Below are 144,179 nucleotides of genomic sequence, written 5' to 3'. Positions count from 1 at the left end.
GTTCCAAGGGTGTATCATAAATGGATATGCTGAAGTCAGGAACGGAGGAGCCAGGAGTTGGTTGCGCCATCACCTTTGTCTTTGGAATATTGATGGAGAGACCAAATCGTTCGTACGCCCTACTGAAGGAATCAACTGACAGCTGCAAATCTGCAGGTGAATGGGCTGGAGAAGCATTGTCATCAGCATACTGCAGCTCTATCACACGAGTGGTACTGGTGAACCTTTTTGAATGGAGTCTGGACTGGTTGAATAATCCTCCATCAAACCTGTACTTTAGTTCTATTCCTGCATTGTTTACGGTTGTCTCGTAAAGCATAGCTGCCAGATACAATGCAAATAATGTTGGTGCAAGAACGCATCCTTGTTTAAGCCCACTTGTTATTGAGAATTCACCAGTCGTTTCATTCTGGCAGAGGACCTGTCCAGTCATATCATCGTGGAGAGCTTCAGTCAGGTCAACAAAATGTTCAGGGCAGCCGAAGCCACATGGCTTCTCTGAGAACTGTATCAATGGCCTTTTCTAGATCGTAGAAAACAAGTAGTAAAGGCTTTTGCTGTTCTCTGCACTTCTCCTGTAGTTGTCGTGCACAGAAAATCATGTCAATTGTCCCTCTTGAAGGTCGAAACCCGTATTGAGACTCAGGTAGTATAGTCTCTAAAAGTGTCTGGAGGCGATTTAAAAGGATTCTTGCAAAAATTTTGCCAGTGACAGAGAGTAGAGATATTCCCCGGTAGTTACCACAGACGCTTCTGTCGCCCTTCTTGAAGATGGTGACAATTGTGGAGTTCTTCAAGTCAGCTGGTACCTTACGGGTTTCCCACATTAATAGAATGAGTGGGAAGAGTCTAGTTTTTAGAGGCAAGCCGCCACCCTCAATAAGCTCCATCGGGTGCTGTCAGGTCCAGGAGCCTTCCCAGGTTTCACACTCTTGAGTGCCTTGCAAAATTCTTGAAAAGTTGGAGGATCAGCCATCCAGGGTTTTGGAGGGTACTGTGGGACATTTTTGAGAAAATCTCCAGCGGCAGTAGAAGGGCGGTTTAACAGTGAGCTAAAGTGCTCTTTCCAACGATTTAAGATGTCCTGACTTTCAGTAAGAATGGTAGAGTGGTCAGCAGCTTTCATTGTTCCTGATGAGGAGCGGATAGGTCCATACAGCTCTTTAATACCAGCGTAGAAGCCACGCAGGTTCCTTGCATCGGAAAGATTTTGGAGTAAGTAAGGGGTGTAAGTAGTTCACAACCAGTGTACGATACTCCTTGGCCGTCATGCACGAGCTCCACTGGACACATAGATGCCCACGTGCATGATCCTCACAGCATAATGGAGCCGCCGCCAGCTTGTCCCCGTCCCGCAGTACAAGCGTCAAGGAGCTGTTCCCCTGGAAGACGACAGACTCGCGACCACCCGTCGGCATGCTGAATAAGGTATCAGGATTCATCAGACCATGCTGCGCTCAGACACTGCGCCAATGAGCAGTGCTGACGGTCATGTTTCCATATCAGCAGCAGTTGCCGATGTCGTGGTGTTAACATTGGCACATGCGAGGGTCGTCAGCTGCGGAAGCCAATCATTATCAGCGTCAGTGCACTGTGTTTTCGGACACGATTGTACTCTGCCTAGCGTTAATGTCTGATGTTAGTTACACAACAGTTTACTCCCTGTCCTGTTTTGCCCGGCAGGCCAGCCTACGACGTCCGACATCTGAAAAGAGGGGTGGTCGCCCAACCCCACTACGTCTGAACGTGGTTTCACCTTGGTTTCGTCAAGCGTTCCACTCACCGCAGCACCTCTGAAACACCCTAAAAGTCGTGCAGTTTACGAAATGCTCATGCCGAGCTTCCGTGCCATCACAGTCTGCCCTCCGTTACATTCAGATGGATCGCGCGTCTTCTCGCTTCTACACATGAACAGCACGCTCACTGGTACTACACGCACAGTGCGTGCGTCTGATCAGCAGTCAGTCCTCGCCAGATAACGCTGCTATCGCCTGAACGGGTTTATGTTTATAGTAGGTAGGTGGTTACAATATTATGGCTAATCACTGTATGTTGGTCGCTGAAAATGTTCAGAAAAACTTATTATTCGCAAAACAGGTTTGATGGGAATCGCGTTGTTTGTCTCTAAAGCTTTAAGCTTATCTATATAAATAAAAATTTAAGTGTTCTTTTGTAGAAAATCGTAAAACTCCGAAAGTTCTTCACCGACTGATGTTGAATTTTGACACATGTTCCATTCAAATGCCCAAGGGTATCGCATAATAGTGCAAAGTGCTTAGCAAGCGAATTCATGCGGGATACAAACTTATGTCGGTGTACATCTGCCACAGCACGTGGAATGAACTGGAAAGATCGTAATTATGCTCACGAGTGGGCAATCAGGACATTTGCTTAGTACCTACTGGAGCGATATACAGGATGAGTCAGGAGGAAAGGTACATGCTTTGACCTATTGCGAATGGTTTCCGAGATGGAACACGTTTACTATCACCTTTGTACGTTTTTCTTTAACAACTGGAAAACCGCACACTCCAACGAAAACGTGTCTCAGTACACAATTAAACTAAATTAAATTTACTACAAAAAATGTACTATTTATTTTTTTGTCTAGGACTAACAGTTTTCGCGGAGAGACCGCAGCAATATTGAAAATCTCGCGTGACGCCCGTGCGCTGTAGTTTAGGTACTTCTTGTAGGCCAGTTCTAGGTAGGTACTTTTCCGACTTGATAGACCACAAGCGTCCAGTATCAAAATGTTCTTCTCAACTTCCTCTATATTACTGTGGCACGTTGTATACAATGACAATGAATAATACAGAAAATAAATAGAAATGAACATTAAAAGTGTACTACCTCGGAAACCAGTTCTAACAGGGCATATGACCACATCAAGTTTTCTGTTCAGAATCAGTAATGCTATCGCCCGTCAAAACTCGTACCATTCCTCCTGACTCACCCTGTGTATGAGGTACTTTGTTGGCAGATATCATGATCGTTTGTTCAAGATCTTAAGCCCCAGAAGTTCTCCACCGATTGCTTTTGAAAATTTGACACAAAACTACATGCGGTAAATGCCTGTTTTTGAATATATATAACAAATAAATCTTTAATATGTAAAAGATAGATGTTGTTACCAAAAACCGCGGAAAGTGCATGATCGATATACTTGAAGCTCACGCGACTCTCTATTGCATATTCGGAGGGACATTGATCATATTACCTAAACCCAAAAAGTACTTGTCCAATCTGCTTGAAATTTGGAACGATACTCCTATTAAACGTACACAATAATAATGTGTATGTATAGCGCCAGTACTCAAAACAGCACTTGTCCGATATGCTTCGAATTTGAAGAGGTACTAAAAGAAACGTACAAATGGCCGTCAACTCTATATTTTCTTAAACTTAAATGAAAAGGAATTTTTTTAAACTGACTGCGAGAAAGAAAATGCTCTCCTACAAAAAATATGGGGTTTCGTTCGCATTGTCTCAGCCAGTTGCAATTACGATAGCAGAGCATTTAAACCATTAGACAAATGTTTCTCCCACATACATCCTTTGTCATTACATATGCTTTTAAAAGTAGACTGTTCACGCAAAAATTTACTGTTTTGCTTTCTTCCTCACAGGCAGTTTTCACAGAGGACGGAAAAGTTGTATTCCTGGCTTATCGGCTTACGATTAGAATACCACTACATAATGTGAATTTGCGACAGCGGCAAATAAGGATCAAGGTCAGAGAGGGGGGGGGGGGGGGGAGAAGTAGTGGACAGGCGGAGGGGAGGACGTAGACAGCGGAAAGGAGATGGACAAAGAGAGGAGGGAGAGGGGGCTGTTCGAAGAGATGGGAAGGAGCACATGTATAATGTCTCTAAAAATGTTGTTGTTGATAACAAAATGTTTTAATGATTACTGATTTATTAATTACCTTTTTAGCTTTGCCGGTTTCGAAGTTCATTAATAAAAATTTCGGCTGAAGTATCTTCGTTCGGTTTGTGGCTATAGGATTATTTCACCGAGTCTCGTAATGAATCATTCCTATTAATAATAGTTTTCGCCTCAGTTAGCATGACAGCATGACTGTAGAATCATGGGATGACACACATCTGTGGTTAGTCATAATGTAGATAGACACAATAACACAAAGTTCGGTGTGAAATCTGTCACCAAAAATTAAACAGCAAAGAGTTTTTTGGATCAACTTCAGTTCTCATTTAGTTGCTCTCATACCACTTAACTGAGAAAGTAATTTTAATGGCTCTTCGCTACACGTAGCCTGGCCAGCAACACAAAAAAATTATTTAAACTCCACCTAATTGAAAAACCATAAAATATTGGCTGTGCCACGTCCTCCTAGTCCTGTGAAAGAAAGTTTTAGTCACTTAATGGCGGCGATCTGGTGATCAGGCGCTGTTAGTTTTGCCGTAGGGCTGCTATGAATGCTGAAATAATGCAGATATTTGACACAGGGCACAAAGAGCTACGGAATAATGGTTTGAAATAACCAGTTTTAAGCAATTATCTATTTTAACAGTTAATTCATCACATATACGGCTACAGACCTGATACAGCTACGTTAGGTGTTATCACAACTACGAGAACAACGGAAGAAGAGAAGATGAGAGACGACGAACAAGAGAAGGGAAGCGTATATTCTCTCGTACCTATATAGTAATATCATGGATAATAATTCTCATTAATATAATTACCATAACATGTGTATGCGACGCATATCGTCTGTGAATCGCTATATCAGTAAGTTTTACAAAATTCATCAGTTTTGGTTACAGGTTTGTTCATACCTCCACGTGGCATGTTCTGCTAATTTCATACAGTCTCATATATATTTCGTCGAATTGCATTTTATGACACCATGTCGGGAAACCACAGATGGACAGAGATAGGGGCTATAAAGAGATTAGGACATGTTAGAAACTGTACTTCCCCTTTTCTTTCTTTTCCATTTAACCAAACAGAGCTACAGCAAAACGTGGTAGGATACAGGCAGTTACTTATATGGGCATCCGTAATTGAGATAGGGGGGGGGAGGTGGTTGTCAAGAGGACGAAAATTTGCCCTCTCCTGGAATCTGGGTAAAGCCTTTCCAACCGTTGTCGAAGGCTCTTGATTGCTGACAATCATCCTCTTGGACTACACTAACCAGCAGCGACTAGAAGCTCCGCAGCTTTAGCAATCACTATATCATGGGTTTCCATAGTTTTCTCACGCAAAATTATGGGGATTCCTAGCAGCGGCACCAGTTGATCTAAAAAGGAAATCTATGGTGACTTGCAGAATCTGCATTCAGTTTTATACACCAGAGTTGTTGCACGCTCGGATAAACACTGCCGTGCTATGTTGTAGGCGTGTACAAATCTATACTGAATCACAACCACATCAGTCGAAAAAAGGACACCATTTTCCGTGATAGAAGAGAAGATAAAAGAGTGTGAAGTTTCAAGGAGGAGGAAAAATATGGTCTCCAGAACTGCTACTTTCTGAAGGACCATGAGTGCAACACAGTGCTGCACAGTAATCTGACACACTGGAGAAACGAGTATTACATTGGTTCAGTGCTAGGGTGTGTGGCGTCTCTCTTCTAGATTTAAGTTATTTTATGTATTTTATTCACGTTTTATTTCTTAGGAGTAACTAAGGGGTGAAATCTCGGAGATAGTAAAGTAACGGAGCAAAGAATTATACTTTAACCAGAAACATGAGGCAGAATACGTGAACACATCAAACAGGCATAAGCTTTTTCTTTTGTAAAAATATAAATGTGATAAAACAAGGTGAAATCATTCATTCTTCTTTACTGATACATGTAAGTGTATTCAAATTCAGTCGCGTGCATTATTTAAATATTTGGAATCATATTTCATTTCAAATAATTACTGAAAGTGACCTTCGTCATTGTAATAATTGAAGCTTTCGTCGCAGAAACTTTTAGTCGGCTTCACAGACAGTGAGCGAATCAATTTCATCTGCAAAACGGGATCTGCATCTCTTCCAAATTACATTAAAGGAGTCCGATAATTTTTCTACAGGGTAGTAGGCGATTATCCACTTCCTAATTTCAAAGAAATTCCGCAAGCCGAGGTTACTCCAACTTTGGCTTGGAGTAGAATTGTTAGAAATAAAACACAATAAGTTTCATAATAAAATATACAAAATTACAGTGTGAAAGCATTTATGAGTATTTAGACTTTTTATACCATCGAGTTTTCTGTGCTTCACACAAATAATAGATATAATTAAATAAAATACCTTCAGTCTCCAATATGAAAAATAAATTTTATTTAGTAGTGGGTGCTAAAATTTGATTCCGCCGGCTGGTTTGGGAATGGTGTTCGGATCTTTCCCACATTATTCGTGTATTGGCCCTGGACTACGCTTTACCTAACCACGCCAAATAAATCCAACTTTCCAAAAACGTTGCGTTTAATTTCAGTTATGCCAGAGGACAGTGAAAAATACAATTCATGAAAGAAATCTAACAGATGTGGAGTTCAATAAGCAAATAAAATGTCGTAGATGGCATCAGAATTGAATAAGCCTTTTTTTAAAGTTCATTCCCCGTTTCTACACTTCCTAGAGTATGTGGCATTTTTGTCTTTTTTTATATCCAGCAAACGTTTCTCAGTCAGTCTGACTTTTTCAACCCATTTCAGATTATTAAGTTTCTGTGTCAACCCAATATTGTGGAAAAATAAGTAAATTATTTTCGTGAATGTTTTCTGCCTTTATTTCATCACTCGTTTGATACCCTGAATTTTTTCATATCAGGATGTAATTTCAGATCCTTGAATCGAAAAGGAGACATCCCTATTCATGTTAATAACATTAACTGATGTGCTTTATATATACCATTGAAACATGCTTACCATTTACGTACCAAAGTACGATACCTTAAAATGCTAAGTAGATAACTGTTAGGCATTTGAGATACATTAAGTTTTGTGTACTTCTCGTCAAATTTAGTTCTTTGGTCACGACAGCTCTTCAGACCCACAGAATCAATTGTATAAAACTTGAACCTTTAGAATCTTGTCCCACCTTGGACAAACATCTGCGGACGTCCAAGATCACCTAATGTCTTGGAACTCACACTCGCTTTCCTGACTGTTATTTCAATGTCTGACTGTTTTACGGCTCTCTTCGTGTTATTTTCATTCCATGTATGTCCTGACTCCTCCATCTTTGCCTGTTACGTGTACGTGGCGAGAAGCGCAGAAACTATCATAACCTGTGTTTGCTCTACCGTGTTCGCTATTATTGCACTTCCTGTTATCTGCAACTCTTACACTACTATCTGAACAGCACAACAGAAATACTTGTTCTGAACAAAACAAGATCCTTGTGCCGTACAGTTGTCAAGGATAAGGACCATATCGATGATGTTTCGTTGAATGGTTCGCACGCTGACACTTGTTGATTGCCCAGCATTGAAATCTGCAGCAATTTGCGGAAGGGTTGCACTTCTGACACGCTGAACGATTCTCGTCAATCATCGTTGGTCCCGTTCTTGCAGGATCTTTTTCCGGCTGCAGGGATATTGGAGATTTGATGTTTTACCGGAGTCCTGATATTCACGGTACGTTCGTGAAAAGATCGTACGGAAAATTCCCACTTCATCGCTACCTCGGAGATGCTGTATCCCATTGCTCGTGAGCCGACTATAACACCACATTCAAACGCACTTAACTTCTGATAACCTGCAATTGTAGCAGCAGTAACCGATCGAACAACTGCGCCAGACACTTGTTGTCTTATATAGGCGATGCCTACCGCAGCGCCATATTCTGCTTGTTTACACATCTCTGTATTTGAATACGCATGCCTATACCAGTTTCTTTGGCGCTTCATTGTACATTCCAGATGTTTTAGACTAAGATTAAAGAAGAAGCAGTGTCAAAGCAGCGTACTAAGTGACAGAAATTTATCGCTATTACGATTTACTTATGTTACTTCTTTTACCAAACCACTACTCTGTATTACACACGTAGTCCCTTCACTGACCAGAACGCATTGCGTAATAGGTACTTTTAAATTGATTTATAAATGAATTCGTTGTAGCAACCTCTTCAGCCTCTTCAGGCAATTTTATTTGCTGTTTATTCGTTGGTAGAAAATGCTGGTTTTTAGTTTTACGTTTATTCGTACTTGATAACTGGAAATTCAATCTATATGTTGTTCCATGGTTATGAAATTCTTACGGTATTTTTCTGTAGTTTGAGACGTTCGTCCATGTTTCTTGCAATTCGTTCCCCCAAAACGAAGTCCATAGCTAAAATCGGAGTATACAAATGAACAGCATGTACCTAAAAGATACTGACTATTACGCACTGATGATATGATTCTGAGGGCAGTGTATGTCTCTTAAAACTTCTACAGTGTATGTGATCAATATTGGATCTCTGTTCTATCGCCAGGTCATACTTTGTGCATCGCGCAATATTACATCGAGGTAACGACTCGAGATTGTCATTTCGTGGTTGCTCGTTACTGATTCCATGTAGCAACATCAAACAAAATTGGTTCATTGTGTGAGTGGTATAAATGTTTGCGATGCGCTTGGTCAGCAAAACCATTTAAAATCTCACTGATAATAGCTATTTCTTTTACTGACAGTGTGTTCTATTGAGTGAAAGCATCACTGATTGGTGTTTTCTTTGTAAATTATTCTGTAATATTTTCCTGCGACAGTTGTAGGCCTATCTGATAACATTATTTCATATGAATTTCTATCTTAACATTCTGTCAGAGTGGTGAAAGCAATCATTTCTGATATCATGTTGTATATTATTCCTGACTGAAAAATTTTCGTATTTCGATAACGATAGCATTGTTTTTCAGCCCATCAGTATAACAGATCGGAATGCTTGGCTTGCAGAACATTCATATGTTGTTAGCTACAACGTTCAAAGATCGTCATGTGGGTAACTTGTAGTCCTATTAAAACCAGTTACCACCTCGCCAGCAGTAACCAAAAGCCACCACCTGACAATGTGGAGTATCTGTTTCGCAGAAGTATTGTGTGATACACAAAACGTGATCACGTAGCACCCCTGGGAACCATATATTGATCCCGAAATGTAATGTGTATTGGTTACCATTTCTTCCTGGATTATTTCAATGGCTGGTTAATGATACAACACAAAATTCCAAGAGAGTAAAAACAGGCCATATAGAAATCAACCAGGATTTTCGTATCGTGGTATTATCTTCCACCCACTCTTGTTAACATTTGTATCCAAGAGAGTAAAAAAAGGCTATATAAAAATCAATCATGGTTTTCGTACCGTGGTATTCTCTTCCACCATTCTTGTTAACATTTGTGTTGTCTATGCACAAATGCAGAAGTGGAGATGTTCCAGTTCTGAAGCAAAACGGCAAAAACAAAAAGAACAGCGAAAACACAGAGATGAACAGCGCAACGAACAACAATGAGCACCGTGAGAAGCAGAGAAACCGAAAGACAACGAAATGAAAGGACTGAAGAGTCAAGAATTGCTACACAATCTTATAATAAAAGACTGCGAACTCAAGGCAGCCATGAAAATATCACCCTACGAGAAGGGGGAACGAGAACAACCTAACAAATGTAGCGTTCCACTGCGACCCGATGAAAGAATATAACAAACACAAACATGTCATAATCGGGAAAATGGATAACATGTGCCAATTTTGCAACGCGAAAATCTGCAACAAAGGAACACCAGGGTTCTGTTGCATTAATGAAAATATTCGATTACCATCACTGGAAGCACCTCCACAGGAATTTTTAGATCACATTACCAAACTCCAGAACCAAAACACTTTCTTAAAAATATAAAAGGTTACATCGCCTGCTTCCAAATTATTGTTTTCGGTGTCACTTCGATCAACAGTAACAGATATGGAATGGATTATGTTTCTTCCATCGAAGGATAAATCAGTCATTAAACGGGACCGTTACTAGCACTAACCAACGAAGACCGTAAATTTCCGAAAGTATATTTCATCGGAAATTAAGAAACAGAAATTGATAAACGATGCAGAAATGTCAGTGGAGACGAAAAGTAGTTCAAGATATACAGAGGATCGTACAAATATTCAGAACAGCACTCGACCAAATGATTTCTGATGACTATAAAGTTATAATAATTCGAGCCGACCACCTGGAGAATACGGACGTCGATTTCATGCATCTCAGGTAGACGAAGTCGCCATTATAATTGTGGACAATGGAAAAACATGATTGTAGCCAGATTCAGTCACAGACCGCCTTCACGGATTAGGGTAAAGTAGTTTAAGCCACAACATCACACCTGTCATTACAGACATAATGACCACGTATCATATGCAGAGCATGCCACGAATTACAGTACACCACACAGGACTGGTTGGCTTCCAAAGTCCTGTATGTTATAATGAAACCCATGGAATGCTCTACACATGAGACGTGGTCATTTTGTACGAGGTGCATTCAAGTTCTAAGGCCTCCGATTTTTTTTCTAATTAACTACTCACCCAAAATCGATGAAACTGGCGTTACTTCTCGACGTAATCGTCCTGCTGACGTACAAATTTTTCACAACGCTGACGCCATGTTTCCATGGCAGCGGCGAAGGCTTCTTTAGGAGTCTGTTTTGACAACTGGAAAATCGCTGAGGCAATAGCAGCACAGCTGGTGAATGTGTGACAACGGAGAGTGTCTTTCATTGTTGGAAAAAGCCAAAAGTCAATAGGAGCCAGGTCAGGTGAGTAGGGAGCATGAGGAATCACTTCAAAGTTGTTATCACGAAGAAACTGTTGCGTAAAGTTAGCTCGATGTGCGGGTGCGTTGTCTTGGTGAAACAGCACACGTGCAGCCCTTCCTGGACGTTTCTGTTGCAGTGCAGGAAGGAATTTGTTCTTCAAAACATTTTCGTAGGATGCACCTGTTACCGTAGTGCCCTTTGGAACGCAATGGGTAAGGATTACGCCCTCGCTGTCCCAGAACATGGACACAATCATTTTTTCAGCACTGGCGGTTATCTGAAATTTTTTTGGTGCCGGCGAATCTGTGTGCTTCCATTGAGCTGACTGGCGCTTTGTTTCTGGATTGAAAAATGGCATCCACGTCTCATCCATTGTCACAACCGACGAAAAGAAAGTCCCATTCATGCTGTTGTTGCGCGTGAACATTGCTTGGCAACATGCCACACGGGCAGCCATGTGGTCGTCCGTCAGCATTCGTGGCAACCACCTCGATGACACTTTTCGCATTTTCAGGTCGTCATGCAGGATTGTGTGCACAGAACCCACAGAAATGCCAACTCTGGAGGCGATCTGTTCAACAGTCATTCAGCGATCCCCCAAGACTATTCTCTCCACTTTCTCGATCATGTCATCAGACCGGCTTGTGCGAGCCCGAGGTTGTTTCGGTTTGTTGTCACACAATGTTCTGCCTTCATTAAACTGTCACACCCACGAACGCACTTTCGACACATCCATAACTCCATCACCACATGTCTCCTTCAACTGTCGATTAATTTCAATTGGTTTCACACCACGCAAATTTAGAAAACGAATGACTGCATGCTGTTCAAGTAAGGAAAACGTCGCCATTTTAAGTATTTAAAACAGTTCTCATTCTCGCCGCTGGCAGTAAACGTCGATCTGCCGTACGGTACTGCCATCTCTGGGACGTATTGACAATGAACGCGGCCTCATTTTAAAACAATGCGCATGTTTCTATCTCTTTCCAGTCCGGAGAAAAAAAAATTGGAGGCCTTAGAACTTGAATGCACCTCGTATGTAATGACAGATGTAATGTTGTGCCTCAAACCCTAATCCGTGAAGAAGGTCGATATTTAGGTTTGAAATCAAAAAGAAAGTGCTAGCAATTTTTTACATTACTTGAAAGCTATCGATAGTCACCTTCCAAAAATGTTCAAATTTCGTTTAATTGACTCTGTAATGACTTCAAACGTCCTTATCCCAGAAGCCGACCACTCGTGGTAGCGGCCATGGTTGGGATCAGCCAGCAGGTGGCACCGGAACACGCGGCGTGACGCTGCGCAGCGCCCACGTCCTGACCATAACTCACCAGTGGGCGGCCGCAATGGGGGCCGACGTGCCGATGAGGCCGCGGGTCATTTATACCGGGCTCCGGGCAGCGGACAATTTAGGTCGTCATTCAACCGTCGCGCCATATTTTTAATTTGCGGACGTTGCTTCCAGTTCCCTCCCCTACCCTCCCCACACTCATGACGCCCTCCTTCTTCTATCCACCCTCCTGTTTCATTTTTTTTTTTAGATCATTGTTTTCCCCTTCCGCGTAATGGACACAGCAGGGGGACGAATCCCGCAAAACGCCGATGACGCCGGCACTATGCATGCGGCGCGTGACTTGTTAAGCTCCACGGCTGCTGTGCGATGCGATGTGTGCCGAGTATGTAATCTCAGTGGAGGAGAGAGAGGTCAACATGCTCGCTCGCGCTCGGAAACTGCTTCCACATTCGTATTGCATTCCTGTGCTGATTAATGACCTCGCTCGCCGGTACCCATGTTTTTCAGTTTCGGGAGGGAGAAAACTACGTTCCACTGCACTTTCTCCAGCAGCAGCAGTCAACACCAACACCTTTCCCATACCGTTGACGTTTAACTCTCTATTAATTAGCTTTTTTGTTTCGGTTGCGAGCTTTCGGATTCCCGCAAGTCCTGGGTTAACGCTACAATTTCCTCTTAAGCCATTCCCCATATGTGATTCCACGGATAACCTCCTTTTCCAGATAATAATTTGCATCTATATTTGTACTCCGGAAAACACTGCGCTCCACATGGCAGAAGGTACAATCTATAAGTATTATCGATTTTCTTTCGTATTCTATTCGCGTTCTGAGCGGGGCAAAAAAATACACTCCTGGAAATGGAAAAAAGAACACATTGACACCGGTGTGTCAGACCCACCATACTTGCTCCGGACACTGCGAGAGGGCTGTACAAGCAATGATCACACGCACGGCACAGCGGACACACCAGGAACCGCGGTGTTGGCCGCCGAATGGCGCTAGCTGCGCAGCATTTGTGCACCGCCGCCGTCAGTGTCAGCCAGTTTGCCGTGGCATACGGAGCTCCATCGCAGTCTTTAACATTGGTAACATGCCGCGACAGCGTGGACGTGAACCGTATGTGCAGTTGACGGACTTTGAGCGAGGGCGTATAGTGAGCATGCGGGAGGCCGGGTGGACGTACCGCCGAATTGCTCAACACGTGGGGCGTGAGGTCTCCACAGTACATCGATGTTTTCGCCAGTGGTCGGCGGAAGGTGCACGCGCCCGTCGACCTGGGACCGGACGGCAGCGACGCACGGATGCACGCCATGACCGTAGGATCCTACGCTGTGCCGTAGGGGACCGCACCGCCACTTCCCAGCAAATTAGGGACACTGTTGCTCCTGGGGTATCGGCGAGGACCATTCGCAACCGTCTCCATGAAGCTGGGCTACGGTCCCGCACACCGTTAGGCCGTCTTCCGCTCACGCCCCAACATCGTGCAGCCCGCCTCCAGTGGTGTCGCGACAGGCGTGAATGGAGGGACGAATGGAGACGTGTCGTCTTCAGCGATGAGAGTCGCTTCTGCCTTGGTGCCAATGATGGTCGTATGCGTGTTTGGCGCCGTGCAGGTGAGCGCCACAATCAGGACTGCATACGACCGAGGCACACAGGGCCAACACCCGGCATCATGGTGTGGGGAGCGATCTCCTACACTGGCCGTACTCCACTGGTGATCGTCGAGGGGACACTGAATAGTGCACGGTACATCCAAACCGTCATCGAACCCATCGTTCTACCATTCCTAGACCGGCAAGGGAACTTGCTGTTCCAACAGGACAATGCACGTCCGCATGTATCCCGTGCCACCCAACGTGCTCTAGAAGGTGTAAGTCAACTACCCTGGCCAGCAAGATCTCCGGATCTGTCCCCCATTGAGCATGTTTGGGACTGGATGAAGCGTCGTCTCACGCGGTCTGCACGTCCAGCAAGAACGCTGGTCCAACTGAGGCGCTAGGTGGAAATGGCATGGCAAGCCGTTTCCCAGGACTACATCCAGCATCTCTACGATCGTCTCCATGGGAGAATAGCAGCCTGCATTACTGCGAAAGGTGGGTATACACTGTACTAGTGCCGACATTGTGCATGCTCTGTTGCCTGTGTCTATGTGCCTGTGGTTCTGTCAGTGTGATCATGTGATGTATCTGACCCCAGGAATGTGTCAATAAAGTTTCCCCTTCCTGGGACAATGAATTCACGGTGTTCTTATTTCTGTTTCCGGGAGTATACTATCTGTATGCCTCTGTTAGCACCGTAATTAGTCTTATGTTTTTGTCGTGTTTCCCTCATGAAATGAACGACCACCACAGAATAAATGTCGCAAAGTCTTCATCGAATCTCTGAAGTTACGCAGAGCGTTTGTGTTACACTTCCACATGAGACGCACGAACTGTTACGGACTCAGTAGGATCTTTTTGAATTCGTTACATTACTTGTCATGCCCGCTTCTCAAAGACTCGAAACACTGGAACGATGTTCTACATCTACATCTACATTTATACTCCGCAAGCCACCCAACGGTGTGTGGCGGAGGGCACTTTACGTGCCACTGTCATTACCTCCCTTTCCTGTTCCAGTCGCGTATGGTTCGCGGGAAGAACGACTGTCTGAAAGCCTCCTTGCGCGCTCTAATCTCTCTAATTTTACATTCGTGATCTCCTCGGGAGGTATAAGTAGGAGGAAGCAATATATTCGATACCTCATCCAGAAACACACCCTCTCGAAACCTGGCGAGCAAGCTACACCGCGATGCAGAGCGCCTCTCTTGCAGAGTCTGCCACTTGAGTTTGTTAAACATCTCCGTAACACTATCACCGTTACCAAATAACCCTGTGACGAAACGCGCCGCTCTTCTTTGGATCTTCTCTATCTCCTCCGTCAACCCGATCTGGTACGGATCCCATACTGATAAGCAATACTCAAGTACAGGTCGAACGAGTGTTTTGTAAGCCACCTCCTTTGTTGATGGACTACATTTACTAAGGACTCTCCCAATGAATCTCAACCTGGTACCCGCCTTACTAACAATTAATTTTATATGATCATTCCCCTTCAAATCGTTCCGCACGCATACTCCCAGATATTTTACAGAAGTAACTGCTACCAGTGTTTGTTCCGTTATCATATAATCATACAATAAAGGATCCTTCTTTCTATGTATTCGCAATACATTACATTTGTCTATGTTAAGGGTCAGTTGCCACTCCCGGCACCAAGTGCCTATCCGCTGCAGATCTTCCTGCATTTCGCTACAATTTTCTAATGCTGCAACTTCTCTGTATACTACAGCATCATCCGCGAAAAGCCGCATGTTCTACAACTGGTAGCACTAACGCCTTGTGTGTGATGGCTTTTCCAGGTGGATTGCATTTTCCCATGACTCTTCCAGCAAATGTAAGTGAGACCTGATAGTCAAGGGAAGGCAGGATTCGGTTACGATTGTGGACGGGGCCGTAATCAGTTATTATTGGTTGCCTTTTACATTTACACACAGTTTATTTCAAATTAGTATTTCAAGACTCATCAATAAATAATATACCACACGTTATTAACGAAGGAATAATCAACTGTGTAAATAATAGTGTTTTCAGTGAGCTAAAATTTACCAAATCACCATTAAATACAGATACAACAGATAATGTTGTAAAAACAAGCCACTGTGATCTGTGCAGAGCGCCTTACACGCCAGGAATGGCAACAAATTAAGAATTGTTTAAAACTCGCTGCAAGTTACAAGTTACAGGTATTGAAATATTAAACGCAAGTCGCGATTAGTAGACGAAAGGACGTGCCTCTCCAATGGGAACCGAAAACATTTGATCGCAAGGTCAGAGGTCAACCGATTCCTCCACAGGAAAACACGTCTGATATATTCTATACGACACTGGTGACGGCATGTGCATCACATGACAGGAATATGTTGTCGACTCACCTAACTTGTACACTTAGCGAATGGGAAAAAAGATTCTTCTACCTTGCCCGATTTAGGTGGAAGTGATAATCACTCCCAAAAAAGTGATGAAAACATAAGAGTTTGTCACACAAACTGAAAATAAAAAATTAAATTTTTCACTCGAGGGAAGACTTGAACCTAGAACCTCTCGTTCCGTTGCAGCTCTCGCTAACCACGGGACCACGGCGCTCCTTAACTCTTATTGTCCTTGATATTGCCTATCTTCGCATTGACTACTCAGTTTTTATATTTTGCTTATTTTTTTCATAGTTCCACACAACTTCTTCCTGTTTTCTCGATTGATCTGTGTTCAGTTTTTCAAGGTCTATCCACTGTGCCAACTTATAACTAAATCTGACGGGGGTGCGATGGGGAGGTTTCCTTGTTAGAACTACTTAAACCTAACTAACCTAAGAACAGCACACAACACCCAGTCATCACGAGGCAGAGAAAATCCCTGACCCCGCCGGGAACGAACCCGGGAACCCAGGCGCGTGAAGCGAGAACGGTACCACACGACCACGAGCTGTGGACACTGTGCGGATCTGGCTCCTCATGAGTCCCCAACCTAACTGGCCCACTCTCATGATCCGAAAAAACAACGACGTCGCCCCAACGACAGGGCAACAGTTACTACATATCGATAACCGCCGCTGCTGCCACTAGCAGACAGGCAACGCTCTTAGCCTTTAACATGGGTGGGTCTCAGAAGCCGAAACGATTTAAGAGAATAGAATCGATTCCCACAACTTATTGATCAGACAAAAAATAATAGTTCACATAATTGTTTAATGTATGGCTGACCTCGGTTAGTGGTGATATGTAAAAGCAGAAATTCAAAATTTTACTGTTTCTGTGCAACTGAGCCGTACGCAACAACGCACTACCACTGAGATCACGTAAAATTTATTTTTTCCCACCAAACATAACTTCGACACTGCAACCATTGGACCAGTGTATATGAAACAAACTTTCCCAAACTTTCTACCGCAGAGGTATTGTTTCACTTGCGCTAGTGTGCACTGAAAAAGATGAGAAGGCGTGCTTGACGGTTTTGACCGCTATAACATGATTGATGAGGTCTGGAAGTGTCAGCCTAAACACGCTTTCTAACGGATTCAGACAGTGTGGATTTGTAACGCAAAGAGGAAACGGGGGATAGCTATCAGCGTGGCGAGAATTAACGAATACAGTCCCGCCAGACTGAGGGTGGGAATTTCTATACAGCAGTGTAAGTTTACTTTTAGAAATTTCGTTTATATTGACGACGATATCGGTGTCCAGGGTGTTCTATCGGATGCTGAACTGTTGGCCTGCCAGGATGAGGACGAGAAAGATAACGAAGAAAAATCGCCAACTTTGGTCACATTGACCGAGCAAAGTCATCTGCCTGTACGTTACAATTTCACGCGCTCTGGACGGAAAGGAAAGATGATCCCTTCTCAGCTCACATCACCATTCGATGAACAATGCTAGATGGAAGTCGCTCCATTAAAAGAAAATCACCGACTGTTTTTCAAAAGGATTTATAATATTTCCGTTGGTATGTTTTTGAGATATGGTGTGTATACACACATGTATTACTTTGCACGTCATGAAAATAAATATGAATGCACATATTAAATTTTTTTCAGTCAAATTCTCGATCATTAGAATTTTTTCTGCGTCCCTCTCGAGTGTCTGAATTATTATTTTGAACTCTCCGCAATTTGAACTTTTCCCTTGGTCCTCTTAATCTCAAATTATCGAGAATCGGCTATACTTCTTGTAAAACAAAACACAATTTCGGAGTCTAATTCGGGATCTACAAACGCTATGTAAAACAAAACACAATTTCGGAGTCTAATTCGGGATCTACAAACGCTAAAAGCACTGAGAAAGAACAACACAATTTTACATTGAACGTAAAGTAAACAATTGCCATGAATTTCTGTATGAATTCGGAAGATGGTACAATGTAATTAAATGTTGATGGTAACTCCGTAGTTTTTGTAAGAAACAAAAATCTCTGGTGAATGATATTGATTCGCAGTTGAAACGATGTGACACAGAAAGATATTTGCAAACAGAATTTCAGCAGCATGTAATGCCATCAGAACATGTCATTAGTTTGTAACAGCCAATATATTCTATTTACATGATTTAAATACTACGAACATGTAAGCCCAGGTTTTAGCTGTGGAATTCGTTTCGGGGAAAAGAATGCACGAAATATGGAAATAGTTCTCAAACTGCAGAAAAGGACCTTAAGAATGGTAACAAGAAATAATAGTATAGCGCTTTTCAAAACGTTGGGGATTTAACTGTACCATGTGAGTGCATATAGTAATCAGTTGCCCACATGAAAAACAACATCGATTATTTGTTCACAAACAGCTATGGAACAACATCTAGACTGAATTTCCAGTTATCAAGATTGAATAAACGGAAAACTAAAAACCAACATTTTCTTCCAAAGAATAAACCTGAAAAATAAATTGCCCGAGCAGACTGAAGAGATTGCTACAACGAACTCATTGATAAAGCGAGTTAAACTATGACGCGATACATTTTGTGCACTGAAGGATTACTTATATAACACAGAGTAGGGATTTGGTAAAACACGTAACACAAATCAATCGTAATAGCGATAAAATATCTCTCTCTTCGTATGTCACCTTGCCACTGTTTTTTCTTTAGCCTTACTCCAAAAGATCCGAAATGTAATAGTAACACTTCATCCACTTTCTGAGTTCAACATCTAGCTCATCACAGGGTTATTGAGGCTCGGAAATAGGAAGTCACGGTAGACACAATGGTCACTACTGTCCTGATGCCATGTGATGGTTTTTGCAGAGTTGTATTATGAAACAATGTCTGTATAATGTGTGCAGTGAGTGGTAGTGAGAAAGGAACGTATACTGTACTACTAGCCTTTTACGCTATTAAATGAGTTCTTTGTAAACATTTTTGTACAGCAGGGATAAACCGTATGCGGTTAGCGCTGTTTTAAAGTGGCTGGCCTTGTACTCAGAAGGATCGAGGCTATAGTCCATCCTGATTTAAGTTGTTTCTGGTTCCCATAAATCATTATAGGCAAGTACAGGGAAGGTGTCCACTATAAAGCCACAGCTGATTCCTTATCTCATTCTTATCAAACAACAACTTTAAGTATGGAAATGCCATGTAAGAGAAGTGCGAGAAAAGTAATGAGACTGACAACAGGACGAGCAATCTGACAACAATGTGTTGTTCCATTGGTTGCTCAGACCGAGATTTAGCTCCGCGTAACCATCACATGATTTTTGAGGGGGCCTTCAGTGAAGCTGTGGTTTTGTTGTGTGTTACGAAAATGGAACAGTGGAATCTAGAGCAACGATAGGCCATCAGGTGTTGTGTTATGCTTGGGGAGATCACGAGTGTGACCTTTGGAAATTTGAAACAGACCTACGGGGAACATTGCTTATCAAAAGCTCACAACCCGTCATCACAGCTTTACTTCTGCCAGTACCTCATCTCCTACCTTCCATACTTAACAGAATCTCTCCTGAGAACCATGCAGAACGAGCACTCCTGGAAGAAAGGAGTCCCTAGTTAGAGTCTCGGTCTGGCACACACTTTCTATGTGTCAGGAAGTTTCGTATTTCTGTTGTTCCACATCTCTCTCTGTTCACTTGATCTGAGTCCTTGCAACATTTTTCTTCCCCTGAAACTGAAAATGTCTTAGAAGGACGTCATTTGGGGACTCTGCTGAACATTCAAAAGAATGGGACTGACATGTCAAAGGCCCTACCAGTTAAGGCCTTTCAGCGCTGAAACCATGACAGGAAACGACCACTCCGGCGATGTATAGATGCCGAAGGGAATTACTTCTAAGGGGATGATATTGTTGTTTGAAAAAAAAAAAAAAACTTTAGAAGATAAAAATCAGTCTCGGTATTTTTCTCACATGTCTCGTTTATATGAATTCGGTTATTTTTGTTGTTCTTAAACTAAAATGGTCAACATCCTTTCAAAAACTATTAATAAAACTGCTACAACTAGTGTTACAACAACTACTAATAAGACAGAATGAACGGCCCAATTTTATCGAGTAATCCTTTCGGGGTGTTCACACTGTGCCTCATTATGTTTGCTGTGAGGGTTATAGCGAACATCGGTTCCACATGTTTTACACAGCGGATTCCTGGGCACACATGAACTACAGCCGGCCGGGGGGGGCGAGCGGTTATAGGTGCTACAGTCTGGAACCGCGTGACCGCTACGGTCGCAGGTTCGAATCCTGCCTCGGGCATGGATGTTTGTGATGTCCTTAGGTTAGTTAGGTTTAAGTAGTTCTAAGTTCTAGGGAACTGATGACCTCAGATGTTGAGTCCCATAGTGCTCAGAGCCATTTGAACCATGAACTAAAGCGGGTCATAGTTCATTCCCTCATACACAGTATCCTACGGAGAGCTGCTGGAATTACGCGCCGCCGACGGAGAGACAGTCGCCAGCGGCCGTTGCGCACTTACTGAGCAGTCCTTGGCTTGCATTCACTGCCAATTCATGTTGAAAATTTTGGCTTAAAGCTTTTATCGATCTGGCTCCTACATTCGCAACTAAAAGCTTGCAATTTCGAGATAGTGATGTCTGAATGCCAACTGACTCTTAAGTTCCTTCTGCTTTAACCTTTAAGGAATCCATTTCCCTCAAGATATCAGACTCCACTTCCCTCCATTTACAACTTGTAGTCTGGGGCACGTGACTCTTACCTTGAGTCCAGCGAGACGTTAACTCCAGAAACATTGTCATGATTTCCAACCATTTCTCTCCTGACGCGAGGTGGTGTGGTCTTCTAGGCACTGCGCTCTGTAATGAATCTCTTCTAAATACGTCATGTTCTATGCACCAACTTTAATTTCCGATACAAGATGTTTTATCACGCATACCTTTTATAACTTTCATAAATTTTGTAAATACACTGAAGCGTCAAAGAAACTGCTATAGAAATGCATATTCAAATACAAAGGTATGTAAATAGGCACAATACGGCGCTGCCGTCGGCAGCGCCTATATAAGATAACAAGTGTCTGGCGCAGTTGCTAGATCGGTTAGTGTTTCTACAATGGTACGTTATCAAGATTTAAGTGTGGTTAAACAGTGTGTTGTAGTTGGCCCACGAACGATGGGTTCAAATGGTTCAAATGGCTCTGAGCACTATGGGACTTAACATCTGAGGTCTTCAGTCCCCTAGAACTTAGAACTACTTAAACCTAACTAACCTAAGGACATCACACACATCCATGCCCGAGGCAGGATTCGAACCTGCGACCGTAGCGGTCGCGCGGTTCCAGACTGAAGTGCCTTTAACCGCGTGGCCACACTGGCCGGTGAACGATGGGACACAGTATCTCCGAGGTAGCGGTAAAGTGGGGATTTTCCCATACGAGCATTTAACGAGTATACCCTGAATATTAGGAATCCAGTGAAACACCAAATCTGCGACATCGCTGCGGCCGGATAGAGATCCTGCAAGAACGGGACCAACGACGACTGAAGAAAATCGTTCAACGTGAGAGAAGTGCAATCCTTCCGCAAGTTGCTGCAGATGTCAATGCTTATATATCGAGTGGATGGACCTGTAAGGGTATGGAGACAACCTCAACAATCCATCGACCCCCTATGTCAGCAGGGGGGGGGGGGGGGGGTTCAAGCTAGTGGAGACTCTGTAATGGTGTGGTCCATGGGCAGTTGCAGTAATATGGGATCCCTGATATGTCAAGATACGACTGTGACAGGTGACACGAACGTATGCATCCTGCCTGATCACCTGCATCCATTAGCGTCCATTGCGCATTCCGACGGACTTCGGCAGTTCCAGCCGGACGGTGCGACACCCCACACGTCCAGAATTGCTACCGAGTGGCTCCAGAAACATTATTCTGAGTTTAAACACTTCTGCTGGCCACCAGGATCCCCAGACATGAACATTATTGAGAATATTTGGGATTCCTTGCGACGTGCTGTTCAGAAGAGATTTATGGACAGCCCTGCATGATTTATGGTGTCAGTTCCCTCCAGCACTACTTCAGACTTTAGTCGAGTCCATGCCACGTTACACGATATTAGGCGGGTCCATCAGTTTCTTTGACTCTTCAGAGTATTTCTTATAAAATTTTTTTCTTGATTATTTCGATGAATGTATATGTCAGATAAGTATGTAAGCATGCAGTGGGTAAATAAAGTTAGTAGCTGGGGAGTAGTTTGCCGAGAGAAGTAGTGTACGGCCGCTTGTGGCGAAATTTGGGCGAGTGTTGCCCATTATGTTTAAACAATAACACTCAAAAGTACCTTTTTGTAATTCTGGACCACAAAGAAAAAGAGTCTTTTAAAATTTCTGAAATGATTTCAAGAATATATCAGCGAAGTGAAAACTGAATCGGGTTCATAGTTTTCTTTAGAACTGTTGAAACAAGATCAAACCCTTGAACCTCTACAAATACAAATATTTTGTCAATATTCTACAGGAAAGCGAGAAAGAAGACCATTAGACGTGAATCACGAGGAACAACGAAGAAGAATCTTACCAGCTAAGTACCAATTACTTTTATCAATCAACATTTCTAAACTTTCCACTCTGTTTGCCTATTTGCTCAGTGTGCTGTTACGAAAGACGAAGTATACGTCTTGGAAATCAGAACAGACAGAATATAATAGTTCATTTGAACCGGAAATTATAGGGGGTGGGGGTTGTAAAAACTAGCATTCGAGAATAATAGTATTACAGTTCTCGCACTCTCGCGTTCGGATTTTTGTTTTTCATAGTTTTTGTGACCTTTTAAAGACGACAGTTAGGATGGTTTCTGTGAAAAGGACACACCAGATATCCTTCCTCTCCTTGGTCAAACCGAGTTTGCGCTCCGTCGAAATGCACCCCATAACGATGAAGCTTTATTTACTAAGTGGGGAGACTTTCTTGGCTGCTCAGAGCTTTACCTTGGGTATGGCATTAAGATTCGTTTATCAAACGAATATACCTTCCGTAATGTAAAGTTTCTTGCAATCTTGAGAGAACTGGAGCTGATGGGACGTATTTCCAACTCCTTAAGCGCCTTTTATCTTGCTAAACGGATGTATCCAGTAGGCCAGTATTTCAATAACATCCTGAAATACCTTCTCTGTCAGCAGAGGCTGGGGAAGGAGTTGTCGTTCTGCTGGGTACAGGGCACCTGGGAATTCAGGGAAATAAATTAGCGGATGCGGCAGCCAAGGAAACGCATCAGTTAAATATGTTGCCTCAATGTGCCGTCTGCCGACATGCTACATTCTCACTTTTGATATACCAGACTCCACTTATCTCCATGCAGAAGAGTGGCAGGAATTAACGGATAATAAGATGCGATAGGTAAAACGAACTACTATGCAGTGGCGTACCTCCTCTCGGCCACTGAGGCGACATAAAGCCATCTCACCCGCCTTGAGGTAGGATACAGTGCGATGATGCATTGCTTCCTAGTCCTGCAGAGTGCTTGTTGAGTTCAGATTACATTACGCCAATTCTAAAGTGAATCTATTGTATTTTATGTTCCGATAACATGGTAGAGGTTAATCTACCAACTGATCAGGCCTGTATTTTAGCAAAGGAGCGAATGTGGTACGACTTTTAAGGTTTTTGGAGATGTCTGACCTACTCCCTAAATTTTAGGCGGAGTACTTTGCAGTATTATAGGGGTGCCTGCCTCATCCTGTATTTTTTTGTAAGTTAGCTGCCAGCTATGCTCTACTGAGATTTTTTTAAAACTTTACCCCTCCTGTTCGATTGGGATTTTAATTTTACAAATTAACACTGACAGAGCCACAGATTTTGCGTTCTTCGTGAGTGTGTATGACTATGTGAATGTGAGTGAAAACAGGAGAGAGCGCTCGTCTATTCAAACGAAAGTGTATTTTACTTATTTGTGTTTTAACTTCTTTTCGCCAAATTCCTCTAGGACTATATAGGGAAGTGCGTTGGTACATACCCGTTGAGAGGCCTTAATTCAAAAAACACACACATGTATGCGGCCACACACACACACACACACACACACACACACACACACATAGAGGTGCGCAAAAGAACGCACGCACACACGCACATACGCTAATGGGTCATCAAAGGGACATTAAAAAAATAGACTAACATTCCTCTTAAAGACACTATTCCAATGCTACATAGAAAAATCCGAATCAGGATGATCAAACGTGGATTTCAGTAAGTATTGTGGAGGATACGAGACCAGTTTCGAAACCACTGGGTATGTGCATGCGCATCTACATCTACATCCATTTTCTACCAAACATCGAGAAATTCGTGGCGACGGTACTTACTATGGTATAACGTTTTAGATATTCATCCCATTGGATTAGCGAATGAAGGGCGGGGAAAAATTACTGCTTAACTGATTCTGAGCGTACTGTAATTGCTCCACTCTGGCCGTAGCCGTTCTTACGGGATCTATACACAGCGGCTATGTATGGATCTATACATAGCGGCAATGCATATTCCTAGAGTTCTGACATCATACCGGTTCTTGAAACTTCGTCACCAGGCTTTCGTGGGATACCTGGTCTATCGTAAAGCACCTGTCTGTTCAGATTTGCCAGCATTTCCTTGACGTTTCTCCACTAGTCAAACAAAACTGCGAAAATTGATTCTACCCTTCTTTGTCTTCATTCAATGTATCACTGTAGTTCTATGTGGTATGGGTCCAACACACTTGAGCAGTATTCTGGGATAGGTCACATGAGCGTTTTGTTACCCATACTGACTAAGAATACTGATTTCATTTTCCCAGCGTCCAACCAGTGAATCGACATCTGTCACCTCCCTAACCAATGACTTAGCCTACCTCAGTTGGGAGATGTACGCATATAGCTGATGCGCCTTGGTCACACTACAAAGTGCCAGGAATGCTGACAAATCTAACCTGGAGATAAATTCCGTCTCCAGCGATAAGCAACTTGTTGGATTCCCCTACCGCCTAACTGAAATTCTGCTCACATCTCAACCATTAGTTCCTTCTACATATACATCTGTATTCCACAAGCCGTCTTACAGTGCATGGAACAGTGTACCTCTGCTAACTCTTCCCTCTCCATTCGCGAGCCATGTGGGAAGAATAATTGTCGATAAACCTTCGTGTTAGTTCTCACTTCTCGTATTTTGTCGTTGTGGTCTTTTCCGGAGACGTATGCGGGAGAAACTAGTATGCTGTCCACCCCTTTCCAGAATGAAATGTCTCGGGATTTGAGTACTAAACCACTCCGTGATGAACAACGCTTCTCTTGTAACGTCTGTCACTCGAGCTGACTAAATGATCTCGCGACAAAACGGACTGTTCTTCTTTGGATATCGTCCATCTCTTCTACACTACCTGACCAAAAAGAATTAAAGCTGCCAGGAAGGGAGGAGGAAACAAAATGAAACTTAGCGGGTTGAGAGTGTAGACGACGTTATTCCAGCGACTGCAAAATCGAGTCAAATTTACATAGAGCCAACTTACTGTGTGACTGTCATACCCCATCTGGCCTGCATACATACGCAGATTCGCTTGGTAAGGCAAGGTGGTGCACAACTAATGTAACTGGACCATAATATCGTGGTTACTGTTACTGAGAAAGAACTGACGTCCGAGATATGCAACACATGTACTATCGGAGGCAGATCTGGAAATCTTGCTGGCAACAGGAATGCCTCAAAAGACTGTTCGAAGAGATACGGGACGTTTGTGGTCGCGTACTGTCCTGCTGGAAAATGACACCTCTTTGTTCTTGCATCAGACGTAAAACATAAGGAGCAGGTTGTCAATGACGTAAGGGTGTGCCGCCAGAATTCCCTCGATCACTACCCAGCAGTTCCTTCAAGCATGGAAACCGGAGTAACTCCTCTATACCTCTCCAAAGCAAAGTTCACCCCCTCAGTGGCAGTTGAGGGTTGAAGACGGTGCACCGAAGCAGCAATACTCGTAGCCATATAATGAGTAACATCCTAAGCACGGCTTATGTGCTCCATTTTATTACATCAGAATTTAGTTTAGTTTAGTACACATATTTACCTTAACTACCAATGTATTACCAGTTTCATTTTTCAGCCCTTTGTTGGAGAGACGCTACATTTCAACGTGGCACCGATCCGACATTGGCATGACTTTGTTCCTAATTTTCAATATATCCTTTTCGCTTATTGTACAACGTGAACCAGAAAGAAGAAGTCCGAAAATTTTTAACTAATTACGGAACGTAGAGCGATTATCAAATCGTGACGTGCAATTTGCATAAAAAAACAGCATGCCCCATTTTTTGTCGCGCTGCTCCCAACATCAGTCTGAGACAATTACATTATGCGCTATTACACAGCTTCAGCACATATCTAATTACCGTAAGAGGAAGCCACCCGATAATTCTAATCATTTACAGACTCTCTGACGTGCAGCTACATTGACATCTGACCATGTCTCCTGGGTGCTTCCTTTTTTTTCTTTTTTTTGTCAGACACTGTTTTAATCTAACCTGGCAGAGGTTCCAGATTAATAATAAATACTTGTTAATCGGAGGAAGAAGCGGTTTCTAAGTCACTTACTTCTTGTTTGAATTATATTTTCTTAAAATACGTTCTACGAATCAGGTATGTACTTATGCTGGAATTTGTTTTAAACTTATATGGATATGGTGTCTGTTATTTCGGACATGGGGCCACTGCAGGGACTATCATCTGTGCTCTCGGTGGCTCAGATGGAGAGAGCGTCTGCCAGGTAAGTAGGAGATCCCGGGTTCGAATCCCGGTGGGGTCACACATTTTCACCTGTTCCCGTTGATACATATCAACGCCTGTCAGCAGCTGAAGGTTTTAATATATAATTCCAATTTAGGAACATATTTTATTAGTTCTCTACACTTAAGGTCGCAGCGAATGATTACTTCTGTGTATTTTACGGTAGTTATTGCTTCCAGCATGTGCTGACAAGTGTAAATATTACTCAACTATCAGTTTAATAAGTCGTGGTTACAAAATACTAACACGAATTCTTTACATAAGAATGGAACATCGGGAGTAGATGAGTTTGGATTCCAGAGAATTATAGGAACACGAGAGGCAATACTAACCCTACGACTTCACTAAGAAAATAGGCTAATTGGTGGCGAACCTACCTTTATGGCATTTTTAACAATGATGAGTGGAATATTGTTTGTTAAATTCTGAAGGTAGGAGGATGAAATACACGGAGCGAAAGGCTAGTTACAACTTGTACAGAAACGAGATGGCAGTTATAAAAGCAGAGGGGTCCTGAAAGTGATGGAGTGGTTGAGAAAAGAGTGAGACAAGATCGTAGTCAGTTGCCGATGTTTGTGCAGTTTGTATATTGAGTAAGCAGTAAAGGAAACAAAAGAAAGATTTGTATACAGATTTGTATACAGAAGTCCAGGGAGAAGAAACAAAGCCGGCCTCTGTGGCCGAGCGGTTCTAGGCGCTTCAGTGTGGAACCGCGCGACTGCTACGGTCACAGGTTCGAATCCTGACTCGGGCATGGATGTGTGTGATGTCCTTAGGTTAGTTAGGTTTAAGTAGTTCTAAGTTCTACGGGACTGATGACCTCAGATGTAAAGTCCCATAGTGCTCAGAGCCATTTGAACCGTTTTTGAAGAAACAAAGATTTTGAGGTTTCCCAATGACGTAATTCTGTCAGAGACAGCAAAGGATTTGGAAGAGTAGTGGGACGGAATGAACAGTGTCTTCAAAGGACGGTATATGAAGAACATCAAATAAAGCAAAATGAGTGTAATGGAATGGAGTTGAATTAGATCAGGTGATTCTGAGGGAACTAGATTATGAAATGTGGCATTTAAAGAAGCAAATGAGTTTTGCTAGTTAGACAGTAAAATAAGTATATTTGGGCGAAGTAGAGAGGATACAAAATGCAGACTGGCAGTGACAAGGTAAGTGTTTCTGAAGAAGAGGAGTTTGAAAACTTCGAATATAGATTTGTCAGGAAGTCTTTTCTGAATGTATTTGTACAGAGTGCAGCCGTAAATGAAGGTTGAATATGAACAATAAACAGTTTGGACAGGAACAGGATAGAATCTTTTGAAATGTGGTGCAGCGGAAGAATACTGAAGATTATATGGGTAGATCACGTAAGTAATGAGGAAGTACTGAACAGAATTGGGGAGATAAGGAATCTTGTGTCACAGTCTGGCTAGAAGAAGGGAGTGGTTGATAGGACACATTCTGAGAGAGATAAATACACTAAGCAGATCCAGAAGAATGTAGGTCGCAGTAATTATTCAGAAATGAAGAGAATTGTAAAGGGTAGAGTAACATGGAGAGCTATATCAGAACAGTTTTAGGACGGAATAGAACAAGAACCAAACCGTTTCCAACGATTTGTCACCAATTTTGTGATAGTGGGTCAGTGGATGTTTTGGATATTAAAGTGCAATGTGTTACGTTTATTTTCATTGATAGTCAACTGCCAGTCTCTGTCTCTCGAAGACAACGCGTCACCTGGCGCTACATCAGTGAGCTGATCTCGCCAAACGGGCGCACTTAATCGCGTATTTCCCGCACACCTACCAGCGGACTTTGACGTACGTCTCGTCTGAGTGACAGGGCCCGTACGCGGGTGATTGGATGCGGCAATTTCGCACCTGGTCGTATCGAAAACCGATCGTCGGCGTCGCAAACAGCTCCCGGAGCTCGCCCGACGACGACCAGCTGTTGCCAGATGGCGGGCTTTTAATACTGACAGCGTCCCGCGCGCGTGTGTGTGTGTGTGTGTGTGTGTGTGTGTGTGTGTGTGTGTGTGTGTGTGTGCGCGCGCGTGGTGTGTGCCAGAAGCCTCGTGCCCCGCGCTTGTTCATTACTGCCGACATGGATGCCGTTCCTGGTGGCTGGGAGGGAGGGGGGGAATGTTTGGGGATGGGCGGCTAGGTGGTTGGGCGGTGCCGGCCCTGGCGGGGTCGTGCGCGCGCAGAGGGGAGCGGCGGCTTCGCCCGGCCATCAGCAGATGAGCGCGCGCCGGAAATGAGGCGCCCCTGGAATGTGGCCGGCGTGCCGTACTGCCGTCTCCTCCCTGAAGACGCCCGCCCGAGCACAGGAGGCGGTGGCTGTTGCTGCTGCTGCTCGCAGCAAGGCGTGGGCTGCGTGCGCTACCGATGACGATCTCGATTTCCTCACCCACAGCTGAAACTACCCCAAAACACTGATGTTTTAATCGATGTTAAATCAAAAACTTAAACAGCAATACACAAATACAGGATATTAATAAATTATCTCTACAACTTAAGGGTCTAAAATCCTAAAGAGTTTTTCTTTCTTTATTGTTATTTTCACACCTGATACAGGTAGGCCAGCAGCGGCATATTACGCCGCTCTTCGGCCACAGATAAAACTAAAGATACAAATGAAGACAATCGTAGAACAGACCAGTGTGCGATTTGTACACGGGGATGGAGGGGATTTCCCCCCTCTGCATCAGACCATCCCCTCCCCTGGTTTTAGTTTATGCATCCCAACCTGGGATGTTCATTTCCCACCCACTGGAGTAAAACTTTACATATAATTTAAATTTGTGGAGCCGAACAGCGAAAGTTTTTAATACAGTCTTACTTTTAATACTATTAATATGTTTGTTTATTAATTTTGAAAAAAATGTTATGTAGTAGTTAAGCATTTCTCATGTTGTCATTGTTGCTTTCGTCTAAGGTGCGTCATCCGTTTACTTGCGAGGGAAGTAGTGTGGCAGTCATACCGCAACAGTTGTACCACAGAGTTGGTTGAGCTGTGGGCTGAAAGTTCCGCCCCGGGCCCTGACACGGGGTGGTGACCGGCCCGGTACCTGTGCGAACATTTAACGTCAGGCCACCTTTTGGCAACGGCATGGCGCGGACTAACGCGCCTGGGACGAAAGCACAAAGTAGTGCGAACTGCGAAGTGAGCAACGGTACTGGTCAGACGGGATCGGACAGTCTGACTTCACTAGCCGCGAACCATGTGGGTGGAGCTTCACACAGGCTCCCCAGCTTCGCTACTCCAAATTAGTTGGTGCCGTTCGTTCGTTGCCTCGCGTCCGCCAAACACACGGCGATCTTCACACGTTCCCGCTTCAGTAGCTTCATTAGTGAGTAGAGTGCGTCTGGGCCTGTAAGAATTACGGGATTTAAGGATGTCATTCAAATAAAGCAAAATTTCTGATTTCCTTAAGAGCAGATTCGAGATGCTGGAACATCCACCATACAGTCCAGACCTGGCCCCAAACGATTTTCACATGTTCGGACCCTTAACGGAAGCACTACAGGGAAGAAGATTTGAAGATGATGAAGACGTCATTGCTGCGGTGCAAAATTGGTTACAGATGCAACCTAAAAACGTATTTTCTGATGAAATAAAAAAAAAACTCGTGAAACGTCGGGAAAACTGAATTGAAGTCCAGGGAGGTTACATAGAAAAATAACGCATGTTTCAGTTTTCTATCATCAGAATAACTACAGCTTTTCACAAATGTGCCTTTACTTTTTGAATTCCCCTCGTATACCTGTATATACATGATTTTGTAAATAAGCTTTACCTATAATGCACATTTAAAGATATAACAAGGGATGGCTTTTCTGATAGTGCATACGCGTGAATAGTGAGTTTCGGCATTAACATCTATTTATACATAACTGTTTAACCATGGGCAACGCCACGGTCTAATATATATATAATTGTATTAACCCCCTAAGACATACCCCCCCCCCACTGGTAAAAGCACAAATCGCACACTGGAATAGACAGGGTGGATATACAGACGTAGACATACAAAATTAAAACACACGGAGCCGGTAACAGGAGCAGAGTCCAAGATAAGAATGTTCAGGCACGTGAACATGCACAGAGATGACAGATGGCACATGCAAACGTTGGAGCGCAAACGAATAAACACTGGAACACTTGAGCACGAACACGACGCCACACACAAACACTAGGCTACGATCACCGGCGCGCGAATGTCCACGTAATGTGTGAGAGTCTGGGGACCTGCCAAGAGGGGAAGAAGGGGGTGGGGGAGGGGAGAGGGGAGAGTGGAGAGGGGAGAGCAAAGATGCCAATGGCAGAGGAGATGGTAGGAGGAATGGAGGTATGGGGGTAGGGGAAGCCCGGTGGATAGTGGGGAGAAAGGGAGGAGGGAGGGAAGGGGGAGAGAAGGGAGAGAGGGTGCCCAAAGGAACAAACATAAGAAGAGGGAGTTGGTAGGAGGGATAGATGGAGGGGAGGAGGGCATCATCAGGGAGGGGGAGCTGCCGGAAGCCACCTTGGGAGAGGGTATGGAGAGTGGAGAGATGGAGAGCAGGTGGGACGTGGAAATACAGGCGCGGCAGTGGAAGGGGGCGGGAGAGGATGGGAGAGACCAAAGGGGGAGGATGATCGAGTTTACGGGAGGTGTAGAGGATCCATATCTGTTCGATTAAAAGGAGGTGGGGGAACGGAATAAGGTCGTATAGGATTCGCGTGGGGGAGGGGAGACGGATATGAAAGGTGAGGCGAAGAGCACGACGTTCTAGGATCTGAAGGGATGTAAAATGTAGGGAGAGCGGAGATCCAGGCAGGGTGGTCGTGGCAAAGGATAGGACGAATGAGGGATTTATAGGTATGGAGGACGGTGGAGGGGTCCACACCCCATGTACAGCCAGAAAGGAGCTTGAGGAGATGGAGTCGGGAGTGTGCCTTGGCTTGGATTGTCCGGTGGTGGGGGGGGGGGGGGGGCTCCAGGAGAGGCGACGGTCAGGGTAACGCCAAGGTACTTAAAGGTGGGGGTGAGGGCGATAGGATGGTCATAGATGGTGTATAGAAGTAGAGGAGGCGGATGGAAGGGGTGGTTTTGCCTACAGTGATCGCCTGCCTAAAGAGGCTCAAAGACTGTGTATATATAGTTGGTTGGTATTGTGTGATGAAGTACTTTTGAGAGCGAAAATTAGACATCTAGCGAATGAAGTTTAGATTTAATTAGTTAGTACAAACGCTCATAGCTGTCTTTACTACGCTACGTACAGTTCAATATACGTAAAATGCATCCAGCATGTACAGTTTGATAAATGAAATTTGCAAGTCGCTAAATTCAGTTGCTACAACAGGACTGCAGAATACACGAGGAGGTAAACTTCTGACGATGTGCGAGCAGTGTAGATACAGGAGTGAGACAGCAAAACAAGTTACGCAAATACTTCCTCGTGCCGCTCGGCAGAGCGCTTGTGTTGAGATGGTCAGGTATCTTTATCAGCGACCGGAGGTCAAGAAGGAAACGTACCAACACTGACCAGATAACCTGAGGCCGCTCCAGGAAAAAGGAGCTGTTATGCAGCTGACGATTCTAAATAGATCGATTTTTTTCTAAAATTCTCAGCAAGTATTCTGTGTTGCGAATCATAAGACAGATTCTTCTTATCATACATAATCACGTATGCGACTGTATGGTTTGGAACATTTTCGTTGAAGAATGTGCATTATTTCATCATTGTTTTTTGAGTCGTTAGGACGTTCATTCTCTTGCATATATTGATCACATAGATCGGGCAATTTTCAATGAAGTTTAAGGGATTCACGTTCACATCGTTGCTTAAATGTGTTATTTTCTTAAAACCTCTGAATGCATCGTAAGCCTTCAAGAACCTATTTGGTGGCTCAAGATTCCACAATTTTTGAGGAACAACTTCGTTTCTCCCATTCCCGACATAGATATTCTACAACTTGACATGATCGAACAACGAAGAATCAAGCAGCTGATTATTCTTTCGCTCGGTTTGGAAAACAAAGAAGATAATGTATGGCATGTCAAATTCAGCAGAATTTTAGTAGTTTGTGATGTCCAGCTCAAAATTTCTTTTTGTCTGTAGTCCAGAAAATTCAGTTGTTTGGGGCTCAAAGAAGGAGATTGGAATTTTTGTGTTTTTAAGCCTTTCTTGTTCTAATTCAAGCGAATATTCTGGCTCATATCCATCAACAGTAACACGAGTTTCCATGTTTGGAACTACAATTTTTCCTTCCAGAGGAAAGTTACCTTTTATTTCAACTCCATCGTAATTGTAAAGAGACCATCTAAGAAACACATCTCCAGCACTTGAAATCCAAGTAAAACTTATTGTTAAGTCTCTTTACCACATTATTTCTTTGTAATCTTTAAAAAAACCTCCAAGCATCGGTAGTGGATACAGTACTTCTTGTTCCTTTCTCCATATTATTTTAGGATGTAGTACGCGTACTTCCACACAGCTCTCATCAGCAAGAGATGAAGTTAAATTTAACGGAACTGATGAGGAAATAAAAGGATGTTCGATTCTAGACAAAATATTACTTCCCTTCTTTATAGTGATGACTTCGAACAGTTCTGCCACATAATTGTCGATCAATTTTTTATTTGATTGCCCATCGCATGTTGGAAAGTCTGACCCATAAACTTCAACAACCTCGAAGTTCATGTGTAATTGTGCATTATTTGGATGGACCCAACCATCACCAATATTGATGTTAATCTCAGTCTCCTTGCTGATGAGATTCAAGTTATTTTTTGTCTTCTCATTTACGGAGAATGAGTAGAATTGATAGTTTTCGATGTCATGCCTGATGTAGTCTACAAACACGTTAACTAACGATGATTCCTACATCTACATCTACATCTACATCTACATCACCACTCTGCAATTCACATTTAAGTGCTTGGCAGAGGGTTCATCGAACCACAATCATACTATCTCTCTACCATTCCACTCCCGAACAGCGCGCGGGAAAAACGAACACCTAAACCTTTCTGTTCGAGCTCTGATTTCTCTTATTTTATTTTGATGATCATTCCTACCTATGTAGGTTGGGCTCAACAAAATATTTTTCGCATTCGGAAGAGAAAGTTGGTAACTGAAATTTCGTAAATAGATCTCGCCGCGACGAAAAACGTCATTGCTTTAATGACTTCCATCATATCTGCCACACTCTCTCCCCTATTAAGTGATAATACAAAACGAGCTGCCCTTTTTTGCACCCTTTCGATGTCCTCCGTCAATCCCACCTGGTAAGGATCCCACACCGCGCAGCAATATTCTAACAGAGGACGAACGAGTGTAGTGTAAGCTGTCTCTTTAGTGGACTTGTTGCATCTTCGAAGTTTCTTGCCAATGAAACGCAACCTTTGGCTCGCCTTCCCCGCAATATTATCTATGTGGTCTTTCTAACTGAAGTTGTTCGTAATTTTAACACCCAGGTACTTAGTTGAATTGACAGACTTGAGAATTGTACTGTTTCTCGAGTAATCGAATTCCAACGGATACTGGTCTTCGGATGACCTTACTAGACGGTAAATTACAGCATCATCTGCGAACAACCTAAGAGAACTGCTCAGATTGTCACCCAGGTCATTTATATAGATCAGGAACAGCAGAGGTCCCAGGACGCATCACTGGGGAACACCTGATATCACTTCAGTTTTACTCGATGATTTGCCGTCTATTACTACGAACTGCGACCTTCCTGACTGGAAATCACGAATCCAGTCGCATAACTGAGACGATACCCCATAGGCCCGCAGCTTGATTAGAAGTCACTTGTGAGGAACGGTGTCAAAAGCTTTCTGGAAATCGAGAAATACGGAATCAACTTGAGATCCCCTGTCGATAGCGGCCATTACTTCGTGCGAATAAAGAGCCAGCTGCGTTGCACAAGAACGATGTTTTCTGAAACCATGCTGATAACGTATCAATAGATCGTTCCCTTCGAGGTAATTCATAATGTTTGGATACAGTATATGCTCCAAAACCCTACTGCAAACCGACGTCAATGATATAGGTCTGTAGTTCGATGGATTACTCCTACTACCCTTCTTAAACACTGGTGCGACCTGCGCAATTTTCCAATCTGTAGGTACAGATCTATCGGTGAGCGAGCGGTTGTATGTGATTGCTAAGTAGGGAGCTATTGTATCAGCGTAATCTGAAAGGAACTTAATCGGTATACAATCTGGACCTGAAGACTTGCCCGTATCAAGCGATTTGAGTTGCTTCGCAACCCCTAAGGTATCTACTTCTAAGAAACTCATGGTGGCAGCTGTTCGTGTTTCAAATTCTGGAATATTCCATTCGTCTCCCCTGGTGAAGGAATTTCGGGAAACTGCGTTCAATAACTCCGCTTTAGCGACACAGTCGTCGGTAACAGTACCATCGGCACTGCGCAGCGAAGGTACTGACTGCGTCTTGCCGCTTGTGTACTTTACATGCGACCAGCATTTCTTCGGATTTTCTACCAAATTTCGAGACAATGTTTCGTTGTGAACCCATTAAAGGCATCTCGCATTGAAGTCCGTGCCAAATTTCGCGCGTCTGTAAATTTTAGCCAATCTTCGGGATTTCGCGTTCTTCTGAACTTCGCATGGTTTCTCCGTTGCCTCTGGAACAGCGTTCGGACCTGTTTTGTGTACCACGGGGGATCAGTTCCATCTCTTACGAATTTATGAGGTATGAATCTCTCAATTGCTGTTGCTACTATATCTTTGAATTTGAGCCACATCTCGTCTACATTTGCATAGTCAGTTCGGAAGGAATGGAGATTGTCTCTTAGGAACGCTTCTAGTGACACTTTATCCGCTTTTTTAAATAAAATTATTTTGCGTTTGTTTCTGGTGGGTTTGGAAGAAACGGTATTGAGCCTAGCTACAACGACCTTGTGATCACTAATCCCTGTATCAGTCATGATGCTCTCTATCAGCTCTGGATTGTTTGTGGCTAAGAGGTCAAGTGCGTTTTCGCAACCATTTACAATTTGCGTAGGTTCGTGGACTAACTGCTCGAAATAATTTTCGGAGAAAGCATTTAGGACAATCTCGGAATATGTTTTCTGCCTACCACCGGTTTTGAACAAGTATTTTTGCCAACATATCGAGGGAAGGTTGAAGTCCCCACCAACTATAACCGTATAAGTGGGGTATTTATTTGTTACGAGACTCAAATTTTCTCTGAAGTGTTCAGCAACTATATCATCAGAGTCTGAGGGTCGGTAGAAGGAGCCAATTATTAACTTAGCTCGGTGGTTAAGTATAACCTCCACCCATACCAATTCGCACGGAGTATCTACTTCGACTTCGCTACAAGATAAACCACTACTGACAGACACAAACACTCCACCACCAATTCTGCATAATCTATCTTTCCTGAACACCGTCTCAGACTTCGTAAAAATCTCTGCAGAACTCATTTCAGGCTTTAGCCAGCTTTCTGTACCTATAACGATTTCAGCATCTGTGCTTTCTATTAGCGCTTGAAGCTCAGGGACGTTCCCATCACAACTGCCACAATTTACAACTACAATTCCGACTGTTCCCTGATCCAAGCACGTCCTGTATTTACCATGCAGCCTTTGAGATTGCAGCCCACCGCGTACTTTCCCGAGGCCTTCTAACCCAAAAAACCGCCCAGTCCACGCCACACAGCCTCCGCTACCCGTGTAGCCGCCAGTTGAGTATAGTGAACTCCTGACCTATTCAGCGGAACCCGAAACCCCACCACCCTATGGCGCAAGTCAAGGAATCTGCAGCCAACACGGTCGCAAAGCCGTCTGAGCCTCTGATTCAGACCCTCCACCCGGCTCTGCACCAAAGGTCCGCAGTCGGTTCTGTCAACGATGCTGCAGATGGTGAGCTCTGCCTTCATCTCGTAAGCAAGACCGGCAGCCTTCACCAAATCAGATAGCAGCTGGAATTCAGAGAGAATTTCCTCAGATCCAAAGCGACACACGTCATTAGTGCCAAAATATGCCACCACCTGCAGCTGGTTGCACCCTGTGCTCTTCATGGCATCCGGAAGGACCCTTTCCACATCAGGAATGACTCCACCCTGAATGCACATGGAGTGCACACTGAATTTATTCCCCTCCTTAGCCGCCACATCCCTAAGGGGCCGCATTCTGGAGGACGACGGTTCCATCCCGTCTCCGGCAATCCTGATTTAGGTTTTCCGTGATTTCCCTAAATCGCTTCAGGCAAATGCCGGGATGGTTCATTTGAAAGGGCACGGCCGATTTCCTTCCGCATCCTTTCCTCGCCCGAGCTTGCGCTCCGTCTCTGATGACCTCGTTGTCGACGGGACGTTAAACACTAATCTCCTCCTCCTCCTCCCTAAGGGGCCCCATTACGCGCCTAACATTGGAGCTCCCAACTACCAATAAGCCCACCCTCTGTGGTTGCCCGGACCTTGAAGGCTGAGAATCATCCTCTTAAACAGGGCAGGCAGCTGCATCTGGCTCAGCCAGAGACAGTGCCTGAAACCTGTTTGTCAGACGCACCGGGGAAGCTTTCTGATCAGCCTCCGGGGAGTCTTTCGCCGCCTGCCACGCCTTGGAACGACCTCCCAGTCAACCACAGGCGAGGGCTCAGTCCCACTGCGGGCAGCAACCGGGGCAACCACAGCGGCAGACCGATCTGGGGACAGACGGGACGAAGTTGACATCCCCGTGATACCCAAGTCCGGCTACCCACAGTGGTGCCCATTGGCAACAGCCTCAAGCTGCGCGACCGAAGTCAGCGCCGCTTGCAGCTGTGAACGAAGGGATGCCAACTCAGCCCTCATCCGAACACAGCAATCACAGTTGTTTACGAAAAAATTTCACTGATTCATTTTTAAAATTACGTAGACGCAGGCACCATGCAAGTCGATCAAGCGATCATTTTCGTCAGTTACAGTGACTTCTGAGTCTTGAACGGTGTCAAAAATTGAAACATTTACGGGATAAGGTGGCTCATGAATAATTGGTCCTCCAAATTCTGCATTTGGCTGAAATGAGGCAATGATGTTGGTCTCTCTATGAAAATGATCTGTATGCTTGGCAAACATCCCATCAGTAAGATTGAAATTTGTATTGATCAGTTCAAATGGAAAAATTTTGGGGACATTGTTACCAACAGTTTTTTTACTGGCTTCAACAGTTTGTTCACTAAATCCAAGCACACTTCCAATATTATCTGCTGTTGTTGTTGTTGTTGTTGTGGTCTTCAGTCCTGAGACTGGTTTGATGCAGCTCTCCATGCTACTCTATCCTGTGCAAGCTTTTTCATCTCCCAGTACTTACTGCAACCTACATCCTTCTGAATCTGCTTAGTGTATTCATCTCTTGGTCTCCCCCTACGATTTTTACCCTCCACGCTGCCCTCCAATACTAAATTGGTGATCCCTTGATGCCTCAGAACATGTCCTACCAACCGATCCCTTCTTCTGGTCAAGTTGTGCCACAAACTTCTCTTCTCCCCAATCCTATTCAATACTTCCTCATTAGTTATGTGATCCACCCATCTAATCTTCAGCATTCTTCTGTAGCACCACATTTCGAAAGCTTCTATTCTCTTCTTGTCCAAACTATTTATCGTCCATGTTTCACTTCCATACATGGCTACACTCCATACGAATACTTTCAGAAATGACTTCCTGACACTTAAATCAATACTGGATGTTAACAAATTTCTCTTCTTCAGAAACGCTTTCCTCGCCATTGCCAGCCTACATTTTATATCCTCTCTACTTCGACCATCATCAGTTATTTTGCTCCCCAAATAGCAAAACTCCTTTACTACTTTAAGTGTCTCACTTCCTAATCTAATTCCCTCAGCATCACCCGACTTAATTAGACTACATTCCATTATCCTTGTTTTGCTTTTGTTGATGTTCATCTTATATCCTCCTTTCAAGACACTGTCCATTCCATTCAACTGCTCTTCCAAGTCCTTTGCTGTCTCTGACAGAATTACAATGTCATCGGCGAACCTCAAAGTTTTTGTTTCATCTCCATGAATTTTAATACCCACTCCGAATTTTTCTTTTGTTTCCTTTACTGCTTGCTCAATATACAGATTGAACAACATCGGGGACAGGCTACAACCCTGTCTTACTCCCTCCCCAACCACTGCTTCCCTTTCATGTCCCTCGACTCTTATAACTGCCATCTGGTTTCTGTACAAATTGTAAATAGCCTTTCGCTCCCTGTATTTTACCCCTGCCACCTTTAGAATTTGAAAGAGAGTATTCCAGTCAACATTGTCAAAAGCTTTCTCTAAGTCTACAAATGCTAGAAACGTAGGTTTGCCTTTCCTTAATCTTTCTTCTAAGATAAGTCGTAAGGTCAGTATTGCCTCACGTGTTCCAGTATTTCTACGGAATCCAAACTGATCTTCCCCGAGGTTGGCTTCTACTAGTTTTTCCATTCGTCTGTAAAGAATTCGTGTTAGTATTTTGCAGCTGTGACTTATTAAGCTGATAGTTCGGTAATTTTCACATCTGTCAACACCTGCTCTCTTTGGGATTGGAATTATTATATTCTTCTTGAAGTCTGAGGGTATTTCGCCTGTTTCATACATCTTGCTCACCAGATGGTAGAGTTTTGTCAGGACTGGCTCTCCCACGGCCGTCAGTAGTTCCAATGGAATATTGTCTACTCCGGGGGCCTTGTTTCGACTCAGGTCTTTCAGCGCTCTGTCAAACTCTTCACGCAGTATCGTATCTCCCATTTCATCTTCATCTACATCCTTTTCCATTTCCATAATATTGTCCTCAAGTACATCGCCCTTGTATAGACCCTCTATATACTCCTTCCACCTTTCTGCTTTCCCTTCTTTGCTTAGAACTGGGTTACCATCTGAGCTCTTGATATTCATACAAGTCGTTCTCTTATCTCCAAAGGTCTCTTTAATTTTCCTGTAGGCGGTATCTATCTTACCCCTAGTGAGATAGGCCTCTACATCCTTACATTTGTCCTCTAGCCATCCCTGCTTAGCCATTTTGCACTTCCTGTCGATATCATTTTTGAGACGTTTGTATTCCTTTTTGCCTGTTTCACTTACTGCATTTTTATATTTTCTCCTTTCATCAATTAAATTCAATATTTCTTCTGTTACCCAAGGATTTCTACTAGCCCTCGTCTTTTTACCTACTTGATCCTCCGCTGCCTTCACTACTTCATCCCTCAAAGCTACCCATTCTTCTTCTACTGTATTTATTTCCCCCATTCCTGTCAATTGCTCCCTTATGCTCTCCCTGAATCTCTGTACAACCTCTGGTTCTTTTAGTTTATCCAGGTCCCATCTCCTTAAATTCCCACCTTTTTGCAGTTTCTTCAGTTTTAATCTACAGGTCATAACCAATAGATTGTGATCAGAGTCCACATCTGCCCCTGGAAATATCTTACAATTTAAAACCTGGTTCCTAAATCTCTGTCTTACCATTATATAATCTATCTGAAACCTTTTAGTATCTCCAGGGTTCTTCCATGTATACAACCTTCTTTCATGATTCTTAAACCAAGTGTTAGTTATGATTATGTTGTGCTCTGTGCAAAATTCTACCAGGCGGCTTCCTCTTTCATTTCTGTCCCCCAATCCATATTCACCTACTATGTTTCCTTCTCTCCCTTTTCCTACACTCGAATTCCAGTCACCCATGACTATTAAATTTTCGTCTCCCTTCACTACCTGAATAATTTCTTTTATTTCATCATACATTTCTTCAATTTGTTCGTCATCTGCAGAGCTAGTTGGCATATAAACTTGTACTACTGTAGTAGGTGTGGGCTTCGTATCTATCTTGGCCACAATAAGGCGTTCACTATGCTGTTTGTAGTAGCTTACCCGCATTCCTATTTTCCTATTCATTATTAAACCTACTCCTGCATTACCCCTATTTGATTTTGTGTTTATAACCCTGTAGTCACCTGACCAGAAGTCTTGTTCCTCCTGCCACCGAACTTCACTAATTCCCACTATATCTAACTTCAACCTATCCATTTCCCTTTTTAAATTTTCTAACCTACCTGCCCGATTAAGGGATCTGACATTCCACGCTCCGATCCGTAGAACGCCAGTTTTCTTTCTCCTGATAACGACATCCTCTTGAGTAGTCCCCGCCCGGAGATCCGAATGGGGGACTATTTTACCTCCGGAATATTTTACCCAAGAGGACACCATCATCATGTAATCATACAGTAAAGCTGCATGCCCTCGGGAAAAATTACGGCTGTAGTTTCCCCTTGCTTTCAGCCGTTCGCAGTACCAGCACAGCAAGGCCGTTTTGGTTATTGTTACAAGGCCAGATCAGTCAATCATCCAGACTGTTGCCCTTGCAACTACTGAAAAGGCTGCTGCCCCTCTTCAGGAACCACACGTTTGTCTGGCCTCTCAACAGATACCCCTCCGTTGTGGTTGCACCTACGGTACGGCTATCTGTATCGCTGAGGCACGCAAGCCTCCCCACCAACGGCAAGGTCCATGGTTCATGGGGGGGGGGTTTATCTGCTGTATCGATGTGTAATTTTAAATAACTGTCAATAGTTACTCTGTTTAAAGCTTCATCTTCCTTGATGTGCTTCCTTGAGCGAATGAATATCTAAATTTTTGGGACTGTATTGACCTAGATGAATTTCCACTGTCTCTCCGTAGAAGTAAAGTTTATTGTTTTTCGACGTGATATTTGGTGTCAAAAAAGCTGAGTAGAAGCTGACCAACGAGAAAGTTTTTAAATTTCGTATTGGGACAATCACTTCTTCAGAACAGACGAGGTACCACTTAATAGAAACAGACGCCAACGCTATGTTTAGACTGTGACAAGATACTCATTTAAGTCGATAAAAATTCTAATTGAATGAGTCGTAGGCAAGAGGACGTTGACAGTCGCACAGATTGGGAGCCAAAAGCGAGGATTCCAGAAAAGAAGTCAAAGAACAAACATGGTCGACTTTTGCCAAGTTCAATCCGATGTGCGATAATTGGACCAAGCGGGTGTGGAAAAACAACATTAATGATTGACAACTATATTTCGGCCCCCGTTTGGTTGAACTGGAAGAAGGTCAACCACTTGTACGTGTACTCTAAAAGTTTCGACCAGCCAAAGTACCGTGAATTTATAAAAAGATGCAGAAAATTAGAAGACCAGCGACAGCTAAAGCAGTCTAAGGACTGCGTCCAGCACAGTGAGAAAATTGCCAACTTCATTGAAAACTGTGATGAAATTATTCCATTGGATGCATTCCAAGATAATTCAGTTGTAGTCGTCGACGACTCCATTCTCGAAAATCAAGACATAGTCAGAGAATATTTTACGAGAGGACGGCATAAGGGGATAGATTGTTTTTATTTGAATCAAACATGCTCAAAAATACCTAAACAGCTAGTGCTGGACAACATAAATTTTTTGAACATTTTCAGGCAGGAGGACACGAATTTGAGTCATATCTATCATGCATTTGTTGGTGGTGATTTGAAGTTTGACAACTTTAAGTAGCTGTGCAGTAGATGTTGGAATAGAGGCAAATTCTGGTTCCTTACAAACGACATGTCAAGAAAGACTAATGAGGGCCAATATAGAGAAAAAAATTAAGGATTTTTTGAACGTTGAACGTTGAACGTAATTGTTTAACGATAAACGTGGACGTTGATGATGAACGCAAACAGTTGAAACAAACAAGAAGGCGCTGAGCCCACATGACAACAAAAGACATGTCCGCGAAAAACGAGTAGATACACTGCCGTACGGACACTACTCATTATTGTCATCATCATCAGTGCAGTAACCATATTCATACTCATCGTATTCATCTTCTGATTCAAATAAAGCCATTAAATCATGTCTGTTGTAAATCATTTCCGTTAGCTCCAGAACTGTGTAGACTGTTATGGAGTTGTTCTTGCTGGCGTCTATTTGTAACACATAAAATTTAATGCTGCACGAAGGTGAATGACTTCGTTAACCTGAAAATTTTTTGAGAGAAATTTGAGCTGAAGAGACTGGGTCAAAGTACACAGATTTTGTGGGTTTTGGGTAACTGGCTCAGTTTCTGACGAACCCCGAGGGACCTTGGGGTGAACCAGAAGCCAGTGAGCCAGTGAGCCAGAACCCCCAATATGTATCTAGTTGTAATATACTTATGATTCTGAATCTGTAAGCTTTATTGCAGAAACGACATTTAATACGTAATCGATGTGATAAAGTATTTATTGTTAATTGTATATAATAGATTGTGAATATAATGAAAAAATTGTAAATTTCTGGACAGTAGACAAGGGAACTACAGGGTGTTACAAAAAGGTACGGCCAAACTTTCAGGAAACATTCCTCACACACAAAGAAAGAAAATATGTTATGTGGACATCTGTACGGAAACGCTTACTTTCCATGTTACAGCTCATTTTATTACCTGGAGAATGGCGTATTGTATCACAGCCGTCCACAATACGAGCACGAAGAGTCTCTACATTTGGTACCGGGGTTGCGTAGACAAGATCTTTCAAATGCCCCCATAAATGAAAGTCAAGAGGGTTGAGGTCAGAAGAGCGTGCAGGCCATGGAATTGGTCCGCCTCTACCAATCCATCGGTCACCGAATCTGTTGTTGAGAAGCGTACGGACACTTCGACTGAAATGTGCAGGAGCTCCATCGTGCATGAACCACATGTTGTGTCGTACTTGTAAAGGCACATGTTCTAGCAGCACAGGTAGAGTATCCCTATGAAATCATGATAACGTGCTCCATTGAGCGTAGGTGGAAGAACATGGGGCCCACTCAAGACATCACCAACAATGACTGCCCAAACGTTCACAGAAAATCTGTGTTGATGACGTGATTGCACAATTGCGTGCGTATCATCGTCAGCCCACACATGTTGATTGTGAAAATTTACAATTTGATCATGTTGGAATGAAGCCTCTTCCGTAAAGAGAACATTTGCACTGAAATGAGGATTGTTGGCTGAACCATTCGCAGAAGTGTACCCGAGGAGGCCAATCAGCTGCTGATACGTGCCTGCACACGCTGTACATGGTACGGAAACAACTTGTTCTCCCGTAGCACTCTCCATACAGTGACGTGGTCAACGTTACCTTGTACAGCAGTAACTTGTCTGACGCTGACATCAGGGTTATCGTCAACTGCACGAAGAATTGCCTCGTCCATTGCAGGTGTCCTCGTCGTTCTAGGTCTTCCCCAGTCGATAGTCATAGGCTGGAATGTTCCGTGCTCCCTAAGAGGCCGATCAATTGCTTCGAACGTCTTCCTATAGAGGACACCTTCGTTCTGGGAATTTGTCTCGATACAAACGTACCGCGCCACGGCTATTGCCCCGTGCTAATCCACACATGAAATGGGCGTCTGCCAACTCCGCATTTGTAAACATTGCTCTGACTGCAAAACCACGTTCGTGACGAACACCAAGCTGTTGATGCTACGTACTGATGTGATTGATGCTAGTACTGTAGAGCAATGAGTCGTATGTCAACACAAGCACCGAAGTCAACATTACCTTCCTTCAATTGGGCCAACTGGCGGTGAATCGAGGAAGTACAATACATACTGACGAAACTAAAACGAGCTCTAACATGGAAATTAAGCGTTTCCGGACACATGTCCACATAACATCTTTTCTTTATTTGTGTGTGAGGAATGTTTCCTGAAAGTTTGGCCGTACCTTTTTGTAACACCCTGTATATTTACATGTATCAATAGCAACCACGAAATGTCAGTAGCTGTGCCGTTGTTTATCTTTGCGTATGGAGAGTCTCTGTCGCCCTTCGAACAGAGAGGAGGCAGAGCAGCTTGAGTCAGGAAAGAGTGCGGAAGTTTTTGTTGGGCGCTCCCGCAGATGTGGTGTGTAGCTATGCTCGCGCCAGTGTAGGCACACCTAATTCGTTAACCTGCAAGTACTTAGAGTACGGTAATAGTGGACAGGCGGAAGAAGCTGCAGTTCTAACAGTTGCCTGTCCCATAATTATCCGTGGCTCGAGACGACTCGGGGTTCTGAACCAGCAGCAGCAGCAGCGGCAGCGCAGCACTGCCGTCGGCTACGTTCTTCGCCGTCCGCACAGCTAAAACATCGGCAGACCGTCAAGTGACAGCTATAGGAATGTAAAGGATTCACCCAGTTGAATTTCTTTCTATGACTAACTTGAATAATAACCTGCAATAGTTAAAACTTGTAGGGCACCTTTGTTGCCATAGTCCTCAGACATTACTACCAGACAGGGTCTGTTTTCTTTCCATGCTATCACCGGCTGTCGTAAGAATATGAAAACTGATTAAATAATTACCGCCAGTTGTGTGCGTTTGCCAATAATCTGTTTCAGTTTAAATTTTCTGTCTCAGTAACTGTTCATTCTTGTATTGCACAACACAGGCAATTTTGAGTATTAACTTCACTCAAAGTAACGCAAGATTTCACTGGAAACACTAATAACTAAAGATACGGCATAAATTAAGAGTGCGCAATTTCATTTATTCCATATTTAGCTTAGCGAGTCACCTCTACTAGCTTGGTATGCATTTTATTTTTGTTGTTTCAAAAGTAAAATCAGGTGTTCATTCGGTTAAAGTAAATTCAATTACATCTTTCAATAATCAAAGGCAAATTGCTTTCATTTTTCTAAATTTTGTACTACTTTACACTGGGGTTACTGAAAGTCATTTTTACATAACAAAGTTTAACTTAAGCCAGTCATTTATTTAGCCAGTAACTCTATTTCTCTTTACTTTAAAAATTTAGTATTTCAGAATAAGTAATTGCAAACTCACTTCTTCCTGATTTATTTATTTTCTCGTGAACTGTGTGCCGTGGAAAACAGTGACAATCTTCTGTTGCCACGCCAGTGATCATTTGCTTAAATTTCTATGCCATTACCTTTCTCAAGATTATGGACATTCATTGCCCTGGCGGGCTGGACACTGTTTAATTATCCCGTTTTAGCTAATCATTGTTGTCTTTGTATTATCAGTAATTTTTGTAGTAAATATTACGTGGTACCCTTTTCACCCTTTGGCGTGATTCGTGAGCGATTGCACTCCACTCCACCCATTTCAAAATTATCATCAATGTTTAGCTTAATTTTAAAATAGATTCTTCCTTCAGAAGAGTCTGTTGTACACTTTCTTCCAATTAACGGCCTTACTCACTGTAACATTTCATTAGGCATTTGCGATCACGGTCAGTTATATGGCAATCCAGTAGGCGATTGGGAAGGAGGAGGTCACACGTTCACTTAATGAACGTTACCCAATTTAGCGTCCCTTTGCAAAATACTCGGCTGCTGTTGCATCAGAACAGCTGCACTGCTAAATGTAAGCTTCTCACCGGCTATTGATGCAGAGATGTAAACATGGAGCTTGCGGTTCCATGGCGGCACGTAGAGTAGAACTCTGACACAAACGACGGTCTGCAACAGCAGTCCTCAGGCCGCGATAGAAAAGACGCTTCTCCCCGCTATACCGCCAGCTATGGCGGAACGTGGCCCACCCTGAACCGCCAGGTACTTGACACGCCCCAAGAGTTTTCGAGCTAGGCACTACTTGCTCTTCGGCGAGAGTGCGAGCTCGCCACAAACCCCTTAGAAGCAGCCCGCGGACACACTCTAGCCGAACATAAATACGTAAAAGAGCCTGGAGCGATGGGTCGATTGGCGAAAAACCTAACTCGATATTAACAGATAGTTTTCAACATGTGATAACATAACGTTTTGTTCCCTCATTGTGCGGATAATGTCAAGTCGGAATTCCATTTCTCTCCACTTACGATTCTAGATCTCACACTGAAATGCTCAGATGCAATACGAATGTGTGCCTTCGAGCACTGTACGTCTCTAACTTTGGTGCGCTAACTACAACCCCCAGGAAGAAGTGTAGTGGTGTGAGGTCAGGGGATCATGACGGCTATAGAAATGGGCCATCTGGTCCGATCCACCTATCTGGAAACTTTTTATCTAGAAACTTACGGACATTTATGGACCAGTGGGGTCGTTGAATATGACAACAGGTTGCAGGTGTTCCAACTGTGGCACAGCAAACTCTTTAACATGTCAGCATGTCCCGATAAACACCACTGTTGATGGCAGACTCGATGGAAAAGAATGAACGAGTGCAGCAATTGTGCACCAGCCCACACCCGACATTGACCTTGGAACTGTCTCTTTCCCTTTCACGTGCAACATGGGGGATACTGTGTATGTTTGATTTCCTTACGTACCACAGTGCTGAAGTCATCGGTGCATGGACTTACACCTACTTAAGCTTCCTTATGGTAAGGACCACACACACACACACATACACACACACCCCTGTTCGAAGGAGGACTCGAACCTCCGGCGGGTGGGCCCCCGCAATCTGTGACATGGTGCCTCTAACCTCGTGGCTGAGGATTCTGAGAGCCCCAAGGACGAACGTTACGATGATTTAGTATGTCGGATACATGAAAAGTTGCCTCACCGCAGAAACAATCTTTTACAAAAATTCTTTGTTTGCATCAATGTTGCCTAGCATATCCATTGCAAACTGTTCGCTCTGAGGCTTGTCCGTAGGCTTTAATGATTGAAGCAGCTGCATCTAGTGGGGATATATCGGTAAGCTCTTATGCAAGACATTGTGCACTGTTGATTGTTTAATTTTCAAGTCTCTGGCCGCCGTAAGCACTGCTTTTGTAGGACCTCCTGCAAACACCTGCGGTACCTTGTTCATGTAGGCGTCTGCAACAGTTTTTATGGAGAACACTGTTGCCATAAATAAAGTATGCCAAGCCCGTATAGATGGTCGGGACGGTGGTTGCCCTCCATAACGTGTTCAAAAGTTTCTTTGCTCTTGGGGACTCAACAACGTCTGTACGAACCAGGTCACACACTAAGCTTTCTCCTGTGACACCCACATTCTGTCAGATTTTCAAATTCAATTTTGCGTCAAAATTGCGTCAGCCCGAAAGCAAAAGGAACAATGAGTTATATTTTCAGATGCTGAAAACTTTTTGTTATTTCTAGTCTAGTTTGAAAGTTATTTATTGGGGGTTATTGGGATGTTTAAGAGGGACTAAACAGCGAAGGTCATCAGTCCCAGTTTGAAAGTTGTCTTAAGTTGTAATGATAGTTTATCGACAACCTGTACTTCTATTACCTTTCTTCTTCTTCTTGTTTCGAATGGGCCTACTTTGGGCCACGCTTCTTCAACTGTTAGCCTTTGATCTTTGCCCAGTACTCTCTCATCCGCTGCCGATGTAATTCCTTTCTTTCTTCTGTCCAAGGAGTACATTTCCTTCGGGTCTTTTCCTGAATTCCTCGGGATTCTTTCAGGATATGTCTCACAGACTGTCTGTCCTGGAGATCAGTTATTCCCAGTTCTTTAATGTCCCTTTCAGTTTCTGTCAGCCAAGTGGTGCGAACCTCTTGTTTTGCCAGAAGGTTAACAGACGATTGGTCAATCTGTTTGAAGACAATCTTCCAACATGGTTATAGGTACGGCAGATGTTTGCAGGGGGTCCGACAAAACCAGCTATATTATTTTTATCAATGAATAAATACAGCAATACTTAGCGACACACATATCATACCTTTTTTTGTCTACAGACTGTAAAAATTACAATTTGAGAGACTTCAGTTACTAAAAACGGCCACGATCGCAGAATATCTCATTTATTAAAATGACCGATTTTGGGCCCGTTTAATCGACTGTCTTTAGATTATGGGCTCCGTAAAGATAGGAACGCGCTTGTAGATATGTAAAGTCAGCCTTTACATGCCTTGTACAAAAGATCAGAAACACTATAACATACTCCAGAATGAGATTTTTTCACTCTGCAGCGGAGTGTGCGCTGATATGAAACTTCCTGGCAGATTAAAACAATGTGCCCGACCGAGACTCGAACTCGGGACCTTTGCCTTTCGCGGGCAAGTGCTCTACCAACTGAGCTACCGAAGCACGACTCTCGCCCGGTACTCACAGCTTTATTTCTGGCAGTACCTCGTCTCCTACCTTCCAAACTTTACAGAAGCTCTCCTGCGAACCTGCAGAACTAGCACTCCTGAAAGAAAGGATATTGCGGAGACATGGCTTAGCCACAGCCTGGGGGATGTTTCCAGAATGAGATTTTCACTCTGCAGCGGAGTGTGCGCTGATATGAAACTTCCTGGCACATTAAAACTGTGTGCCCGACGGAGACTCGAACTCGGGACCTTTGCCTTTCGCGGGCAAGTGCTCTACCAACTGAGCTACCGAAGCACGACTCTCGCCCGGTACTCATAGCTTTATTTCTGGCAGTACCTCGTCTCCTACCTTCCAAACTTTACAGAAGCTCTCCTGCGAACCTGCAGAACTAGCACTCCTGAAAGAAAGGATATTGCGGAGACATGGCTTAGCCACAGCCTGGGGGATGTTTCCACAAGAGCTTCTGTAAAGTTTGGAAGGTAGGAGACGAGGTACTGGCATAAATAAAGCTGTGAGTACGGGGTGAGAGTCGTGCTTCGGTAGCTCAGATGGTAGAGCACTTACCCGTGAAAGGCAAACGTCCCGAGTTCGAGTCTCGGTCGGGCACACAGTTTTAATCTGCCAGGAAGTTTCACTATAACATAGTGCTCACCCATTCGGCTGCAGTTCGCGGTGTGGTGAACATCTGTGTGTCGCCACAACGGTAGCTGCTACTAGTTGGCTATTCCGCTACGGGTTAATGGTGTAAGAAGGTGCGCGTTTAGTGCATTACGTCAGCTGTAACCAATGGAAATTTAACTTACTTAAAATGCGTTATAGCGTTGAACCGTGATTTATTTTCAAAGAATATTCTTAAGAATTTATTTTATTTACAAGCGATTAATCAAGACATTAACACATTTAATCACACTATGTAAGCATGGAAGTAGTTGTCAGGGAGTAACTGATGAAATCATAACCAAATTCCTTTTAACAAATGGGAATTTCATTCACTTTAATAGTGCCTAAAAGCATTTTTTAAAAGAAACAGATTTAAAATTATGATCAGAAAGCACCCTCTAAATATCAAAGTTACAATTTATTCAGAGGCAGAAAGAAACAAGTTTTGACTGTATGAGCTATCGTACAGAGACCTTGTCGCTCCCTTTTAACACGGCCGTAGCTACGACCGCTCACAACAGCCTCTGAAAGACTACACTGGTGCAAATCTGCAACACACCAGATAACTTTAACTAAGAGTTTTAACAATTTACACAAGCACACAAAATATGCACACCCCATAGGAGGAGTGGAAATGGTACAAAACACTAACAATTAAAATATTAACCTTGCCACTTCTAAGAAAAGTCTTACGGTGAAAGGGTGGCAACTTTATATGCTAAAATGATCATTTAAGTAAAAGCCCATGAAATACAATCTTATATAAAATTCTACACGGTTGGCCTAACAATAGTTAAGATGCTCTACAGTACACAGATACCGCCTCTCAAGATCATAGGCAATTCTATCAAAGTTTCCAAAGATCAAAACTTATTTCAGGTACTAGGCCGTTACACTCCAAGCAATAAATTCGTTAACACACCATATCCGACAAACATGACAGTGGCAGCTACTAACGTACGGTAGATTGATTACCGAACAGCCGACCGTGGTGGCCGAGAAGTTCTAGGCGCTTCAGTCCGGAACCGTGCGACTGCTACGGTCGCAGGTTCGAATCCTGCCTCGGGCATGGATGTGTGTGATGTCCTTAGGTTAGTTAGGTTTAAGTAGTTCTAAGTTCTAGGGGACTGATGACCTCTGATGTAAGTCCTATACTGCTCAGAGCCATTTGAACCATTTTTTGATTACCGAACAACCCGAACCGCTGGTTGCTCTAACCCGCCCCTATTCCACAAGGGAAGAACGGGCCACCCAATTTATAAACAACCACTTTCCCGCAGGTGGGCAAACGGAGAAGAATGGTGAGACGACCTCAAAGCAAAACGGCTGGTGACCTCACCAAGAAAACAAGTAGAATTTAACAAGAGTAAATCAAACAACATATCACCAATCACTTAATTCTAATAAACTGCGATTTCTCGAGAAGACCTGGCGCAGCACCTCCAAATCGCTCTCCCGAACCGTCCGCTGCCAGCCGCTTCAACGAACGCAGGAAGGCGCCCCGATCTCCCGTCTCACGGCGTCGCAGCTCGCACCGGCCAGACTGATGTCGTGGGTTGACTCATGTTGCTGTCGCGTCGACCGCGAACTCACTACCCCTCGCTATACGCCGCGGCCCACTGGACTCACGTGGCGACCTCACATGCATCGACGCTGAAGACGGACAAGTCATCTTGTGTCTCAGTGCGCGACCGACCAACCGATCGATCCAACTGCCAATGACCATTGCCTGAGCAAATTGGAGCAGACTGGCCGGCCTAACGCGCAGACTCAGATGCAGGAACGAAGCCCCGACCAGGCGACCACTCGCTGAGTTCTCTTACTGGCGGTGTGGAAAGACTCTCATTTTACCGGCTTTAGAGGTTGATCAGAACAACAGACATACTAGCACTCTGAACGACAGACAAACTCTAACTGCCTGACAAATGCGGACGAGAGACAGACTAGCAAGCTGGGGACGAGTGACTGACCCAGACTGACCTACTGGCGAGTTTTTTTTTTTTTCCTGTATTGTAACTTTAATCACCTATACAGGCGGGCTGTCAGCAGCATATTACACTGCTCTTCAGCCTTAAGTGGAACAATAACAAGACATAGAGGTGATACAGACAATGCAAAAAACGGCGGGCAAAAAATGGAGATACAAAAAACAATAAACATGAAGCCGTTCACGCTGGACGAGAAAAACACTACCACTTGTCGACACGGCGCACAAAACACGGAGAACGGCGACGGCACATGTGAACAGTAGAGTTGTAAATGCGAAAGAACACGAAACACAAAACGAAGCACACACACGAGACACTGGCTTTGATGATCTCCGGCGCGCGAATGTTCACTATGCGTGTGCGAGTCCGGGGACCTGCCAAGAGAGGAGGAGGAGGAAGGGGAGTGGGAGAGCAAGAGGGGAGAGCAGAGATGCCACGGGCAGGGGAGAAAGGGGGAGGGAGAAAGGGGGAGGGGAAGCCTGGGGGAAGAGGGGTGGAGGGAGGGGACGGGGGAAATGGAAAGAGAAGGGAAGGGAAGAGAAGGGAGGGAGGGTGCCTAAAGGAAGGGACACCGAAAGTGGGGGGTGGGGCAGGGTCAAAGTTGATAGGAGGGGTAGATGGAGGGGAGGAGGACATCATCAGGGAGGGGGAGCTGGCGGAAGTCACCTTGGGAGAGGGTAAGGAGGGTGGAGAGATGGAGACTGGGTGGGACGTGGGAATACAGGCGCGGCAGCGGGCGGGGTTGGGAGAGGATCGGGGAGACGAGCGGGTGAGGAGGGTCGAGTTTATGGGAGGTGTAGAGGATCCGTATCCTTTCAAGGAAAAGGAGGAGGTGGGGGAAGGGGATGAGGTCGTCCAGGATCCGCGTAGGGGAGGGGAGACGGATGCGATAGGCGAGGCGGAGAGCATGGCGTCAAGGATTTGGAGGGATTTATAAAAGGTAGGGGGGGCAGAGATCCAAGCTGGATGGGCATAACAAAGGATAGGGCGGATGAGGGATTTATAGGTGTGGAGGATGGTGGAGGGGTCCAGACCCCACATACGGCCGGAGAGCGTGCTTTGGCTTGGATTGTCCGGAGGTGGGGAGTCCAGGAGAGTCAACGGTCGAGGGTGACGCCAAGGTACTTAAGGGTGGGAGTGAGGGCGATAGGACGGCTATAGACGGTGATGTAGAAATCAAGGAGGCGGAAGGAAGGGGTGGTTTTGCCTACAATGATCGCCTGGGTTTTGGAGGGATTGACCTTGAGCAACCACCTTGAGCAACAACCGGTCAAGATGGGATTGGAGAAGGTGTTGGGAGCGCTGCAGGGTGGGGGCAAGGGCAAGGAAGGCGGTGTCGTCGGCAAACTGGAGAAGGTGGACGGGGGGTGACGGCGGCGGCATGTCTGCCGTGTACAAAAGGTACAGAAGGGGGGAGAGGACGGAGCCTTGGGGCACACCGGCGGAGGGGAAAAAGGTGTAGGAATCTGTATTATGGATGGTGACATAGGAAGGACGGCGGGAGAGAAAGGAGCCGATCAGATGGACATAGTTAATGGGAAGGGCAAAGGTTTGGAGCTTGAAGAGGAGACCGGAATGCCATACGCGGTCATAGGCCTCACTGGCGAGCTCATAGCGCCCCTTAAATGCACGTGAACAGGCAACCTTTCCCCTTCCCCACCAGAGGGAGACACCAAAGCTGCGATTGCCACAGCGGCGCCACCGCCGGAAACGGAGGGCGACTGCTTCACACTATGCGCTGCGGCGCCCTCTTCAAAACAGCAATTTTTACCACGACTCAAGCGTGTGAATAAAATATAAAAGTAATCGCACAATTATATGTATAGCGTTGCACAAATGTAACACTTCAAACAAATGATACAAGTCTTTAATAATCTTGTGATAAAATTATGAAAGACTTTAAAATAGGAACTCCAGTAAAAACAGTTGTAAAATCGCTGAACGCCAGCTGATGGCACTGTTGGTATTTCTAGTGTTCCCGTTTGGTTGGATGGGCACTGGTAGTCAATGACGCTATTTACATGGAGGCGCTGTATAACAGCCGCAAGCGGCCGAACATATTTACTGAAGAGCCAAAGAAACTCTTAACACCTATCTAATATCGTGTAGGGATCCCACCAGCACGCAAAAGTGCCGCAACTCGAAGTGGCACTGACTCATCAGTTTGAAGTGGTGCTGGAGCGAACTAACATCGTGAATACTGCAGGGTTAAAATGGTGCAATTTCTCTGAGCATTATGTGACTTAATATCTGAGGCCATCAGTCCCCTAGACTTAAAACTACTTAATCCTAACTAACCTAAGGACATCACACACATCCATGCCCGAGGCAGGATTCGAACATGCGACCGTAGCAGCAGCGCGGATCCGGACTGAAGCGCTTAGAACTGCTGAGCCACAACGGCTTTCAATACTGCACGGGTGTCCATAAATCCATTAGGGTAAAAGGGGGTAGAGATCTCTTCTGAACAGTACTTTGCAAGCCATCCAAGATATGCTCAATAATGTTCTTGTCTGAGGAGTTTGGTAGCCAGCGAAACTGTTTAAACTCAGAAAGGGGTTCCTGGAGTCACTCTGTAGCAATTCTGGACGTGTGGGGTGTCGCATTGTCCTGCAGGTATTGCCCAAGTTCATCGGAATTCACAATGGACATGAATGGATGCAGGTGATCAGACAGGATGTTTACGCGTGTGTCACTTGTCAATATCGTACCTAGACATATCAGGGCCCCCATATGACTCCAACTGCACACGCTGCATACCTTTACAGAGACTCCAACACCTTGAACAGCTCGTGCGGACTTCCAGGGTCCATGGGTTCATGAGTCTGCCTCCATACCTGCACTCTTCATCCACAAGAAACAATTTGAAACGAGCCTCGTCCGACCAGGCAACATGTTTCCAGTCATCAACAGTCCGATGTGGGTGTTGACGGCCCCAGGCGAGGCACAAAGCTTTGTGTCGTGCACTCATCAATGGTAAACTAGTGGGCCTTCGGCTCCGAAAGCCCATATCGATGATGTTTCGTGCGCACGCTGACACTTGTTGATGGGTCAGCATTGAAATATGCAGCAATTTGCGGAAGGGTTGCACTTCTGTCACGTTGAACGATTCTCTTCAGTCGCCGTTTGTCTCGTTCTTGCAGGATCTTTTGGCCGCAGCTATGTTCGAGATTTGATGTTTTACTGGATTCCTGATAATCATGATACAGATGTGAAACGGTCGCGTGGGAAAATCCCCACTTCATCGCGACCTCGGAGATACTGTATCCCATCGCACGTTCACCAACTATAACACAACGTTGAAATTCACTTAAATCTTGATAACCGGCCACTGTAGCAGCAGTAGCCGATCTAACAACAGCGCCAGACAACTACGTTGCCGACCGCAGCGCCGTATTATGCCTGTTTACGAGGTGTGGCTAGAAAAAAACCGGACTATTACTGGTGAAACAATAAAACGAATGCAATAAGGATGAAAGACGCGTGGCCTGTCACGTGACTCTCGCTCCGCCTACTGCTCGAGTTTCATCTGCCTCCTGCACTCAGTCTGCCCGTGGCGTCTGTTTTAAGTAGTTGACGTTTTGTCTGTGCGTCGGAAAATGTTGAGTGTACAGAAAGAACAGCGTGTTAACATCAAATTTTGTTTCAAACTAGGAAAATCTGCAAGTGAAACGTTTGTAATGTTCCAACAAGTGTACGGCGATGATTGTTTATCGCGAACACAAGTGTTTGAGTGGTTTAAACGATTTAAAGATGGCCGCGAAGACACCAGTGATGACACTCGCACTGGCAGACCATTGTCAGCAAAAACTGATGCAAACATTGAAAAAATCGGTAAACTTGTTCGACAAGATCGCCGTTTAACAATCAGAGCAGTGTCTGAGTTAACAGGAGTTGACAAGGAAAGTGTTAGGCAGATTCTTCATGAAAGTTTCAACATGAACAAAGTGTGTTCAAAAATGGTTCCAAAATGTCTCACAATTGAACAGAAGGAACGCCGAAGAATGATTTGTTCTGACTTCCTGGAAAACATTGAAAGTGATCCCACCTTCTTACAAAATGTTATTACTTGCGATGAATCGTGGTTTTTTTACGATCCCGAAACTAAACGCCAATCGATGCATTGGAAAACTCCTGGTTCTCCACGACAAAAAAAAGCACGAATGTCAAAATCGAAATTCAAGGCAATGATGATTGTTTTTTTGACATCAAAGGGATTGTGCACATTGATTGGGTACCAGAGGGACAAACAGTGAATCAGCATTACTACATTAGCGTCCTGGCTACCCTACGTGAGCGAGTACGGAGAAAACGGAACGATTTGTGGAGAAAAAAGTCATGGATCCTTCACCAAGACAATGCCCCAGCTCACAGTGCGTTGTCAGTGAAGACGTTTTTGGCAAAACACAACATTCCCATCTTAGATCATCCACCCTACTCACCTGATTTGGCCCCCTGTGACTTTTTTCTTTTCCCTAAAGTCAAGTCAGCTTTGAAAGGAACTAGATTTGAGACTGTTGAAGCAGTAAAAGAAAAAGCGACGGAAGTAATGTATGGACTTACCGAAAATGATCTGCAGCATTGCTATGAACAGTGGAAAATTCGTATGGAGCGGTGTAGAGACCGAGGAGGAGAGTACATTGAAGGAGATAACATGAAATTGTAAATAATTGTAAATCAATGTTTTTTCCAGCATCAGTCCGGTTTTTTTTCTAGCCGCACCTCGTACATATCTCATTATTTGAATACACATACACGTAGTAGTTTCTTTGGCACTTAAGTGTATATAGGGGACGTAATTACCACGGAGACATCGCCGAACTGGCCGTTATGGTTAAAGATATATTTATTGGACTCTGTTCTCGTGATGATGTGGCTGCAACAGTTGTTGACCGAAAATGTCGCAGCAGCTGTAAGTTGACGTTATGCTGTATGATGCTTGAAGTTATCAGCACTACGATGCTTGAAAGAACTTTGAAAATGTAATTGGATTGAAGAAAAATAGAAAAAAAGTTAATTCCAAATAAATTACCGTGTAAGAGAACTTCTGTATAGCATGAGGGGTTTTGATTAAAAGTTTTAAGCTGAACAAAAGCAGTAAAAATATGGATTTTTACCGGTGAAAAATTACAGAAGTACAGTAATCAGCCAGAGTATTATAACCACTGACCTGCTATTGTGGTGTCACCGCCAGACACTACACTTGCTAGGTGGTAGCCTTTAAATGGGCCGCGGTCCGTTAGTATAGGTCGGACCCGCGTGTCGCCACTATCAGTGATTGCAGACCGAGCGCCGCCACACGGCAGGTCTAGAGAAACTTCCTAGCACTCGCCCCACTTGTACAACCGACTTTGCTAGCGATGGTTCACTGACAAAATACGCTCTCATTTGCCGAGACTATAGTTAGCATAGCCTTCAGCTACGTCATTTGCTACGACCTAGCAAGGCGCCATTACCAGTTACTATTGATACTGAGTCATGTACAGTCAAGAGCGACGCTCATCATTTATGGATTAAAGTTAAGTATTCCACCAGCTACGTCCGTTTTTCTAAAGTCTAAATTCCTTGTCCTGTTCCAGACCTCATGCCAGCCTGCGTGAGCTAAAACGCGTGCCTTTCGGCTTCCTCTAGTACCCGGTGTTGGCTCTCCTGCCAACCCACAACAGCTATCGTTATAAACCCTGTCCAGGCGAGAGCAGCGTCACCTGGCAAGGAATGACTGCTGGTCAGACACACGCAGGGTGCGTGTCGTATCAGTGAGCGTGGTGTCCGTCTGTAGAATGGGGAAGGTGCACGATATATTTGAGTTTGAACGAGGGCAGATCGTTATCCCCCAGGGCTCGGTACGAGCATTTCGAAAACTGCACGACTTGTCGGTATTTGAGGAGTGCTGGGATGTGTCTTCAACGCCTGCCGAAACCAATGTGAAACTGAAACGTCGTAGAGTTGGCCTGCCACCCCTCTTTACAAATGTTGGACTTCGTAGGTTGGGCAGACTGGAAAAAGTCTGCGCCGAATTGTGGAGGAACTAACATCGACCTTTAATGGTGGACGGAGTACATGTGTGTCTGACAGTGCACCGAACATTCCTAACGATGGGCCTACACAAACGACGACCCATGCATGTGCCGATGTTAACACCACGACATCGGCAACTACGACTGATATGAGCATGAGACCATCGGCACTGGACGTTGTCACAGTGGCAGAGTGTTGCATGGATTGATAAATGCCGATACCTTCTTCATCATGCCGACGGATGGGCACGACTCCGTCGTCTTCCAGCTGAATAGCTCCTTGACACCTGTACTGCGGGATGGAGTCAAGCTGGCGGAGGCCCCATTATGCTCTGGGGAACATTCATGTGGGCATCCATGAGTCCAGTGGGGCTCGTACAAGGAACCATGACGGCCAACGAGTATCGTTCACTGGGTGCAGACCACGTACACCTCGTTTTTGACGATCATGTTTTCAAGAAGATAATGCGCCATGTCACAGGACCAGGAGAATGATGGAGTGGCCAGATGTGAACCCAATCGAACACATCTGGGATGTGATTGAACGTGGCATCAGAGCTCATCGCGTCCCTCCCCGGTATTAAAGGGAGCAAGGTTACTTATATGTAGACTGTCTAGTAAAATCATCAGACGATCTTTTCCAATTACAAAATAATCTAGAGGGAATTTCCGTATGGTGCGAAAACTGGCAATTAGCACGAAACAAGGAAAAGTGCGAGGTCATCCACATGGATACTAAAAGAAATCCGCAAAATTTTGGGTATACGATAAATCGCACAAATCTAAGGGCTGTCAATTCGACTAAATACCTAGGAATTACAATCACGCGCAACTTAAATTGGGAAGATCGCGTATATAATACTGTGATGAAGGCGAAGGCTGCGCTTTGTTGGCAAAATACTTAGAAGATGCGACAAACCCACTAAAGAGACAGCCTACTTTACACTTGTCCGTCCTCTGCTGGAATATTGCTGAGCGGTATGGGATCCTTAACAGGTAGGATAGACGGAGGACATCGAAAAAGTGCAAAGGATGGCAGCTCGTTTCGTGTTATCGCGCAATAGGGGCGAGAGTGTCACTGATATGATACGCGAGTTGGGGTGGCAGTCACTGAAACAAATGCGGTTTTCTTTGCGGCGAGATCTATTTACGAAATTTCAATCACCAACTTTCTCTTTCGAATGCGAAAATATTTTGTTGACACCCACCTACGTAGGGAGAAATGATCATCGTAATAAAATAAGAGAAATCAGAGCTCGAACGGAAAGATTTCCTTATTCCCACGCGTCATTCGAGAGTAGAATGGTAGAAAAGTAGTATGAAAATGGTTCGATGAACCCTCTGCCAGCCACTTCAGTGTGAACTGCAGAGTAACCGTGAAGATGTAGATGTAGATTTAGAAATGGTCCCAGCTCCCTCCAGCGATGAACCAAGATCGCATTGCTTCAAAGCCATGACATGTCGCCGCTGTTATCCGCACCGGAGGTGGACATACTCGTTATTAGGTAGGTGGTCGTAATTTTCTTGCTTATTAGTGTATATTGGGATTATCGGATGACTCAAGTGATAAAAACAATTTAGCTATTATGAGTAATTTGTTTCTAATTTGGTTAGTACTGGCAAGTACACGTGGAAACAGCAAGCTATTAATACTTATTATCCAAAGGCAGCAGGTCAGGTGTTGAGTTGATGAGTGGACGCAAAATGGTAAGTCTATACTGACAGGCAACGTCCACTTAGTGGTGCAGTTATGACCGTGTAGAAAACCTCACGTAGTAAATTATGTGATGTGTTTGGGGATAGACTTAGACGCAGAGGAAAACTATCAGACTAACGTTGGTACGTATCAGGATACCAATGATAACAATATCTGTGCTTATACCGTAACACACTGTAAAAATGTTTTTATCAAAACACTACATTAGAGCCCGGTGCTTCGCTCGAGTAGACTGTATGACCTGCAGGGATTTGTTTTGTTTTCATTTCATCAAATTTCTACATTGTTCACAAAATGCAAAGCCTTCTAAGCTTTTCACGCTAATTAAGGCCATGTAAGTATGGTCCTTCAAACCAAAAAGTGATTCTAGCACATGGAGTCCAAAGTTTTTGTTAACTATGCCTTTTGTGTTCTTGTGGATATATTTCCACTTCAGCTTTCACCACCTAACAAATATTTTTCTATATCTAACTGAGAAGTGAAGTACCAGTTTTCTTCAGTTTAGCTTTAAATTTTTCTTAATGTAATAAAATATTTTCTTCAAAGTTTTCATCCCCTATGGCAATCCCATAGGGACTGTATTCCCAGAAAGAGTGAAACATGTATTTTTTCATCTGCAACTGTGAAGCCAAACACCAATTTTCAGAGATTTAACTTATAAAATTCTTTTGCAATTAAATATTTTCATAAAACGTTTCACGTTCTATTTCACCCCATTAGAGATTAAATTTCCAAAAACGGCGAAACAAGCATATTTTTACTTTTAACTGAGAATCAAAATTTAAATTTTCATAGACTTAGCTTTAAAAATGCTTTCATAATAAAATATTTTCATAAAAAAATCTCAGCCCCTATCCCACCCCATTAGAGGTTTAATTTCCAAAAACCCTGAAACACGTATTGTTTTATTTATTACCAATATGTCAAATATCAGTGTTCATATGAGGTTTGAAAATACCTTAGTAGTTCTTTAATAATAACATATTTTCGAGAAAAGCTTCCTCCACTGTTTCACCCCTAATAATGTTAAATTTCCAAAAACTCTGAAACGCGTATTTCATTTTACTACCGAGATAGCAAATACCAGTTGCGCAGGTGTAGCTTCAAAATTGCCTTAAAAGCGACATTTTTCAAGGAAACACTTCATCCCCTATTTCAAACCCTTAGGGTTGAAATTTCGAAAAATCCCTCCTTAAACGACCCCTCCCATATAAGAGCCACATCTTGTCCAAACTTAGAGCTTCTATCCTTAGCAGTTCGGACTGGGCGATGGTGAGTCAGTCAGTCAGTACATTGCCTTTTATGTACAGAGATTACGTTACTGTTGCAAAAATTGCAATATGTATTATGCAGTTCTCATCTGGTAACAAGACTGCGTCTTTGTGTCAGTAATAAATAAACGAATGAGTAAGTAAATAGGTTTTATAAACGTTACATTACGTTATGTCACAGGCGCTATGATAACACATATCTCAGTAGATCTTAAACTGAGAGTCTTACCGTATCAGCTTTGTCTCCTTATTTCGTTTAGGGTTGTTCAAGTCTGAAAACAAGTAAGTCTCTCTTTACTCATTCCAGTAAGGTTCATTAATTATCCTGTTAATCGAGTTCGTCAAACGTTTCAGCTTCGGTGACACGTTGGGTGATATATCTGTCGTACGTCTGTTCCCTTCTCAATGGTCTCTCAAATTAACTTCGAGTCCTATCAGCTTTAGCTTTCCGAATCTGCCAGAGTGAAACACGAATGAAAAAGGAACGTATTTCAAAAGAGAAAAAGTTCAGGGAATACTGGTGTTCGCAATGTTCTGTCACTTTCCAAAGTTACATCACAGGACTCGTCGCCTTTGAAACGAATCGGAAACTTCGGAAAAAGAGGTAGGCTTAAAAAAAATTTTCTTTAATAATCTAAATAACTTTACTGATTACTGCCACCGCGTCGCTGTGGAAGTCAGCTACTTATGAAAGACTTGATCCTCTGAATGTACCATCTTGTCACTGGAGAAATGCGTAAACTACGCAACAAGTGCATGATATTCATATCCATAAGAAAATGTAGAAGTATGTGCCAGTAGGCTACAAGCAGCAGACTGTAAGCAGGAAGTTGAGTACTCCAGTGTTTTAGGTAAACGCCAGCATCCATGACGTGTGAATGTAACGCTGAGAAATACATTATGCAAAAGCAGAAACTAGATAAAAATCATATCTTCGTATTTTCAACTATAACGCTTACTTTCATCCACGAAGATATTCCCGAAGAGTTAACTATAGCAGTTCAGATTCAAAACTCTTACAATTAGACACGACAGAAACGATAACCGTTGGTCACTGGATTTGTTTTAATATTATTAACTAACCTGATGGTGAATAATATAAACAAAAATACAAACATTCCAGAAAATTAGCTGCATTGTACCATGAAATATTTTCCGAAATCAATTGACACATTCCTTTTCTAGAGGAAATATCAAGATCATGATCATTACGTTTTTAAAACAACTAACTATATATCTGTCTTTAATGTAAGAGTATTAGCCGCCCTTTCTAGCAGTTGTGTGGTTTTTAGTAGTGACGGCAGATACTGATAAACAGAAACTGGGCGAAAACAACTGACAAAATCGAGTCTCTGGCATAGGTGGCGCACTGATAAGACATTCGATTCTTGTACCTGAGGACGGCGGTTTAAAACGATGGCCGGCCATCCAATTTAACACAAAATAACGACCGCTCACGTGTGTGTGTGTGTGTGTGTGTGTGTGTGTGTGTGTGTGTGTGTGTGTGTGTGTAGGATAGATTAGATTTAGTTTTCGTTCCACAGACCCAAAAAATGAGATGATTCTCCTGGGTGTGGAACATGCCAGAAAGTATAACATAAAAATATAAAAGATTTGAATGTAACACTTACTACTCTGATCATTTTTCAGGAGATTATCAAAATAGGTGTATACAATACAGGAAACTAGAACGGCTTATATTAATACGCTCTCGGAATGATACGTTGTTATTCACTATTAATATGTTTATCATATGTACAAAATACCTAATCTTGAAGGTTGGGATCAAGTGCTGTCGAAACTGAAATCTGACAGACATTTTTACTTAAGCTGGCCTAACAGTCTCTGCTAAGATATTAATCTATAGAGTTGATGGAGTTGCCTGTCAAAACGTCTTTCAAACTGTTTAAGCCACGCTTTGCCTGAAACCATATTTTTAATGGTTGCTGGCAATTTATTGAAAATGTGTGTTCCAGAATATTGGACCCCTTTTTGGACCAAGTTAATTTATATTAGGTCTCTCTGTAGATTGTTCTTATTCCTAGTGTTGATACTATGTATTGAGCTATTGATTGGAAATAAAGATATATTACTTGCAACAAATTTCATTAAGGAGTAATTATACTGAGAAGCAATGGTTACAACAGGTTTCTACATGATATTCTTGAATTTACACCACAATGATTCTTATTACACGCTTTTGAACGCTAAAAACGTTTACTCGGTGTCATGAGTTACCCCATAACGTGATCCCGTAAGACATAATAGAATGAAAGGAAGCGAAGTACGCAACATACAATTCTCACTGCAAATGCAGACTTGTTTAGGCGCTTAAGCAATTCTGTGTTATGGCCGCCCCAACTGAATTTATTATCGCGTTGTAATGCCAGAAATTAAACACTGTCAATCCTTTCGATCTGCATGTTTTGAAATGTTAGCCTGGGGAAAGATGGCGTTATGGCACAGCAGCCAACGTTATTACCGGGTCATTCAATAGGTAAGCCGAGATGGCCAGTCAGACGTGAGAACATACCAACTGCAAGTTTTACACAATGCTGGGATGGAGATCCCTCTAATGCTGTTGGCATGAATTAATGCTACCAACATATTTGCGCCACTATGTCACCTCAGGATGTTTGCATAGAATGAAACCAGGTTTGGATTAACAAATGCACCTACAACATTAGTTAGATTGGTTCCCTTACTTGCTTACTTACTTACTTGCATACTAAGTATTCGGGTGAAAAATGAGGCTTCCACTGTCCTGCATTTCTCAGAGTTATAACTGAAACCCATTAAAAATGACCCTGAGATTCACATAACCCAATGGACATGTTACCAGCTTCTTACTTTTTATTGCAAACTAAGATGGAGTGATATTAACGGTTCTGTAATACCTTTTGTAAAATGTTGTTACAGTCAACTATCCATGATCTCAACACTGAATATTTTGTGCAACTGAAATACATTGCTAAGCAATGTATTTAAATTCCTGTACGTGGTGCATCTTGCCACGTTACTTAGTATTAATTGCAAATGTCGTACTCAGCTGCAGTAGTTTTGCATTCGGTGAATGTAATTATCATTATTTAACTTCAGACATCTGGATAACTACGTGTAATTTCGACACTATTGCCCTTATAGCTCTATATGAGCTGTGAGGAATATTCGAAATTTTCTAAGTTCTTTGCAGAGCCACCGTGAGATATATCGCAGAATGTGAAAATCAACTGAAAACATACATTTTTCATCTCGACCCTCATTACATAACTCTTGAACGTATTCGGACAGTGGAATAAATCATCAAGTGTAGTATAGAAAATGTTCTTAAACTAAATGACTGATAATTCATTCATCTTAACTATTACAACTATTAGCATATTTAGGCATTCATCGATAAAAATCTGAAAATGCAAACTTACGAGATTTGGCTGCCAAGGCAGCTACGTTACAGTTTGATGGCTTATGCTCTTGACAGGCACCAAAAAACTTTTAAAAATTTAAATTCGATTTGTCCATAAATCTTATGACTCGCGTCGTACAAGAATGGCATTTGTTATACCTAAGTACTCTGAAATTAAAATGAAACAGTCTTCTGTTCCGTAGTATAATTTGTATTACTGCAATGTGTTAAATGTGGTGTGCAGGATTTACTTAATCACATCCGTACTTAAAATTATATAAAAAATGGAAAACTTAAACAACTTATAAACGCTCAGCATATAGTCATAGCAACGGAAGAAAGCACCAATAGGAGCACAATAAAGGCGAATACGTGCCTATTTAAAAAAAGACGCAGACTGGAAAGTGGGGTACCAGCTGCGTCATTCTTGCCTTCGTCAGTGCTTTTTAAAATTTACTACAAAAATTTTGACAGGCGACCATATTCGCGCTCTTTTCAACATGCAACTCATCTTTTACTCCCAATAGATCCCTAGCTGTAACTCATGCACATCTACTAATCCATCGCTGTAAGTCGCTCATATTCATCCACTCGCACTTGCCTGTTGTCACTTACTCATTCAGTCTAACTCATTTTGGTTATTTCTTTGTGTCTCTCTGTCACTGTCTTCTGCCTCACAGCCAAAGTCTCCTTCATTCTGTCATACTACTACTTTCTCCTCTCACTGACAGTCTTTCTCTTGCTCGCTCTTACTACTACCATCATTCATTCTTTGGAACTGCTGCTGGCACTTCTCACTGTGACTTTATCTCTCTTCTTCATGGTCACTGCCGTAGAGGCTGTCTGTCATTATCATAGGGTGTAACCCACTTCCACTTTCTCCATCTATTAATTCATCTACCACTGGCATTGCCTACTTCACTCTTTTCCCAGCATTTGTCTGTCATTGTCATTATGTTTCACTGCCACTGTGGGCGTTTTTCTCTCACACTGCCATTGTCTTCTCCGCTTTTTCTGTACCATAACCACTGCCAAGAGCCTTCCAGTATTTGTTACTTTTCCGTCTCTTTCCTATTGACGCTGTCTCCTTCACTCTCAGCGCAAAACAAGTGCGAAATTGTTCGCAAGCCAAGATTTCTGGGAACGTTTTTAGAGGTGCTAAAGAAAATAGAATAACGCAGCTGGTAACCCACGTTTTAGTCATCTACTAAACAGCAACAAATTCGTCTCTGTTGTACTACGATAGGAGCATATTTCCGCCGTTTCCCTTGTTTTCTCTGCATATCACTCATATGAAAAGAACTTAACGATCAGTAAAATTTTGATAGTTTAGTTATGTGAAATTGAAATAACGCTAAACTATATAATTTCACAGCTCATACCGAGTTTTATGTGGCCAGAAACGTCACATGTGTCCTAGTTCTATAACAACATGACGTTCCCAGAACCCTTCTGATGATAACGGAGACACTTTACAGAATATTTCTCTGTGCTGCGTCAATTTATGAACTAGGTTTTCTCTGATACTGGATTTTGCGTGGCTACTTTACGTGTGCAGGTTGGGTAACTTCGAATCTCTGTGTCTCGGAAACCGAGACAGATATCAAAAATATCTTCAAGGTTCTCTGAGACCAGGATCATGCCCATATCGAAAAAATTACATCCATTTTCTGTGTATAGCCGTCTTGGTATCTTTGGTTGGGTTTTGGTACCCGTAAACGCAGTTTTAAGGATGTTTCTCAAAAACGTAAAACAATTTTGAAAATGGTAAGATAGCACTGCTAGATAAATTCATAGTGGTTGTACGTTAAAATTTTAGCAATATTCTGCGGTTGATTGTTATTTAGAATTCGTATTTTACGTGTACATTTAATGTAACCTCGAACCTTGACACGTATCCTTGTGAGCCGTCCCATTCTCCTTCGAAAGCAACGTTCAGTTTTGCCGTAGTTCTTAACGACTCACGTGTTCGGTAAGACTGTGCCTGGGGAGAAAGATGGACGAGATAGTGCGTGATATTATAGAGGCATTCCTCAGTGGCACTTCAACGCCAAAGGGAGCTGTCGTTTTCAATTTTAAATTCTCAGCTGTGTTCCGTACATACCTGTGACATCGATTAGAATGTGTTCATATCATATCTTTTCTGTTTCCAATGTCGTCTGCTAGTAGGAATGTGTGATTTGTCTGTAGCTGGCATTTCGAGATTTCTTAGTTGCCAGCAGGCTTCCTTGGATGTTAAGGGCGCTGAGCCGTGCTGCGGCTCGCGTTGGTGCCGTTGCTAGGTTGGCATCGTTTAGTTGGTATAGTTACGGTTGTCATCTTCTTCTTTTGTTCATTGGCGCCACTCCGTTTGCAAGTGTTGTCTGTCCGCTAGTGGCAGCAGCGGCGGTTATCGATGTCTAATAACGGTGGTACTATCTTTGGGGCGACGGGCGACGTTGTGGTGTTGTGAGTCGGCAGTTCGGTTGGGGACGGACGAGCAGCCAGGTCCGCGCAGCGCGGGAACACGCCGGGACCACTGGTGGAAGGGCTGTAGTTGTCAACCGGACCCAGGAAGTTTAAGTTGAGTGGACCTTAATTCAAGTAGTGAAACCTCTACCACTGTGAGATCTCGCCATTTGCTTGCGTATTGCTGCTTGCAGTGTCGCCGAGACGAAGAGCAGCGAGTGGAGCGTTTGGGGCAGGCGAACTTAATTAGCCTTCCTCCACTTCCTATTATTGATTGTTGCGTTCATTATGTTATTATTTGTGAAGTTCAACCAGTGGTATTTTTGCTGTCTAGTGGCCGCTAACGCCCCAGTTATCTGCCCTGGAGCTTAGTGTATCTTACGGCAGTGTACTTTTCCTCTCCTTGCCGCTGCTGTATGGTAAGGCGTGTAGTTCGACAGCTTCCTTGATTTGTGGGCCGTGTGGTGTGTGTGTGTGTGTGTGTGTGTGTTTTTTTCCTATTCTGATAGTAGTGGTTACTTTCTGCTTCCGGATGCTCTAAACATCAGAGTCTGAAGACGCCGTGCTGACCGCCGGTTCCGGCTTGGGTGTTATTCGATCGTTACATTGGTCATCGGACGTTAGGTAGATTCGGCAAATGATTATTGGTCATGCGTTTTAACTACCACTAGTCTGAGTTACCATCTCGTGAAGTGAATGCAACTCTTGGCTGCCTCTCTCATCACCTGCGAAGTTTCGAGGGGCTTTCCCTGGTCGATCCTTGGAGCAACGTCTGTGCCTCCCCCCCCCCCCCCCCCCCTTACTCGTTTCACCGTGGTTTGGTCAGATGTGATGACTGTTTTTTTTTGTTTTCCTTTTTTCTTTTAAACTAATAAAGTTTGAAGATGTTTAACGGGTTCTTAAAGAATTGCTAGTCAGGCTTTCAGCAGTAAGGCATTTGGCCATGCATGTTACTAGTCTTAAAATTTTAATTAGACAATTGTATTAAGGCAGTGAGATTTTGATGACTGTTCTTTTAAAAATATTTGATAACTGTAATTGCAAGTAGAAGAAGTTAACTGGTTCTTAAGATTGCTGCTCAGGCCTTCAGCCCTGAAGCAGTTTTAAATTATCACTATTGGAGCCTTCAGCTGAGAAATTGTTTTGAATTTCTTGTCATTAAGGCTTTCAGCCGTGGAACACTTCTTAATTTATTGTCACCTTTTATTTGTTGTTGTTTCTAAATAAAGTGTACGTGATTGAAAAATAAACTAACCAATAGCATTCGATTACGGTTCCGTCCACAATCGTAACCCAATCCTGCCTTCCTTGGTACCAGGTCCCGAGCAATTTAAGCAACTTTTGTGTACAGCTTTGGACATCGGTTACTTTGGCCACTGGTGAACATTCATGTGAGGTTGGCACGGGTATATACTGCTTACGCTGTCCGCGCTATTCCAAATTTCTGTGTAGTCCTGGCAACGGGCCAGGTTACTTTCGTCTTCCCTAGGACGACGGTGAGTAAGGGTTTTCTGAGTAGTATTTATGGTTGCTAAGCTGAACTGTGTAAGAGCTAGCTTTGTTTGAGTTTACAGTAGTTACTCTGATGTGTGGCACTGATAATGGTGCCGCACCCGCTATTCCCGTCAGCGAATGTTGTTAATTTAATTAGTATTCAGTTTATTCGATGAGATCTTTAGTGCAACTGCAACTTTGCGTGGACGAGCAGTGCGCCAGCTTTAATTCGTTTCGTATGTCGAACATGAATGTGTATCGCCTTTGCAGAATGCTCGTGTTAAGCCGTATTTTGCCGAACGGAGTGGCCGAGCGGTTCTACACGCTACAGTCTGGAACCACACGACCGGTACGGTCGCAGGTTCGAATCCTGCCTCGGGCATGGGTGTATGTGATATCCTTACGTTAGTTAGGTTTAAGTAGTTCTAAGTTCTAGGGGACTGATGACCGCAGCAGTTGGGTCCCATAGTGCTCAGAGCCATTTGAACAATTTTTTTAAGCAGTATTTTATTTACCGTGCCGTTTGTGTTTCATTCCCACTGACTTAGTAGGTCCTGTTCTGATGCATGATGTGCGTTTCTTTGTAAATCATGAGGCTCAACCTCTCGGGTTCGAACTGAATCCTCAGTTTCATCACATTTGGTAAACTCATTTACAAAATGACTGAGTTGTAAGAAATGTCCGAAGTGGGCTTTGCTCTCTGAAATTGACCGGCAAAGCCAGTTGCGCTTTGTCCCGGTGAGTATACATGCGGAGCGTAGAGGGTTTCTTCTAAATTTTATCTTTTATTGTGTGGATGATCAGTGATCTTGATAAATTGTAACCGGTTATTTAGCAGACTTCCCCCCCCCCCCCCCCATACATGTCAGTCCAGTTGTTGCGTTGTATAACGTACCATGTATCGAGATTCACTAGCCAACATTCCAAGTAACTGTGTTTTAACTTTACGTCTGAGTGTGTGAGTTACTTTTAATGAGGAAAGAAAAATTACATCTCACAGTTCCATTCCGCATCCTAGTGAGGATCCTTAAAAACAATCAGTTTTCACCTACCCTTAATAATGTTTCAACGAAATTTATCATGATTATTGTATATACGATATATGGATTGTAGTCTATTAAATCGTCAAATGATCAATGGACATGCGCCTTTTTATCAGTTTAATTAATAAATATTTGAATTAAATTGACCCAGTAATCAAAAATTTTGTTTGGTACTTGTTCTAATCAAGTGAACGTAGGCTCTACTTGCAGAACCATTTTTGGGACTTAGTAAATCAGAAAAGAGATGTTCCGCGAAGCTGATCCTACCAGTACCTCGCAGTCGTAAAAGACTATAGGTATCATTCACCCTCTGTATCTCGGAAACGGATACAGACTTCAACAAAATTTTGAAAGTTGTACGATATTGGGATCTTAGGAACACATCGCAAAAATTTCTGTCATTTGCTGTGTCTAGGCACTTTAGACTCCGTTGCTCGATTTTGGTACGAAAAGGTGGTAAAATATCCTTTCTGGGGTGTTTTCTAAGGAACTGCCCATAAATTAACATTGACTCTATAAGCTCCTTAAAACCCACCGTGGACCACATCAGATGCAAAAAGAAATAACCGATTTCCTGCGTTTACATAATTAGGAGGAAGTGTGTAACATTCACAGTTTCATCCTGTACTGTACGATAGTGACTCTTAGACGGTCCTTCAGTTGAGTATAGGAATGAGGCCTAGCCCAGGTGATATACAAACAACTTGACCCTACCCTTCTATCACAAATAGAACTCGAGGCATAAGTCCCGAAAGAATTTCGTTTTTATGTGCTGCGTTTGGAGCATATCAGGTGCGTGTGTGTGCCCATTTACGAATTAATGTGCGATGTGAATGTAAAATGATCCGTTCCACGATATTACGATTTATAGTGCAAACGATCCACGGAAAATGAAACCAGCTTGCGGTCAGCTCTTGATAATTCTAAGTTCAAGGGGCCACAGAATAATTTCGATTATTTGAAAGTTCGATTTAACGAAGCTGAAGCAGGAAAATATCACAAGAAAGAGATCATGCACAAATTAAAAGTCAAAACATAGTGTCGTAATATGAATAACATTCGTATTCCTTATAAAGGATATCCTAAACTTTCGCGAATTTCTACTCAGTTTAACATTTCAGACAAAAGACACACACGAAATTCAAAAGATGCAGAACAAGGCTTCTGTTCTGCAAAGAAATCGACGATCTCTTCCTGCTTCTGTGATCTCGATCGTGTTTGCTCAGTCGCATTTTCTATTCTTGTGAAAGGTGAAATTACATCGTCTAGTTCTGATCTACGGATGTAAATGACATGCGGTTTTCTCTTTTCGTGATACGGTATTTTCTTTTGCTTTTTCATTGTCTTCAGAGAAGTCATTTAGAAATTCCAACCTCTGTCAACGCACTGCAGAACTCCACATGATCATCGTAATGTGCGAAATCCTCAAATGTTATAAGTGCTTCTAGATAAGGAAGATAACCGCGTGAGAGCCAGGCATTTGTGCTACTCAGTAGTCACTTTTTGAAGTTTATATTGGGAGTCTAAGAAAATCACCTAAGGTAGTACTGTTCAAAATAGAAGAAAAGCTCCAATAACGATACGTGCGGAATCCAATACCCGTTGAGATATGGGCCGCTGAAGATCCGCATTTGACAGCTGTAATTTTATTTACAAGTGAGACAGGGTTCGCAAGAGACGTCAATGCAAATCACCTGAATACACTCAGGTGGGCAAATGCAAATCCTGGAGCAATCAAGGAGGTGAAGCATTAGGATCCCTGTAGTATCAATGCCTGGGCGGGAATTGTCGGTGACAGAGTCGTGGGGCCATAAACTATGACGAACAGATTAACAGGTGCTGTACGTTACCGATTTCTGCGTGATGAATCACGAGCGCTATTAGAGAACGTTACACTTGCACAAAGACAACTGCTTTGGTTTATGAACCACCACATTTTCTACAGATAGCGCGACTGTACCTCACTGCAACGTTTCAGCGACGATGGACTAGTCGAAGAGTTCCGGTGGGTACAGTATCATGTCCTTTTCAGAACTGAATTTTTTGGATTTCTATCTGTGGGGACATTTACAAGGAGTGGTATATGCGCAACCTATCGACCATGTGCTGACGAGCCAGTTAGGTTTAAGTAGTTCTAAGTGTAGGGGAATGATGACCTCAGATGTTAAGTCCCATAGAGCTTAGAGCCATTTGAGCCATTTTTTTTTGTACTGGCGTAACAGCAGCGTGTCAGAACCGCAGGTCACGGAATCCTACAGGCGCCAGGTGTACTGAAAGACAGTGTCATTCACGGCAATGAAGGACGAGTCAACATGGAGCTCTTAACACAGTATCTACATAATGGGCACATGGGAATAACTGGACTGATTGGTCCAAATCTCAACAGATTCTAAGAACTTTTCTTCTAGTTTTGACTGATACTATCTCCTCTAGCAATATGTGACACTTGTTTTAAGCAATATGTGCCACTTGTTTTAAACACCTCGTATAGTGTAGTATGTTGCTGAGTACTGAGTAAGTGAAAGAGTGTCACGAAGAGGTGAAAGTCTAAACAATTACCGAAATATTGGGATTATCGAGCAAAACCGGTTACCCGTTGCTAATTAGTTAGTTACATGTTCCATAGAACATTTGAATGATGTTTATTGAAATTACGTGGAACGAGTCAGTTCACAGCATATGTATACACGATAGCTGTTAACATCAATTAACACTCATTATTTTTAATTCTACTCTTGGAATTAACTTATCTTTTTTTCTGGCTACCAGTTTTTAATCAGATAGTGCTCAATGGTACAAAAGGGTTTGTCCAGGAGAAATAATTTAAAATTAGATGTAAAACTTGGTACGCTCCCTGTCATAAATTTTATGTTGCTTGGCTAATGACCAAAAACTTTTACTTTTGCATATTGAACTCCTCTCAGATCCAGTGACAGCTTTAACAATGAGTAATAAAGGTCATTTTCCCTGCAGTGTTGTAGGTATGTAGGTGACTGTCTTCTCAAATTGCGATTGATTATTTGTGAAGAATTTCGTTAGAGAATGTATGCATTGTGACGACACAGTCAAAATGCCTAGCTTCTTGAAGAGGTATCTGGATGACGCCCGTGGGCGAACAGCACATATCTTACTTACTGCTCCTTTTTGTCCAATCAATACTTTCTTTCTAAGCAACGAGTTATCTCAGAAGACTATTCCGTACGACATCACTGAGAAGAAATAAGCAAAATATCTCAGGAGAGTGAGACGTTTGTTTTCAAGGTCGGCAGTTATAAGAAGAGCAAAGGTAGCTGAAAGTAAGTGTTTGAGAAGTTCATTGATACACATCTTCCTTTTCAAGAATTCATCAGTATGTAAACCCAGAAATTGGAGCAATCTACTCAACTTCCTGACTGATAATCGTGAACTACATGAATTGTTGGTATGAATCTGTTATGGAGAACTTATGTAGTGTGTTTTCTCCAATGTTTAGGGTGACTCAATTTTCAGAGTACCATTTTCGCTTGTTGAATGTTAAGTGGATTCTCATTTGGATGTATAAGCAATAGGAGTGGACCGAAAATTGAACTCTGTGAAGTTCCCTTGGTGGTTTCCCCTCCTCTCCCCCGCCCCCACCCCATCAAAGTTACTAATTCATACGTTTCTGAGATTGTCTGAATTATTCTGCACAACATTTTGTCAAGTATCATTCAAAACAACTCCGTGTAAAGCATCAGTTCCATAAAACTAGAGTGTTTCTAAGAGAAAATCTTGATCTACACGGTCAAACGCCTTGAAAAGATCAAAAAATGTCAACTGGATGTGTATTATTATTTAAGTATTGTAATATTAGAGAAATGGATGTATAAATAGTGCTCTCCGTCGATCAGCCTTACTGGAATCCGAACTGTGATACATTAAGTAAGTTGTTTACATTTAAGTGTGCGAGTAATCTTGACTACGTTACTTTTTTCGAATGTTGGAAAAAGATGTCTGTAAGGAAACTGAACGGTAATTGTTTAAGTCTATCGTGTCACCTATCTTATGAAGCGGTTTAATAACTGGATATTTTAACCGGTATGGAGAAAAATTCCTGGGCCAGTGATGCATTGCATATACTACTAAGTACATTACTTGTTAAACCGAAACCACTTTTCGGAATGCAATTAGTAGTAGGCCAACGCTTCCCCCCGCCAGTCGAATTCTCGCATGATTGAATTTTGCTACAACAGCGCTAATCTCTTTTCTGCCATCTCGCTGCATTCCAATGACGTTGTGGAATAGTTGCTCGAGTTCGACGTGAACGTCCTAGGGATGGGAAAAGCCGGCCGCTTAAAACAATACCGTCTTTAGCTCTGAATAACCGATATTTTTTATGTATTTCTGTGGTCTCGGTTATAACAAGTGTTTTGATATAACCGAGTAAAAAACCGAAATATTAGTTAGCCAAAGCAGCAGTACTACAACGTTTTCAAATAAACGTTGTAGCCTCCCCCTTCCTTATCGGCATATTGGATTGCGATATAACTGACCGTGATCGCATATTCCTAATGGAATTTTACAGTGAGTAACGCTGTCGTTACCGAAGGAAAATAACGCCAGTCACTTGGAGGAAAGTGTATAACAGACTCTTCTGAAGGAAGAATCTATTCTAAGCTTCAACTAAATAGTGATGATAATTTTGAAATGTGTGGAATATAGTGCAATAGCTCACGAACCACACTGGGAGGAAAAAGGTTACCACGTAAAATTTACTACAAAAATAGCTGATAACACAAAGAAAACACTGATTAGGTAAAAAGGGGATAATTAAAAGAGCGCCAGCCCGCTAGTGCAATGAATCTCCAGAATCTTAAGAAAGCTAACGGCAGAGAATTTAACCAAATAATCATTGGCGTGGCAACAGAACGTTGTCACGGATTTCCGGCACAACAGTTCACGAGAAAATGAATGAATCAGAAAGGACTGAGTCTGCAGTTACTTATTCTGAAATATTCAGTTTTGAATGTAATGGAGTTACTGGTTAACTAAAGGACAGGCTGAACGTAAACTTTGTTATGTAAAAATGACTTTCAGTAACCTCAGTGTACTGTAAAGCAAAATTTAGAAAAAGGCAAGGAATTTACTTTTGATTATTAAGAGACTGGAGTGAATTTAAGCAAAGGAGCATCTGATTTTACTTTTAATATAACAACAATAAAATACATATCCAGCCAGCAGAAGTCACTCACTAAGCTAAATTCAGAATAAATGAAACTGCGCACACTCAATTTGTGTTGTGTCTTTAGTTATTAGTTTTTCCAGTAAAATTTTACCTTACTTTAAGTGAATGAAGTTAATACTGAAACTTGCAAATTAGTTTAGCCTCTGTTACGCAATACAAAAATGAACAGTTACCGAGGAGCCGGCCGAAGTGGCCGCGCGGTTCTGGCGCTGCAGTCTGGAACCGCGAGACCGCAACGGTCGCAGGTTCGAATCCTGCCTCGGGCATGGATGTGTGTGATGTCCTTAGGTTAGTTAGGTTTAACTAGTTCTAAATTGTAGGGGACTAATGACCTCAGCAGTTGAGTCCCATAGTGCTCAGAGCCATTTGAACCATTTTTGAGTTACCGAGGAAGAAAATTTAGACTGCAGCTGGTCATTAGCGAAAACACAAATCTGGCAGTAAATAGTTAACCAGTTTTCATGTTCTTACGACACTTGGTGATTACATGGAAAGGAACGGGACCCTGTCTGGTAATAATGCCTGAGGACAATGACTCCGCCGGTCGTTTTGGCCGAGCGGTTCTAGGCGCTTCAATCCGGAACCGCGCGGCTGCCACGGGCACAGGTTCGAATCCTGCCTCGGGAAAGGATGTGTGTAGTGTCCTTAGGTTAGTTAGGTTTAAATAGTTCTAAGTCTAGGGGACTGATGACCTCAGATATTAAGTGCCATAGTGCTTGGAGCTATTTGAACTTTTACAATGTCACTGGCATAACACTGCAAGATACAAGCGACTCAATAGCAGCTGCTACAGCCTGACTCACCACACTTGCAGCAGTCATAATTTTCACTTTTGAGAATGAAGGCAACTAAACAGCTTTCTTGGTCACTTTAGGAACTAATCTGAAACTGTGTTTATTAACACTCTCATACAGCAACACTTTGTCTTTCCCAGAAACTGTACCAAGCCTGTCTCTTTCCATTTCATGCAAAGTATCGTGTCATATAAGAAATAAATCTTTTCTACCTCGCAAGTTACAAAAGATCTCTCTTCCACACACCAGACATAAATTTTACTCAGTACATCAGCAGCCACACTTTCATTAGAAAAAAAAGGTTAATGGCTGCCTAAATTGTGAAATCAAGCTATTTATCGTTACTACGAGAACACTGTTGGCAATTTTTGTGGTTCGTGTATCACGAAAATCTTCAAACTCAGTGACAACATCAGATGAAACATTAATGTCACCTCGTCCATATACAGATTTACAAGTTTTTCACTTTGAGAAAAATGCTTCACTTTCTTTTTCAACAAATGAAAATTTTACATTAATACTGCTGCGTCGTGCGAACAAGACACAGCCAGGGTAAAAGCACCACAGGCGCGAATATGGGAGCTGGTGACACTGAGCGAGTTCCACCAGCGCCACGGGCGGCGCTGAAGATGAAGATGTCGACTTCGCCTCGGCCAATTGCCGGCCGAGTACAATCCGGCAATGACCCTACGGCAAAGAACAGAAGCCTACATTGAAGATAGAGGAGCAGCTCTGGCCCATTTGATTACAGATCAACGTCCTGGGCTGACCTAGACAGGGAACGTCGTTTAGTGAACTCTTAGAAAGGAAGAGACAGCTGTTGTAAATTTCATTTGCTATGTACTGTGAAGTTCACCTACGATTATTTGCACATACCAAATGAGGGCCGTTTTGTGTTATGTTACATGCAGTGTTGCAGACTTAATCATTCAACAAGTCGCAAAAGTAAGTAAAACCTTTTTAACTCATTTGTGTCACTTTGTAGAACCTTCTTTCTCTTACCCTGTTAGCTGAACATGGACGTAGCCGCGTAACAGTGGCAAGGAGAAATCGTCTTAACGGTGTTCTGCACCAGAAACCGTGTCACGAACTCATGAACTCGGCCTGCCGTAACAATAGTGCCCTACAAGTTTTAGTTATTGCAATTACTATTCATGTTAGTCATAATGTGTAAAAGAATTGTAACTGGGCGAAGCATCTACATTTCTATATTTGTCGGTTAACAGTCTTACGATGTTGTAGCCGTGCGGACGACGAAGAATGTAGCCGACGACAATGCTGAGCTGCCGCTGTTGCTGCTGCCCGAGTCGTCTCCAGAGCCACGGATAATTATGGGACAGGCAACGTTTAAAATTGCGGCTGCCTCCGCCTTACTACACCTACCGCGTTCTCAATACTCGCGGTTAAAGAACCGGGCGCGGCTACACTGGCGCGATCAAAGCTGGACACCGCGTCGGTCGGAGCGCCCAACAAACACTTCCGCACTCTTCCATCACTCAAGCTGCTCTGCCTCCTCTCTGTTCGCAACGAGACAGACTCTCCATACGCAAAGACAAACACGGCACAGCTAGCGCCATTTCGTCGTTACTATCTATACATTTGATAGAAATGGCTGTTACCCAGCAATTTACAATACTTTCATTATAATTACGATCAGTCATATTCACCATAAATAAATACAGTATTAAATCGATTATTTATCAAATATAGGTTCTGTAAGAAAGCTTACAGCTTCAGAATCAGAAGCACACTACAAGTTATTAAAGGATATTAATGGCCAAAATTTTTGGATGGTGCAAAGCTATTTTATCTGCATTCTCAGTGTTACAAACTTTTTAAGAAAGGAGTACTTTTTATTCATAAAATTTACATTTTTTTGACTCACTGCGTTATTATGTGCATTCAAGTTCTACGGCCTCCGATTTTTTTCTAATTAACTACTCACCCGAAATCGATGAAACTGGCATTACTTCTCGACGTAATCGCCCTGCAGACGTACACATTTTTCACAACGCTGACGCCATGATTCCATGGCAGCGGCGAAGGCTTCTTTAGGAGTCTGTTTTGACCACTGGAAAATCGCTGAGGCAATAGCAGCACGGCTGGTGAATGTGCGGCCACGGAGAGTGTCTTTCATTGTTGGAAAAGTCACTAGGAGCCAGGTCAAAGTTGTTATCACGAAGAAACTGTTGCATAAAGTTAGCTCGATGTGCGGGTGCGTTGTCTTGGTGAAACAGCACACGTGCAGCCCTTCCCGGACGTTTTTGTTGCAGTGCAGGAAGGAATTTGTTCTTCAAAACATTTTCGTAGGATGCACCTGTTACCGTAGTGCCCTTTGCAACGCAATGGGTAACGATTACGCCCTCGCTGTACCAGAACATAGACACCATCATTTTTTCAGCACTGGCGGTTACCCGAAATTTTTTTGATGGCGGTGAATCTGTGTGCTTCCATTGAGCTGACTGGCGCTTTGTTTCTGGATTGAAAACTGGCATCCACATCTCATCCATTGTCACAACCGACGAAAAGAAAGTCCCATTCATGCTGTCGTTGCACGTCAACATTGCTTGGCAACATGCCACACGGGCAGCCATGTGGTCGTCCGTCAGCATTCGTGGCAACCACCTCGATGACACTTTTCGCATTTTCAGGTCGTCGTGCAGGATTGTGTGCACAGAACCCACAGAAATGCCAACTCTGGAGGCGATCTGTGCAACAGTCATTCAGCGATCCCCCAAAACAATTCTCTCCACTTTCCCGATCGTGTCGTCAGACCGGCTTGTGCGAGCCTGAGGTTGTTTCGGTTTGTTGTCACACAATGTTCTGCCTTCATTAAACTGTCGCACCCACAAACGCACTATCGACACATCCATAACTCCATCACCACATGTCTCCCTCAACTGTCGATGAATTTCAATTGGTTTCACACCACGCAAATTCAGAAAACGAATGATTGCACGCTGTTCAAGTAAGGAAAACGTCGCCATTTTAAGTATTTAAAACAGTTCTCATTCTCGCCGCTGGCGGTAAAATTCCATCTGCCGTACGGTGCTGCCATCTCTGGGACGTATTGACAATGAACGCAACCTCATTTTAAAACAATGCGCACGTTTCTCTCTCTTTCCAGTCCGGAGAAAAAAAATCGGAGGCCTTAGAACTTGAATGCACCTCGCAATGAGAAAAGCGACCAGTGCCACTTTAATTACAAAGCCGAGAGAAACGAGCAACATACGCGTGGCATAAGTGATACGGCACTGCTGAGACAATGGCCTCTGTGTCGCCGTGTGATGTGGCTTAAGATGCGAGTGTACGTCCAGTCTGCAAGACTTTCCCCCACCTCGTCTGTACGGTAGTTCTTTGATGTCGTTGCCGAATGTCCGTCGTGCTCCGGAGCGAAACCAAACGTTGTGTTACAGAGTGTCACCAACTCTAACCTGGAAGTACTTTTAAGAAGCGATATAACAGAGAAGTATAATGCCTAATTTGCTTTAAAACCTTAAAGATTTGTCTGACTTTTCTGTGAAATAATAAAAGAGGAAGGCAATTATGGTAACAGTAATAAACTAAAAACTTAACAATTCAGTCATAGTATGCAATAGAAATTAAAAGTAGCAGATCTGGTGCCCGAGTCTACACAGTATGCCTTTACCTGGTTGAAGCCCTTAAAAACGGACAAATTAACACAAAAAACAGACCTCTTCAGCCTCAGTTTTCATCCATTAACACTCATTAGCTGTAATTACCAAACTGTGTTATGATTCTCGATTATAACGTGATTTTTGTGCAGAATTTCGAAAAATTAGAATCAAGAGGAGAATACTGATGGTTTTCCGTAGTGTTTAACCCCTTAAAACTATTCGAGAAAAGCAGCGAACACTGAACGGACTATCTTTTCTTTTGTTTGTATGTTTAATTTAATGTTTTCATTATATATCTTAAAACTGAGAGAGCCGAAGTTTTTCAATCTTTGTTTGATTTCTACGTTCATTACAGGAGATAATAGGAATTAAAAACAGAAAATCGGTTGACAGTTATTGATGTTGCTGAGCAACAGTGATACAATAGTTTTTAAAGGAACACACAGTCATCTGAGTGTTTTATTGGTTATTTAAGTACAACCTAGGTTTCAGACTTTTAAGCCATTTGCAAGTATCTGATTTTATGTATTAATATATATTGCAGGATATTTAAGATGTTTTCAGGCTCAAAATTGTCCATAAATTAAGAAAAATATTGGCTCCCCACGAAATGACAGATGCAAAATGTGATTTTACATTTGGCATTTCGTGGGGAGCGAAGATTTTTCTTAATTTATGGCCAACTTTGAGCTTGATAACATCTTAAATATCCTGCAATATATGTTAATAAATGAAATGAAATACATGAAAATGGCATAAATGGCCGAAACCTGGATTGCACTTCAATAAGCAATAAAACACTCAATGGCGATGTGTCCCATGGAAAATCGGTTATTTCATAAACCGGTTGTTTTGATCGGTTTTAGTGTTCTGATTGAATTGGTGTGAAAAAAAAAAAAACGATATAACCGAAAACCGGTTGTTTGAGCTGTAACCGCTGTCCCTAGCAACACGCGGAAGTACTTGCGTCGCCATGGAAACGGCCGCGCCCGCCGGCCCGCCAGCCGGGCGCAGGTAGACTGCCGCCGCTGCACGTCCGCCGCCTAGCGACGCTCGCTAATGGCAGAGCTGGGGGGCACGCTCCGCTTCTGCTTCTGCTACTGCTTCTGCAGCGCTCGTTAGGTGCACACTCTTGCCGCTGATTACCTGACACGTGCCGCCAGAGGGAGGCGAACCCCTGCAGGTCACGTACCGGCAACCCGCCGTGGCCGTACGTGTCGCTGTCAGGCGCTTGCGAAAAACTAGGTGCAGATGTAGAAACCTGAATGGTGGTACTCTCACACTGAGGTGACAAGTCAACGGATACTTTCTGATATCGTGTCGAACCTCCTGAAGCACTGCGAAGGGTAGCAACTCGACGTGGCATGGGCCCAACAAGTCGTTAGAAGCCCCTGCAGAAATATTGAGCCGTGCTGTCTCTATGTTGTTGTCGTTGTGATCTCCAATCCTGAGATTGGTCTGGTGCAGCTCTCCATGCTACTCTATCCTGTACAAGCTCCTTCATCTCCCAGTACCTACGGCATCCTACATCCTTCTGAATCTGCTTAGTGTATTCATCTCTTGGTCTCCCTCTACGATTTTTACCCTCCACGCTGCCCTCCAATACCAAATTGGTGATCCCCTGATGTCTCAGAACATGTCCTACCAACCGATCCCTTCTTCTAGTCGTGTTGTGCCACAAACTTCTCTTCTCCCAATCCTATTCAATACCTCCTCATTAGCACTCTTCTGTAGCACCACATTTCGAAAGCTTCTATTCTCTTGTTATCCAAACTATTTATCGTCCATGTTTCACTTCTATACATGGCTACACGCCATACAAATACTTCCAGAAACGACTTCCTGGCACCTAAATCTATACTCGATGTTAACAAATTTCTCTTCTTCAGAAACGCTTTCCTTCCATTGCCTGTCTGCATTTTATATCCTCTGTACTTCGACGATCATCAGTTAATTGGCTCCCCAAATAGCAAAACTCCTTTACTACTTTAAGAGTCTCATTTCCTAATCTAATTCCTTTAGCATCACCCGACGTAATTCAACTACATTCTATTATCCTCGTTTTGCTTTTCTTGATGTTCATCTTATATCCTCCTTTCAAGACACTATCCATTCCGTTCAACTGATCTTCCAAGTCCTTTGCTATCTCTGACAGAATTACAATGTGACTGGCGAACCTCAAAGTTTTTATTTCTTCTCCATGGATTTTAACTCCAACTTCGAATTTTTCATTTGTTTCCTTTACTGCTTGCTCAATATACAGATTGAATAATATCGGGGAGAGGCTACAGCCTGTCTGACTCCCTTCCCAACCACTGCTTCACTTTCATGTCCTGGTTTCTGTACAAATTGTAAAAAGCCTGTATTTTACCCCTGCCACCTTCAGAATTTGAAAGAGAGTATTCCAGTCAACATTGTCCAAAGCTTTCTCTAAGTCTACAAATGTTAGAGACGTAGGTTTGCCTTTCCTTAATCTAGCTTCTAAGATGTAGGGTCAGTATTGCCTCAAGTGTTCCGATATATCTACGGAATCCAAACTGATCTTCGTCGAGGTCAGCTTCTACTAGTTTTTCCATTCGTCTGAAAAGAATTCGCGTTAGTATTTTGCAGCCGTGACTTATTAAACTGATAGTTCGGTAATTTTCACATCTGTCAGCACTTGCTTTATTTGGGATTGGAAATATTATATTCTTCTTGAAGTGTGAGGGTATTTCGTGTGTCTCATACATCTTGCTCACCAAATGGTAGAGTTTTGTCAGGACAGTCTCTCCTAAGGCTGTCAGTAGTTCTAATGGAAAGTTGTCTACTCCCGGGGCCTTGTTTCAGCTCAGATCTTTCAGTGCTCTGTCAAACTCTTCACGCAGTATCGTATCTCCCATTTCATCTTCATCCTCTTCCATTTCCATAATATTGCCCTCAAGTACATCGCCCTTGTATAGACCCTCTATTGACTCCTTCCACCTTTCTGCTTTCCCTTCTTTACTTAGAACTGGGTTTCCATCTGAGCTCTTGATATTCATACAAGTGGTTCTCTTTTCTCCAAAGGTCTCTTTAATTTTTCTGTAGGCTGTATCTATCTAACCCCTAGTGAGGTAAGCCTCTACATCCTTACATTTGTTCATCCCTGCTTAGCCATTTTGCATTTCCTGTCGATCTCATTTTTCAGACGTTTGTATTCTTTTTTGCCTGCTTCATTTACTGCATTTTTAGATTTTCTCCTTTCATCAATTAAATTCAATATTTCATTTGACACCTACTTTTTACCTACTTGATCCTCTGCTGCCTTCACTACTTCATCTCTAAAAGCTACTCATTCTTCTTCTATTGTATTTCTTTCCTCTATTCCTGTCAATCATTTCCTAATGCTCTCCCTGAAGCTCTCTACAACCTCTGGTTTAGTCAGTTTACCCAGGTCCCATCTCCTTAAATTCCCACCTTTTTGCAGTTTTTTCAGTTTTAATCTACAGTTCACAACCAATAGATTGTGGTCAGAGTCCACATCTGTCCCTGGAAATGTCTTACAATTTAAAACCTGGTTCCTGTCTCTATAACGGTCCATAATTCTATCTAAGCACGTCTGACGTTACCTAAATGAGTCCATTCCAGGACGTTGTCTTTGAAGAGGGCGAGCATAAGATGAACTTCATCACCAGTGGCCTCTCCAGACCCCACAACTTGTAACTTTTATGCAGAGTGACAATAACTGAACTACATAAAATAAAATCGTTATAACTTCTGAACGGTTTGGCTTAGGGCATTCAAACTGCACGGTTGGCCGCGGGGCTTGATAGAAATTAGCATGAGCATGTTTGGTTGGTTTAGCGACGAAGCCCACTTTCATTTGGATAGGTTCGTCAATAATCAAAATTGGAGCATTTGGGGGACTGGGTATCCGCGTCCCGCGATCGAGAAGTCTCTTTACCCTCAAAGGGTGACTGCGTGGTGTGCAGTGTCCAGTAACGGAATAATCGCTACTATATCCTGCGATTTGACGGTGACTACCGAACAGTACCTGAAGGTTTCTGAAGGTGATTTCACGCCATTATCCAAAGTGACACTGATTTCGACAAGATGTGGTTCATGCAAGACGGAGCTCCAACCCATCAAAGCAGGAGAGTCTTTGATGTCTTGGAGGAGCACTTTTGGGATCGCATTCTGGCTGTAGGGTACCCGGAGTCCACTGCCATGGACCTCAATTGTCCCGCCATATTCTCCGGATTTGAACACATGCTGTGCCATTTCTCTGGCGCGTTGCGTATCCGGCACTATCGATAGCGACTTGTATTTCTGTTTCCGTCTGGTTCGGCCTGCGCAGGCGCTGAGGCGGCTGCTGCCCTCTGGAGAGTTTTTCGCGGGGGGCCGCGCGCGCTCGGCTCGGCAGTTGGATTCGCACCGAGCTGGTGGTATTTGGCGTTCCGCCCCGGAGGTGTGGTCTCGTTGTTCGCGGGCCTCGTTGATTTGGCCGTTGGGTGGTGTGGCGTGTTGCTGATGTGATGTAGTGAACAACTGATGGATCCCCGCACGCGATTGCTCGAGGTTCTCCGCCTCTGAAAAGGGTGCCACGATATCGCTTGGGTTTCCGCACCCAGGAGTTGTAAGGACTGCAGGGCCGGCTTTCTGTGTGTTTGCTCTGTCCGGCCTGCGTGGCGGGGTTCGTTTCACCTTAATTCAGCTGTTGTTTATATTTTCTGCGTGATTCCGTTTTGGCCGGAGTCTAGGTGTCGAGTTTTCTGCTGGTGTGTACCCGGTCGTCGCCGCCGTTTTCCCGCCCAGGGGGCAGCCGTATCTGTTGGTGGGAATTATTTGGCAGTGTGTGTTTTGCGTGGATCCGGTGTGCTCACGCGCCCTGATTCTGAGTTTAAATTACTGTGGTCAGGCTGGCTCGGTTGCTGGAGTGTGTGTTATTGGTTTTCTGGCTTGCTGCGGACTGCGCGCGCGCCTGTTCCGTTTTATGATGTGGCAGCAGTCCGATATTTTTATGTGTGCTTGTTAAGTTGCTAGCAATTGCTTTTAGCCTTGTGCTTACTTATTATTACTTAAATTTCTGGGCATTGTCTTTTGCCTGTCCGCAGCTCGTGCGGTAGCGTTCTCGCTTCCCACGCCCGGGTTCCCGGGTTCGATTCCCGGCGGGATCAGGGATTTTCTCTTCCTCTTGATGACTGGGTGTTGTGTGCTGTCCTTAGGTTAGTTAGGTTTAAGTAGTTCTACGTTCTATGGGACTGATGACCATAGATGTTAAGTCCCGTAGTGCTCAGAGCCATTTGAACCATTTTTTTGTCATTTGCCTGTTCATTTACCTTTATTTATTTGTAGTGTCAATTAAGCCTAAGACGATGTCAAAGGTGCTAGCAATTGGTTTTATCCTCGTGTGTACTTAATCCTATTTAAAAATGTTGGGCATTGCCATTTGCTTGTTCTTTTACTCTTATTCATTTGTTGAGACAGTTAGCCCTAAGATGTCGTCAGACCTTGGTATCTGTCAACCTTATTTTGGCTACTAGCGCTCAGGTGCAATATTGCCGGGTCTATCCCGGATTTTGTCATTAATTGAGATCCTTTTATACTGTATTTTAGTAGTAGGTTTGCCAAGTGCACTTGCGTATGGTATTTATTATGTTTCCCCGCTTCCCCCTCTTCCTCCTTCGTGTAAACTGATTTTGGTAAGATTGCTAGGTGACCTGGGTTCTTTTATTACCTACGGTATGCAAGTTTGCCCGCTGCCGTAGTCGTAACATGTTTTGACCGGCAAGCGGCCCATGTTGGCTAGAGTTTGAATGTGGTCTGCGCTGTTGAAATCAGCAAACTTTCTGTAAGGAACCAAATGTTGGGCTTTGCCGTACACATATTTATTATTTGAGCTGGTCATGCACGTGTTGTTGTGTTAAGGGTTCTAGGGCATTTTTAACTGAGATACCTTTTGGAAATTTTATCGCTTTTAAAGAAAGTATAGGAAGGAGTCACTTCGACTAAAAAAATTAATTGTAAATTATACATTTGTGCTTCACATTATAAAATTTAACTGTATTAGGTGAAAGTAAGTGGTTTAATGCACAATGATTATTTGTTAAAGTTTAAAATTGTAAACAGTTTTGTTTGGCAGTGATTCAAACGACACAAATAAGTTCCTCTGTTCACCTGTGGCGTATAACATTTTTATTACCTCATATTGTAAGAAGCTTGATTTGTTTGTGTCACTGAAATTTGTAAGCCACAATGTAATATATTAAAATTAATTAATTCTTTTGGGGAAATAAACCTTGAATTGTATGTCCCCTTTTCATTAACCGAATCCCATCCAAATCGTCCGCTCACATGCGACTCTTTTGTGGGGCTATATTAAAGACAAGGTGTACAGAAATAAACCCAAACCCACTGCTGAAGAGAAAACAGTACTTCAGGAGGTCATCGACAGTATCAGTGTTCCGATACTTCACGAGTCTTATACAATTTCGCTATTCGTCTGCGCCACATCATCGCCAGTGATGGCGGTCATAGTGAACATGCCGTAACCGAAATCCAAATATCTGTAGTGACCGTTGTAAGTCGAATACAGTGTGTGCACGCCGCAGTTTGTAACTAACTTACGTTTCTTTCTGTATAGTTCAAAAATGTTTCAAATGGCTCGGACCACTATGGGACTCAACATCTGAAGTCATCAGTCCATTAGAACTTAGAACTACTTAAACCTAACTAAGCTAAGGACATCACAGACATCCATGCCCGAGGCAGGATTCGAACCTGCGGCCGTAGCAGTCGCGCGGTTCCGGACTGAAGCGCCTAGAACCGCTCGGCCAAGCGGCCCGGCCTGTGTAGTTAAATACTCGCATACGGTCTGTGGGGTTACGTGAAAGACCGCGTTTTTGACCCCTTCATTTCTACCCCCTATGCCTGACCCTCTTGAAGGTATGCGACATCTCATTGTTGAAGCTGCGAATTAGATAACGCGAGACCATCTGCTTCATGTGTGTCAGATTCAAATGGCTCTGAGCACTATGGGACTTAACTTCTGTGGTCATCAGTCCCCTAGAACTTAGAACTACTTAAACCTAACTAACCTAGGGACATCACACACATCCATGCCTGAGGCAGTATTCGAACCTGCGACCGTAGGGGTCGCGCGGTTCCAGACTGTAGCGCCTAGAACCGCTCGAATATTTTTATTTAATTATTTAAGTGTCAAGTTCCGTAGGGCCAAATTGAGGAGCAAATCTCCAAGGTCATGGAACGTGTCAGTACACGAACTTAAAACATAAAAAGTAATAACAGATAAAAATAAATGTTCATGAACCTAAAAGAAAATCAGTCCATAAGTTTAAGCAAACGCTATCAGCAATATAATTAGAATCATCTTAATTTTTCAAGGAACTCCTCGACAGAACAGAGGGAGTGACCCATGAGGAAACTCTTCAGTTTCGATTTGAAAGCGCGTGGATTACTGCTAAGATTTCTGAATTCGAGTGGCAGCTTATTGAAAATCGATGCAGCAGTATACTGCACACCTTTTTGCACAAGAGTTAAGGAAGTCCGATCCAAATGGAGGTTTGATTTGTGCCGAGTATTAACCGAGTGAAAGCTGCTTATTCTTGGAAATAAACTAATATTGGTAACAAGAAACGACAATAAGGAATATACATATTGAGAGGCCAATGTCAGGATACCCAGACTCGTGAAAAGAGGTCGACAAGAGGTTCGTGAACTCACACCACTTATTGCCCGAACCGCCCGTTTCTGAGCCAAAAATATCCTTCTAGAATGGGAAGAGTTACCCCAAAACATAATACAATACGACATAAGTGCATGAAAATAAGCAAAGTTGACTAATTTACGTGTCGAAATATCACTCACTTTCGATACCGTTCGAATAGTGAAAATGGCAGTATTAAGTCTTTGAACAAGATCCTGAACGTGGGCTTTCCACGACAGCTTACTATCTATCTGAACACCTAGGAATTTGAACTGTTCAGTTTCACTAATCATATGCCCGTTCTGTGAGATTAAAAGTCAGGTTTTGTTGAATTGTGTGTTAGGAACTGTAAAAACTGAGTCTTATTGTGATTTAACGTTAGTTTATTTTCTACAAGCCATGAACTGAGGTCATGTACTGCTCTACTTGAAACCGAGTCAGTCTTGCACACAACATCCTTTACTATCAAGCTAGTGTCATCAGTAAACAGAAATATTTTAGAGTTACCCATAATACTAGAGGGCATATCATTTATATAAATAAGGAACAGGAGCGGCCCCAACACTGATCCCTGGGGCACCCCCCACTTGACAGTACCCCACTCAGATCCCACATTACAGCCGTTATCAACATTGTGAATAATGACCTTTTGCTGCCTGTTGCTAAAGTAAGAGGTGAGCCAATTGTGAGCTACTCCCCTTATTCCGTAACGGTCCAACTTCTGGATCAATATTGTGTGATCAACACAGTCAAATGCCTTTATTAAATCAAAAAATACGCCAAGCGTTCGAAACTTTTTGTTTAGCCCATCAAGTACCTCACAGAGAAAAGAGAATATAGCATTTTCAGTTGTCCAACGACTTCTAAAGCCGAACTGTACATTTGATAGCAAATCGTGTGATATAAAATGATCAATTAACCTTATATACACAGCCTTTTCGATAACTTTAGCATACACTGATTTCCTGTGGATACTAAATTTTTATTTAATTCACAAGCAATGCTCAGAAAATGGTTGTTAAATACTGCACATATATCTGATTTATCAGTAACAGAAATATTATTACTGCAAACTGACTTTATATCGTCAACCTTGTACTGCTGACCAGACACTTCCTTCAGAACTGATTATATGGCTTTAATTTTATCCTGTGAATTAGCTATTCTATTTGCATACCACATACTTTTTGTCTTGCTAATAACGTTTTTAAGCACCTTACAATACTGTTTGTAATGGGCTACTGTAGCTTCATTGTGACTACTTCTAACATTTTGATATAATTCCCGCTTTGTTCTACATGATATCTTTATCCCACTAGTCAGCCAACCGGACTGTCCATTACTGCTAGTACCCCGTTTAGAATGTTCTAATGGAAAGCAACTCTCAAAGAGCATGAGAAATGTGTAACGGAAAGCATTTTATTTATCATCTGTATTATCGGCACTATAAACATCTTGCCACTCTTGTTCCTTGACAAGTTATGAAAAACTCTCTATTGCTGTTTTATTAACTTTCCTACGTAGTTTGTAATTAAATACGACATTGGTTAGAGTACAAAAACCTTTTAGTGTTAAAATTTGTGCATCATGGTCTGAAAGGCCATTCACCCTTTTACTAACAGAATGCCCATCTAGTAATGAAGAATGAATAAAAATGTTGTCTATGACTGTGCTACTGTTCCCCTGTTCTTGGAAAAAACACAGTTTCCTTTAGATCATATGAATTTAGGAGATCTACCAACATCCTTTTTCTTGCACAATCATGTACAAAATTAATATTGAAGTCACCACATAGATCTACTTTCATGTACTTCCTGCAAAGTGAATCAAGAACCCTCTCTAGCTTAAGCAAAAATGCTCTGAAGTCGGAGTTAGGGGACTTATAAACAACAGCAATTAGAAGTTTAGTTTCACTAAATTCGACTAATGCTGCACAACTTTCAAATATCTGTTCAGTGCAGTGTCGTGATACGTCTATGGTCTCAAATGAAATACTGTTTTTTACGTGCAGAGCCACTCCCCCACCCCGCAAGGAACTCCTTGAGAAACAGCCAGCTAATCTGTAGCCTGGTAAAGGAAGCCTCTGAATTATCAAATTATTTAAGTGGTGCTCAGATATACCAATAATTTCAGAGTTAGCATCTATTATCAGTTCACTAACTTTATCTCTAATACCTCTTATATTTTGATGAAATATGCTAATTTCTTCTCTACTTGGAAACATTCCATCCTCTGGAGGTGAGCCCTTAGTTAGAGGCACTTCCTTTAAGCAGGTATACCTATCAGCTGACTTCAGTCTAAAAAAGGTGCAGCTCTAACACCAACTACTATAGGAATTTTTCCATGAGTGATACCACTACCACCACCACCACCCACTACACTGTCACCTATAAGCTTAGCCAGCCTCCCCTTCCCGTACCTATTGAGGTGCAGGCCATGCCTAGTGAAACCCCATCTACTGATAGACCCAACTGGCACCACTGAGATGTGATCCATGCCCTCCGCCATCAGTGCGCTCCCCAGCCCCACATTAACGCGCCTAACAGCCGCATTAAGGTGAGGCCGATCATGACGCTGAAACAGTTCCACGAAATGCACATTAGTACCACCAGTTTGAGTAGCTATCTTAACCAAGTCACCACTGACATCATATTCCCCGTCCCTATCGAGACTGTTCCCTGCTCCACCCACTATCACTACCTGATCCTCTTTCGTAAAATTCTTTCCTATGTGTCAGGAAATAAGCCACCGTTTTGATATTTGTCCTGTAACACTTGTTGCCCACACTGAATGCATGACAGAATTAAACTTTTTTCTTTTCAGGAACGTTGTAAGTGTGTTTATGTCTTTTGTAGTTTGGAAGCTATAAATGTTTGAAATCCGTTCCTTCCTCTTGAATAGCCCTGTATATCACAATATAGTCAAGTGTACATTATCAGTCAATTAATCACTTATGTAGTGCAATCTTACGTGGATAATGCACTTCGCATAGGATGGTTTTCTTAGCTGAAAGTGTTTACTTGCAGTACATTAGAGCAGCTGCCTGAAACAGTCTGAGAATTTATTTCTCATCTCCGTTTCATCGTTGACAATATTTTTCGGTAGCTCTTTCAGGCGCTACAAAGCTCAATACTTCCGGACCGTCCATTAACTCGTACTTGTCCACCCTTCACAGTATCTTCAAAGAGCCTTCAATGCTCATTGTGTTATGACAGTAGTTATGAAAACGTGCAATAAATGAATATTTATAATAAGTCATTCGCTTGGATTTGTGTACCATCCCTATCTTCTGCAGCAACACCTACCTGTTTGCCACACACAGATACTTCCGCATTACTGCATTTCGTCTTACAAAATCCTGATTGCGTAGATCATTTAGTTTTGTGGGTGCTGTGTCGGATTACTTTCCGCACTTGGTTATCCGCGCGATAGCCCACTTGCATCTAAGATTTGTGAATGTCACAGAGAACTGTATCCGATAAGGTAAAGAAGCAGAATTATAGCTGTGGACCGTCGGGGGGGGGGGGGGGGGGGGACTGGAACTGGACGGGATTGGAAACGGAACCGGGATTGGAAGGCGAGACGCAATTGCTCCACCGTCGCTTCTTATCTGGTGCTGCACAGTAGCAACACAAAGTAGAGTAGCTCGTTTCTTCTGGGTCCGCTTACTGTGTCACTGTGATATCTTTATGTACATTGTTGATCTTTTTCTGTAATTTTGAGACTCACATTTTACCTACCACAGCAGACCAGCATCTGCCAAATCAAAATCGCAGCTGCAAGTTGCATTTTCAGTAATTCATGCAGCTATTGCCCGATTTTGAAAATTTATATTGCAGTCATAATGCACTGAGTAATAGCTACTCTGATCAACCAGAACATTAGGACCACCGATTTACTACCGATGTAAAGCCGTCGAGGCAATAGCAGGGTCACCTGGCGAGGTTTGACGGGTAGTCAAACACACGTACGGTGCATCTAGTATCAGAGAGCGTGCTGGCAGCGTAGAATGGGGAAGGCAAGCAATCCATCTTACGCCGAGGCCAGATTGTGATGGCCCGGAGGCTCCGCACGATCACTTCGGAAACTACACGACTTGTCAGGTGTTCGAGGAGTACTGTAGTGACCAACACGTAGCGAAATCAAGGTGAAACCACTTTCAGACGTTATGGAGTTGGACGGTCACTTCTTACAATACATGTCGGACGTCGTAAAGTCGGCAGACTGGAAAAACAGAACAGACGCCGAACTGTGGCAGAACTAACATCAGATTTTAATGCTGGGCAGAGTTCATGTGTTCCTAAACACACAATGTACCGAGCACTCCAAATGATGGGTCTCCGCAGACGGCGAAATGTTAACCCTATGCCATCGCTAACTACGAATGAAAAATATGAACACACATGACCATTGGCACTAGACATTGGTGCAGTGGCAGAGCGTACAGTGGTCTGATGAATCTCGAAACCTTCTTCATCTTACCGATGGGAGGGTGCGAATCCGTCGCCTTCCAGATTAAGAGCTGTCCTTGACACCTGTACTGTGGCTGGACGAGGCTGCATTATGTTCTAAGGAAGATTCACATGGACATTCATGGTTTCAGTGGTGCTCGTACAAGGCACCATGACGGCCGACGATTATCTTACATTGGTTGCAGACCACATACACCGTTTCATGAAGATCATGTTCCCGACGGCAGTGGCATTTTTCAACAAGATAATACGGTATGTATTAAGGGCGGGAGTGTGATGGAGTTGTTCGAGGAACACATTGGAGAGTTCCAATTGTTATGCTGGCCCCCAACTCACCAGATCTGAATTCGACGGAACACATCTGAGATGTAATTGGACGTGGCATCAGAGCTCATTGCACCCTTCCCCGTAATTTACGGTAATTTTGTGACTTGTGTTTGCGGGTGTGGTGCCAACTCCCTCCAGCTATCTACCAAGGCTTCATAGTTTGCATGCCACGACGCGTCACCGCTGTTACCCGTGCCAAAAGTAGGCGTACCTACTATTATATAGGTGGTCAAAATATTCTGGCTGATTTGTGTGGTCTTATGTTCAACTTTCAACACAATAAGAGAAGTATTACAGTCAGAAACTGTGGAGGCCATTATATCTTGTGGCAGTGTAACTCACAGCTAGCAAATACTCAGTTTATATTCGTCTAGTATCTGAGAATGAGAGCATCACAGTTTCGCAGCAAACTTTACACATAATTTCAAACTTATACGAAAATTTTTCTAACACACCTAAAAGTGGTCAAAGGGAAAAAAAAGTTTATAGCTTTCTACATGTTTGCAGCTCATGTAGTATAACTGTTGCATCATGCATAACAACTTATTTTCTTACCAATAACCATTTTGCAGACAGTATCCAAACATGAAAGATAGTGTACCTGCAAAAATATATCATTTATAAGACACAGATTTCAGGAGAGACGCGTGATAAACTGAGATTTATACCCGTGAGCTCGATTCTTGGAAGAATCGGTTATGTATATAATAGTAACGTTGTTAGAAATCAGGGAAGCTGTATTTATGCCTTATTGGCTTATGATTTGAATACTGCTACAGAATCTGGATTTGCGATAACGATACTGAAGTTCAGAGAGGGAGGAGGGGGAGAGAAGATGGATCAAGAGGTGGGAGGAAATGGACATAGCGGAAAGGAAGAGATGAACAGAGATAAGGGGCAGGAGAAGATAGAGAGAAGGGGGAGAAGATGGGCAGAGAAAGCGGAGGAGGTTGTGCAGAGAGAGAGAGAGAGAGAGAGAGAGAGAGAGAGAGAGAGAAGAGGAGGAAGAGATGAACAGAGAGAAAGGGGAGTGGGAGATGCACAGAGTCAGGGAAAAGGACGAGATTAGGACGTGTATACTTAACCAGAATGCGCCCCACCAACGTGTGGCTGCCAACTGCCAACAGTTAGTACATAAAAGTAACACACGTGGCGTTGTGGAATGTAAAAGATATTTATCAGTGGCTATGCAGTTAAACTGCGGATGCAGTAATTGTGTTACCTGCTGAAGACTAAGCTGATGTAACCACGGGGTTTCAAAGAGATTAAGGACGAATTCGGAGAAAAATAGCGCTTACACAGTCAGACTCGTTAATAATTTGCTTCATTAGAAACCAATTCCTTTTATAAGATATGCAGGCATAGACAGAATTTCAGTATTCGACATCAGCACAAATGAAATCACTTTAGAAGACACACAAAAGTAACGATATTAAGGAATCAGAATGACTTATTATTGACTGAAAAGGGATTTTAGAATCTAGCATGATCGTGAATAGCAATAGCAGGTATATGTATTTATGTGGATGTAGGACATGTCCTCGTGCCTAACCACGATCGGAAAACAAGCTCATCCTACATGAATGCAGCCGATTGCGGTGCATTCGTTAACCCAACTGCCTATTGTGAACGTGTCAATCGATCTGTTAGATCATCATTTTGAACAGCAGCCGGTGACCGCCTGACTGTACAGACACAAGATCAGAACAAAAATTGTGTAAAACTCACCAGCAACTAGGGTAAACTGCAAATCAGGCCCACATGGTGCCGAGAAGAGGACAAATTCCTGTGTTAGGCTGCATGACTGGCTATGATAAACGAACGAGCCTCAAGTGTAACGTGTCACGCAATTGGCCAGGCGAAAGAGCTACACTACGCAGTGCGTCATCAATACCAGTGTGTTAATATGTGTGCCGCTTTCGATAAGACAGGGGAAAGTCATGTCAATTTATGAATGAAATGCGTGCACTCGAAACCAGACACGCTTCAATTTCTACAGTATACATGTTCGTCATAAAAGAGGAACGTTCAAATACTTCACTCGTCGCTTGGTATTTTACGGACGCGTCACACGAAGGCTTACAAAGAATCCGAAAGATGTTAATTTACAAAAGTCATTTTGTTCAAACTTAAAAATATCACTTGAAACAGTTAAATTGGAAATCAACTATGGAACATTGACATTGCTCTCTCCACAATACAAAATTTAGCAAAAACTGCCATTCGCGGAAACGTTCAAAACTTTAGTAATAATATCTTTGCAGATACCAGCAAGGCACGTACTAAATACACAGAGTGATTGCACCTACTGCTAGACATAGACTAACTGCACTGCTCCACACCGTTTCAAATGTCGTTCACAGGTGCAGACGTCTGAGAGAACTCTAGACTTTCTCGCATCAAGGACTATGTTCGAGGCTAATCATCACATTAATATATTGACGTTGAAACTTCCTGGCAGATTAAAACTGTGTGCCACATCGAGACTCGAACTCAGGACTTTTGTCTTTCGCCTGCAAGGACGCTACCAACTGAGCTAGCCAAGCACGACTCACGACCTCTCCTCACAGCGTCAATTCTGCCAGTACCTCGTCTCCTACCTTCCAAACTTGGCAGAATTGAAGCTGTGAGGAGGGGTCGTGACTCGTGCTTGGCTAGCTCAGTTGGTAGCGTCCTTGCAGGCGAAAGACAAAAGTCCTGAGTTCGAGTCTCGGTGTGGCACACAGTTTTAATCTGCCAGGAAGTTTCATATCAGAGAACACTCAGCTGCAGAGTGAAAATCTCATTCTCCATATTGAAGTTAATTAGAAACCTCTTCTTCCATAAAACAGAAGTTAGAATTTTTCAAAAAGAACTGTTCAACATGTAAGTCTGCAGTCTTTCAAGGCCATTTCCACTGAAGTTAAAATCTTCTGGGTTATTAGGCCGCGTCATATTTCCTCTAAAATTACCGACATTTCGACCCCTCTGCTGGGATCTTCCTCAGGACCTTCCGGTGTCCACTACTGTTAGAACACTGTCAGAGACCGGTGTCGTGTTCTCTTATAAAGGGGAGTTTTCCCGCGCTTGTGCTGGAGAAGTGGTAGTATTGGTTAAAATTCTTATTGCCATCATTGGTGGGCCGTCTTTATAGCCTAATATTCCGGCATTCTTGTAGAAGAAAAGGAGTTTTTGGCTAAACTCTTGCAGATAGTATTGGTGGCCCATCATCCCTAGATATTCCAAACTTACACTGGAGAAGGGTCAATGGTTTGAATTGCTCCTACTGCTACTTGTTGGCCTTGAGCTTTGGCTGGATGCGAAACGGACAGAGCAAGAGAGAGGGAACGTTTACCGGCAATATTATTGTCCTACGAGGTGACTTGCAGCTTGTTGTTTACGCTACGTGCACACCGCGGTCACATATTCACTTCCTTGATGGGGGAACCTACGATGCCAGAAGCCTATAGCCGTCCTCTCTAATGATATTAGATGCATTCTTGGAAATTTCAACAGTTTCTCGAACCATTCATCTACAAATGTTTGTTTCCTTAGCCAGTGCACATACGTGACTGAAATCGATGTCATAGCCACAGTTCCTGTGCCGATTTTATGCTTTGTTTTAGCTGCGTATGCCGTTCGTCTTCCTTAATGCATTCTTTAACAGTTCTTGCCGTTTTGCCTATATACTGTAATACAGGGCCGGCCAGAAATTCTGCACGCGTGCGGTGCTCCTGCACATGTGCAACTTCCGGGTCACAGCGTGCACGCCGCAGCCGTCAGCGTTCATGTAGTGCATGTTTCTACGCACAGATATCGCTTTATCCACTTGCTGAGATACTCTGTACCGGCGCATTCTAGTGCTCTTTCCACAACTTGCAAGCCAACCATGGGAAGGTATTTCGCGTATTAAACATTTAAAATACTGTCACAGTCTACTCATTGAGACGTCTACTTTTATGTTAAGAGTTTAACCCAGCAAGACAAGTAATACAGTTAACAACCGTGGGTTTTTATTAATGCAGCTTGACTGACGGCACGTAAATACGCGTAGTGTTTTTGATCTAGTATTGAAGAAAGAGAGCACTTAGCGACTTCCAACGAACCTTAGTCATGATTTCAAATAAAATTAAACTAATGAAAGGTTTCCTATAACTAATTCTCGGTGCCCTGAGCTATACCCACATAATTTCTGTCTCACTGAACAGGATGACAACCGCAGACCTCTCAATGATAACCTGTACCATTATTGCTATATCTTTCATCAGTTCCGTCTGAAATCTGCACAATAACCGACAATTAGATGAATGTTATGTTTTATCGAGTTCAGCTGAGCATAGCCCTTCACACTTTTTTTTTTAAAGAAAAGAACCTAAATGTAAGTATACAACAATCAGTTTAATGGCCAATTTTCCTTATAATAATGTAACATGGAGCAGAATGAGGCAATAGTGCACAGTTAGTTAGTAAACAATAATTTTTAATTATGAAAGGAATAAATCCAAACACGTTTATCACTGGTCATGAGAAATGATATAGCTAATATCGGGCACAAAAGCACGGCTCATTGACAAACGCAAGCAGTTGCGGGAGATTTTCATCACTGATGCTTGATAAAAACGACTGAGAACATAGATCTTCCGTTCTTTGCTTTTTCACAGTACCTGCCATTTCTCAGTACTTTTCTGTTAAAGTTACGGTCACCAGGGGTAACCGAGACTTGGTATGTTGCGCTCTTGCTTGTACCACATAAACAGGGAAGAGGAGCCGCCGCCGTTCATTTAGGACACATGCCTAATAACAGATGTCGCTGTCGCTCGCTGTTGCACACGTGCGCACATGTGCAGCACTTCCGCACGTCTGCACACTGTGCAGCGTTTGGCCGGCCCTGCTGTAATACGTCCGGCCGTGGCCACTTCCGCCAACGCGCCGTAAACGGCCGAGCCTGCCACCCTGGTGGGTGAGCCCATGGGGAGAGGTCACAGCAGTCATGGTGCAAGGGCGCAGTGGAAAGTCATGGCGGACGCCAGTGCAACGCTCGAGGAGGGACACGATGTGAAGGGCCCATCTGACAACGAGAAGCGTGCCGAGAACTGATGGGCATCTGCAGCCATTAATACGGAACGCCAAGAATGTACGCGCGAAAGCATCTGAGTTCTTCTGGTCTGGCGGCAGTCAATTTACCTGCATGAATGTGCCGTCATTTCCAGCACCGCACGACACAGAGAGCAGGTTATACAAAACGCGGGGAATTGGCGCAGGGAGGCGTGTGAAAGAAGTCAGCGTTCGTCAGAAGATGTTTTTCTAGTCAGTGAGGAAATTCCTTATAAATCACGGACGCCAGAAAATTTTGAGACGGAGCCCAAACTTGAGCCTGTCCAGGGCTCATGCAGGGAGAGCGGTTATAAAGAAGTGTTGTGTAGCTGCTCTCCCAACAGCCTCAGAATGCAGGAAAACTTCTTAAGAATATGAAACGGTGAGAAAGATGCACATTCACGAACCACACGCAAGCCCACGCCAGATAGGAAATTTCCACCCTGCGCAGAGAGGCGTGGCGATGAAACGGCGATCAGTCATTGGGTTGCATTGAAAATTTTGTCCGTCAGTGACAACGCTGAAGGGAAGAATATTTCTAAGAGGAGATGAGCTGAGAGGTGGGAGGAGAGGCGAGAAGGGAGCCGTGTTGACACCACGGAAGCGAGAGGACGTGGACGCTCTACCACCGATCGCCAACATCCGCCTTCCTACACCGTTGTGGCACAGCTTCGGACATGCGACCGACAACTGTCAGACAACGCGGACATCGAACCTGGGCCCCGCCGCAACTCCGAGACTGTTCATGAGGACAGCCGACTCGTTCAGCACAGCTCCGAGGCGACGCACCGTACCTACACAGCCCCTGCCACCGACAGCAGGATACGACGAAGAAAGGTGAGACGATTCGTTCCCTCCTCCTTAAGCTTAATAACCGAGTCATGTCACACCCAGATAAATCAGCCCTGAGATTTGTAATATTGTTACTTTAAAATCCGTCTTGATCGCATTTTTTTTTTTATTATTCATATGACCGGTTTCGGTTCATTGAGAACCATCTTCAGATCTGATATTTCAGTTACAGGAGTAACCCGTCCAAATCCAGCAACTTTCACATGCTGGATTTGGACGGGTTACTCCTGTAACTGAAATATCAGATCTGAAGATGGTTCTGAATGAACCGAAACCGGTCATATGAATAATAAAAGAACTAGCAATCAAGACGGATTTTAAAGTAACATTATTAAATCACTAATTGCTGTTATCCCATAAGACATTATGTCTGTTTTTGCAAAATTTGTAATTTTGTTTCGTGTAAACATCACGAAAATAAATACATTTATTTCATGGTTTGCTCATGTAAGCAATGTTTTACATTCATACATGAACACCTTCTTTGATTTTATTTCATTATTGATCTCGATTAATTGCTGGCTCCTAACGTGGGGCAATCTCATATCTGCTCGTCATTTCACGTCCGACAGCAGAGAGAAGACTTCACAGTTCACTACATTTTTGGCGCCCAACATGGGGCGACCTCATTGGTAATGTTCACGGTATCTGATGACACAAAATAATTTTTCTAGTTCACGAAAATTGACTTTGCCGCAGCCACATATCACTTGATAGACCCATTGTGGAGGCAGTCAGGTGCATCCGTTTCTCGTCGGAAAAATCTTTTATTTTGTTTTAGCTAAAGAAAGATGTCTGAATACCATTTTTCTTTAGAATTCTGCTTATGCGGCCAGTGACCCCAGAAATGAACAGTAACCTAACGGAGTGAGAAGGCGATTCCTCGTCATTCTTATTAGCGTGATTAATGTTCCACCTAAAAACCCTGTCTATTGAACAACTATCAAAGCCATTTACCTTAAATGCCCTGTTTCAAAAATTCAACTCCGATTCCAAGTTGTCCTCATCGCTGATACGGAAGGCACGTGAAGACAGAGTGTTGAGCACTGCTTGCTTATGGGCTGGGTGGTGGTGCGAAGAGGCATCAAATATCTGGTTGTGTTGGTCGGCTTTCTGTACACTCTGTGACCAAAAGTGTTATCAGATCTGTATACCAACACAGAACGGGAGACCGACCACGGTAGGTTGTTTCCTTACTCAGATACGTATACTATTAAAATTTTTGGTTTGTAGCTTTTATGCTAGAAGAAGAAGTGAAATGCAAACGAGACAGATGAAAAAAAGTAGTTAAAATTTTTGGTTTGTAGCTTTTATGCTAGAAGAAGAAGTGAAATGCAAACGAGACAGATGAAAAAAGTAGTTAAACTGTTCAATGTTTCAAAAGTGAGAGCCATAACAATTTATACATTTATCGCAATGTGACACAGGACAGTCAATGCCTTCTTGGAAAACTAGTTGTGATTGCCTATGGAAAAATGACTGAACGCAGGCTTGCACCTCTTCGTCCGAACCAAATTGATGGCCTCACGCCTTCTTTCACGGATCCAAAAATACGGAAATCGTCAGGGGGTAGATCGGGACTGACTATATGGGGGATGTAACTTTTACAGCGTACTCGAAACAACTATGTCAACCTGTGGGGCGCCCTCACATACCCCGATCTGTTCCCATTCGATTTCCACATTTTTGGAGCGACGAAGAGAGATATTCGTGGCCGTTGATCAGTTCCGGTCTAAGAGCTGCATGCATGGTTACATTCATGGTTCCGTAGGCAACTGCAAACATTTCTCTATGAAGGCTTTGATAGCTTTACCTCACAGCGAGATATTAGAATTTATGGCGATTACTTTTGAAATAATGAACTACACTTACTGTTCTCCCATCTATCTCGTTTTGATTGAACTGTCCCTTATATGAGTTGGTGCACAAGTTCGTGGCGTTTTTTCGAGAGTTTTATGAGCACAACAAAAACACATAATAGAGAATTAAGTCATTAATAATGTACAGTTCTCCACGGTTTACAACATTCTGCCAATGCTTGAGTAATTTTTTAGATTCGGCGACTGTAGAAATCACGTGGATTTGAGGCGACAAACTCGTCATGTTCGGAGCACATTTTTATCGGCAAATAAAGTGTCGTGTAGATTGTTCGACAGAGAGCGGAAAAGGTGAAAATCTCAGAGCTCAAGATCAGTTGAATAATATGGGTGCGGAATGACTTCCCAACTCAACTACTGTATAGTGCTTTTTTGTCAATCTGTTCGTTGTCCTTGGAGGAAGTCCCAGTTGTTGACGATAAACGTCAGCAGTAATAGTTACACCTCGGAGAAGCAATTCGTGGTACACCACATCGTCGCTGTTCCACCACAGGCATAACATTATCTTTTGTGGATGCGCACAGGTCCTTGTACGGGTAGCAGCTACTTTGTTTAGGCTCAACCATTCGTTTCTTTTCGTTATTTTAGCATAAAGACACAATTTGTCGTCACCAGTAACGGTACAGAACAGTAATGGTCGGTGTCGTTCAGGAGTCAGCTGATGACAAGCAGGCAGAGATGTACACTACTGGCCATTAAAATTGCTACACCACGAAGATGACGTGCTACAGACGCGAAATTTAACCGACAGGAAGAAGATGCTATGATATGCAAATGATTACCATTTCTGAGCATTCACACAAGGTTGGCGCCGGTGGGGACACCTACAACGTGTTGACATGAGGAAGGTTTCCAACCGATTTCTCATATACAATCCGCAGTTGACCGGCGTTGCCTGGTGAAACGTTGTTGTGAAGCCTCGTGTAAGGAGGAGAAAAATCGTACCACCACGTTTCCGTCTCTGATAAAGGTCGGATTGTAGCCTATCGCGATTGCAGTTTATCGTATCGCGACATTGCTGCTCGCGTTGGTCGAGATCGAATGACTGTTAGCAGAATATGGAATCGGTGGGTTCAGGAGGGTAACACGGAACGCCGTGCTGGATCCCAACGGCCTGGTATCACTAGCAGTCGAGATGATAGGCATCTCATCCGCATGGCTGTAACTGATCGTGCAGCCACGTCTTGATCCCTGAGTCAACAGATGGGGACGTTTTCAAGATAACAACCATCTGCACGAACAGTTCGACGACGTTTGCAGCAGCATGAACTGTCAGCTCGGAGATCATGGCTGCGATTACCCTTGACGCTGCATCACAAATAGAAGCGACTGCGATGGTGTACTCAACAACGAACCTGGGTGCACGAATGGCAGGTTCTGTTTACAGCATCATGATGGTCGCATCCGTGTTTGGCGACATCGCGGTGAACGCACATTATAAGCGTGTATTCGTCATCGCCATACTGGCGTATCACCAGGCGTGATGGTATGGGGTGCCATTGGTTACGCGTCTCGGTCACCTCTTGTTCGCATTGACGGAACTTCGAACAGTGGAAGTTACATTTCAGATGTTTTAGGACCCGTGGCTCTACCCTTCATTCGATCCCTGCGAAAACCTACTTTTCAGCAGGATAATGCACGACTGCATGTTGCAGGTCCTGTACGGGCCTTTCTGGATACAGAAAATGTTCGACTGGTGCCCTGACCAGCACATTCTCCAGATCCCTCACCAATTGAAAACGTCTAGTCAATGGTGGCCGGGGAACTGGTTCGTCACAATGCACCAGTCACTACTCTTGATGAACTGTGGTATCGTGTTAATGATGCATGGTCAGCTGTACCAGTGCATGGCATCCACGCTCTGTTCGACTCAATGCCCAGGCCTATCACGGCCGTTATTACGGTCAGAGTTGGTTGTTATGGGTACTGATTTCTCAGGATCTATGCACCCAAATTGCGTGGAAATGTAATCGCATGTCAGTTCTAGTATAATATATTTTGTCGAATGAATACCCGTTTATCATCTGCATATCTTCTTGGTGTAGCAATTTTAATGGCCACTAGTGTACATATGACCACCCAATGAGTTTTGTTATTTTGGCTTACGGCGTGCGGTACGCATACACCAGGTTTTTAAGTCTTCTCCACTGCATGCAAATGTCGCACGATAGTGGAATGATCACAGTTCATCCCATTTGACAACGTTCGTGCATACTGGCGTGGATCAGTGTGGATTAATGCCTTTAAACGATATTCATCAAAACGCCGAAGGTCTTTCTGACATACAACTCCATACAACTAGAAAACCACTTCCTTGCAGAGCTCAGGTGAATGGAATTATCCCCATACCCGACGCAAATGCCTCCGATGCTGTCATCCCTCTATTGAACTAAAAGGGAAGAATATGTCGGAATTCTTCCGAATTTCTCCAACTGGCACTCCACCTTCTAACTTCCACAGCTCCATCACTGTCTCCAAATGACAAAATGACAGTATGTTAGCTGACACAGCGTCAGCTAGAAACAAAAAATTTCAATCGATAATTCGGCCGATGGCAACCAGAATAGCAACAGATAGAACATAATCGCTACCAAATTGTGCACCAATGTAATACTTTGCCAGATATCAGAATTACGAAAAAGAATAATTATCTAGGGAACTAAGAATTGCCTAGGCTTCAAACTATGGTTCGTTTACTTTCACATATATTCTATCTCACTGTGCTACGTTTAGAAGTATTTTTAAGAAGTTATGATTTTAAAGACGAGATATTGCACAGTTGTTAGCCATCACGCCTGTTGCGTTCGCAGTTTTATTCGCCGGCTGCAGCTTAAGGGTACGGCGGGGCGGCGGGGGGGGGGGGGGGGGGGAGGGGGGACGACGGAAATAGGCTCCAAAGGCAGGGGTCACATCTACTCTCCATCAATGTATAAGATAAATCATCGAATTACTAGTGCGTTCCAGGCCCGCTTGGTCCCTGACACCTTGGTGCAGAATTTCCTAAATGTCTGGCTAGCAATCCATGGTGAGTCTCCCAGCAATGGCCAACGTCCCCTATGTCCTCCGCAGGTAAATTCGTTTGTGTCTTCCCTTCTGATTCGGCCCAAGCACGTGGCATGTGGACCGCGACTCCTCAGGAAGTTGGTCAGCCCTCTCGACGGGCAGTTGCCGACAGCTTTCGCACCAGCCAGCAGGGCGGCGCTGTCGGTGTGGCGACCTCGGGCGGCCGTGTTTATCCGCAGTCCCCTGTAACGCAATAACCCGCCCCCGGCTCGCTGATTGCTTCCTCTGGCGGCCGTCCCATCCGTCTCCAGAGCGGTCGGCCGATTAGCTGCCGTCAGCCGCCCCTCAGCCGGGGTTCCGGTGACCTGGCTGGCGTAGATCCGGCCAGAAGCCGAAATAACCCCGCTCATGTTGAAGCACGCTCTCTGCGACAGGCAGTACAGAGATTCTACAGCGGAAAATGCTGCAGCCTTCCTGCAGCTTCAGCAGTACTGGCGCTCCAAGCGGCTGTAGTGCAATAGCAGACTAATGGCGTGTCATAAGCTGATAAACTGTTATTTTAAATTGGTCTACGTTCTTATTTCCCATTCACTAACTGGAGAGGGGGGGGGGGGGGGCGGATGATTTTTCCAATTTAGTTATATAAATGTAATTAAAGTAACAGGGCTAGTAGTTGCTAATGTCAACCTGCAACACTATTAAGTCACTGTATGTCCATCTTGTAGATTAAAACTGAAGAAACTGCAAGAAGGTGGGAATTTAAGGAGATGGGACCTGGATAAACTGACTAAATCTGAGGTTGTACGGAGTTTCAGGGAGAACATAAGGGAACAATTGACAGGAATGGGGGAAAGAAATACAGTAGAAGAAGAATGAGCAGCTTTGAGGGATGAAGTAGTGAAGGCAACAGAGGATCAAGTAGGTATATAGAAGAGGGCTAGTAGAAATCCTTGGGTAACAGAAGAAATATTGAATTTAATTGATGAAAGGAGAAAATATAAAAATGCCGTAAATGAAGCAGGCAAAAAGGAATACAAACGTCTCAAAAATGAGATCGACAGGCACTGCAAAATGGCTAAGCAGGGATGGATAGAGGACAAATGTAAGGATGTAGAGGCGTATATCACTAGGGGTAAGATAGATACTGCCTACAAGAAAATTAAAGAGACCTTTGGAGAAAGGAGAACCACTTGCATGGATATCAAGTGCTTTGATGGAAACCCAGTTCTAAGCAAAGAAGGGAAAGCAGAAAGGTGGAAGGAGTATATAGAGGGTCTATACACGGGCGATGTACTTGAGGACAATATTATGGAAATGGAAGAGGATGTGGATGACCATGAAATGGGAGATAAGATACTGCGTGAAGAGTTTGACAGTGCACTGAAAGACCTGAGTCGAAACAACGCCCCCGGAGTAGACAACATTCCATTGGAACTACTGACGGCCTTGGGAGAGCCAGTCCTGACAAAACTCTACCATCTGGTCAGCAAAATGTATGAAACACGCGAAATACCCTCAGACTTCAAGAAGAATATAATAATTCCAATCTCAAAGAAAGCAGGTGCTGACAGATGTGAAAATTGCCGAACTATCAGTTTAATAAGTCACAGCTGCAAAATACTAACACGAATCCTTTACAGACGAATGGAAAAACTGGTAGAAGCCGACCTCGGGGAAGATCAGTTTGGATTCCGTAGAAATGTTGGAACATGTGAGGCGATAATGACCCTACGACTTATCTTAGAAGCTAGATTAAGGAAGGGCAAACCTACGTTTCTAGCATTTGTAGACTTACAGAAAGTTTTTCACAATGTTGACTGGAATACTCTCTTTCAAATACTGAAGGTGGCAGGGGTAAAATACAGGGAGCGAAAGGCTATTTACAATTTGTACAGAAACCAGATGGCAATTATAAGAGTCGAGGGGCATGAAAGGGAAGCAGTGGTTGGGAAGGGAGTGAGACAGGGTTGTAGTCTCCCCCGATGTTATTCAATCTGTACATTGAGCAAGCAGTAAAGGAAACAAAAGAAAATTTCGGAGTACGTATTAAAATCCATGGAGAAGAAATTAAAACTTTGAGGTTCGCCGTTGACATTGCAATTCTGTCAGAGACAGCAAAGGACTTGGAAGAGCAGTGGAACGAAATGGATAGTATCTTGAAAGGAGGATACAAGATGAACATCAACAAAAGCAAAACGAGGATAATGGAATGTTGTCGAATTAAGTCGAGTGATGCTGAGGGAATTAGATTAGGAAATGAGACACTTAAAGTAGTAAAGGAGTTTTGCTATTTGGGGAGCAAAATAACTGATGATGGTCGAAGTAGAGAGGATATAAAATGTAGACTGGCAATGGCAGGGAAAGCGTTTCTGCAGAAGAGAAATTTGTTAACATCGAGTATAGATTTAAGTGTCAGGAAGTCGTTTCTGAAATTATTTGTATGGAGTGTAGCCATTTATGGAAGTGAAACATAGACGATAAATAGTGTAGACAAGAAGAGAATAGAAGCTTTTGAAATGTGGTGCTACAGACGAATTCTGAAGATTAGATGGGTAGATCACATAACTAATGAGGAAGTATTGAATAGGATTGGGGAGAAGAGAAGTTTGTGGCGCAACTTGACTAGAAGAAGGGATCGGTTGGTAGGACATGTTCTAAGGCATCAAGGGATCACCAATTTAGTACTGGAGGGCAGCGTGGAGGGTAAAAATCGTAGAGGGAGACAAGGGATGAATACACTAAGCAGATTCAGAAGGTTGTAGGTTGCAGTAGGTACTGGGGATGAAGAAGCTTGCACAGGATAGAGTAGCATGGAGAGCAGCATCAAACCAGTCTCAGGACTGAAGACCACAACAACAACAACAACATGTCCATCTTCTCGGGGATGGTGGTGGGACTCGATTGTTTAGTACAGAATGTCAAATCAAACACCCCCCCCCACCCCCTCCTCTAAATTCTACATGTCCCTCCAGATCTTCGAGCACCATGCACTCTGCCTCGCCTTCTGTATACACCTCCTGTCCCCCTCGCGGATCCTCCCTTTCCTCCATGTGCTCCTATTCCTCGAACATATCCGCGTACTCTACACCTCCAGCCTCCTCGATCCCCCTCATCCCCTGGTAGCTCCTCTCCTCTCCTCTCCTATCCAACCCCTGCCGTCTGCCACGCTTTCACTGATGTGTCCCCCCTACCCTCCATCTCTACACCTTCATCTCCTTTCCCAAGGCGGCTTCCATTAACCCCCCCTCCCGGATGATGCCCTCTCTACCTCTATTTATCCCTCTAATCAACTCTGATCCTCACTCCCCCCTCCTTTTGTAAGTAGGCTGCTTAGGTTTTCTTATTGGTAACGCCACGTAGCGCTCTGTATGAAAATCACTGGCTGTGCTGTGTGTAGTCTGTGGCTAGTTTGCATTGTTGTCTGCCATTGTAGTGTTGGGCAGCTAGATGTTAACAGCGCGTAGCGTGGCGCAGTTGGAGGTGAGCCGCCAGCAGTGGTGGATGTGGGGAGAGAAATGGCGGAGTTTTGAAATTTGTAAGACTGGATGTCATTAACTGCTATATACAGGGTGTCCCAGCTATCTTGTCCACCCAAAATATCTCTGGAACAATAACAGCTATTGGAAAACGACTTTCACCAGTGTCAATGTAGGGCTTGGGCCCATGAATGTACATATTTGGAAACATTCTAAAACGAAAGCATATGTGTTTTTTAACACAAACTTATGTTTTTTTAAATGGACCTCCTATATTTTTTCTTCAGCAATCCATAGCATGACAAAGCACATAGACAATGGTGTTGATTGCATCGCAATATTCCCATTACATCCCGAGATACTGGGACGCGAAGTTGACGCTTGAAACACCCGAGATGCGCTGCTAGCGCACGTCCTGAGGCTCAGGCGTGAACCCCATGTTGCCCGTAATCGTGATGTGATTGACATGTGTAATCACACCTCCATACTTATCAAGAGGTCCGAAACGAATGATACGGACTGCTGCCATCAACTATCATAAGCACATAATGGTTTCCCTCTTGCACGTTTTACGTATCTACGTACACAATACTATTACGAGTGAATGATTAACTGTCACTTGCGCTAGGTCGACAGTAAAGTAAAGTTTTAACGTTGAACGGCATTACCTTTTTAGTAACGGATTAACGATAAGCGAAGTTAACTTTGTGACTAACATTGCGGTACACAGATATGTTACAGAACCGCATCACCCCTAGCCTATGGGGTAAATACCTGCTGGAATGTACGACTTTAATGCAGGATGGCAGCAGACCGTATTATTCGTTTCGGATCTCTTGATAAGTATGGAAGTGTGTTTACGCATGTCAATCACATTGCGATTACGGGCAGCATGGGGTTCACGCCTGAGCCTCAGGACGTGCGCTAGCAGCGCATGTCGGGTGTTTCAAGTGTGAACTTCGCGTCTCAATATCTCGGGATATAATGGGAATATAGCGATGCAATTAACGCCATTGTGTATGTGCTTTGTCATGCTATGGATTGCTGAAGAAAAAATATAGGAGGTCCATTTAAAAAAACATAAGTTTGTTTTAAAAAACACACATGCTTTAGTTTTAGAATGTTTCCAAATATGTACATTCATGGGCCCCAGCCCTAGATTGATACCGGTGAAAGTCGTTTTCCAATAGCTGTTATTTTTCCAGAGATATTTTAGGTGGACAAGAGAGCTGGGACACCCTGTGTATTATGACGTTTGATGACTATTAAGGTAAATACATTGTTTGTTCTCTATTAAAATCTTTCATTTGCTAACTATACTTATCAGTAGTTAGTGCCTTCCGTAGTTTGAATCTTTTATTTAGCTGGCAGTAGTGGCGCTCGCTTTATTGCAGTAGTTCGAGTAACGAAGATTTTTGTGAGGTAAGTGATTTGTGAAACGTATAGGTTAATGTTAGTCAGGGCCATTCTTTTGTAGGGATTTTTGAAAGTCAGATTGCGTTGCGCTAAAAATATTGTATGTCAGTTTAAACACAGTCATGTATAATTGTTCTAAGGGGACGTTTCATATGTCGACCCTTAGCCGAGGATACCTCACTGGAATCTTCTCATTTTGTTCTTGTAGTTTGTGTAATTAGTGTAGCTATTGTTTATTGCTAGCGCGTAATCATAGAGAGAATGTCCTTTGTAGTTGTAGTTTTTCGTTCTTGTACACTAAAACAGTTGTGGCATGCATGTAGATTTGCACCAAGTATTTCGCAGCTGCGCTTGCAATTAACTAGATATTATTTTCAGTGCTATGGTAATGTGTTTTCTTATTTTTGCTCTTCAAATTGTGCTTTTCTGTGTTGTCGTGTGAAATATTGTGACAATAATGGCGTGTGAAAAACGTAATACTCGGCTCCAAAGTAAACTGAGAAATGACAGTGAAGACGAAAGCAGTGTGTTAGCGCCACCATGTAATGAATTAACTAATGTTCAATGTAGTAATTTGGTAATTGTGCATAGGGAAATGGAGCGGGCTGCAGATAATGGTGTAGGCAGTGAAACAATTAGTGAACAGGGAAGCATTATCGATCGATCGGTCGGCAACAGCTCGCCTCAGGATTCCGAAATGACAGAACACAATTTTGCAAATACTGTAGATTTGCGTCCTCACCGTTTCCTCAAATAAATCAAGACACATTTTCTGCTTTTTAAAATGCGAATATTGCCAGTTCAAATGCACTGCCGAATAGCACTGAGGAACATGTTTCAGACACCAGTGCACTGTTATTACAGTTAATGCAACAAATGGGACAAAGGCTACAAAAGTTAGACACAACGCTTGAACAAAATCAGAAACAAATGGGACAAAATCTTCACAAGTTAGACACAATGGAACAAAATCTTCAAAAGTTAGACACAATGGAACAACACCAGAGACAAACACAGCAACAGTTAGACACAATGGAACAAAATCAGAGACAAACACAGCAAAAGCTTCAAAACTTAGACACCACACTTGAACAAACAGGTGAAGATTTAACTACTGAGTTACGTAACTTGAATCGAAATGCCAAAAAGTCTGTAATGACGTAAAAACACAAATTTGTGAGCATTCCCAAACTATTTTTTCGCGTCATGAAAATGCATTACAGAATCACGAAGCAGCCATAAAAGAACTGCAGACTATTGTTAATGAAAATCATGAGACCTTGCAAGCTAAAACTGACTGAGTTGCATCTACCGATTCGGTTACGCTACTTGCAAAAACTCAGGAAAACTTAAAGAACACAGTAGATACGATTTCAACACAAATGGACACTCTGAAACTTGGTTCAGAAAAACACACAGAGGAAATAATTTCACTATCGGATAAAGTAGCCGAACTTTCAGATCAGTTCACTAACTTATGTACAAAGGTAGATGATGATCAGAATGACGCAAAACCGGTAGTGTTTAATGACACAGAAGTGTGCGAACAAATTAGGAAATTCAAACAAAATCAGAATCAAATTAATACGCAACACCAAAGAGAAATCCGGGAAGTACAAGATCAGCTGACACAGGTAATACAAGAATTACGTATTTCAGAGGACACTAGCGCTCCAATACGGGAAGAGGGACATAGAAATACGGAACAACCACAAAATAATAACACAGGACACTTCGGAAATTATGAAAGAAATTGGCAAGGCCCACTGAATTTTGAAATGGAACCGCCGAAACGACGTAATAATGAGCGATCTGCTACTCGCCGACACGATGATTTTGACTATAAGCTGTTCATTACTACACGTAATTTCAAAACATTTAAGAATTCTAGCAACGACATTCATCCACAAGCGTGGCTCCATCAATTCTCTCATTGTTTTCCTCCCAACTGGTCATTAGAGCACAGATGAGAATTTATGTGTGGCTACTTAGAGAATGAACCAGCTGTAAGAATGCGATCGGTCATTCACGATTGCCACAGTGAAGGAGAATTTTATCATGCCTTCCTCTCAGCATATTAGTCACAAGCTACACAAGACCGAGTAAAACATAGCATCATAATGATGAAACATTTCGAACAATCTGAATTTTCCAGTCTTGTGAAATATTTTGAAGACATGTTGCACAAGAACCAGTACCTGTCAAACCCATACAGCCCCTCAGAACTCATCCACATTGGCTTAATCAAACTGCCTGAACATTTACGACATGTTATTTTAGCAGGACGTTGCAAAGACGACATTGAAGCTTTTCAGGGACTGTTACAAGAACTGGAAATTGACACTGACAATAGTGGAACGCGAAAACAGGAGCACAACAATTACAGGTCACATCTGTCACAATTCCGCGATGACAGAAATAATACACGACAAGGCTATTCTTACAACGCAAATCGTGACCAAATCAGACACCACCCATATGCCAACCGTTGGCAGAATAGTAGTTACAGAGAGAGATGGCATTTCCGTAGTAACGAATATGACAGAGATAAATATAGAAACAGACAATATGGGAACCAAAACAATTATTATCAAGGGAGACAGAATAACTTTAGACGCAACAGTCCAGCAAGCAGTTACGATTCAGGGGGAAATATTGTATGTCAGTTTAAGCACAGTCATGTGTAAATATTCTAAGGGGGCGTTTCACTTTCTGGTACGATTTTTTTTTCTTTTTTTTTTTTAGTAATTTAATTGAAATCTTTGTTGCTTTGGTAAAAATAAAATTGGTTCTTTTTGTCGTGACAGAATAAATTGCTATTAATCACACCAGATTTGTCGGAGAACAGCAGTAACATATGTAATTGATCCAGCTTCAAGAAATTCTATTACCTTATAGCGGAAAATTCGTGCGGTACTCTCCGACGTTAGAAAAGTCGTGGTGTTCCGTTCGGAGCAGGAGGCGGCTGGCTTTTCTCATTCGCGATATTGAAAATTACTAAAAAATGAACAGAATTCTTTTTTTTTCGGAGGAAGATCGCGCGGAGAAAATAGACAGAAGTTACATGAAAGAAACCTAAGGGACCAACTAATGGGATTTGTACGAACATATAAACGGAACTGAAAGAACTTGGAATAAATACTATAACGATGTCGTCACGACAGCCTCCTGTTCCGACAGAACACACGCTGGATCATAAGCTGCATAAATCTTTTAAACCGAAAAGATTATCACAAGTATTATTAATGAAAATAAGGTTGAGAGATTTTCTTTGAAATTAAATAAACTTCAAGGCTTCAAGTATTATATTACGAAACGGAAACTTACAATAACATGGCCACCCAATGTGGCGGTGGAGCGAATTTTCATGATACACATTCTCGCTTGTTTGTGGCTACATATATTTTTAATCACTTAAACTCTTAAATTTACAATAAAATGATTATATCAGTATGAAGCACAATACTTTAGCGTCCGACTCGCAACACATTCACAGAAGAACAGCTAGAAAGCGGCGCGGCTCCCTGCAGAAGTAAAAATTGGCAATTGTTATTTTGAAACATAGGTGCATCGTTTTTTTACTGATCGATAGCAGCGTATAACAGTTTATAGCTATCGTGATATTCTGCGCTTTTCAGGAGCGCGGCAAAGATATCTGGTTACAACATTCATTGGTATATGTTAAAAGTTCGCACATACTGACGCGAATACAGAAAAAAAAACTTTACATGTTAAAAATCGCAGTGATAAAGGCTGTAATGTCACAACTTTGCTCTGTCCTTTCCCTGGGCTCCCTCTTCCCCCCCTTCCATCCTGTTTTCTCACCGCCTAAACTCTCTCTGCCTCCCTTCTTTCCCCTGAATTCTTTTGTATTCCCCTCCTCTGTCTTTCCTCACTCTCTGTCGTGTCTGCCCAGCACCCTCCCCCCTTCTTATTGGTCCTCGTCCTCCATCGGCTCCTTTCAACCCCCCCCCCAAACCGTTCTTCCTCTCCTCCCCCCCTTTTCTTTCTCATCATCTGTCCAGGTTCACTCGGTCTGCCCTCGGCTGTGGTATGTCATATTTGCGCCAACTATTAAGTGCACTGTTCAAGTGAATGTTCAGTGTTGTTCGTCTTTCCAAAGTGTTGCGAACGGAAGTCATGCTGTCGCTGGGTGTGAATTTTACATCTCTTGCGAACAGAAACCAGACTGTGGCCGTGTTTTTTAATTGTCTTTCTATTATTTCACCTGTCTGCTTCATATGTATTTTATTAGCATAATCAACCCTTTGTTTTATGTTTTAAGTTCCACGATTTTCCGCCATTTTACCATTTAACGATTTTATCGCCTGCTATTATTGTTTATTATCTTCATCTTTTTAAAACAAACTCTGTGGGCTGAAGAGCGGCGTACTAAGCTGCTGCCAGCTCGCACCTTCGGGGGGAATCGAAACTCAATACAGAAAAAAAAAACACCTTTCAGCCGTCTAGTTTGCAAACTGTTATTTTATCTGGCTACCAGTTTCGGCGATGTATCACGCTATCATCTGCCGATGATATTCGAAGAGATCGCTGTATGTACCACAAATCTTTGAATCCTGGCCACTATTTTGATTGGAACCGAAGTTGGAGTCTTCCTTCACGTTGGTCAAGTGGCCTTAAGAGAGCGTAATACGTCGCCGAAGCTGGTAGACCAATAAAATATTAGTTTGGAAATTAGACAGCTGTAAGGTGTTTTATTCTTTAAATATTTTAGGTTGGCGCATAACTTCGTAGGGTTTTCAAAAATGGTTCAAATGGCTCTGAGCACTACGGGACTTAACTTCTGTGGTCATCAGTCCCCTAGAACTTAGAACTACTTAAACCTAACTAACCTAAGGACATCACACTTATCCATGCCCGAGGCAGGATTCGAACCTGCGACCGTAGCGGTCACGCGGTTCCAGACTGAAGCGCCTTTAACCGCACGGCCACACCGGCCGGCTTCGTAGGGTTTTCGTTTTGCTTATTGGTAGTCCGGTTGCTATGCGTTCATTTACCGATTGTCATTTTTATTTGCAGCTCACTGTTTCTATCTGACTTAACCTATTGTCATTTTGTCGTTTTCAGATACTGAGTGGAGCTGTGGACGCTACAGAATGAAGTGCAAGTGGAGAAACCGGAACATATCAGACATACTCTTCTGTTTGAGTTCAATAGAAAGGAGACGCCGGCAGAGGGCGCCAGAGACACTTGCGTGAGGGGATAACACCATTGGACAGGACTCTGGAAGGAAACGGTTTTCCCGTTTCAAGGAGGATCTTTTTAACATTAGTGGCTCTCCACGTTCAGGAAGACTTTTGGGGTTTGATTAAGATCATTAGACGCATTAATCAACAGTGCTCGGAAAATCATATTCCTAATCCCAGCATTCTGGTATTCGGTAAAATAATAATTCAGGCAATATTAATAATTTCTATGGGTTGCCTGATTTATTTGACGATTTTTACAGTTTGTCTCACGCTGATCTGTGAGAGGAGCTTGGCGCCAGGAATTTTCTTTATTTATGGGCGAGGGCAGCAGTCTTCCTAGCAGCCATGATGGCTCCCCGTTTCTTATCCTTTTTCCGATCGCCAGGGTAGCACGTGGTGTCGTTTGAATGTTCAGTAGTGGCCAAAGTTTCTCCTGTTCTGAGTTCCCCATCCTGCCTTACCAGCCTTGTAAACGCTATTTCTGCTCAATTTTAACGCCGCGAGGTCGCCTCCCTGTGAAATTCCGGCCCTATGATTGGCCAGTTGAGGTGCGCGCCCGTTTCTCGAGGGCGGGCGCCAACCGCTTCCGCGGGTGGATAGTGCACAAAGGGGCAGTAGTTCAGTTCTAGTGTGACCGTGCCGGAGACCGGAGGCTCCGCTTCCAGAAGACGAAGTTCGGTAAGCATGAGCGCCGACGTGCACTGTAGATACGCGCCCTGCGGCCCAGAGGGAACCTTATAGGTCACTGTGAATGGTTTCGCGTCTTGCGTGTTTTATTCCGTTAGTACGGGAGGCTACCTAGCTATTCACGCACAGTAGCATCTTTCTTGGTCTTTGGCTGATTCATGGTGGTGGTCGTTGCATGCCTGCAACCCCATCCTTTACTAAATGGGATTCAAGTTGATAATCATTCCAAAAATTCCTTTTCTCCTGCTATCGTGGCTTGTTATGAACGTACATTGGGGCAGGCTGCTGAACTCGAATCTTTCTTCCTCCACCCCCATTTGGTTGTAATATCGTTCGATTCTCTACTGTTTAATAAATGAGTCCGTTAATCTTACATTCTCTCTCTTTTCTTACGTGAACTCACCCCTAGTGTAACAGAATAATGCAGAACTGTAACGGTTGCTATAAGGTCGTGCAGGTCTCGCACCACTAACGATAGTATAAAAAGATTCAATATCGCGCGCCTGGCACGACCATTGCACGCATGGCACCGATAACAGTAGTAATCATGTTCAACAATTCCCGATTGACAAACTGAAAAGTGTTCACGGCTCAGTGTGAGTACGTGAGCACTAAATCCACTTGATGTGATGGAAGTAGTGGCCTCTGGTTTACCTTGCTGGTTCAGACAAAAAATATCAAAAATCGCAGCCCCTACAGCAAGGAATAATAACCTGTAAAAGAAAACGAGCCACCGCTTTTAAGTGATCCATGTCATTGTACTAGAGAACTGGCAACTGTGATGAATTGTGATCGTTCCACTATCGTGCCACTTTTGTATGCTATGCAGGAGGCTCAGAAATCGGGTGTACGGGTACAATACGCTCTAAGCCAAAATCACGAAACTGTGTGGGTGCCCATATGTGCATCTCTGCTTGCTCGTCATCAATTGACTTGTGGACAACACCGACAATTTCTATTCTGCATCGTTACAGTTGATGAGAAATGGTCCCTTTGTGGTAAAATAAGGAAAAGAAACCAATGGTTGAGCACAAGAATTGCCTCTCCCAGGTGTAACCATCAATGCTGATATTTTTTGTCAACAACTGAGACGTCTTGCAAACGCAGTCCAAGAACAATGACCAGGAAGGCTACGTGGAGCGATGCTACTCCAAGATAACGCCCGCCCACATTCTACTAAAGAAAAACACTGTACAGAAGTTTGGCTGGGGTGTCAATCCACGCCCACCTTGGTCACCTAATCTTGCGCCCTCAGATTTTCAAATTTTCCTCTCTATCGAACAACCTTGAAGGAATTTTCTTTCCGGAAGATAAAGCGCTCAAAACTGGACGCGACGGGTTCTTCGCCTCAAAACGACGTGATTTCTACAGTTCCGGAATCGAAAAGTTACCTATGTCTTGGGAGACCGCTGTATTTATAGTGAAGGACAATATATTGCTGCTGCCCAAAATCTCTGATATGTGTATCTTTGTGTTTCTCAAATTTATGGAAAATAGTTGCGAACTTAACCACAAACCTAATAAACGCCAAGTGCAATGTATTATATACGGTTCGCAGTAGCCGAGACGTTCGCATCAACCAAAAATCCCCTAACTCGAAAATGAATTTTTGATATCTATCTGATGACGAGCCTGCTGTGGCTCGAAAACTAGTTGCCAGTACAACAAATTTCTAATTAAAAAAGCAACTGGTTGCCTATCGTGCCTTCACAAAACGTCAAGAGAAGTGAATCGTAACTTAAAGTGTTTGAGTTCTAAATGGAAGAATAACGAGGATATGTGCGTGCTTCGCAATTGCTCTCTAATGCTTTGGGTCGACTGTAGTTTTGAGAATAACTTTGCGTATTTGACACTCATTTCACAACCGGCTGCTGTGGCAGAGTGGTTCTAGGTGCTTCAGTCCGAAACGGCGCTTTTGCCATGGTCGCAGGTTCGAATCCTGCCTCGGACATAGATGTGTGTGATGTCCTTAGGTTAGTTCGGTTTAAGTAGTTCTAAGTCTAGGGGACTGATGACCTCAGATGTTAAGCCCCATAGTGCTTCGAGCCATTTGAACCATTTGAATTCATTTCAAAAAGTCCAAACTGGGCACCATTGTTTTATTCTTGGACATTAGCAGCAGCTTCTTTGTATAAAAGCCCTATCGTATTGTCACATCGATGCATCTATTCCTTAGGTGCAGCTCAATCAGTGAGTAGTAGATACCCACACAGTACGAGGTACAGGGATCCTGATGGGCAATTCTCGTCTGAATGAAAACAATAGAGGGTTGTTGAGAATATCAAACAACGTTAGTAGTGCATTCCGCACTAATTTTATCTTACCCGTATTTACAAACTGCCTGGCCCTAAAATGAACAAATTTTAGCCTTCTTGTGGAAATACTATGTGTTCTTAATAAGACAAGACCGTATCTTCTCCTGTGTAAATCAATTCTTCCTCCTGGAAGTGAATTTAAAACTTAAAATTCATGATGAAACCTTTAGTTGTCATTTACCCACGTCAAGAAAAGCTTTGCATCACCCCATTTCCCAGAACTCCTGACGGTGGATACCAGTCCCTTTGACTTTCCAGAGATGTCACTAAACACGCTCAAAGATGTAAACAAACATGCATGAACAGTGCCTATTAGACGGAGGGGGTCCGACAGCCGACAAGTTTCAGACATTCCACCAGGAAAGAGGTACACGGCTCGTGTTGTCTATAGTTCGACCATGCCCAACTGTTTATACAGCAGTTCGATCGCCTCCGCATTGTTACTTAGCACCAGGAAGGGCACTCAACAAGGAAATTTTCCAGGCATCTCGGAGTGAACCAAAGCGATGTTGTTCGGACATGGAGGAGATACAGAGAGACAAGAACTGTCGATGACGTGGCCCGCTCGAGCCGCCCAAGGGCTACTGCAGTGGGTGACCGCTACCTACGGATTATGGCTCGGAGGAACCGTGACAGCAACGCCACCATGTTGAATAATGCTTTTCTTGCAGTAACAGGACGTCGTATTACACTGTGTGCAATAGGCTGTATGAAGCGCAACTTTACTCCCGACATCCATGGCGAGGTCCACCTTTGCAACCACGACACTATGCAGCACGGTACAGATGGGTCCAACAACATGCCGAATTGGCCGCTCAGGATTGGCATCACTTTCTCTTCACCGATGATTGTCGCATATGCCTTCAACCAGACAATCGTCGGAGACCTGTTTGGAGGCACCCCGGTTAGGCTGAACGCCGTAGACACACTATCCAGCGAGTGCAGCAAGGTGGTGGTTCCCTGCTGTTTTGGGGTGGCATTATAAGGGGCCGTTGGACGCCACTGGTGGCCATTGAAGGCGCCGTAACGGCTTTACGATACGTGAATGCCATCCTCCGACGACAGTGCAACCATATCGGCAGCATATTGGCGAGGAATTCCTCTTCATGGACGACAATTCGCGCCCCCATCGTGCACATCGTGTGAATGACTTACTTCAGGATAACGACATCGCTCGACTTGAGTGGCCAGCATGTTCTCCAGACATGGACCCTATCGAACATGCCTGGGATGGATTGAAAAGGGCTGTTTATGGACAACGTGACCCACCAACCACCCTGTTGGATCTATGCTGAATCGCCGTTGAGGAGCGGGACAATCTGGACCTACAGTGCCTTGATGGACTTGTGGATAGAATGCCACGACGAAAATAGGCATGCATCAGTGCAAGAGGACGAGGTACTGGTGTTAGAGGTACCGACGTGTACAGCAATCTGGACCACCACCTCTGAAGGTCTCGCTATATGGTGGTACAACATGGAATGTGTGGTATTCATGAGCAATAAGAAGTGCGGAAATGATGTTTATTTTATCTCTATTCCAATGTTCTGTACAGGTATCGGAACTCTCGGAACCGAGGTGACGAAAAAATTGTTTTGATATTGCACAGTTCGCCACTAGTTTCGGTCAATGACCATTATCAAGCTTAGCTGGCCTTAATGGTAGGATAGTTATACGTAATTTGAACAAAAGTAATTTGCTCTTTTAAACCCACCATAACACGTATACAATTTCTCATTGGACCTGCTTCTTGACGAACACAGTTATTATTATGAGAAATATTTTACGTACCATGGTGGGCTTAGAAGAGCAAATTACGTTTGTCCAAATATGGCTTAAGAACAGCACAGAGCCTGTAACACCTCCTTGCGAACTCCCAAATATTACTTCGGTTTCACTAACATTAATCTAAGATTCACTTTCTAAAGCACTCAATACTTCTGGTGAATGAAAAGCGAGTTTCAAAACAACGGCATTTTATGAATCCATGCTGGTTATGTGTCATAACATCGTTTTCTTACGAGTATTTCACAATGTTAGAACGCAGTATATGTTCCAAAATCTTCTGTACAATTGGAGTTGACGATGTTATACATAAATTGAAACGTCCCCTTTGAACAATTTATACATATGACTGTGCTTAAACTGACACACTATATTTTTAGCGCAACGCAATCTGACTTTCAAAAATCCCTACAAAAGAATGGCCCTGACTAACATTAACCTATACCTTCCTCAAATCACTTACCTCACAAAAATCTTCGTTACTCGAACTACTGCAATACGGAAAGCGCCACTACTGCCAGCTAAATAAAAGATTCAAACTACGGAAGGCACTAACTACTGATAGGCATAGTTAGCAAATGAAAGATTTTAATAGAGAACAAACAATGTATTTACCTTAATAATCATAATATATATAGCAGTTCATGCCATCCAGTATTACAAATTTCACAACTCCACCATCTCTCTCCCCACATCCACCACTGCTGGCGGCTCACCTCCAACTGCGCAACGCTACGCGCTGTTCACGTCCAGCTGCCCAAACTACAATGGCAGACAACAATGCTAACTAGCCACAGACTGCACACAGCACAGCCAGTGATTTTCATACAGAGCGCTACGTGGCGGCGGCGTTACCAATATAAGAACCTAAACAGCATACTTACAAAATTATTTACTGAACTGGCCTCATGACAGCCTAAGAATTAACAAAAGTTTTTCCTCGTCAAATATTTTTCTTTTTAAGATACAAGCCTTGAATGCCTAGACCGCAATTATCCTTATGCAACTGAAGAATGATGACTAGTTTAGGTCGCCATCTTCAGACCATCTTGGGAATTGCTTTCCATCAGAACGTTCTAAACGCGGTACTAGCACTAACAGACACCCCAGATGGCAAACTAGTGGGATAAGGATACCATATAGAAAAAAGTGGGAATTATATTAAAATGTTAGAGGTAGTCACAATCAAGCTACAGTAGCCCATTATAAACAGCATTGTAAAGTGCTTAAAATGTTATTAGGAAGCAAAGAGTATGTGATATGCAAATAGAATATCCAATTCACTGGATAAAATTAAAACCATATGGCCAGATGTGAAGCAAGTGTCTGGTCAGCAACACAAGGTCGACAATATAAAGTCAGTTCGCACTAAAAATATTTCTGTTACTGATAAATCAGATATTTGTACAGTATTCAGCAATCTTTTTCTGGGCATTGCTGGTGAATTAAATAAAAGTTTAGTTTCTACAGGGAATCATATAACTTTCTTGGCAAATGCCTTTCGGAGATTGATGTCTGAGATACTGCTTTGTGATACAGACAAGAGGGAGATTGAGTCAATAATTAAATCACTGAAGACTAAGGACTCTCATGGTTATGATGGAGTGCCTAGCAGAATATTAAAGTACTGTGCAGCACATGTTAGCCCTGTATTTAGCCATATTTGTAATGTTTCCTTTAGGAATGGTCAGTTAGCTGAACGATTAAAGTGATCAGTATTAAAGCCGCTTTATAAAAAAGGAGAAAGGTATAACGTCGATAATTTTAGACCTATTTATATGCCGTCAGTGTTTGTTTAAGTTATTGAAAAGGCTGTGTATGTAAGGATAATTGATCATTTTATATCACACGATTTGCTATCAAATGTACAGTCCGGCTTCAGAAATGGTTTAACAACTGAAAATGCTGTATTCTCTTTCTCTGTGAGGTACTAGACTGCTTAAACAAAAGGTTTCGAACGTTAGGCACATTTTTTTTAGATTTAAATAAGGCATTTGATTGAGTTGATCGCAAAATATTTCTCCAGAAGTTGGACTAATACGGAATACAGGGAGTAGCTCACAATTAGTTCACTTCTTACTTTAGCAACAGGCAGCAAAGGATCATTATTCACAGTGTTGAGAATGGCTGTGATGTGGGGTCTGATTGGGTACGATCAAGTTGGGGTGCCCCAGGGATCAGTGTTGGAGCCACTCCTGTTCCTTATTTACATAAATGGTATGCCTTCTAGTATTACGGGTAACTCTAAACTATTTCTGTTTGCTGATGACACTAGCCTGGTAGTAAAGGATGTTGTATGCAACATTGGCCCTGTTTCAAATAGTGCAGTTCATGACCTAAGTTAATGGCTTGTAGGAACTAAACTAACGCTAAATCACACTAAGACTAAGTTTTTACAGTTTGTAACACACAATTCAACAAAGCCTGACTTTTAATTTTACAGAATGGACATATGATTAGTGAAATTGAACAGTGAAAATTTCTAGGTGTTCAGATAGATAGTAAGCTGTCGTGGAAAGCTCACGTTCAGGATCTTGTTCAAAGACTTAATGCTGCCGTTTTTACTAATCGAACAGTATCTATAATGAGTGCTCGTTCGATACGAAAATTAGTCTACCTTGCTTATTTTCATTTGGTTAGGTCGCATGGTATTATATTTTGGCATAACTCTTCCTATGCAAAAAGGATATTTATGGCTCAGAAACGGGTGGTTCGGGCAATAAGTGATTTAAGTTCACTACGGTCGCAGGTACGAATCCTGCCTCGGGCATGGATGTGTGTGGTGTCCTTAGGTTAGTTAGGTTTAAGTAGTTCTAAGTTCTATGGGACTGACGACCTTAGAAGATAAGTCCCATAGTGCTCAGAGCCAATTTTGATTTAAGTTCACACACCTCTTGTCGACCCCTTTTCACGAGTCTGGGTGTTTTGACATTGGCCTCTCAATAGATATATTCCTTACAGTCATTTCTTGTTAATAATATTAGCTGATTCCCAAGAAAAGGCAGCTTTCACTCAGTTAATACTCGGCAGAAATTAAACTTGCATTTGGATCGGACTTCCTTAAGTCTTGTGCAGAAAGTTGTGCAGAATACTGCTGCATCCATTTTCAATAACCTACCACAGGAAATCAAAAATCTTAGCAGCAATCCACGCTCTTTCGAATCGAAACTGAAGAGTTTCCTCATGGGTCACTTCTATTATGTCGAGGAGTTCCTCGAAAAATTAAACTGATTCTTGTTGTATTATTGATTGTGTTTACTTAAGTCTATGGACTGACTTTTTTCAGCTTCATAAACATTTATTTTTATCTGTTACTACTTTTATGTTGTAATTTCATGTACTGACACGTTCAATGACCTTGGATATGTGCTCCTCTATTTGGTCTTACGGAACTTGACGTCTAAATAAATAAAATAAAATAAAATAAATCGTTCAAATCTTAAAAAAGCGATGAATCTGCAATGAAAAACATCATCATTACCTGTAGTAGCGAGATGACATGCGTTCGTAATGTGGGCCAAAAAGACTATGGCACTATGTTGTTAAAAACTTCATTGTGAGCGGATCAGGATGTAAACCATTATTTCGCAAGGCACTGTAGTGACTTCCAGTTCTTTGAAAAAACCTCAAATCTAATAAAAAAGAAAGGAAGTTGCTAGAGAAATGGTTGTCGTATAGCACTCATCAGACCAACAACTAGATTTTATATTTTTCCACGCGGAACCCGAACGACGCTAGCCTCACCTCCCATCAAGCGATTGGACATTGTTGAATGCAACAGCGAGAGAACACCTTTTGTAGGAAAAGAGTACACAACTCGGAATATTTGTAGAGAACGTGCGATGCATATTAGTGCGCGCACAGGAAGCGTAGTTGAACGAATTGACGTCACTTGAAGTCTCACTACATAACGCGGGCATAGCAACGGAACCGATCACACGAAATTAGTCGTATCACTACATACGTATAAAAGCGACCGGCGAGCGGATCACACCATATTGGGAATTTGGAAGGAGAGTCTTACGAAAAGTTTATTCCTTTAATTTAAGAACGCAGGTCTCTAGGGGTCAAAGTGTTGAAAACTGTTACCATCGTCACCGTCAGAGAACTACAGGGACTAATGTTTCCTCAGAAATAAAACCTAACCCTCAAATTTTTTCACTTACAGTTTCCTTTACAAGGTAATTCAGCAACCGGTCTACAAAGCTTCAGATTGCAATATCAGTCGATAGCGTAGTGCTATGATACATTATTTACACCATGTGGAGCGCGTCAACAACAGAATGGCGCTGCAAGCAACGCTGGATAAAGCGCGTAAACAAAATCTATAGATATAGAGGCCGCCATCTCAGTACGCGACGGTTTCACCGTGACGTCATCCAGCCAATGAGAAGCCGTCCGCTGGTTATAAAAGCGGAAGCCTCACCGGTGCACGACAGTCAGATTTACCCCTGACGAAGATGACGGAGGTAGTCATCGAAAGCTTTGGATTTTATCCAAATTTGACGCGGCTAGTAAACCGAGAACTTTTTATGCAAGGACTCCGTCACGAAAGACTTCGTAGTCAAACAACAGGAAGCATTTATTGTAAGACATAAAGCTGTACACATATTTTACATTATGTTACTTGGACAAAATTTCCACATTTTCATTTTTACATGTGTCACTCCTGATAACTTACAGGTATGTACTGAATTTCGTGTTCAACTTTGATGTAGACCTGCATCAAATAATCTGAAGAAACTAATTTTTGAAAGCATCTCCTCAATTTAAAACATTTATGGGTTTTAGCTGTTTTTTGTGGACCAGTAACGTTTACGTGGAGATATGCCTTTCCGAGGTTTGATGAACTTACTAAGCTGACGCTCCACACTTATCAGAATGGTTACGAATGTTTAACGAGGGTAATACGGAACACCGTGCTGGATCCCAACGACCTCGTATCACTTGCAGCCTAGATGACAGGCATCTTATCCGCATGGCTGTAACGGATCGTGCAGCCACGTCTCGATCCTTGAGTCAACAGATGGGGACGTTTGCAAGACGACAACCATCTGCACGAACAGTTCGACGACGTTTGCTGCAGAATGGACTATCAGCTCGGAGACAATGTTTGCGGTTACCCTTGACGCTGCATCACAGACAGGAGCGCCTGCGATGGTGTACTCAACGACGAACCTGGGTGCACGAACGGCAAAACGTCACTTATTTAGATGAATCCAGGTTTTGCTTACAGCATCATGACGGTCGCATCCGTGTTTGGCGACATTGCGGTGAACGCACATTGGAAGCGTGTATTCGTCATCGCCATACTGGCTTATCACACGGCGTGATGGTATGAGGTGCCATTGGTTACACGTCTCGGTCACCTCTTGTTCGCATTGACGGCGCTTTGAACAGTGGACGTTACATTTCAGATGTGTTACGACCCGTGGCTCTACCCTTCATTCGAACCCAGCGAAACCCTACATTTCAGCAAGATAATGCACGACTGCATGTTGCAGGTCCTGTACGGACCTTTCTGGATACAGAAAATGTTCGACTGTTGCCCTGGCGAGCACATTCTCCAGATCTCTCACTAATTGAACACGTCTGGTCAATGGTGGCCGAGCAGCTGGCTCGTTACAATACGCCAGACACTACTCTTGATGAACTGTGGTATCGTGTTGATGCTGCATGGGCAGCTGTACATGTACACGCCATCCAAGCTCTGTTTGACTCAATGCCCAGGCGTATCAAGGCCGTTACTACGGCCCGAGGTGGTTGTTCTGTGTACTGATTTCTCAGGATGTATGCACCCAAAATGCGTGAAAATGTAATCACATGTCAGTTCTAGTATAATATATTTGTCCAATGAATACCCGTTTATCATCATCATTTCTTGTTGGTGTAGCAATTTTAATGTCCAGTAGTGTAATTCCAGACCACGCTTGATCTCCGCGAGTAGCCGCACAGTAATTGTAACCATCCGGACCGTCATAACACCGATGCCACTATCAGATACACTGCATCGAAAGAAACGTCGATGTATTTCTTAAATGCCTATGTGTACGCTGAACCGCCTCGACTAGCGAGGCAAGGGCTGCCGCGATAGGGCGGCATGCAGAAACTGCTGGGGATGGGGACAGGGGGTGTGAGGCGGAGGGTACGGTTGGAAAATGAAACTGTGGCTGCTCGCCCGCGTTAGCTGGTCGCTCGGGCCTCGTATGATTTATCCACGTCGGCTCTTCGGAGCCCAACTGCCGAAACCGCAGCGACCGTAAATTCGCCGCTCCGCTCGCGGGAGATTTACGAACTCTCTTCTTCTTTTACTCTTTTTTTTCGCCCCCTCCCTTTTCCCATAGCCGCTGCGGCTGCTGCGGTGGAACGCGAATTTATTTACTTTATTCGTCGATGCTTCAATAGCGCCGCCATTAGGGTTATGAGGTGTGCCCGGCGCCACATTCGACAGGCAGGCGGGGTTGCCATGAATGCACTCCGGTCTGGGACTGCGCTGATATTCGGGCCGAGGCTCTCCGAAGTTCAGACGCTACAGAACCTAACCTACTAGCAGAAAAGGAAGAAAAAAACTATAATACGAAAATGAGACGCTGTGTTCTGAACGCTGCGTAGTCTACCTCTATATATTGTGAAATGTCTGTGGGTTCTCACCTGGGCATACCAGCCGAACATCCGCCTAAATTAATGGTTCAAATGGTTCAAATGGATCTGAGCACTATGGGACTTAACATCTATGGTCATCAGTCCCCTAGAACTTAGAACTACTTAAACCTAACTAACCTAAGGACAACACACAACACCCAGTCATCACGAGGCAGAGAAAATCCCTGACCCCGCCGGGAATCGAACCCGGGAATAAATTAATGTTTCCCATCATTTCAGAGTCGAATACCTGCGAACGCATTTAGAAAGCAGCGTACGCTCTCGTCAAAACACGCCACGTAACTAAGGCCGGTGTCGCACTATAAAATTTTCCTTGAGAAAGCTTTTTTATCAATTAAAATTTCGTAGTGTAATAAGGAATTTCGACAAAGTTAGGCTTCGTCTTCTGTTTACTGGCTCTTAGCACTTTGGGACTCAACTTCTGAGGTCATCAGTCCCTTAGAACTTAGAACTACTTAAACCTAACTAACCTAAGGACATCATACACATCCATGCCCGACGCATAATTCGAACCTGCGACCGGAGCGGGCGCGCGGTTCCAGACTGTAGCGCCTAGAACCGCTCGGCCACAACGGCCGCCTGAGTGGAGGAATATAACTGCTTGTAGCGCTAGCATCGCCCCAGCTGACTGCTATTTAATGTTTATCCACATGGCTACGAAATTTGCGTGGTGCGTCCCATCACCAACGAAACATAAAAATGCGTGAGGCATTTGAAGCACTGTATAACTTGTGGCATCCGTAATAAAAAAAAAGAAAAATCGAGAATTTTTAAAAAACTTGCGGAGGGCCTTATCTGTAAAGTAGGGCATGGAGGTACCCACGAAGATACAAAACAGAAAAATCTACAACTTTTATTGAAATAAAAATATTTCTTACTTGATACAGCATGTACTAAAAGTTATTTGCCACCAGATATTCCCCGTTCAGCATTTTATAAATAGCTCAACACCTTTTCGTGAATGTGTACAGCGATGTTCGAATGCTATACTGTAAAGTAGAGTAGCTTTCCCTTGTTGCAGGCAAACCCAGTGTTTCGTTTAAGTCTGCCTTTTGCGGATATAGCATTACTGAGGTAAGTGTTCTGCTTGATCACATTTTGAAATGTACTCTCATCAATTCGCAAGTAATTTTATGCCACTTTACGTGCTCGACCTTTATCTCCCGTAACAGATTGTGTTGGCTGCTTTCCTTGCCGTGAAACACACAGCTTCACCCAAGTAGGCTCCCTTTTTCTTTTCTTCTGCTCGTCTTCCAAATGTAAATAAAGTGCAGCTTAGGTATACCCAACTGCAGCCCGCAGTAGCAAGTCTTCGTCGGCCATTCTGAAGGAAGTATCGCGTTAAAGATCTTTGTCAAATAAAACTTGATGACAGTGTAATACCCTTATTTTCACCACGTCAGATATCTTTGTCAAAGAAAATGTTATGACTATTTGATCATGTTTCTTTGTCAAAGAAATTTTGATAGTGTTATATGGCCTAAACAATAGATTCAAACAAAGGTTATGCCAGGTCTTTGGGACCGAAGTCTTTTTTCATAGCTATTCTGATTACACAGATATCGGTATCCAATTGGCTGTTTAGAATGGTAACATAGTAATGTCTGCTGTCATGGATAAAATAATTCGTTGACGGTTCCCAGCGACATTAAATGTCCCTTAATATTCGTCAGCTCTGGGACGACGAGATTTCACCGAACTAGCAGGGTCTACAAGCAAGTGTGCTGCATACTACCTACCCTAGTAAAGTGACTGATTTTCATCAAGCAACATCATAACAATGAATGCCTCTAAACAGAGAAAAATATTTTAGAAGCGTATCACTAACTTAAATTTTGGAACGCCTACCGTCTTTCACACAGAGTAGATGACTTGACGATTAGGTTTTCCAACGTAGTTGTCTCCAGTAACCACGCGCCAAACAGTCACACTTCACTCGCTCTGATATCCATCCTGCTCTAGCCAGCAAGTAATTGACATTTCCCATGTTCAGCTTTCCACGAATTGTAAAGGTAGCTTCCTTGGCAAAGAGAATCCCTTTAGAAAGAACATATTGTGCTGAGTCGCATCATAACGACCCAATGTCATCCATCTTCTGCAGTCTCTCTGGTGATAAAGTAACTTGTGATAAGGGTGGAAGCTGTGTTACTCACAAATGCGAACAACTAGGGTGACTAATGCTAGAGTCACTCGCAATTTTCGTAGAGCTAACAGACGCCAACAGATGTAACCACATTTGTTTTATTGGCTTCTTACCTTCTGAGTATTATTCCCATGCCTTCCCAATAATAACCGCACGTACATTGAACTGTTATTCTAGTAGGATACGGTCTGTCGGAATACCTATGTTTGTATAACTCAGCTGTTTTTTCAGGGTACATTCTCCATCTCCGTAAAGAAGTAAAGCATGTAGTTTGTGTTGGGTCGCCAGAGACATTTTTTTCCAAACTAACTAGCACGAGATACACGTGATCGACAAGATCGTGAAAGCTACATTCCCTTTGTGTCCATTTTAGGTCGGGATCGAGGCAGTGCAACACACTGGTCCCTTTTCATCCGTCATGACATAGTTCCTGATTCGGGCACGAAATCGCAAATTTCTGCGTAAGATCGCCATTAGTTTCATTTTAAAAGTGAATAAATCGTTATCTGTAAACGGTGTTATTACTACGGAACTACTAATCGTATTTTGGAGTGAAAAACCCGTTCAATTCGTCTCTTTTATAACTACGATACTAGCAGCGGACATTACTACACATCCTTTCGAAAAATCGAAATCCATACCGTAATCCATTCAATATTAATACTCTGAAAAGAGACTCTACTTTGTATAGCGAATCCATCTGGGTGAAAATAACCTGTTTCTGGAGAAGTAGATACACTGACGGAAATGAAACGCAGCACTAAGAAGGAGTTGAGCGACATATACGGAAGTTAGTACGCATGTTTCTACATCTGAAAATTGATGTCTATTCAAATTTCTCGCCAGTATCATAAAACGGGCGCTAAGTAGTACCACTGTGAGGATGCAAATCAGATTTGCTTTCAATACACGCTGTAATGGTTGTGAGAATTAGTCATCTTTGAGATTGAACGTGTTGTGTTAGTCAAGAATGCCTTTAAGGCCACAAGAGGTCATTATCAGCACCTCACTGAGTTTGAACGAGGTCTGTAATAGGAATACCTGAAGCTGGAGGTTCCTTCTGCGACACCGCAGGAAGAATTGACAGAAATATAGCCACTGTACACGATTTCTGGCGGCGGTGGTCACCAGAATGTACGGTCGAAAAACACCCGGCTCGGAACGCCACGTGGTATTTCTGACGGAAGACCGTCGTGTTCAACGTATGGCTCCGACACCTTGTACTGCATCTGCAGCAGCAATTGGAACAGCAGTTGGCACCACAGTATTGCGATAATAAATAAATTTATGTATTTACCTCCTAATTATTGTGATTGTTCCATTTGAAACCATTGTGGCTCTATGGACAACATGTGTAATATTGAAATGTTGTACTTCCAGTTTTACACGATGTAAATATGCATACTGGAAGAGGAAGTTCTGGCGTGCCTTTTGCAAAGAGTTTCTCCTAATGCTGACAGATTGACGGTAACAGCGAAAGTCGAAATGATATGTTAGCTGAAGATAGCACTCTCGATTTTCGAACGAAAAAAATCAGTGTTGTCTTGCATCATTTCAGAGATTGACAGCAAAGAACGTTTAGCAAAAAAGAACGTAAAACCGTTGTTCCAGTTGAAAAACATACAACAGAAGCAAAGCATCTACCTATTGGTAAACTGTTCCATAACGACTCCTGGGTGATTATTTTAAAAGGCTACGATCGATTTGCTTCTCCACCCTTGAAACATTTCGAGCTAGTGCTCAAGCCACTGTGTACACTGTAATACAAAGAAAAAACCTAGCAGAAGCGGATAGAATTGTGCCGTCTGTCAAGCAGTACTATCCCTAACTGCAGGGTGGAACAGCATGTTACCTTAAGACCAAAACCATCGACATTTGATATGCAGTGGCTCCATTTGAAACCACCTCAGTGGCTCTTCCTGAATCCACTCCCTATATGTTCGATCAGTGTATGTAATACTTGTTTCTCACAGTGTTCTGTCTCAATGCACGTCTAATAGTGTAATAAAAGAAGAAAATTGTAAAATTTTAATTTGTAATACTTCGAATCAAAAGGTTGGTTTCACTCGACATCGAGGTCACTAGATACAGAGCATTAGCCGAGAATGTCAAAAGGAAGGGGAAAAAAATCGGCCGAGCCCGTCGAAGATAATCATCCTGCCGTTTTCCTGGAACTGTTTACAGAAATCGCGGAAAATCTAAATCTGGATAGCTGGATGGGGATTTGAACCATCATCGTCCCGAATGCGAGTCCAGTGGGCTAGCCACTGCACCACCTCGCTCGGTGCAATCAGAATGCATTCGTGTTGTTCGTGTCCAGTGTTATTACCGAGCCTGGTGAGTATATAAGGGACGTGAACGGCGTCAGATGTTGAGTGATCACAGTGTAGGACACAGAGCTGCTGCGTACGCGTGTGAAATAGCACTATCACCACTTGACCGCGTTCAAAACTGGCCTCGTTGATGGTCTCCATTTGCGTGGCTTATCGAATCAGGAAATATCTCGATCTGTGGAGTAATCGGACAGAATCCCGATGCTAGGAAGCGTAGAAACCTCACGAAAGGCATACTTATCGTCAAGGCTCCAGTCGACGTCTGATCACCGCAAGGAAGGGTCGCAATATTGTGCACTCTTAACACCTGTTCCTGCCATACGAGAACAAGCGATGAACTCCCTGCAACATTATGTTCGTCCGACACCATTGGTCAGACACTAGCAGAATCGAAACGAAGGAATTAACATCTCAAGAGCAGGTTTCCATTAAGATAACAACACCAACGGCTTCATTAAGACCGGTATCACAATGTGTTCAGCGATGAATCACAGCTCTACACTTCCCTGGATGACCATGGCAAGCAAACATGGCAGCGACCTCAGGAGAGATCCCATTCTTCTAATTTTTTTGAAGGATGGAGCGGTGTTTCTCTTGGCGTCATGGCTCAGGGAGCAATTGGGTATGTCTTCAGCTCACAACAGTAGTGGGGCTGTGTACGTTTGAGCCGAGTGTGAAGTGTCACACAACTGCATGTTGGATGACACTAAAGGAAGGGTAGGCCAATTGTCTGATGTTTGAAATGGCGGAAATTTAGAATAATGGCAGGATATTCAAAGTAGCCCAGTTGTGCTACATCTAAAAAGACTTAATCGTAGGTAGTGGACCTAGAGTAATTGCCCTACATATAAAATCCAAGCTAGTGAACCTTGGAAAGTCTCTACGGTCTAGGGAGTGGATTCAGAAGGAGCCACTTAGGTGGTTTCAAATGGAGCCACTGCATATCAAATGTCGGTGGTTTTGGTCTTAAGGTAACAAGCTGTTCCACCCAGCAGTTAGGGATAGGACTGCTTGACAGACGGCACAATTAGTGGAAGTTGGAAGAAGGTCATAATCCAAAGTGTCATATAAGTTTGACAATCCAAGATGCCGATGCGAGATGGGTACTGGATTTGCCCTGACGTCGCATGCCACTTATCCAAAGTTTAAAATGGGGGTGGCGCACTTGGTGTAAGTTAAAATAGTCTCTCCAAGCCCTCTGACATCACAGCTTCCTACCCTAAGTTTGCAACGCAAAAGCTGTCTTGCAGAACTGGGCTTCAACTGGCCTCATCTGTGAGCTGCAAGCAGTCTGCAGGGTGTGACGAAGAGGCCCTGGGACCATGTGGTGGCTGTCGGTTGCTGGCCATCTCTGTCGTGTCAGCCACTTACAGCTGCATGGCTTGACACATCTGGCAGGCCACTGTGCTTTCACCAGCGCTTGCCAGTGACTGAATAAGTGTCCACCACTTCCAGTCCTCCACCCAGCATTGCGTCACACAGTGTAAAGGCCACGAAGCTGCACAAAGTGAGAACTGCAGCTCTAACTAGAGTTCAATAGGTCTGCTAGCTATCGCTATAGGACCGCTTGATACATTGCATCGGTATTTGCATACAATGGCTGATTGGCCAGAGTGTGCGACATCACTATCTTTGCCATGTCTGGGTTCGCAGAAAGCTTGTAATGCTATTCGTAGTTAAGACAAACATATTTTCCCCTGCAGGCAGAAACCTGAGTGGTCATGTCTGAGCCTGTTTGCTATTTTATGGTTTTCCCAATGCTGTTTATAGCTGACATACTTTCCACAACATGAATATCCACCTAACTGGTGCCAACATATTTTTCTGCTGCAGGGAGAAATCTGTTATTGACTCATCAAGAATATAGCACAAAAAAGCACTTGCTGTTAGGTATGCTATTTCTGCAACACTATTTTGTGTATTTTTAGTAATCATGTGTTCATTCTATAGACAGAGTGAGGCGTATACCGATCCTGCCCTGGGAGCGGTTAAGTGGGAGATACGTCTCACAGCTGGATAGTGACAGATGGTGACGCGAGACTGGACGCGAACGTAGTTTATGTATCAGCCGATAGAGGACAATATTGGATAGGGGGACTGTGATTTTAGTTTCGATTGTGCCCACTAGAGTGCACTAAAGTAATAGAATGTTTTTCATAAACTATTCTAATATTTTCAGTAAGTGTTATTATGTCATTTTTGTGTAGGTAAAATGTTATAAATGTGTTTTAGCAGTATGAATGATGCGTGAGTGTGGTTTGAGGTTAATATGAAGATAATTGATTAACGAGTTATGTAGTGAGATTTAGTGTAGGAACATTTCGAAGAAGTATGGATATGGACAAAGGGGATTTTTGTAGAATAGATTTGTAAAGTAAGTTTATGGTAAAGGCAAAGTTAATTCAGGTATAAATAACAATAGTAAATAACTTTATGCATAAGTAAAACTGCAGCATATTAGATAATTACGTGGGCAAAAAGTGCAGTCGTTAGGTCTACTATTTAGCGATTGGTTATTGATGAAAAGCGCGGACTGACGCGGGAAAGTGTTGTTTTGCTATTGGCTGTTGAGTAAACTGACCAATGGTAAAGCAGTATTCTTCGCGCACCTTTCTCTGCTGGAAAAGAAGACTTAGAGTATTCTAGAGAGAGTCGGAGCCCAGCCATGAAACAGTTCGGACGTGTGTAGTAGTAGTTCCGATGGAAATGAGAAGTTGCCGGATCTAGCAGTGTTTCATACATCAAAAGTGTTGTAAAGCGACGGCATAATAATTCCGATGGGTGTGTAGAAATCTCGGAATTTTTAAGTGAATTTTGTGACGAGAAAACACATATATTCCGCGAGGTATATTGAGCGGGTCGGTGGCTAAAGACTGTGACTGCATTTGGTACCGACAGACTTGATATTTGGCGAGCGTTCTCAATCAAAAACAATCAGTATTTTTGTAGCTATTACGTTTTCGGGAAATGCAACACCATAAAGTTGCTAACGTGAGGGAAAGGGATTGTGAGTGACTGTGTTAAGGCTAGCACGGGCTTGGCAGTGATACTTGTTCACCAAAGTTTCAGAATGTATTAATTGAGGACAAAATTTCCAACCTTTCATTTCGTGTGAAAACTTTCTCCCGAAACGTAGATTAGTGATTTCAATTGCAGCGTGGTTCACGTCGAAGTACCGTCGGTTTCGCTCGGCTTTCCTACTGATGATATGCTGAGACATTGTTCACAGGTAGGTGCCGGTCGTCGTAAAGGGACGGAAAGAACCTCGCCGCCGCAAGAGTTGTAATATTAGATTCAAAACGAATATCGAAAAAGTTGTAAACCGTGGCGCTGAATGCGAGGGTGTGCTTCCCTTCGGCAAGAAGATCATTGCGAGAATTTCGAGAGATCGAATAGAGAAACTATCAGCGAGAGGTCGGGATTGCGGCGTGAATAGTGAGACGCGTGAGGACGAGAGCCGCGAGGGGGGGGGGGGGGGGGGGGGTTGAGAGGATTGCTATCGCCCACATGGGGTGTGGAGACCAGTCTGTGGTCAGTCAGCTGCTGCTGCTGCTGCTGCCTTGGTCGGCTGCGATCTTCCTTCGCTGAGACACTCCGTGGAGATCTGAAGTGGTGGCCTCGTGTTGTTGATACCACTGTGTACGCTGCTCGATGGGACCAATTCCAGCGATTGAAAATGGTGAGCCTCAGTGCACATCGGACAAATCTGAGTGTAACGAATATTTGTCAATTCCCGAGTGAATGTGGTTGTTAATGTTTCTATGAATCGTGTTTAATGCTAGGAACTGTGTACGCTGGTTGAAAGTGTGACAAGTGTAACAGGCTCAAGCACACGTTTATATGTGGCTTCGTGGTATAGCTTGGTCAGCCGAATTACATGGGCTAGTCTGATAGTATTCATATGTGTAAAGACTCTCTTGCCATGTAGTGCTTGCGTAATTACATACACCGATCATCATTAGTACAGACTGGCAGTAACTTGTTACATTCATCATTCATTCTTGTCACCGGAGTTTAACCTTGTGTCAATGCCCATATGCCAAGCGTCCCTTTAATCAATGTAAGCTTTGGGTGTGGCCAACTATTGCTCTTTAGTAATGTTACAAGCTTAGACGGTTTTACTGCACTATTCCTCAGCTCCTGTAATTGGTCGCTTTTCCCCACCACGATGTTGGGCAAGCATTTCAACTTTTTTACGTCAATACAAATGGTCTGGGGAAGTCAGTTGATGGAGGAAGGAAACTTCCCAATGAAGTGCGAATGCACTAAATTCATCTACCGCGTTTCTGTCTCTGTAAATTATTACTAGGTAGTTACTGATTGTTGGTGTTACGATGTTAGGCAGTTGTCCCTCTTGAGAAATGATTGTTTCTGAAATGAAGTGACTAACGGCCTTGTTGGCGTTGATATTCCTCATAGTACAAATTAAGTCTTTCTTTTTCTTAAGTTCAATGCTTGTTAGCCTTAAGTTTTGGGCACCAATTCTGGGGGCTGCAAGTAGTTCAAGATGCTGATTCCATTAACAACTGCTAGATATGTGAAGGAAACATATTTCTTAAAACACCATCATTCTGAGTATTTGACAGGGACTTGTTAGAGCTATTTGTGATACAAGGTTACGAACGTGTGCACTTTCTTTGAGGAGATCATTATTTTTACCATTTTTAAGAAATAATTGTTCTAAACATATCTGAGATTGTACAAACTGACATATCTGCAGAAATTTTCTTTTAACCTTTTAAGATTTCATTATCATAAATACATGCAGTTAGATAATGTTGCTGTCAAATTATGCTTCCAAATTGTCAAATAAATTTTCTGTTAAGAATTTTTAACTGTGAATGATGTAGCTGTTGTGTTATCCTTGACGTTCCCCTTCCACACCACAGCACCTCTGCTGGCCCTTACCCTCCCTAAGGTAAAACCCTTTCAAGTCGTTCCCCAGTTAACTGCAATGCGGCAGCTACACACTGTTTTCATGAAGTTGCCTACACTACAATGCGAAAGTAATACATACATACCAATAAATAATGATTTCAGTTAGGAAAAACCAGTCATGCAGTTCACATCACCACCATGAAGCTCAAGCAACATCTCCATCATCACGCCTTTTCTTTTCATTTGCTTCTGAAAAGTTAACTTTTTCGATGAAACAGAACCCACTCACATGAAAGAGCACACGTTCACGAATTTTATGTGCAGTAGTCATGTTAAACAAATGCACTTGACCAAGTACTGAGACGGTAGCCTTACTGGTATGAAACTTTATGGGTAGTTTCCTAAAACTTTCTTGTCAAACTCTGAATCCCAAAGAAGAAACTGTAGCCCAATATTTCGATGCATTGGCATGTCCATAAACGGAAGTATGCATGAATTGTGTTATCGTTTGAATATATATATATATATATATCCAGTTATATGTAAGGGTTCACAGAAAAAGTATGAAGAATGTGTATGGCATGCACAGATGTTTCTCTCATCCTAAAAAATCACATGTATGCTAGTGTAATCATATAATCTTCAACATGAGCAGTTAGACGAAACGCACCATTCACAGGAACTTAATGGTGACTGATTGGTCTGAGATTACTGGAGAGAAGCAGAATAAGGGTGGATCCCCAATGTCTGACAGCATGATATCGGTAACTGTTGGACAATCAGATTGCGGTAAGACAAATTCCTCTTGTCTTTGCGCGCAAACCTTTATTCGCTGTGGGAACATATATGTATCTTCAGAAACACCATTCCAGCCAAAAACTACTGGAGGAAATGCTGTCCGACACTGGAAATTTACTATCACATGGAAGAGTAAAACCGAACATTGTATTCACATTGATGATGTGGCGGTGAAAAATCAAGAATAAATATGAAAAAACTTTTTCTTCGGATAACATAGAGGAGATGATGTCTTTTATATGAGTTAGACGTATTCTAGGATCCCAAAAAATTGATGAAAGATAATACAAACCTTATTAAAACTACAGATGAGGTAATATGAATTTATAACACAATTATCAGATACATGTAGGAATCAACATGATATTCAGTAATCCGACAACTTTACTAGGTTATTGGTAGAGTCATTTAAAGATCAACTTTTTGGTTATCGATTAAAGTAGGCAACTGAATGAAAGCTGATACTTACCGAACTTTCAGGATGTTTTGAAAAGTGAATAACTTGTATATACAGTAAAACAACAGGATAATTACGGCATTATACATCCCAGTATGGATAAATTTGCGTGGATGTCTCACAGCAATCGGGATGAGAGTGTTAAGAGGAAGAATATTTGTCTGCATATTGAAGCGAACATTCAGATACTCAACAAAAGTATCGAACACCATACCACTAGACTTGGAGCACTCAGAAAAAATATTAGGAAAGTAAATACTCATCTTCAAGCCAAACTGAGATTCCTCAGTGAACTGAACATAAAGAAGACAAAAGAAGTGAACGAGAGTGTATATACGTTGTATACTGTTCCAAAGTATGCTTAGCTTATAACAATATGTTGACAAATTATTGTTGAAGAGTGCAAGGCCATCTGCTGAGGTAACGGCATTTGGAAAGAGACTAGTCATTCAGAGAAATGATTAGGCCAGTTGCTGAATATACTGAATGACCCTCGAAGGCAAATGACTTTGAAAAAGAAGATCCTATAAACTATATTAAACATCACAGTATTAAACAGATACATAGAGCATGCAGAGTAAGCAGGGGAAAAGCATGTAAGTTGGATACTCTACCTGTAAGTTTAATAACGCAGTACAAATCGGTGGTAGATAATTAGAGAGAACGCCAGGTTTATAAATCCAATGATGTTAAAAACAGAAAAACTCGACAAGTATTCATCAAAAGATAGACAAAATTATGATAAACAATTTTGTATGTATGAAGTATATAAGAAATCAATGGAATGCGAAATAAATACCTCAAACAGTTCGCTATACAAAAATATTATGAGACCAGCTTAGAGGGTGTACCAGACCTTCACAATATTGAGGTGATACCAACGAAATAGTTGAACAATTATGACCTATCTTCACATCGGATATATCTCACAATATAGCTCATTACAGTGAAATCACTTCCATAATTTCAGAGCTTTGTGAAAGTATTATCAGATAACAATGGAGACAGTTGTTCAAGACCTCCATAAACCCGTGTGCTGGACTTTTCCACATAGGCATCTTATAATTCGAGGTTTGGATGACTTATGACAGGTGGACGTTATGGTTATGAGACAGTATTCACGGGAGAACAAAGGTTTTGAATATATTTTTATTGTCATTGAAATGTACTCTAAATTTACATGGGCCTCACCAGTGAAAACAAAGACAGGGAAGGCAGTTTCGAAGACGATTAATCAGTCGTTGAGAGTACAAATCGCATCCCAGGCAGTCCTCAAACAGCCCATGGAAGAAGGTCTTGAAAGAGCTGATGGTAGTGGAGCAGTATGAAATACGCCACTATGCAACATCTCCCAGATGGAAATAAGTATCGCGGAATGTTTTGAAGAAAATGATAAAAGAATGTATAAATATTTGTTTTAAACTTAACAGTTCTTATAAATGGACTGATACCTTAAACCATTAACCAGTATAATAGAAATATGCACCAAATAATAAAAGGGAAACAAACTGACGTTCATGATAATGGGCTAAATACTGCATACAGATATATTGAATGGTAGATACACACGATCAGAAACTTAATGTGGGTGACTTCGTACGTATTTCAAAATTCAAGACTGCCTTTGAGATGTGATACATATGAAACTGGTCGATGGAGATGTTTCAACTTTTGAAAGTGCAGCGAAAAACATTAAAAATTCAAATTAAACGATAGTGAAATAACTGGTAGCCTTTTCGAAGAGGATGACAGTGAAGCAGTGAACTGGGCGTTTTTGTCATATAAAGTATCTTTAGGCAATAGAAGAACAAGGCTCTTCCGAAATTGCTAGGTTTCCCTTCATGGCAAAAGATGCCAATGATCTGCCATTTAAAATGTCCCACAAACTTCAAATATACAGTAGCATAAAATGAATAATATGAAGAGCAACAGAAGGGGTAATGGCATTCTCAAAAAGTTACCTGTGGAACTTCACACACCTACGTAGAGCTTTTGAAGACCGGGAAAGGGGCATGAGAAACGGCTGGTGCTTGGTGGCAAGGGAATCGGTCTATTAGACAAGTCCTCCGATAACATGATACTGCATACACAGCAAATAAGAATTTCCTAGTACATCAACTTGCAGATAAAATTTTAGCTCACGGTGCCGGGAAAATATGTGCAAGAAGGGACATCGTGATGACCAATGTATCGCTGCATTTGCAGTAGATACAGCAATACACAGCAAAGCAGGTACGGAGTTAAATTTCACTCAGTTATGAATGCACGTGATCATCCGCTGAAGCCGAAGAAGAAACAAAAAAAGGAGATCACATCTGAGTAATTAAAAATATTCATTCACTTATCATTAGCGGCAGCTAAACAAGCACAGATGGGAAAAATATTAAAATGCCAGGAGTCCTACCACCGCCCAAGACATTATGGAAAACGAGCAACAGCAGATTGATGAAATAAAATAACATAAGAGGTTTACAGAATCCGCGGCTATTAGGAAATGTCGACATTGAAAATAACACAGGAAAGTGTTGGTATTGTTGATATTAAAAATCTCCTAGCTATACTGCCCCTCAGGGTGCTTACAAATACCTGTCTGCATAAATTCTCCAGAACTTATCCATTCCGATATTTAATTGAGTGTTCATGCCAAATACACTAACTAAGACTGCATGGAAAGCTAATGAATATGGGACTGTAAATTCAGATGTGGAAAGAGGACCTGGAGCTCACTTGGTGGCATATGTAAAGAGAAAAATCTAAATTGCACCTACTATGTTGATCCAGTCGGTGACTCACGGCCACCAGAAGAATTATGCCACTTCTTTAGCGGTAAATATGTGTCCTACAATTTTCAACGCTACCAAAAGTGTAATACGTAACTCTGCGAACATTTATGTCTCATTTTGACCCTGACAGCTACAGATAAGAAGCTACAAAAACAATAATCACAAAATATCGTTTCGTCTTTTGCCAGTACTACGTGCGAAGAACTTTTTGCCAGTCGAATTAAGCAAAGGGGATTGGAGTATGGCATTGTTTGTATTAGGAACGTACGTGATTTCCTAATATCACAGCATAAAACTCTAAACTACGTTAAGGAAGTGGTAGAGGTGTGCAAATACCTCGTGGTACACAATATCTTGATTTTTGAAACATATATTTAAAATAGGTAGTACCAGGTCTCCAGTTGCATGTGACAGTCAATACGCTTAAAATGAAAATAAGAGCGACCAAGGGATAATAGATAGGCACTACTCATCTCAAAGTATCATGTTTCGCTACAGGATCAGAATAAATTCTGTAAGTCAGTTCAATCAAAAATGATTCAAATAGCTCTGAGTACTATGGGACTTAACATCTGTGGTCATCAGTCCCCTAGAACTTAGAACTACTTAAACCTAACTAACCTAAGGACATCACACACATCCATTCCGGAGGCAGGACTCGAACCTGCGATCGTCAGCTCAATCGGTGGATATACTACCAGTTAGCACAATTCGTCTCAAGCGCAGTATTGCTACCTATTCATGTCTCAATGACAAAATGATTCCCACAATCTGTGGATTCATCCCCACAGGCGGTCCAGCATATGAAATTGTGTAGAAGCGAAGCAATGCCATTAAGTTTCCAGTAACGATTCAGACAATGCATCACCTTGAATATTGTGGACCAAAATGGACTTCTTGTCGACTTCCATGATGAAAACTAGTGATTTATTACATTTGAGGCGGGATGGTCATGCAGTTTCAAACCAGCATTCCTTGCCAACAGCATGTCACTGTTCAACATAAACATTATGTGTTAAAACTGAACTGTCAATTCCTTAATTCGCTAAGCTTGAAACCACGAAGAACAATGGTATCATTCAACATAACTGCCCCAGTCCAACGAATTGTTCTCCGGAAATACTTCTTCCACCAACCTTTTGCTTCAGCGACATTGAACTACAATGGCGGAATCTGCACAGTTGTCAAACACCAGTATGCTTTGACAATTCTAAGCCACAGTCTCCTTTACTTGAACAATTTGTAAAAAATGATGGAGCTCCTACAGCAGTATCTCATATTACAGATGACACAAGCACTTTGCCGTTTCAGGAAATTGGATGCAGGGCGGATGGGTTCGAAATATAAGTATCACATCAACTATAAAAAAAGTATGTTTGACGTCAAAGTCGGAATTCAACGGCGTAGAAAATCTTGGATACTTTATGGAGAAACAGGCATTAGCAGACGAATTAAAAAATATTTAATGCATACATAGCCTGTAATGATGAAGATGGGTTATTTTGAAGCGGTGAAACGCGTTCTAGTTAATGTTTTCTGCGGCTGCTAGGGCCGAGCATTCTGCCTGGCCAGCTGGCTAAAAGGAGTGATCATACTGTGCAACTAGCTGCGGGTGGCTGACACAGCCCTATGACAGCTGCAGTCTACGGCTACTCTCGCATAATCTCAGGCTCAAGTGCACTTAGAACCACTCCGCCATAGCACTCTTCATATTATCAGTATCATCCTGTGCGGCCACTGTGGTTACAGTTCTTGATAACTGCAAAAGAGAAATTAAAAACAAATCCAAGCTTCCTGTTGTAAGTTGATTGTGGGATAAGAAAAATTATCTTAAAAAATGATAAGAACCTTTTAATTTATGACTGGAAAATTCTGCTACTTGACATTTTCACCTCCCGTATATGTGCCTGTAACCTAGTAAAACGTCACGAATATCGGACAAGTACCTTTCAAGAAAAATTATTTGAAAGTGACACAGTGAAAAACTCGGCAGCAATGTTGCTGAGAGAAAATGCACATTTCGCTGCACTTGTCGCCTTTTGCAACTTCCGACACGTCAGTTCTTTAGGATAATTCATGCCCTTTCGCGTTATATATGTGTTTACCATGTGTATTTCATAGATTAGGAAATCAAATTGCAAGTGCACAAGGTCCTGTGTGTAGGATATCCGCAACTGAGGAGTTTGATAGCTCAGAGAGATCCGCTTCATTGAACTGATTATTTATTCAAACCACGACAGGTTTCGGGATTTTAAAATCGCAGGTGTATTAAATTTATAATATTTGGTAACACACAACATGTGGTGGTGCCAATCAGTGCAAGACCTTCGAATCGCCACTGGGCAGCCGCATCGTAGGAGCGCCGACTAAAACCGGTACCGATTTGAATAAATAATTAGTAAAAATGAACTGGATCTCCCTAAATTAATTAATTACACTGGATCGCTTGACATAGCTATTGTTCACTGTGGAGGTTTTGTGAGTACTAGTGGCACTGGAAGTTTTAATAACTCTGACGTCGTTGCTTACTGTAACTTTGACGTTGGTGAATATTTTGATGAGGATATTAGGACATCATATTTTATTTTGCATATGCACATTTCTACTCTTCGGTGCATTTTGTTCTGAGGATCCGTGGTCGTCGTAAGATGAATCAAGATGAAGCTGTTTATGTGTGGTGCAAAGGATCTGGTGTATGTGAAGATGTAAAATTTGTTTATGATTTGGTCCGGTGCGGTGCAGAGTTACTGGACACAGCCTCCCGGAGTTGCTTCACGAAAAAAAGAAGTAAGTATTCGAGAATTCGAATCAAGAACAGCTGCCAACACGAATAACATAGAAGTACATATCTTCACATTAGTGAAACAACTTAAATCGTTTAGTAAAAGCAAGAATGCGTATCAGTTAGGTTCCTTTCAGAGTATGTTGATGCAATAGCTCTGTACTTTGTAAGGAGTGCGTCAGAACAATCCATTACATTGATTAAATACACTCCTGGAAATTGAAATAAGAACACCGTGAATTCATTGTCCCAGGAAGGGGAAACTTTATTGACACATTCCTGGGGTCAGATACATCACATGATCACACTGACAGAACCACAGGCACATAGACACAGGCAACAGAGCATGCACAATGTCGGCACTAGTACAGTGTATATCCACCTTTCGCAGCAATGCAGGCTGCTATTCTCCCATGGAGACGATCGTAGAGATGCTGGATGTAGTCCTGTGGAACGGCTTGCCATGCCATTTCCACCTGGCGCCTCAGTTGGATCAGCGTTCGTGCTGGACGTGCAGACCGCGTGAGACGACGCTTCATCCAGTCCCAAACATGCTCAATGTGGGACAGATCCGGAGATATTGCTGGCCAGGGTAGTTGACTTACACCTTCTAGAGCACGTTGGGTGGCACGGGATACATGCGTACGTGCATTGTCCTGTTGGAACAGCAAGTTCCCTTGCCGGTCTAGGAATGGTAGAACGATGGGTTCGATGACGGTTTGGATGTACCGTGCACTATTCAGTGTCCCCTCGACGATCACCAGTGGTGTACGACAGTGTAGGAGATCGCTCCCCACACCATGATGCCGGGTGTTGGCCCTGTGTGCCTCGGTCGTATGCAGTCCTGATTGTGGCGCTCACCTGCACGGCGCCAAACACGCATACGACCATCATTGGCACCAAGGCAGAAGCGACTCTCATCGCTGAAGACGACACGTCTCCATTCGTACCTCCATTCACGCCTGTCGCGACACCACTGGAGGCGGGCTGCACGATGTTGGGGCGTGAGCGGAAGACGGCCTAACGGTGTGCGGGAACGTAGCCCAGCTTCATGGAAACGGTTGCGAATGGTCCTCGCCGATACCCCAGGAGCAACAGTGTCCCTAATTTGCTGGGAAGTGGCGGTGCGGTCCCCTACGGCACTGCGTAGGATCCTACGGTCTTGGCGTGCATCCGTGCGTCGCTGCGGTCCGGTCCCAGGTCGACGGGCACGTGCACCTTCCACCGACCACTGGCGACAACATCGATGTACTGTGGAGACCTCACGCCCCACGTGTTGAGCAATTCGGCGGTACGTCCACCCGGCCTCCCGCATGCCCACTATACGCCCTTGCTCAAAGTCCGTCAACTGCACATACGGTTCACGTCCACGCTGTCGCGGCATACTACCAGTGTTAAAGACTGCGATGGAGCTCCGTATGCCACGGCAAACTGGCTGACACTGACGGCGGCGGTGCACAAATGCTGTGCAGCTAGCGCCATTCGACGGCCAACACCGCGGTTCCTGGTGTGTCCACTGTGCCGTGCGTGTGATCATTGCTTGTACAGCCCTCTCGCAGTGTCCGGAGCAAGTATGGTGGGTCTGACACACCGGTGTCAATGTGTTCTTTTTTCCATTTCCAGGAGTGTATTACATTGAGCATAGAAGACAATATAGCCAGTTTAAGGCTATGGCTCCCCATGAACCATGGACCTTGCCGTTGGTTGGAAGGCTTGCGTGCCTCAACGATACAGATAGCCACACCGTAGGTGCAATTACAAGTTGTGCCACAAATTCCTCTTCTCTCCAATTCTATTCAATACCTCCTCGTTAGCTATGTGATCTACCCATCTAATCTTCAGCATTATTCTGTAGCACCAATTTTCAGAAGCTTCTATTCTCTTCTTGTCCAAACTATTTATCGTCCACGCTTCACTTCCACACATGGCTACGCCCCATACAACTACTTTCAGAAACGACATCCTGACACTTAAATCTATGCTCAATGTTAACAGATTTCTCTTTTTCAGAAACGCTTTCCTTGCCATTGCCATTGTACATTTTATATCCTCTCTGCTTCGACCACCATCAGTTATTTTGCTCCCCAAATAGCAAAACTCATTTACTACTTTAAGCGTCTCATTTCCTAATCTAATTACAGCAGCATCACCCGATTTTATTCGACTACATTGCTCCCCATGAACCATGGACCTTGACGTTGGTGGGGAGGCTTGCGTGCCTCAACGATACAGATAGCCGTACCGTAGGTGCAACCACAACGGAGGGGTATCAGTTGAGAGGCCAGACAAACATGTAGTTCCTGAAGAGGGGCAGCAGCCTTTTCAGTAGTTGTAGGGGCAACAGTCTGTATGATTGACTGATCTGGCCTTGTAACACTAATCAAAATGGCCTTGCTGTGTTGGTACTGCGAACGGCTGAAAGCAAGGGGAAACTACAGCCGTCATTTCTCCCGAGGGCATGCAGCCTTACTGTGTGATTAAATGATGATGGCGTCCTCTTGGGTAAAATATTCCGGAGGTAAAATAGTCCCCCATTCGGATCTCCGGGCGGGGACTACTCAAGAGGACGTTGTTATCAGGAGAAAGAAAACTGGCGTTCTACGGATCGGAGCGTGGAATGTCAGATCCCTTAATCGTGCGGATAGGTTAGAAAATTTAAAAAGGGAAATGGATAGGTTAGAGTTAGATGTAGTGGGAATTAGTGAAGTTCGGTGGCAGGAGGAACAAGACTTTTGGTCAGGTGAATACAGGGTTAAATAAAAAAATAGGAGTACGGGTAAGCTACTACAAACAGCATAGTGAACGCATTATTGTGGCCAAGATAGATACGAAGCCCACGTCTACTACAGTAGTACAAGTTTATATGCCAACTAGCTCTGCAGATGACGAAGAAATTGATGAAATGTATGATGAGATAATAGAAAATATTCAAGTAGTGAAGGCAGACGAAAATTTAATAGTCATGGGTGGCTGGAATTCGAGAGTAGGAAAAGGGAGAGAAGGAAACATAGTAGGTGAATGTGGATTGGGGCTAAGAAATTAAAGAGGAAGCCGCCTGGCAGAATTTTGCACAGAGCATAACTTAATCATAGCTAACACTTAGTTCAAGAAACATGAAAGAAGGTTGTATACATGGAAGAGCCCTGGAGATACTAAAAGGTATCAGTCAGATTATATAATGGTAAGACAGAGATTTAGGAACCAGGTTTTAAATTGTAAGACGTTTCCAGGGGCAAATGTGGACTCTGACCACAATCTGTTGGTTATGAACCGTAGATTAAAACTGAAGAAACTGCAAAAAGGTGGGAATTTAAGGAGATGGGACCTACATAAACTTAAAGTTTCAGGGGGAGCATAAGGGAACAATTGACAGGAATGGGGAAAGAAATACAGTAGAAGAAGAATGGTTAGCTTTGAGGGATGAAATAGTTAAGGCAGCAGAGGATCAAACAGGTAAAAAGGCGAGGGCTAGTAGAAACCCTTGGATAACAGAAGAAGTATTGAATTTAATTGATGAAAGGAGAAAATATAAAAATGCAGTAAATGAAGCAAGCAAAAAGGAATACAAACATCTCAAAAATTATATCGACAGGAAGTGCAAAATGGCTAAGCAGGGACGGCTAGAGGACAAATGTAAGTATGTAGAGGCTTATCTCACGAGGGGTAAGATAGATACTGCCTACAGGAAAATTAAAGAGACCTTTGGAGAAAGGAGGACCACTTGCATGGATATCAAGTGCTTTGATGGAAACCCAGTTCTAAGCAAAGGAGGGAAAGCAGAAAGGTGGAAGGGGTATATAGAGGGTCTATACAAGGGCGACATACTTGAGGACAATACTATGGAAATGGAAGAGGATGTAGACGAAGATGATATGGGAGATATGATATTGGGTGAAGAGTTTGACAGAGCACTGAAAGACCTGAGTCGAAACAAGGCCCCCGGAGTAGACAACATTCCATTAGAACTACTGACAGCCTTGGGAGAGCCAGGCCTGACAAAACTCTACCATCTGGTGAGCAAGATGTATGAAACAGGTGAAATAACCTCAGACTTCGCCTCAGTGCTGTCCACTGCAAGGCAACCCGCAGCATGCTCCCTCGCCGGCATTGCTAATAACACAGCGACAACGAGCGCCCGCGATCTGGCAGGTGAATCTGTGCCCCTCGCCCTGGATTTCTCTGGTGCGTGCTGGGAGCCAAGATGACTGATCGCCGTAGAGAGCCGTGGAGTGGCCTGTCACTGGCTGGCTACGGATCCCACGTTGGCCTCAGAGGGTGGAACCAGCAACCCGCTGTGGACTGGAATGCTGGCGCCCCATCAGTGCTGCGTGTAGCTGGTAGTGTGACACACCCCACCGTCCAGAAGATCTGTCACACTTAAATGCCCCACGTTGACCTCAGAGGATCCAACCAGCGACCGTCCGTGTACTGGAACACTGGCGCCCCATCTGCTGCTGCGTTTAGCCAGTGGTGTGACATGTTGAACAGTCAAGGAGAGCAGTCACACTGGAATGCTTTGTTAATATTCATAACAATTAGGTTGGCCAGTGGGCCACTCCTGCCTGTGACTTGCGCCATGCAAACCGCAGCATGTACTTTTTCCGGCGTTCTACGCCCCTGTGGCCTCTATTTTACTTCGCAACTGCTGGTGAGCGTAACTGACTGCAAACAGACCCATGCCTGGCTGTAACTTGCTTGCTCAGAAATATTGCACCAAAACTGACTTTTCGTATCCCAAA

The sequence above is a fragment of the Schistocerca piceifrons genome, chromosome 8 (assembly GCF_021461385.2).
Source record: "Schistocerca piceifrons isolate TAMUIC-IGC-003096 chromosome 8, iqSchPice1.1, whole genome shotgun sequence".
In the NCBI taxonomy this organism is placed as follows: Eukaryota; Metazoa; Arthropoda; class Insecta; order Orthoptera; family Acrididae; genus Schistocerca; species Schistocerca piceifrons.
This window is presented reverse-complemented; position numbering follows the sequence as displayed.